This window comes from Euprymna scolopes, chromosome 28 (assembly GCF_053919585.1).
Source record: "Euprymna scolopes isolate OS-2025 chromosome 28, ASM5391958v1, whole genome shotgun sequence".
Classification (NCBI taxonomy): Eukaryota; Metazoa; Mollusca; class Cephalopoda; order Sepiida; family Sepiolidae; genus Euprymna; species Euprymna scolopes.
The window spans coordinates 98,354,946-98,480,891 of record NC_136509.1 but is presented as its reverse complement, the minus strand read 5'-3'; the positions used below and the strand labels follow the sequence as shown (position 1 = coordinate 98,480,891).

Genomic DNA, 125,946 nt, shown 5'->3' with positions numbered 1-125,946 from the left:
CCATATATATTTTATAACTTACTACCTAGCTCTACCTAGGTATTGAGCACTGTTGAAGTAAATACTTATAGTTTACGCATAAATTTATACTTTTGTATATTAATTTATGTGATTAAATGAAGTAGTCATATATATATATATATATATATATATATATATATATATATATATATATATATATATAAAATAAAATAAAAATAAAACTTGTTGTTCCATCAAATACTTTTGTATGCAAAATCTGATCCCGCATTTTGCTAATTCCTACCCTCTGATGAGAAGGAAAGTATTTCTTCGAAACTCCGCGGATTAAGGACTATCCACTTATTAAGTGTTTCCTTTTCAGATTAAATATGTTTTTAACTCTTTTTCAAAGTATTTTTTAACATGTTTTATTAACTATTTGCTCCTATATATATATAAGAGCAAATAGTTAATAAAACATGTTAAAAAATACTTTGAAAAAGAGTTAAAAACATATTTAATCCGAAAAGGAAATACTTAATAAGTGGATAATCCTTAATCCACGGAGTTTCAAAGAAATACTTTCCTTCTCATCAGAGGGTAGGAATTAGTAAAATGCGGGATCGGATTTTGCATACAAAAGTATTTGATAAAACTGCAAGTAAGTCAAAGATCTTACTTAATAACAAAAAAGTGAAGCAGAGGGAATGTGGTGAAGAAAAAAGGTGATTTCACGTGAATGGATAGTCTGGTGAAAGGTAAATTATCCAATGACGGTAAAATCCAAAAATATAAATCCAAGAAAGTTAATTAAATTTCCATTTGCACAAGTAAAATCCAAGGAAATCACGTAATTGGAAGATGGTCCAAAATAATCCAAAAGGCCGAAATCCATGGAATAATTCACAAATATGTACAAGGAAAAGAGGAAAAAACTCCAATAAAATTAATAAAATAAAAATAAGATATGCGTTTGACACGGCTGCCGAGACAAAAAGTAATTATATTATATTAAAAAGTTATTATAAGCTCTATCTCCTATTTGATTTTATCGAGCTTTTACATTTGGTTAAGATTAATTTATAAATATCAATTCTTTTATATATATATATATATATATATATATATATATATATATATATATATGAGTCTCCTTGAAAATCTGATACTTAACAACATGAATAAACCCTTTATTTATGTATAGTATGTAGACGATATTCTCTTCTTAGCTAATAATAACGAACAAATTCTTACACTTCAGAACCTTCTCCAAGACAACTCCATACTCAAATTCACTGTTGAATTAAATGTTAATAACAAAATCCTTTCCTCGACGTTCTTGTTGACAATTCCAATAACACTTTTAGCACTTCAAACTACAAAAAAACCTACTTGCTGTAAATGTCTAAATTTCAAGAACGAATGCCCCCATCGTTACAAAATAGCCATCATCAAAAACTTCCTCAACCGAGTAAAACTTATCTCTTTCAACAAAAAGTACTACTCATCAAAGTAAAAACAAATATTAAGCAAGTCCTCAGCAACAACGGTTTCTCAAATTATATTGTTGAACAACACATAAAATCTCTGTTCCAGATGTTAAAACGACACCAGCAATACCCCACAGAATCATAACTTCAATACAATTAACCTATTCCACTGCAATTAAATGCATCTGGGCTTTAAGTATGAGGGAATCACTATAAAAAACATCATCCATAGATACGTTTCCCCTGTAGACATTAGATTCATCATATACTATAAAAAATTTTAAATCTAAAACTGAGTTATTAAAAATAAACCCTCCCCTCTGCTAAAATCACTAGAATGTACCAATGTACTCTATCAGTTCAAATGCCTCTTGGGAGAATGTAACTCCTATAACACCAACATAACTAATAATGTCATCCATACAACTACCACATTATTATGCCGCCTCACCTATGATAATGTTGAATCTAGTGCCATATTCCAACATTTACACATAAAACATCACTGTCCCCTTTAAATTTCAGAGAAATTGTGGTTAACAACACAAAAATACTACACCACTAAATGAATGTAAAGAAGCTTAAAATTCTTGAAGCTATTCATATCCAAATGAAAAAATCTACTCTCAATCAAATCGCATTTCAAAACAGCATCAACATACTTAAATGCCTAGCCTAACTCCCTCCCTCCCCACATACAACCTGTTCCAGCTAATGACCCCAGAACTGGCATGCCCTCCTTCTTTCCCCATGGCACTAACACCCCTCTCCTGCTGGCAAGCTTGCACCCCAAACTACTATATAAAAACTTCCCACAATTCTTCGCACAGTCTAACACAAACTTTCCTGACGATGCGCAGATGCCTACATGAAAAGTAAAACTGTAGACAATTCGAAAATGCTTGTACCATACATCCATACATTTAATGTCTATACAAAACAGATAATAAGGAAAATTGAAAAATAAAAAAAGGTATCACTAAACAGAAGCTCACTGTTTTTTTAACAATGTCTGTCTGAATGAAAAAATGCTGCCTATATATATATATATATATATATATATATATATATATATATATATATATATATATATAGGCAGCAATTTTATTTATACATATATATATTGTCTCCTATGTAAACAGGCTTTGAGAGTCTCACTGTGTACGTTCAAACAGGTCTTTTGAGGGTAATTAATAGTCTGTTTGAACGTACGTAGTGAGACCACCAAAGCCTGTTTACATAGGAGATAAGTGCTCCTAATAAACTGTGAGGACCGAACATTGAACGAAGGCCCTACCTAAAGGTATTTCTTCAAGAGTATTCTAGATGCGTCAACTTAGCGCATAAATTAGTAAAGTGAAAATGGACATTTAGACAATTGTGAGTATAAATATTAAGTAGAAAATTAAGTATAAAAATGAAGTAAATTATGGCTACCTTAAAGAATACAATACACATATATATAAAAGACTTAGAAATCAAATAGCCTGCATACCTCCCTCAACTATTTAAAATAAAATAAAAAAGGTTAAAAAAATAAATAAGATAGATTAATTACCTCTTTGGACCAACTAAAACATGGATTATCTCCCCTTAACTGAAACAAAGAAGGAAAATCAATAAGATAAATTAATTATCTCCCTTGCACCAGCTAAAATTAACAGAAGGCAGACCGGAAACCATGCAAAAACAGAACAGTATATATTTACTAAAATGCATTAAATAAAAAATAAAAAAATTAGAAAATTCATATTAGAATAAAATAAAATATACAGAGATAGGAATAAGCTATAGTTAAATAAAAATGAACATCATTATAAAAAAATAAATGCGGGCCTGAAAATTTTTTTCCTCAGACAGAAACAGCATGGGTAACCAGAGCCTAACATCATTTACGTTTTACCATTAACTGGTCCCCTTTATGTTGGGCTTGAAACCGACGTTACCAATGTTTTTCTGAACTTCTGTACAATTAAATAAATAAATATTAAGCTCTTATATCGAAAAAGTTTTTCTTTGTAATCGAGCACTTTGTTGGAATTCTTTCCCCAAAAAACAGTAAACAAATATATATATATATATATATATATATATATATATATATATATATATATATATATATATAAAATAAAAATTACATTAAATTTACCAAAATTATCCCAGATGGTAAAATTAAAGTATATTATAAATATTGTGCAAATGGAAATTCAATTAACTTTCTTGAAGTTTTACATTTGGATTTTACCGTCATTGGATTATTTATCTTCCACCAGACTATCCATTCATGTGTAATCACCTTTTTCTTCACCATATTCCCTCTGCTTCACTTTTTTGTTATACAGTAAGATCTTTGACTTACTTGTTGTTTCATCAAATACTTTTGCATGCAAAATCCGATCCCGCATTTTGCTAATTCCTACCCTCTGATGAGAATGAAAAGTATTTCTTCGAAACTCCGCAGATTAAGGACTATCCACTTATCTAGTGTTTCCTTTTCAGATTAAATATGTTTTTAACTCAATCAAAGTGTTTTTAACATGTTTTATTAACTGTTTGCTTGTATATATATATATATATATATATATATATATATATATACGTAATTGCACCATACATAATATATGATTGCGCATACACAATATATATATATATAGTTTTTAAAATATAATTTTCCACTGACACATGTTTCGTCATCTACAACTTATTAGTGGCTAAATCTAGCAAGTTCAAAATCGGGACCCCATATATATATATATATATATATATATATATATTGAGCCTTGATGTCATTTGGTATATCCTTTTAACACAGACATTTTTGTATTATTATCAACTTTCATACAAATATAATTTCTTGCATAATTTATAGTTTTCAAAAGAGCCCAAATACAATTTTTCACGGTCAAACTGCTTTAAAAAGGTTAGATTCACAAAATTTGGCTTAAAAAGGGCCAATCTGGTAACCCAGGACAAGAATATGAGAGTGACCTCCCTTTGATGTAGCGTCGTTTTCGAATATCATTATATAATATATGATCATTGTTGTAATGGGGTGAGAAAGGAACTCATAGTAATTTTAGTCGTTTTTCAGCTGAGAAATAAATTAGCGAAACGTTACATAGAAAGGTCACATTCAAAAGAAACAGGGCAAAAAGAACATTGTCTGATAAGAATTGCTGGACTGAAGGAATAAATTAACGATTATCTCTAACAAAGTTATTTTATTATTTGTATTGAACTATGTAGCACAATATTACTTTCTGGTTATTTCATAGTACTTATTAATTAATTTGGGTCAGTTCTATATTTAAAATATAATGGACACTATTTTCATAGAAATGTTAATAAACTCATATTTGCTGCATATTGACGTTTTTTTCAGTCCAAAAGGTTTTGTCAATGCTTGTACTGTTGGCTCTTTTGCCATGCTTCTTGAATGAGAACCATGCGGTGCTAGTTTTGTTTTAAAGAGTTTATGAGAGACAGAAACCAAATGCACATGTAGAAGAGAGTGGGAGAGGGTGGAGAAGAAGAGAGAGAGAGAGAGGAAGGGAAGAGAGAGGTGGGGACGAAAGAGAAAAAGAGAGAGGGAGAAAAGAGAAAGGGTGAAGAAGAGAGAGAGGAGAAAGGGAAAAATAAATTGGAAGGAGAGATGCCATTTACATATACTGAGAAGCCAACTTTTGTCCATTTGTGCTAGTGATGGAATGATTCCAATATTTTTCTCAATTCTTATATAATTACCAATTCTGTTCTAAATTTCAGATTTCATATATCCACACACACACATAATATATATATATATATATATATATATATATATATATATATATTTATTTATCTTTAAAACAGTAATCTACGTACATGCATGTTTCGAGGCCCTACCCCTCTTCAGCGTAGCTTGACTGTTATTAGGACTCAAACCCTGGACCTTATGTATTTTCAGTCCAACGTCTTATCCATTACGCTATGTTAACATAGACGATTTACTGTTTAGTTTTTATCGTTTATATATATTTACGTAGTTTTTGTTGTTGATTTTTTAAACGATATTAAGATTAGCGTCTTCACCTTGAAGATCGGATGTTTTTTTTTTTAGAAATTGCCCATTTTTTTATTTTGGACGTAAACAAATAATATTTTTATTTATTTATTTATTTTTAAAACAGTAATCTACTATTATTTGTTTACGTCCAAAATAAAAAATGGGCAGTTTCTAAAAAGACATCCGATCTTCAAAGTGAAGACGCTAATCTTAATATCGTTTAAAAAATCAAACACAAAACCTACGTATATATATATATATATACATATATATATATATATATGTATATATATATATATATATATATATTAGTGATGTGATGATACCAATATTTTTCTCGATTCTGATTCAATTACCAATTCCAATAAAATTACAGATTCTGTACTAAATTCCCGATTCCGATACAATTACCGATTCCAATTCTTTATAAATCTCTAACTATTTAACCATAAAGTTGGTATTTTTCTCCAATTACTGTAACACCACAAGTTAAATGTGTATATATTTTCTCAAATATAAAAACAAAAAATTATGGAGGGAAAATCAATTGATTTTAGTTTTATTGCTAGTTTAAAATAAATAAATATTTATTATTTTAACAGTGGAAGATTTTGTACTGTGTCTACCCCCCTTCCCCCACATACCTTTCAGGTTGTAAACTTGAATTATGTTAGTTGCAAAAGGGAAACGTGTTAGTGTTGAAAGGGAATCAACATATTGGAACAATTATTTGAAAATGTCCGCAGATTGCGGATCACATTATTATTTTTTTTCTTCTGTTTTTTATTTCTGAGAAGTCTTATATTATATTGCATAAATGTTGAGTGATTACTTTTGTTGGACAGTCAGGCGATGCCAACTTTTGAATTGAAAGCCGTATTTCATTTTAGAAGAATTTCCAATGGTTAGCTAATCTGTATAAGTCTTGAACTGTAAAAGTTTGCAGACAATGAGCAAGATTCCTTTTCATGTGGACACAAAAAATTATGCGTGGGAATTCTAAAATATCCAGTATGTTTTATTGAGTGATTCCAGTTTCTGATTGGTTGCTAGCAGAATGTGGCTCCATTTGATTGGTCAGTTCCTAGAACCTTCCAATTTTCTTTAATCATACCCTCTCATATTGTCAAAAATATTGTGACATTAACACACACACACACACACACACACACACACACACACACACACACACACACACACACACACACACATATACAGACTCGCATGTACACATTCTTGCACATTATTTCTCCTTTCCAAGATTTAAGATTAGCCAACATACAACTTTATGAATTCATGTAGATCAGAAATTAATGTGTGAGTCGAACAAGCATAGAAAAGTTACCAAACTCATATTAGCTACTCCTTTTCTTTCTTTGTCCGTTCGCCTCTTTCCTCTTTTTTCTTTTCACTTCTTTTGTGGCAGATTGGTGTCAGATTTTTACATCAAGATGCGGTTATAACAAATGCTAAAAAGCAAGTGGCTTGAATTGCTACCCTTTTTCTTTCTCTGCTTCATTTGAATTCAGCTTTCCTCTTCATTCCCAAAAACAAGTAAGTTTTCATAGGAATGTGTAAACTTATAGTATTTTCAACCAATAAAAATGATTATATTTTTAATCCATCTTTTTCTTCTGATAATTTAACTACACTTACATGGATTTTTAGTGTTGTTCTTGGCATGTTTCAAAGACATTACAATCTCTAAGATACAGTATTCAAAACCAGGAGTGAACAATAATCCATATAATAACGTGTATGTACGTACATTATCACCTTTCACACATGTTAAAAAAATGAGACTGCTTGATTAGCAAATATGTGTACAAAAACAGTCTATAAATGATGTGTGTTGTGTGTGTGTGTTCATAGAGAGTTTGAGAATCAAAATCAATATTCATCGACATATCTTGGCACCAAAAATGTGATAAAAACCAGTTCCTGTTTTGATCGTGTAAAATACGGAATACATTGTTCTAGAGTCTATTGCTGAGTTCCACTCTAAATAACAAATGGCTGCTTCCATCTTTTTCTATAGAGTACTAAGGGGCAGATAATTCGCCAGTACTCCCTGTATCAAGGGCAGATAATTCCTAGGTACTATTTCAACACGGGAGTAGATAACTTTTTTTTTTTTTTTTTTACATAGACATCACCACTTATCAAACCCAAGAGGCCACTCGAGGATAAGGGTTAAAGAGTGTACAGTAGAAATTGGACAATATAGTAACCGTTAGTAATGGAAATTCGGTAAATTTGTAAACTTATATGGAACGGCTTATCAAGAACTTGTTTACATTAGACTTGAAGACAACCATATTGTAGTCAGCCGGAAAGCAGGAAAATGGAAGACAATTCCACAGGCGTGCAGTTCTAAGAAAGAAGCTTTGTTCATGGAATCTACGTTTAGGTTTAGGCACAGATAAAGAGTGGGGGGAATTATTGATAGTGTTTTCTGCTAGATGGGTGTTTCTTGTGAAAGTTTGGCGAGGGGGGACCATAGATTGGAGCTCAGTCGAGCACTTGCCATAAAAATAATGATAAAGCAGAGACAAACTTGCAACATCTCTTCTGTGAGAAAGAAGTTGCAGGGAAGAGAAAAGGACATCCCCTACGAGGCTACAAAGTCTATTTTGAACTCTATCAAGGCAGAATAAGTCTTTTCTAGCAGCTCCTGTCCAGATGTGGCAACAATACTTCATCCTTGGAGTACTGTTGCCTTTTACATGCTACCCCATCTCACCTATGAGTATGGGATGATTTGTCATCTTTGTGTGCGCCGGAAAAATCATGATTTTACACACATTTGTGAGGACAAGTTTCTTAGCGCTCTTGCTTTGTGACGTGAAGGTTATCTTAATGGACTTGATGTGTATATCTTCCTGTGTTGCTCTTTACTACTCATGTTTCATGGTCAATTTCCATTTTTTTCTTTATCAAGCTTGCTTGGCAACCTGATATCTATGGTCTGATTGATGTTCTGTTCAACATCCATTGCTTTCTCAGATAAAATTGTCGTGGCAAGTTAGTTTTCACAGGAACATTTTAACTCAAAGTATTTTCGTCTAATGAAAATCGTTTCAACCCCCAAAATGTAAACGTAACAAGACTATGGAAACTTGGAAACTCCTATAAAATGAGAAAATAAAAAGCTAAATGGGAAAGTGAGAGATAAAACCCGGCACACCTCAAATATTAGCAAAATTGCAAAAGAATTTTCACTGACTCGCATACAAGCTTTCTTCATCTTAGGCACACAATCCTACACACTAGCGATGGTCATGTGAACAGAAACAAATTGCTTCTCACAACTATACACATATTAACAAGAACAAGGTAAACCAACACACATACACACACAGTACACACAGTACCACGCTGCCAGATATGTATATTATTATAATTTATTTTAAATTAATCAGATAATAATTTAAACAATTTTTAAACAACTTTTTTCAATTTATTCCACATTGTCGTGTTCCCCCTAGTCAGCTTTGCCTTGGTTTGTTCTAAAAAAAAATTGTTTGCCATGTTTTTTTTTTTTTGTTTTTTGTTTCTTGCATTTCGTTCCGTTTCACTTGATCTTAGTTTTTGATCATAAGATGCTAACGAAATTGCAAGTGTCAGCCATCTTGATTCGGTAAAATCCATTGAAAGCGGTCGGTGGTTCTATGAGAAAATAAAGCTGTGTACGCATTATAAATGTTTCTTTTCTGTGTCTTATGTTATACATTAGTACATTAGGGGTCATTTCGAGTTAAAAGTTTATTTACTGCACTCATCTGGACTAGAGAAAATCATGATTTAAATGTGTATGTCTCGTCTAAATAACTAATGATGAATATCTAATATGGCCGACAAGACGGGTGATCAAAAAATCAGATCGAGCGTACCGCGTACCGGAAAACGAAATGAGACTAACGAAATGAGACCTCATTTGATCTCATTTCGTTTTCCGGTATGCTCGATCTGACTTTTTGATCACCCGTCTTGTCGGCCATATCAGAGAATTATCGTTAGTTATTTAGACGAGACATACACATTTAAATCATGATTTTCTTTAGTCCAGATGAGTGCAGTAAATAAACTTTTAACTCGAAATGACCCCTAATATACTAATGTATAACATAAGACACAGAAAAGAAACATTTATAATGCGTACACAGCTTTATTTTCTCATAGAACCACCGACCGCTTTCAATGGATTTTACCCTTGATTCTTATGTTTTCACACGCTAATCATGCATATCTCTAGTTTATATGAGTAAAATAAATTGATTTTTTACTCGAAATGACTCCTCATATAATAATGTTTAAGATAAAAACATTTTGAATGCCTATTTTTCTCATATCACCCGCAAACCCTACTTAGCGACATTAAAAAAGGTAATACTTGTACAGTTTAATCAAGACATTAAAAAATTAAAATATCGAAAAAAGGTTATATTGTACGTATCCGTTATGAAATGAAGTTCTCCGAAAAAAAATTCACTTAATTTTGATCAAGTATTTTTATTTTATTTATTTATTTATTTTTTCACAGTGAAAAAACAATTTGTTATAATACCGAGAAAAAGGTAGTCATGTTTCGATTTTTAGGAAGAAAAACTAGTATTAAAGGTAGGGAGGGAGTATCGGCGCTTTAAACTGAGTTATCTCCCCGTGGCGTGTTAAAAAATTCCAAGATGGCTACTTTCATTGCGCTTTCATAAAAACGTGTTTTTCTGCTGCAAAAAAAAAAAAAAAAAAAAAAAAAATCACTCGATCAAATTAAATGAAATTTTTTTCGGAGATCTTCAGTCCAAAGCGGATACGTACAATATAACCCTTTTTCGATATTTTCATTTTTTTGATGTCTTGATTAAACAGTAAAAGTACCAAAAAGTTTCAGTTTTTCAATCATTTTTTTTTTTTTAATACGCGCGTATGTGCACATTATTAAATCGATTTATCGTCCTTGGTTCGTGAGAATAGATTTTTAGCAAAATAGTATCCTAGAGATCGTTTTAATATTTGTAAACTGACAAAGACGACACATAAATCCGTTTATTACCTTATGTCGTATTAGGACTATTTTTAGACTCGGAAATTTATTAAAAAAAGAACATGTCGCCCGTTTACACCGTCTGAAACTGACCGGTGTTTAACTGAAAACATGGCTGATATGAACGGTATGGTCGTATTTCAACGTGGTCAGGTAAATATAGAAACTAATATGTCTTGAAGTTTATATTTCTCTTTATAAGTGTCGTTTGCTTCGATGTACTGTGCTATTTTTTAAATGGTATTTTCAAAGTTTATCTCTTCTTTATTAATCTGTTAGGTGAAAGTATGAATTAGTTACAAAACATCCTCACTTCCGCATGTTAAGAATGGGTTTCTTCGTGATTATTTCAGTATGGTACCTTCTTCTGCATAAGTACTTTTGGTTGGTACAAGTAAAAAAAAATACATTTGTTCAGTTTTAGTGGTTTTATTGCTGGAGTCTGAATTAAATTTGAATCATTTAGGACAATGACATTCCGGCATATTTCTCGATTGTTGCATTACTTGTTTTCTAGACGGTGATAGATGATTTGGCGTCCCCGACGAAACCTCTTCCAACAGATATTTTAACTGAAGAGCTTTATCGCATTCTTAGACGAATTATTATGCTTAGTAATATTTGTATCATTATTATAAGTAGCTTGGCGTAAGAATTATACTTTTCTGTAAAAAAAAAAAAAAAAAAAAATTAATGTTTCATATAAAAAAAAAGTTAACAATTACAAGAAATAAATTTTACACATTTATTAAATAAATATAAGAATTGTTCATATTGTTTAATGTTTCACTTATTTTCATATAGAACGTTAATAATAGTATAATATTATATATGGTACTCATTGGGCGCTGTTTTACAATTTGTCATTGTTCTAAGGGAGATAACTCTTTTACTAAGATATTCGTTTATTTTTCCGTCTCATAATTTAGGACACTAATAATGCTGTCACAATAAGGGACCAAGTAAAGAATAGATACCCTCTAGCAGAAGACGACGACCAGCGCACATTTCAAGTGACACCGGAGATTCGACCTTGACATTGGCACAAGCACATGGCATTGGTTGTTTGTAAACGGATACTGCCCCCATGCCCTGATTGTGAAACACCACATAGGGAACCACAAGAGGGGATAATGGAACAGACTGGTGGCAATAACAGTGGTAATGAGGAAGTGCTTCCCCCGATTCTTCGAAGAAGAACCCGACAAAGACGACTGCCCCCCTGCCCTGTGTGTGACCATGTGATCAGGGGGGAGTGTAGGGAAACATGCGACTTACCTAATTAGCATGTGTGCATAATTCAACGGGTCGGTCGTGGAATGAAATGAATGAAGAAGAAAGAAACAAAAATGGCTGCCTTATCTCTTTATATGCCTGCAATGTGATCACCCGATATGCAAATGAGATGCTCCTGGTTATAGATAAAAGAGGGTTGATTTTTGAGAGGGTTATTCATTTTGAAGTTGGATTTCAAAGCAATAAGTTGAATTAGCAGAAGTACGTTGGGAGTTGAGAGAAGGTGCGTTACGTGTACAGAAGTTGGAAGTTTGGACAAAAGTGTTAACCTTACCCAGGAAATTATTGGTGTGACAGGCGGAAGAAATAAAACTCAAGTTATTGAGTTATAGTTATAATTTTATTTCATTTTTTTTTTCTTTTTTAATTATGTATTTTTTAATTGACATTATCCGAAATTCTCAGTTATAACCTCGGTTTATTTATTTATTTGATATTATTTTACGACCTGCTCCAGTGTAGTATAAACACACCAACCACCCCATGTTAAGAACGGCTTTTGGAATAAACACCTTCCAACCTCCCCATGTTAAGAACGGCTTTTGGAATAAACACCTTCCAACCTCCCCATGTTAAGAACGGCTTTTGAGGTTAGGGGTGTTTATTCTGAAAGCTGTTCTTAACATAGGGAGGATGGACTGTAGGCACCGCCAAAAATGGCCGCAAAATCAAGTTGTTGTTGTTTTTTAAAACTAAATTACATTTATTAAAATCCATTATTTCTGAGTAACTTTTTTTTTCCAGAAAGATAAAACCCTGAATTTTATCATATAGAAAACAGAATAATGTAAAACTTTTTCTACTATTTTTAATTCAATTTTAAATGTTAAATTTTCCCAAAAAGTTAACAATTGACATTTTTTGTCTTGCACAAAAAACGTATTTAAATATTTAAAAAAAAAGGGGTTTTGAAATAATTAATTTATTTATTTATTGTCTAACTAAGATTTAGGATGATTTTCTAAGAGAATATGCAAAAATATTATAATATAAGTACCGGAATTTCAAATAATTCCACTTATTCATATAGGTAACCAGATATTTCGCATCTACGTAGAGTTCAGATCGACTCTGTTTACGTTTTCGTTTTGATAATAAGAAAACTATGGAAGACCAAACAGGCCAAAAAAACTTATTTTTCAGTGACGAAAATTTCAATGTATTATTAAGCTGAGGCTGGCCAGTACCAGATGGGTGACCATTTGTATGAGTTTGGTTTTTAATGTGTATGTGTGTGGGGGCTAGGCTCCCCAAAATGGGGGGGGACAATTTAAAGCAGAATAAAAAAAAATTATTTCAGCGCGTTTGGTCCACCGTAGTCGAAAGGCGGCAAACGTTTTCAAACGGGATCGAAAAAAATGATGCTATTTTTAACACAAAGGGCACAATATTTATCGAATGTTTTTTTTTTGTATCGATTATTCAAAGCATGCCCTGTTTAATAATGGTCATGCATTATTCGGCTCGCTAAAAAAAAATTGTTAATTTATTTATTAAAAATTTTAAAATGGCTTTTTTCGTATAAATATTAAAAAAATTTTTTTTTTGTTTTGCTTAACTTAAATTAATTATTTTACTTAACATATTCACCGAATTTCACACTTCAAAACTCAAAAGCGGGATAATTAAACACAATCGAAGTTCTGATATTCAGACGTCAAAATAAGGTATGCAAACAATTTTTTTTTTTTTTTTTTTTTTTTAATCTATAATTCTGTCCGTTACAACAACACAATATGTTTTGTTCAGCTTCAGATGATTATTTTAAGCATATTTGTTCCCACTTCAAAACAAGGGGGGGTTTTGTAAGCAAAAAAAAATATATATATAAATATCGTTTATGAAAAATAAGTACACTGTTATAAAGTTCATTCTTCTAACAATCGCTGAAAATTTCGTATTGATCGGATAATTACCTGATTTTTGGTAGATTTTTAAAAAGACGGTCCGTCAAAAAGTACTGACCTGCCCCCCCAGTTTTGGCGGTGCCTAATGGACTGTTTATAATATGCTGGGACACGTCGTAAAAATTTACCATTTATTTATATTATTATTATAATTATTATTATTATTAGTTTTATTAAAATTTCTGTAAATATATAAAAATAACGCACTCAGAAATACACCCATTTATTTAAATATATTTTGTTTAAATATGTTTGTTTTATTACTTACATTAAAAAGTTTTGTGTAAATAGAAAAAAGTGTTTTTTAATCCTTAAAAGTTTTGTAAATATTTAATATTAAAGAAAATGTTTTGTAAATATTTTTTTTTTTCTTTTAACTCTTTAAAAGTTTTGTAAATATATTTTTAAAAAAATCTTGCTCGCGAACATTCGTATATGTCTGCTATTTGACCTGTTTACAAGTTTAGAAACAACTAACGGCAATGTCAAGGTCGAACAAACGATGCCCCTTGAATTGTTCGCTTATTTTTGTCGTCTGCTACGGGGTATCTAATCTTTACTTGATCCAAACTTTTTAATAAAACTTAGAATAATAATAATCATGATTATAATAAAATAAATAGATAAATGAATACATTTAAGCAAAACTTATTAATGGCAGAAACAAATATAAAATAATTGACTTGTTTGGATTTTTGTGAATGTTTCACGGATTTTTGCAACCAACATTGATTTTTATGTACAGTTTTTTTTTGTGTGTGTGTTTTTAATACAATTAAATTCAATTATTCTTTAAAACACTAACTTTAGCGACAATTAATTTAAACATTAAATTTTGATTTTAATCTCATGATACCCTCACGTGATCAATTTATTAAATGACAAAAATCCAAAAGTAATATATTTAAATAAATGGGTGTCTTTCCAAGTGCGTTTTTAATATATTTACAGAACTTTTTAATAAAACTTAAAATAATAATTATTATAATAAAAATAAATAAAAATGAGTTATATTAATTAAAAAACATTAAAATTCGACATCCTGTCTATTAAAAATACATAATTTTTAAAACTTTTAAAAATAAAATTACTATAACCGAACTTTTTAATGGCAAAAACAAACATAAAATAACTGACTTGTTCGTATTTTTGTGAATGTTTCATGGGTTTCTGCCCTGAATATATAAAATTAGGTCAACAAGATTTTCATAAAGGTGACTGGGGTATGCCTGTGAATTTATTATTCTCATGACACTTCTTCCTTCGGAGGAAGCCAGTTCAACCCACCTAGGGTGAATGCTGTACAACAAACATACATACAATATTGATATTTCATTCTGCATAATCGTTTCCTTTAGCGTCGGTGCATGTTGTTAAGAAGAAAAAAAAAAAAAATTTTTTTTTTTTTTCACATTTAAAACTACTCATAAAAAGAAAATAAACAAAATGGCACAAAATATTTTTGTGTACTTGCTTGGAAAAAAAAAGATAGTATAGCAAAAGAGATGAAGTATGGCAAAAGGACCCTGGAAGCTGAGAGATTAAAAGGGGATATTTTTCAATCAATACCGGTTGACTGCTAACACACGTGTCATTTGTAAACACATAAACACAACCTGAGTTGTTTGTTTCATTCATTGATTTTTAATATTAAGGAAAGATTTTAAGAAAAGTGTGTATGGGGGGGGGGATATTTTTTTTGTGTAGAATGTTTTTTTTTCTGGGTGGGGCTTTCAATAACCAAACGCAGAGATGGTATCTATCAAGTAATAAGAACCCAAAAATAAAACATAAAAATAAAAACATAAAAAATAAAAACATAAAAATAAAAACATAAAAATAAAAACATAAAAATAAAAACATAAAAATAAAACATAAAAATAAAACATAAAAATAAAACATAAAAATAAAAACATAAAAAATAAAACATAAAAATAAAAACATAAAAATAAAACATAAAAATAAAACATAAAAATAAAAACATAAAAAATAAAAACATAAAAATAAAAACATAAAAAATAAAACATAAAAATAAAACATAAAAATAAAAACATAAAAAATAAAACATAAAAATAAAACATAAAAATAAAAACATAAAAAATAAAACATAAAAATAAAAACATAAAAAATAAAACATAAAAATAAAACATAAAAATAAAAACATAAAAATAAAACATAAAAATAAAACATAAAAATAAAACATAAAAATAAAAACATAAAAAATAAAACATAAAAATAAAAACATAAAAATAAAACATAAAAATAAAACATAAAAATAAAAACATAAAAAATAAAAACATAAAAATAAAAACATAAAAAATAAAACATAAAAATAAAACATAAAAATAAAAACATAAAAAATAAAACATAAAAATAAAAACATAAAAATAAAACATAAAAATAAAACATAAAAATAAAACATAAAAATAAAAACATAAAAAATAAAAACATAAAAATAAAAACATAAAAAATAAAACATAAAAATAAAACATAAAAATAAAAACATAAAAAATAAAACATAAAAATAAAAACATAAAAATAAAACATAAAAATAAAAACATAAAAATAAAACATAAAAATAAAACATAAAAATAAAAACATAAAAAATAAAACATAAAAATAAAAACATAAAAAATAAAACATAAAAATAAAACATAAAAATAAAAACATAAAAAATAAAACATAAAAATAAAACATAAAAATAAAAACATAAAAATAAAACATAAAAATAAAAACATAAAAATAAAACATAAAAATAAAACATAAAAATAAAAACATAAAAATAAAACATAAAAATAAAACATAAAAATAAAAACATAAAAAATAAAACATAAAAATAAAACATAAAAAATAAAACATAAAAATAAAACATAAAAATAAAAACATAAAAAATAAAACATAAAAATAAAACATAAAAAATAAAACATAAAAATAAAACATAAAAATAAAAACATAAAAATAAAACATAAAAATAAAAACATAAAAATAAAACATAAAAAATAAAACATAAAAATAAAAACATAAAAAATATTTAATGTTTTTCTTAAGTGCCTTAAAGTTCTCACTCCAGGACAGGGTTCAAAAAAGAATCGCTAACCTAATTGGTCCCAAACTGTCAGCGAGGCTCCAGCCTCTGTCCCATCAACGAAATGTTGCATCCCTCTGCCTGTTTTATAGGTTATTTTAATGGTAGGTGCTCTAACAAACTACAACCCTTTGTACTCCCTCCACGTAAATACCCCCGACAAACTCGACATGCAGCAAAATCCCACCCCTACACAGTAGAGATCTCCAGATTCCAGAAAGTCTTCTACTCTAATAGTTTCTTCCCCAGAACTGCTAGACTTTGGAATTCTCTTCTGGGTTCCGGTTTCCCCAACTGTACTGACATGCAGAAGTTCAAGTTTAACGTAAACAGTCATCTTGCTGCTAAACTCCCTACATAGTGTCCTTGCAATTATGTCCCAGATAGTAGTCCCCTACATCTTTGGTTAAGATCAAAGTGTAGTATCTGTTCTTCAGATGCTGCAGTGCTGCACTTCCATTTCTTGTTCTCTTTCGGTGGAGGATAAATCCTTCACGACTGAGACAATTTTTATTTTTGTACCTTTTCTCCACGTTAAAAAACGACCCTGGTGTCTAACTCTGTCCCATGGGTAGGCATAGTAAATAGGTACATCAAAGTGGCACTCTGCCTTGTTCGGAGTGAAAATGCAAAAGAAACATTTTTTTTTTTTTAAAATTGACCTTTCTGAAATTTTTAGATGAAGATTGGTTATTCGTATTATTTGGATTCTTCGGACTACTGTTCTCATCCTGAGTGTTAGTTTTATTTTCACAACTTTGCCTTGTTTGGGGTGAAAGTGCAAAAAAAAAAAAAAAAAAAAAAACCCCGAAATGAACTCCTTTTAAAGTGAGAAATTGCACTATACAAATATATATATATATATATATATATATATATATATATATATATATACCCCTCACCTTTTTTTTTTTTAAAATCTTTCCTAATTTTTTTTATGTCTTTGTGCATACTCCTACTTTATGCATACTCCTGGTGTTACTCTTTTGGTGAGTTTTCTTTTCCATTTCTCTTTTACTTAACAAAGATGATCAATAAAATTGCTTGGAATGTTAAAATGAGATTTCGTCTTTGTCGTCCAACTAATTAACTAAAGAAGTTTTCTCTCGTTCAAAAACTGTACCAATACCCCCCCCCTAAAAAAAAAAGTGGTATTGTTTAAAGAATAAAATTGAAATAAAAAAAATCAAAACAAAAAAAATTAAAGTATGAGGTACCTCCAATAAGTTTCCAGATTTTTTTTCATATAGTCCCTTTTATTGATAGTACGCACATGAAAGTCTAGTCTCCTTCAAAGTAATCTCCTTCAGCTGCAATGCACTTTCTGAATTCCCCATGGAAGTCCTCTTGTGTGAGCGTGTCAATGACCCTCATCACCGCCTCTTTCATCTCCTCAATTGTCTCATAACGGCAGCCTCTAATGTTTTCCTTGAGCTTAGGGAATAACCAAAAATCACTGGGAGCAAGGTCTGGGCAATAGGGAGGGTGATGAACTGTCTTGATGTCAATTTTGGTCAAATAGTCAGTGATCTTCTCTGAGCACCTTTGGGACAAACTTTGCACAAGTCCTCTGCATCTTCGGTTCTTCGGGAATAATTGTGTGTACAGTTCCCACACTGACATCAGACTGCACTTATTATCTCTATAGACGCATGACGATTCTTATCCATGAAATTCTTTACTTGGCCAATCAACTCTGATGTTCTGACTTCCTTGCTCCTTCCACACAGTCTGGAAACTTGTTGAAGACACCTCGTATAACTCCTGAACAACGGCAGGTAATTGAGGCCAGTTTTTAATAATCTACATCTGTTTTTTTTTTTTTTTTGCTGTTTTGCAACGTTAGGATGGCACGGATTCGGATGTTTGGGATGATACAGCATTGATAAAGGCTTACAACACTGCAATAAAAGAAATTAAGGTAAGTTTTTTAACGCTTTCTCTATTATACTGGATTCGGAAAAGTTTATTGTGATAGTGTGTTTCTCTCTTTTTTAAATTTTCTTATCAGTTTGTTCAAGGCATCCTACCAGATGCCAAACATTCACTCGCTAACTCAGTTATTCCAACCGAGAGATCTATTTAAGATTATAACTGTCCCTTTAAGTGCAATTGTTTGAATGTCTCTTGCACTTGGTTCACCAGGTATATTTGCCAGGTAGTTTGTAGCACTAAATGTGATATCGTATTTGAAACCAACAACAAAACATTTTTACATTTCTGAATTTTGGAGATGAGGATCAATTATTCGTATTTTTCAGACTACGGTTCTCATCTTGAGTGTTATTTTCACAATGTTTTGGTCGGCGGTTTTTGTACACAAAGGCGTCACCACTTATCAAGTCTTGGAGGCCACTCGAGGATAAGGGTTAATGAGTGTACAGCAGTCGATTGGACAATATCATAGTAAGAGTAGTGGTCGATGGACAAAAATCGGAGGCCTGCAGTATTAATGCTGGAGTCCCTCAGCAGTCCATCCTGGGCCCAACTCTCTTCCTGATCTACATCAATGACCTCCCTAAACACATACTTAAATCATTCGTTGACATCTATGCTGATGACACGACCATCTACGGCAACACATCAAAGGCTGTAAATGACAAAGTTCTCTCTGATTCTCTCTCCTCTGATCTCGAGCGCGTGGTTCAGTGGGGGAAGACGTGGCTGGTTACCTTTAATGCATCTAAAACCAAACTCCTATCCTTACATCATCAACGCTCTGATCCCCATCTGGCATCAATTGTGATGGATGGCTCTCGTCTGGGTGAGGCCCCGTGTTTTGACAAGCTTCTGGGTTTGACTTTACTCCTGATCTGAAATGGAACACGTACATCAAGTCTGTTGCCAAGGTCGCTGGAAAGATGGTAGGATCCTTCTACCGCTCCAGAAGATATCTCACTACTGATGCAATTCTCTATCTATATAAAAGCCAAGTACTTCCAAGGATGGAATACTGTTGCCATATCTGGGCAGGAGCTGCTAAAACAGCCTATCCTGCCTTGACAGAGTACAAAATAGACTTTGTGGCTTAGTGGGGGATGCCCTTTTTTCTACCCTGCAACCTCTCTCCCACAGAAGAGACGTTGCGAGCCTATCCTTGTTTTATCGTTATTTCCATGGCAGGTGCTCGTCTGAACTACAATCTCTGGTCCCCCCTTCGCCAATCTTTCACGAAAAACACCCGTCTAGCTGCATCCACTGTGAAAAATTTCCCCCACTCTTTATCTGTGCCTAAATCAAAACGTGGATTCCATGAACAAAGCTTCTTTCTTAGAACTGCACGCCTGTGGAACTCTGTTCCGTCTGCCTGCTTCCCACCTGACTACAACTTGGATGTGTTCAAGTCCAATGTTAACAAATTCTTAATTAACCGCCCCCTTAAGTAAACACTTCATCAAATCTCCACACTAACGTAATGTACTTGCAATAACCCTTATTCCTGAGTGGCTTCCGGGCCTTGATAAGTGGTGACCACTATGTAAAAAAAAAAAATTAAAAAAATCGTTAGTAATGGAAATTTGGTAAATTGAATTACTTAAAGAGACTGCTCATCAAGAATTTGTTTATGTTAGACTTGAAGACGACCATATTGTAGTCAGCTGGAAAGTAGGCAAACGGAACAGTTCCACAAGCGTGCAGTTCTAAGAAAGAAGCTTTGCTCATGTAATCCACGTTTAGGTCTAGACATGTGTAAAATTGGGAAATCATTGATAACGGTTTCAGATAGACAAGTGTTTTTTTGTGAAAGTTTGACGAGTGGGGGACCATAGATTGGAGCTCAGATGGGCATTTGCCATGAAAATAACGATAGAGGAAGACAGAAATGAAAGTGTGTGTGTGTGAGGACACTTCTCAACCTATATACTCAACAAATTTTGGATTTACAGACTTGAAATTTGGTATATAGGGTATTCAGATATGTGAAAAACTTTTTAATCGGATTTCATCTGGAAAAAAGGACTGCTAAGAGGTCGAAATTGATATGTGGGGGTCATCGCATTTTTATCTATTTGTCAATTGTTTCACGAATGCACATGCATGAATCTCTCATCACAGATTCCTTATGATTAGAAATAATAAGTGGGTATGGAAACACTTTTTAAAGATTGTGCCAAGCTGGTCTAATGGCTATCGTACTTGACTAACTGTCTTCAGGTTTTGGTTTCGATCTCAGCTCGAGTATTTTTTTTTTTCACTTACAAGAAGTGAACTGTTTAGAAAAAGCAATACTTGCATACACGTTTCAGTTTTTTTTCCATTTTTTTTTACTTCATTTTATTTGTTTTTTTTTTTTTTTTTTGTAAAGGAATTTAACATTACATTTAATACCTACGGTATTTCTGTTTATAAAATAAACCTCACCTGTTTCTATGAATGTATGTTTGCATGCCTCGCAAAACTTTTGATAGAGGCGACAGATTTTCACGAGATTTGGACGATCGAACCTTCGGACAACAAATATCGAAAAAATTGGTCAAAAACATTAATTCCTTCATGCTCAATTGGACATTTTTCTACAGGGAAGGTCGTTTTTTTTCGCTGACATTTTTTGAAAGTCATTCAACCCTTGCGTCCACAACGTCGGATAAAAGGCATTATTTTGACCGCCCGTGACGTCACGACCACGGTAGGCATATAGGTCAGACAGTTTTTTTGGGGTTTTTTTCACCTCTTTTTCCTCTGGTGCATTATGGGTTCGAACCTGCTTACTACTCCTATTTTTTATTTATTTATTTTTTTATTTTTTATTTATTTATTTTTTATTTTTATTTATTTATTTTTTTTTTTTTTATTTATTTATTTATTTTTTTTTATTTATTTTATTTTTTTTTTGTTGCTCAACCAACACCCTTACACACACCTCCACTTTCTTTTCCGCATTCGCGTCACGGGTTCGAGCCTGCTTGCCTACCTACTACAACTTTTTTTTTTTTTTTTTTTTTTTTTTTTGCGCTCAACATACACACCCAAACACCCGGGCAACGCCAGGCACCCCGGCACGTAATAAATAAGAATTGTACATTAATTAAATTACATTTATGCATATCTTACAACCGGGCAACGCTGGGCGGCCTTCTTGTATGTGTTAATGTTGACCTTATCTATAATTAATGGCTCCTATATTGTGTTAAATTATATACTAGATTTTTTTAAATAAACAGATATTTATTTATTTAAAGTTTCAAATTTTCAGCTTATAAAAATGCTTTCATCAGGATTTAAAAAAAAACAATACAATATATATATATATATTTTTTTCTTTTTTCACGTGCCATGATGTCGTTTTAGCAGTGTGGTTGTGTATTGTAAGTCCAGTGGTGAGCGCTGTTCATGTGCGAATGTGTAGTATGGGTATTAGTCTTAAAAGTGGACTAATACTCGTACTATGTATTAGATTTGCTTAGCAGGTCATCATTGCCTAACATATGTGCCGCTTCTTTGAATCGTCTTACTCTTTACCATTCTTCTGTCCATAATTTTTACTTCATCCCATAAGGGTGGATGGTTTCCTCTTTATTCCTCGTATGTTTACACCCGTACCCAACTATCCCATCTCTTCACGTATTACAACGTTTCAATGTTTTTCTAAACTTAATTTTTGTGGACGACATGGTGCGCCTTTGTATATTTTTCCCACATTTGCACGAAATCACATTCGCATGTTTTTTTTCGTCATGATGCCTTTGAAGAATCAAATTGCTCCCGAATATTATCGTGATGTCATGTGGATTTTATATTCTTTCTGGAGAGACAATGGATATCCCCTACAAGGGGGGCTGCACATGTAATTGTAAAACGAGTTGCACAATCTCTAACCTCACCACCTCCTGAATTGTCACTGCTTTATTCCAGTGGCAAGGAGAAGTTCAGGACAATTGAAAACAATGCAGAAATAAGCAAAGAGCACCTGGTATTCCCAAATGGTCACCCATGTTTTGATCACGTTCAATTCCCAAATGGTCACCCATGTACTAACCAAGTTCAACATTGCTTACAAATACAGGGTGACCTCCCAAAAAACAAAAGCTAAATAGAGGCCATCTAGAACATATGCTATAGAATGGAGAAAAAAGGCCAAAGACTCTTGTGTTTTGATGTGATGTTTTGAATATAATAAACTAGTTATGATTAAAGTTTCATTTAATTCGGACAAAACACTAAGAAATGGGTCCTAATTAGACTGGGGGCCCATTATCGTAACTCCTAATAAAAGATCAGATTGAACATTGAACTCTTGCCATCTAAGGTTTCCTTTTTCGTTGAAAATCCATTACTTGATATTAATGTTGTTTAATCCTGGGCAATACCAGGTAGGAACATCTAGTCATTTGAAAATATTTTTTTGTTGTCTTGAAACATATCGTAATTTGTTGAGCAGATAAAACTTCATCTCTTTTTTGCATTTTAGGGCCAGGCCATCGAAGAGGATGAGGAGTCTGAACAAAGCCAATCTTCAGAATTCAAAAAACCTTTACCCCAGAAGAAAAAGAAACCAAAGAAACCAAAAAAGAACAAAAATAAATTAAAGGTTTGGTTTTATTTTTATTTTAAGTTTCATTATAAACAAAATATATTGATCATGACGGAACGATAAAATTTGAATCATCAGCATTAACTTTGTCGTCATCAACATCATTGTCAGCGTGAGTTTCACATCTTTTTATATGTTGGCATGTTTTTCGACGGCTTTTTGAAACTGACTTCCAAACTAACCTATCTCTGCCCAGGTTTTTATTTATCTCTCTTTCTCCCAAATCCGTCCTTATTTTCATCAGCTTTCCTCTTTCAGCTCGACCTACTACCTCAACTATTCTACATCTACTAGCCCAAACCACTCATTCATTCAATGTGACCAAACTAACAAAGTTTCCTGTCCTGCACACATTTCCATATAGCGTCCACATTTAACCTTCCCCCGAAGACCATAAGATCTAAACCTTTCTTTGCACAGCCATCGCATCAATACTCTTCATGCAACGCATATCTCCAACTCTCACTTACCAGTGCAATAACTCGTAAGTACAAAAAATAAAGCCAAACACAAACTCTGACAAATCCTGGGTGTGTGTTTTTTCCTTTCCATTGCAAAACTCAATCATGTTCGGCAAAGCCCAAAACAAAAACAGTTTTCCTGTACAAAACAATCAAACTAAACACAATAAATAAATATTTGAAGATATAAAGAAGTTGAAGCCTAAGTTTTTTTCTAAAGATTACTAGATTAGACATTAGATAACCCGAAAAGTGTCGATATGCCGTAAACCATTTCATTTGTCATCTTGTCTTATGTTTGAGGTTAGATAATAAAAACAAAAGCAAAGGGAGATAACTCAATAATTCAAACTTGCAAGATTTATCTTTTAATGCCTACGGATTTGCATTAGTTGCTTACGAATGATTTTTTTTTTCTAAAAAATATGAGGTGCCTTCAATAAGTTTCCAGACTTTTATTGATAGTACACACATGAAACTCTAGTCCCCTTCGAAGTTATCTGCAATTCACTTGTTATACCGTTCAACAACTTATAGAAGTTCTCTTGTGTTAGCGTGTCAATAACCCTCGACACAGCCCCTTTCATCTCCTCAATTGTCTCATAACGACAGCCTCTAAGGTTTTCCTTGAGCTTAGGGAATAACCAAAAGTCACAGGGAGCAAGGTCTGGACTATAGGGAGGGTGGGGAACTGTCTTGATGCCCATCTTGGTCAAATAGTCTGTGACAAGGATGAAGTTGTGGACTGGTGCGCCCTTGGGACAAACTTTGATCAAATCTTCCACATCTTCAGTTCCTCATGAATAATTATGTGTACAGTTCCCACACTGACATCAAACTGTGCATTTATTGTCTTTATAGACACATGATGATCCTTATTCATGAAATTCTTTATTTGGCCAATCAACTCTGGTGTTCTGACTTCCTTACTCTTCCCACACCTCTTATCATCCCTCACAGACTCCCTGCCTTCCTTGAATCTCTTATGCCACCCAAAAACTATTGCTCGATTCATGCAAGATGGTCCAAAAACAGTCTGAAGCATTCCATACATCTCTGTGGTATTTTTTCCAAGTTAAAAACAGAATTTTATTGCATATCGTTCTTCTAAAGTGTCCTCACGTTCAGATTGCATTTTTGAAATTCACCAGTTGTGACAATCTGGCTTTAGTAAGGTGTATTCCAATTCCTGCTGTAGCTGTTCATTGGTACCTGAAATCGTAAAAATTGGTCAGTCATCTCATAAGATGTATAGCAATAACATACTAAATTTACAAGAGTCTACAACAATTTAAAATGCCTGTACAAAAAAGTCTGAAATCTTATTTGAGGCACCTTGTAAAACTTTCCTTTCTCCCAAAATATCTGTGACCACATATATTTTCGCAAAAATAAACGGACATTTGTGGGTATAGATTACACATGTAAATATTTTTTTGTTTGATTGAAAATTGATAAACTCATTGAGATTTTCATTTAAATTTTTTGTGCCAATATTTTATTTATCCAGTTGTCATTTCACCTGTGCTATTTTTGCCATGCAATTTTACTTGTGCTATTTTTGCCATGCAATTTTACTTGTGCCATTTTTACCATGCAATGTTACTTGTGCCATTTTTACCATGCAATGTTACTTGTGCCATTTTTACCATGCAATGTTACTTGTGCCATTTTTACCATGCAATGTTACTTGTGCCATTTTTACCATGCAATGTTACTTGTGCCATTTTTACCATGCAATGTTACTTGTGCCATTTTTATCTGAATTCATCATTGCAATCTATAACTTAGTTTTACTAGTATTTTAAAAAACAAAAAAATATTTGTCATTTTCTCATTAGCAATTAAGTTTTAAACAATAAAAAATTTCATGAATCGTTTGTGGAAGTCGAAAATAGGCTCAATTTTTTCAATACTGACCCCCCCCCCCCATTCGGATTTTTCCGATTTCTGACTTCGATTTATTGTCCTAACTAATATTACCCTTTCTGTTTTTATTTCTTTCTCATCTATCTTGTCTTTTCAGCAATGGCGTACTGGCGACGAATGCCAAGCAGTCTATACAGAAGATGGTTTGATCTATGAGGCTTCAATCATTTCGATGAATTACTCGGCCGGAACATGCATCGTCCGATACACGGATTACGGCAATGAAGAAGAACAGAATCTCACGGATCTCCTCCTTCCGATCCACAGATCCTCAAATTCGGATACAAAAGTAAGTTCTTATTTACTTGCCACCCACCAAGGGCAGAATTAGACACGTAGTCAGTTTTTAATGTTGGGGGTGGGGGAATTTAGCTTTGGATTGAGACGAATATTAAAATTGCCGCAATCTACTTCACTGACTGAAGATAAAAAAAGATGAAGTGGTTATCTATAAAAGTGAGAATGTGTATGTGTGTGAGGATACTGCTCAACCTATATACTCATAAAAATTTTGATCTACAAATTTTAAATTTGGTATATAGGGTATTCAGACAGGTGGAAAAAAGGGCTGCTAAAGGCATCAAAATTGGAAAAGATGAAGTGGTTATGTTAAATAAAACTTTCTTTTCAGCTTCCGTTTTCTGTTTAGTAGAAATCTTGCTAAATCTTGTCAATGTATGAAAAGTCCCTTCTGATTTATACTTATGTAATTCCAGTTTGATTTTAAAACTCTTCATAAAGAAAATAGTCTTTACTTTGAAATGCTTCTTTTTTGGAATGGTTTTATACTGATTGATTTGTTGCTAGAAGTGTCTCAATGTCATCTGATTAACGGAAAGAAAGATGAAATAATGCATGTACAGGGTGGAACAATAAAATTGTCGTCTCAGAAAAGACAACATGATTCCATTTCCATTTGATGAAAAAAAATCTTTTTTTTTTTTTTTGCAGACCATCTACTAGATGGGCAGTTGTGTTCTAGGAGCCTTCTATCATGTCTGAAAGTGACACAATGTTCAACGAGCGAGATCAGAGATTTGCCACCGTACAACTCATGCTTTCTACTGATCCAAGTTATGATAACAGGACCATTGCCAGCACCCTCAAAATGCATCACAAATAACAGGAACGTGCTTAGGGTGATGAAAACAAAGTTTCTGGCCATGTCTACGGTCTTTGGTGTGGTTTCAAGTGAGGGCCACATCATGCCACCTCACATCTTCAAAGTCAGCTTGAAAATCAACACCAAAGTGTAACTGGATGTGCTGAAGAGTGTGGTGATCCCCTGATGCAATCAGGTGGCCACTGGCAGATTCTAGGTGTGGCAACGGGACTCTGCACTAGCTCACAAGTCCAAAAAGACCCAGGCTTGGCTTCAGAAGGAGTGCTACGACTCTGTACTCTTCTTTCATTGGGCCCCCTCCTCCTCTGACTCGAACCCGCTGGACTGCTTTGTTTGGTCATATGTCAAAAACATCACCAACATGACCTCCCACAATACCAAACCTAGCCTGATTGCCGCCATTTGCTGAGCTCCCGCTAGTGCTTATGGAAAAGACATGCTCCCAGTTCTGGACCCAAATCGAAGGGGTGATTGAGGCTGAAGGCAGCTACATTGAATAGATGCCAACTCTACTACATAATCAAGTGTTGTTTTCTTTAGGGCGACACTTTTATTGTTCCATCATGTATGTATATACAGGGTGACCCCCCCCCCAAAAAAAAAAAAAACGGGCCCCGTGTATACTTTATGTGATATCTCCATTATTTATTTGCAACAAAAAAAAAAATAGTAACGTCTTTCTTTTCTTCCAGTTAAGTCCTAAATTATCGAATGAAAAAACTTTTAGTAAAAGTAGTTACACCACTTAGACGAATCAGTCTTTCTTTGTGATTGCCAGTTTTATAAAATACAAAATATTTTTAAGTTAGATTGTGTAACCCTAAACCTTAATCCTAAACCTAAACCTTAATCCTAACCCTAAACCTTAATCCTAACCCTAAACCTTAATCCTAACCCTTGCAGTGAACTGATCCATAGGACAACCTGAAGATTCCCCTTTTCATTGGCAACTTCATCAAGATGTAAGGGAGGGCACCACTCTATGACTTTAACTATTTAACTTAAAAAAAAATTTTGTTTTTAAACTAGCGAAAATGCTATTTGGTACTTGTGCAGAATACAGACCACATAATTTGAACTTTTCAGATGAGTATTGGGTATTTGTATTATTCGGAGTTATCCGACTATTATTCTCATCTTGAGTACAATTGCAAGGACCCGTGGCGCAGTGGTTAGAGTACTTGGAAAAATCACTTGTACAAAAGTGATATTCTCCTGAGGGTTCAATCCTCAGTGTGGGCAACTGGAAAATATAATTTCGAATTACTTATGACCTCTACCCGGTCATGGCTGATGGAACAAAAGCATGCTACTCCCATGAAGTAAATAAAAGGTTCCCTTCGAAATTCTCAAATTCGACAGAAACATTCCAGAGTTCGACAATATACACCTGAAGAAGGTCGGAGGTTACATCGATCGAAATGTGAAAATAACACTCAAAATGAGAACAGTAGTTCGATGAATCCAAATAATACGAATAGACCACGTTATTGTTAGCATATTCTCGCATGTTACCTTAAACTGCTAGAAGATGCCAAATGAAAACTTTTTTTTTTAACCAATGAATGTTAAAACGCTGTTAAAAATGATTGAAAAACATAAATATAGACATTGAAATACGTAAGTTTATGCTTAAAAGACAATACAACGCAGATTTAAAATATTTTGTTTAAAACTAGACTTTTCACCAATCATAGAATCTTGTTCAGGATTATCGTGTGTTTTTTCTTTCTTCGTAACGTGGTGTCACTAAGAGAATTTGTATTATTCAACAGTGACGCTTTATGAATTAATAAAGATTTTTTTTTCCCCATGATAAAAGAATTGTTCAAATTTCAATTGAAATGTGTGAGTTTATGTTTAAAATCCAATACAATGCAGTTTGTTTATTTTGAGAAAAAAATTGCATTTGTATCGGCCGTTAAAACGTAAACTTTCATATTTCAATTTAAATAATGCTTTTATCACGGCGGGGGGGGGGGGAATATTTTAAATATGAAACTAATTTCAAATCAATTTTTTTTTTCTTATTGAGAAAATACAATAAAAAAAAAAAAAATTAATGGAAAACCTTATGAAACTAAAAAATTCAAATCAAGTAAAGAATTGTTTTTTATGATTTTTTAAATTTTATTTTGCCTACTATTTTCCTTGATTTTAGTCTATTTTTACTTTGTATAATTGAAAATAGCAGCGATTTTAAAGATAAAGTTTCAGCAAGTTATTTCCCTTTATTCTCGTTACTTGTACAGTTTAATCAAGACATTAAAAAATGAAAATATCGAAAAAAAAGTTTAAATTGCATGTATCCATTATGGAACGAAGTTCTCCGAAAAAAAAATTTCACTTAGTTTCATCAAGTATTTTTTTTTTTTTTTTTTTTACAGCGAAAAAACAATTTATGATACCGAGCAAAAGGTTTGATTTTTAGGAAGAAAAGCTAGAATTAAAGATGGGGAGGGAGTGTCGGCGCTTTACATGGAGTTATCTCCCTTTGGCGTGTTCAGCAAATTTCACAATGGCTAACTTCAACGCCCTCTCATAAGAACGTGTTTTTCCGCTGTAAAAAAAAAAAAACTCGATCAAATTAAATGAAAATTTTTTTTCAGAGATCTTCAGTCCAAAACGGATACATACAATATAACCCTTTTTTTTTTTTCGATATTTTCATTTTTTAATGTCTTGATTAAACTGTACAAGTACCATATTTTCATTTCTTTTATTGAGTAATTCCCTTGATTCTAGTCTTTTTTTCATTGTTCAATACTTCTTTATTCCTTTTAAATCATACTGACTAGGTTAGGTTAGGATGTTTTACTGTTACAGCGTTATTTTGGCATTTGTGTATCTCCAAGTATTCTTGTCCTTTAATCTTGTTTAAATTTTTGTTTAAAAATCTCATTTGCCAATTATTGGCTGATGTGATTCTATTGGCTAAGCGCTTCAACACATTCCGGCCGTTCACATACCCTGCTAAAACGTTGATCTTAGCACACTACATATTCTGCATAAGTATCTGCTATTTCATACTTAAGCATGGCAGGCCAAGAACATACAAAGTGCATTTTAGGCATTCTTGGAAACAAGTTGTTTTTCCGAACCAATTCTATAAATCAAACTTTTGCTTCTCTAAAAGAACAAAAAACTTTTGAAATTCCAATAAAATTGCTGCTTATGGGATGTTTGCATTTTTTTTTTTTTTTACATTTCAGATAGACAGCAGTGAATGCGAAAGTAATTCTATGTCCCAACATTCATATCCACAACAAAAGAAACATTCCTCAAAACGTTCAAAGTCTTCCAAAAGACAAAAGCAGTTTGATCCAACCAATCAGCCTTGGATACCCCCATATCTTACAACCGTAAGTAACTTTAAACTTTATAAATTATTTTTGCTGTCGCATAAGAATCTGGTTATAGTCAGCTAACATATTTCCTAACTTCTGGTGTAGCGTTACCAAAAGCAGTAACAAGGCGAATCCGTTCCTTCGCCTTTATTCTCTAACATCTATATATCGCCTGTGCATGTACTTTTTTGTTTCTTTTTTAATTACATTTTTCCAATCATTATTTTTCCAATCATTATTTTTCCTTTTATTCAAAATTCATTGAAAAGTTTTTTCGGTTTTATTTTAATTACGAATTAGTTAAAATAGTTAATTACGAATTAGTTAAAATGGTTAATTACGAATTAGTTAAAATGGTTAATTACGAATTAGTTAAAATGGTTAATTACGAATTAGTTAAAATGGTTAATTATGAATTAGTTAAAATGGTTAATTACGAATTAGTTAAAATGGTTACTTACGAATTAGTTAAAATGGTTAATTACGAATTAGTTAAAATGGTTAATTACGAATTAGTTAAAACATCTTGGGAATATTCTGTATTGGATACTTTTTTTTTATGTTTGAAATTTTATTTTGATTTTAATTTTTTATACTTTCATAAACATTTATTTTATAAATTCAAATAAAAAAAATATTTTTTTAATTTTGTAAACCTATATTTTTTTTTTTTTTTTATAAAATTAAAAAAAAAAATTTTTTTTTTAGTTTTGTAATTAAAAGTGAAAATAAAAACTAATTGTGTTTTTTATCTTTTTATAGTTTTGTTAATTTTTATTCTATACTTTTCAATAATGTCATTTTCACAACAGAAATACTGAAGAAGAATAAAAGCGAAGGAATTGATTTGCCTTGTCATCACTTCTAGTAGCAGCCACGCAGGAAGTACGTTAACTGACAATAATCAAGAACCCTTATGATCAGACTTTTTTTTTATTCTGATGAGTCATTACTTACCAAGGCTAAAACTGTTTGAGATGGATAGATCAACATGATGATAAATATCATAATCCCGAACTCCTCTTCATTTAAACTGTAATTAACAACTCTGTTGTCAAACACTCGACTCTTTTCGCTCCCCAATTAAAAAATTGTATTTGTTACATTGTATTAAAAAAAAGAAAGTATTTGGTGGTATCAGATTTGGAGATATTCATGTTCTAGTCTGCAGAGAAGTAGTCTCTTAGTAATGTGTTCCACAAATAGGAAAGTCCTTTGATAGAAACTCTGTACGTGGAATTCCTTTTAGTTTTAAGAAGACAGAGGAAGAAAGGAAGTTTTTGTTCAGTTGTGGTAAAAAGACGAGTTCTTAATGTGAATAGCTTACAAAGAGGAACCAGAGATTGAAGGTCAGCAAAGCACCTTCTACGAAGCACAGAGATGCACCAATGAGAACATGGTTGGAGTTTGTTTTACAGTATAGGATATATTAGATTGATGACTTTTTATTGGGGGGGGGGGTCTTGGTTATGATCTTAAGACATCCAGTGGTAAGAGCCCATTTAGGGGCTGTGGGGAATGTGGAGTTGCCTCTTAGTTACCATTGTTTGCAGGTCCATTTTGGTCTGGAGTGGTAATACTTGTTAAGACATATGGTGCTACCAAATCAGGCTGTCTGAAGATACTGGCATTCTGGCGAAAAAATGTACCAAACATTGGTTGATTGATTCACCCATTTGTGGCAACAATGTTCCATGCGTGGGTGAACGATAGAAGAGAAAAGGAAAGAAGAAATGAAGGAAGGAATAATAGGATAAGTTTTTTTTTTTTTTTTTTTTTTTTTTTTTGCAAAGGAGTCCTCACTTATCAAGGTCCGGAGACCACTCAAGGATAAAGTTTAATGAGTGTACAGTAGTCAATGAGACAATATTGTAGTAATCATTAGTAGTGGAAATTTGGTAAATTGGATTACTTAAGGGGAACGGCTTATCAAAAACTTGTTTACATTGGACTTGAAAACGTTCATATAGTACTCAGTTGAAAAACAGGGAAACAGAACAGTGTGCAATTCTAAGAAAGAAACTTTGTTCATGGAATTTAGGTTTAGGCACAGATAAAGAATAGGAATTATTGATAGTAGTTTCAGCTAGACGAGTGTTTTTCGTGAAAGTCAGGCCATTTTTTTCAGAATTTCTTGAGGATTTGTGGGTGAAGCTTCAAGAAGAATGGTCTAAAATTAGTATCGATGATTTTCAAGAACTGATTCATTCTTGTAGTCGAAGATGTGCAGTTGTCATTGAGAGCAAAGGCTCATTTACTAAATATTGATTGTACATGTATTTTTATTGTGTTTCTTGGCTCTTTACATTGTTTTTCTCAATTTTGTCCCTTACTTTTGGACGTTCCTATTTTGAAAATAAATAAATAATTGTTATAATTCTTTTTCTATTCTTTGCAAATGATTCAAATTTTAGTATGTTATTATGGATGATAACGACTACCAGTTGTTATTTCTAGCAAATATTAGATTTTAAAATGTTGTCCCTTAGTTTTGGACGCTATATATATATATATATATATATATATATATATATATATATATATATATATATATATATATATATATAAACTTATTTTGTTTCAGAATAATTTCAATGGAATGCCTTCTTTCCCATGGAATAATATGCCACCTTCATCTACGGTGAGTCTATTTTCATTTTTACTCTCTTCATTAATTAGTGTGCCCTTTCCCCATCAAATGTGCATTACACATTGTGTAATGTGGCCGTTACGTTTGTACTGTGTTCATTAGAGTTCAGACCTCTCTCGAACCCCTGCATCATCGAAAAGGAACAAACAAACAAAAATAAATAAATAAATCCTTCTTATCATTTCCTGCTATGTTCCTCCCTCAAAACAAAGCACTGTAACAAAGAAGGCTACTGTGATAGGAGCCAGATTTGAGCAATGAAATGTTTTAGCAAAAGGTATTCATTACCATTACTTTCTCTCAAAAACAAAACAAGTTATTTGCTGCGTTAAAATGAGTACCGAACAATATTACTTATAATTCATATTTAACACTTGCTCATTACAGTTCAAACCTCTCTCGAACCCTCATGCTGTCCGGCACTGTTAAATAGTGAGAAACAAAAATAAATAAATACGACTTGGTTTTTCTTCTTTTTTAACACAAGCCGTTTATTACCGCTTTTCTTTCTCCCCGTTTTGACACCAGTTTAAGTCTCTCACTTCTGCAACACCACACACCGGCCATAGACAACCATTTAAAAAAAAAAAAATTTTTTTATATAGGGGTCACCACTTATCAAGTCCCGGAGGCCACTCGAGGATAAAGGTTAATGAGTGTACAGTAGTTAATGCGATAATATCATAGTAATCGTTAGTAGTGGAAATTTGGTGAATTGGATTATTTAAGGGACGGTTCATCAAGAATTTACATACATTGGACTTGAAGACGACCAAATTGTAGTCAGATGAAAAACAGGCAAATGGAAGAAAGTTTCACAGGCGTGCAGTTCTAAAAAAAAAGCTTTGTTCATGGAATCTACGTTTTGGTTTAGGCACAGATAAAGAGTGGGGAAAATTATTGACAGTGGTTTCAGCTAGACTAGTGTTTTTTGGTGAGAGAGGGGGGGGCATAGATTGGAGCTCAGACACACACTTGCCATGGAAGTAACGATAAAGCAGAGACCGGCTCGCAACGTCTCTTCTGTGGGAAATAGGTTGCAAGGAAGAGAAAAGGGTATCACGCACTAAGCTACGAAGTTTATTTTAAACTGTCATGGCAGGATAAGCTGTTTTTAGCAGCTCCTCCTCAGATGTAGCAACAGCACTCCATCCTAGGATGTATTTGGCTTTTATATAGATAGATAATTGCATCAGCAGTGAGATATCTACTGGAGCGGTAGAAGGATCCTACCATTTTTCCAGCAACCTTAGCAACAGATTTGATGTACATGTTTCATTTCAGATTAGGAGTAAAGGTCAAGCCCAGAAGCTTGTCAAAACATGGAGCCTCCTCAAGATGAGCCATTCATTTCAATTGATGCCAGATGGGGATCAGAGCGTTGAGGATGTAAAAATAGGAGTTTGGTTTTAGATGCATTAAAAGTAACCAGCCATTTCTTTCGTCACTGTACCACTTGCTCGAGATCAGAGGAGAGAACTTTGTCATTTATGGCCTTAGATGTGTTGCCATAGATGGTAGTGTCATCAGCATCAATGTCTATGAATGATCTAAGGATATGTTTTGGAAGATCCCTTGATGGACTCCAGCATTAATACTGTGAGCTTATGATTTCTGCCCATCAACTACTACTCTTATGAGCCTATCAGAGAGAAATGATTTAATAATTGAGAAAAAATTTCCAGTTATACCGTAGCTGGAAATTTTGTAAAGTAGGCCTTTATGCCATACCCTATCAAAGACCTTTGTTATGTCGAGCAATTGCTCTAGAAGGGAAGCCTTTGTCAAGAGATTCGCTAATCCTATGATATATAACTGTAAGCACATCTGCTATAGATCTAGCAGAACGGAAACCATATTGCATGTCACTAAGATTATATTTGCTGAGGTGGTTAACTACTTCTTTATTTAACACGCATTCCAGCAACTCATGACGCACAGGAGACTTCTTGGTCTGTACTGAGAGGGAGATGACTGATCACCTGAATTCGTAAATACAGGGCATACTGATGAGGTTTTCCAGGGTGTTGGGAAGCAATTCTCCTTAAGACAGCGCTTAAACAGCTTTGCAAGTATGGGAGCTAGTTCTGGTTGAAGCTTTTTTGGCACTATAATAGGAATGCCGTCAGGGCCAATTGCTTTACTGGAATCGAGGTTCTTGATTAGCTTGGCGACATCATGCACAGATATTTGTATGTCACATAGCCTGTTTTCTGTTATAGGAAATATGGGGGGGGGGTCCTGGTCGCATAGGGTAAAATTAGCTGCAAAGAGTTTGGTTTTGTCTAATGCTGACGAGATTACCATTTCTTATACATCTTTTTTCATTGCCCTCTTTCTTGTCCCGACTATGTGGTGTCCTTTTTTTCCTATCTTGCAAGCTGGTGCACATTTTTTTATTTGTATATGTTTTTTTGTTTTTTTTTCCCAGCTATTGCTGCTAATATCCTTGTAAGCCAGCTATTTTACAGCTCCTGCTTATATTTTTCACGCACTTCATACACGTTCTGTTACAATTGGTCATAGCTGCATCAAATGATTTTCCCTATAAAATTCTCTTATTTTTGCCGGTTTTAATTTCGACCATTGCTTGGGGTAATTTGTGACAGAGTTGCTCAATTCTTTGTTTGGGTGACGACTGACATGCTCGACTGGTAAGAGACCAACTATGAATGCGAAATAGAATGACATTTAGATATTTGTAGGTAATCATCGAGATATAGGATAAAAAGATAGTCTTATTTAGCTGACCTAATAGTTATCATACTTGACGCACTGTCTTTAGGTTTTGGTTTCGATCTCAGCTCAAGTATTTGTTTTACTTACAAAAAGTAAACTGTTTAAAAAAAAGAAAAAAAACATTATGCTTGCATATACATATCTCAGTTTCTGCACGAATTAAAATATAATATTTATGCATATTTTATGACTGGGCAACGCCGGGCGGCCTGCTAGTATAAAATAAAAAGATAAAGTCTTATTTAAACATTTAAAACAACTTTATGGAATTGTCTTTGTTAACGTATAAATAGAAGGGAATAAAAAGAAAAGGGTGTTGTATTAAAAGAATACGTTAATGAAGACAATGTTCAAGAGCGCACGTGTCGTTAAATAAATGACCTGTAGAATAAAAACGCAATGTCTCATTCTGTACCATTGTGCGATTACCAACGCATGTTGTGTGTAGTTTCAGTCGCAAAGGAAACCAAGACACAGAATAGGAAATAACTCCAACTCGCTTGTTCTTTGTAGCAACATTTATTTCCTCGTTCGTACAGCTGTGACGTCACTCTCGAGATCACTAACGTTCTTCACGTCTCTCATGAGATCTCAAACATTATCTCGTCTTCCTCGTGATTGTTCTTTCTCTTTTTTATAGTCCTTTCTTCCCATTGGTGTCGTCATTTTGTGTGCATTTACATCTGTGCTAGGTTTCAATCCGAACATTTATATTCATTGATTGCCTTTGTTAACGGTTAAACAGAAAGAAGAGTCAGTGGAGTGGAATGAATCGATGTGTATGAACAGAAACAAAAGGTCAGGAAGTCCTGCTTCAGTAGAAAAGTTCATGTATGCGTACCGTGTTGAAGTCAGGGTCCGGCAGGTAGCTATGCTAGATCATTTATCTGCTCATCGAAGCCGAACTCAGAGCAAAAGTCCCAGATGGGTTTTGTTGCACTGCAAGAGAGAAACGCTAATGAGGCAAGTTAGTAAGGTCCTTCCAACCCTTTGCTAAGTGTCAGACCACCTACTATTCAGATCAACTGAAAAAAAGCAAATCAATCTCTAAATAGGTGTGGAAGCTAAGTAGGAACATGAAAAATAAAAATATCAGGATTGAATATGGAGATGGATCCTTAAATATATTTTAATTTGTTCAGATTTCGTATATATTATTATAGAGTTGTGATTTCAAAAATTAAAAAAAAAAAAAAAAAATTTAGGTGCCATCAACTAGAATCGAAACCGAAATTGTAGCATTCAATGTTCATTGATGTTACAGCATAACATGCATATGAACTAAGATGAATGTACAAAGATTTTAAAAAAATTTTAACCCTTAAAAACTATTTTAACCGGCTAAAGACCCATATAAAAACGGTCCATAAAGAAATCCAACCATTTGAGGCCTCTAAAGCCACTTTGCAACTTTTAGTTTTTGAGGAGATAGAGTTTAAAAATATGGAGCAGACGGACAGATACATTGCAATTTACATATTAGATTTGGTTTTCTAAAATTCTAAATTAAAAAAAAAAAAATTTTCAAAGATGCAACAAAGCTCCTTTTTTTTTATTTATTTATTGTTTTTTTTTTTGTTTTTTGTTTGTTTTTGAGAATCTTTACCTTGAAGAAAGACAATTCTGCCTTTCCTTTATTTTCTCAGGGTATGCCTTTCATCCCCCCTCCTCCACCTCCAACAAATAATGAAGTCATGAACAGTAATGAAGCATTGTGTAGCATGTTGATGGCATGGTATATGAGTGGATATCACACAGGATATTATCAGGTAATTTTTTTCTTTTTTTATCAAGCTTCACGTAGGTTCACCATTTTTTGGTAGAAGTTGAACATTTTAGAAAGAATTCTTGGTGTTTGTTAAGATACAGTTGACAGCTCGATTTAAAAAAAAAATTTTTTATGTCGTTTTAAGAAAAAACAATATTGCGTACTTAATTGTCATGCCAGAAATAGTAATATATTTGTTATGTGGTTAAATGGTAATAAACGAAAGGAACGCAGGATTTTTAGGAACGAAACATGTATTCACATAAATTACAGGCAAAGTGGATTGAGTAATACCATTCTTAACGGTAAGCATTTGCACATGTCCAGCTTGGTTACGTGCCAATCTCAGACTGCCCGGCACCGGTACTCGATACTGGAATTGACGTCACCAACGGAAGTGACGTCATAAGATAGTCCATTAATTCCCTGGAGGGGCGTCTCCAACAATATCAAAAAATTATGAAAAAAATCATTGAGTAAAAAGTTATTTCTAGTCAAAAGTAATTTTTATAGAAAATTAGGTAAAATTGCATTTTTCTTAGACGTTAAAGTAGGCAATAAGAGTCTAACCACAAGGGACGTAACTCCAAAAGGAATATTTTAGATTACTTGTGTCATGGCTGCAATATTTGTTGTTTATAATGATAAACTTCTTTTTTTTTTTTTTTTTACTGAAAACATATTAGCAGTTGTTTTATTCAATGAATTTTCGACACAATGAAGTACAGAATATTGTTTTTGATTTGTTAACTATAACTTAAGCAGTGAATTTCTAAAGTTCAATTCTTCTGTATCTAATTAAAAAAACATTTTTTTGCTGCTGCTTCAGAATTCTTCCCTATAATAAAAACAAGAATAAAAAAAAAAATCTGATGTGAAAAAAAAAAAATATCGTACACTAAAACTCACATGAATTGATCAAATAGTTTTACTTTTTTAAAAGAAAAGTAAATTTTGTAGCTAAACGAACAGATGCCATCTTGAAAAAAAAGTTGAAAATAGGAGAGATAACTCCAAATAATTCAAACTTGCGAGATTTTAGAAAGCCATTCTAAACATGGGGAGGGGGCATTGGAAAAAAATCTAAATTTGCATAAAAATAATACTTGATCAATGTACATGACTTATTGGAATACGATATTTTCTTTCCAGCATGAGGATGTACATCACACATTTTTATTCGTTAATATAAATTTTAATATAGGGGAAATTCTGGACAAGCACAAAAAAATAAAATGTTAATTTTTTTTTTTTTCTATTTCAGGGATTGACTCATTCTCAAAAGAAGTAGTTTTAAAGTTGGAAGAAAAGTTTTTTCTTTTTTTATATCTGAAAATTTTTTTGTTTAAAATTTCAACAATATAAAATAAGTTCTGTATTTTCTTATTAAAACATTCAATTTCTGATTTGCTTTAACTTTTCTTTCACATTTTTTTTTTTTTTTTTTTTGTCAAATAAAAAAAAAAAAAACTTTACTCACACCCTCCCCAGTTTTACGTGCTTGAATTCACTGGACAGCTTTAAAAATCTGGCTTTGAAACTAACCTATCTCTGACCAGGCTTTTATTTATTCATCTCTTTATCACTTCCTGCTGTTTCTCCCCCAAAACAAAGCACTGGAACAAAAGAGGTCACTGTGATAGGAGCCAGATTTACAGTGAACAGCTGGGCAATAAGATGTTTGGATTATTTGAAATACTATTCTTACCTGAAGCGTTACTCACACAATGTTTCGACTGATGTAACCTCCGACCTTCTTCAGTTGTATTGTGCCCAAGTCTGGCAAAACGTGGTGCAAATAACACTCAAGATGAGAATAATAGTCCGAAGAATTAAATGAATCCTCATCTCAAAATTTCAGAAACATACAAGATGTTTGTTCACATAGTTTCTGTAGTATTGAGGGAGCAGAGAGGGAATTCCAATAGCAAGTAGTTAGAGAAATGTTTTTTTTTTTTTTTTTTTTTTTTTTTTTAGAGCAAAAATCAAAATTCCTATCCTGTCGTGTTTAATCACTAGGGCTATGACAATAGCATATTCTTATTGTTTTGACTCTCGAATATATATCCGGCACAGTTAGACACAATCAACTGAGAACCACATCACTCTACATAAAAACATAAGATATCAATGGATATATACCTGGGAATCAAAACAAGGAAAAGAATATGCTGTTGTCATAGCTCTATTAATGAGTTGGCTAAAACATAAAACAACAATGAAGATGAGGATAACAGTCTACATATAAAAAAAAAAATATACAAATTACTCATCTCAAAAGGATTCCAATAAAAAAAAAAAAAAAAAAAAATCGGTACTCATGCAGAGAGTGATTCAGACGTCTGACGAAACATAAAACTGACAATGTAGCGCGATGGTTTTCAACATGACAAGCGTTTGAGCGAGTTGAAAATTCAAAGCAGCAGACGACAATATGGAAGAGAGAGAAAAGAAAACAAATTATTAAAAAAAAAAAAACCCCACACCATTTCATACTTTCACGTCAGAAAAAAAGACCATGAATTTTACAGCCTTAAGTGAGAACACCAGCCGGAGTCCTCGACTTTTGTTGAGAAAAATTACTGGCACGGACGAAAACTTGTGCATCATGTGGACACGGGTACAATCTTATTATAAGAGGAAAGGTAAGCAATGGCTATGCCTGAAGGTGTCAGGCTACTAAATGCCGAACCTTTACATCATCTGGACTGGTCCTTTTTTTTGCCAAGTCTAGGCTGACAATTGCCATCATACTTAAAATAATCTACTTGTGGGCGAGCGAGCAACACAGAAAGACCTCCAGCACGAATACGGAGTACGATCTACACACACCACATTAATAAAACAACGCTCTGAGGAAACAACCAATATCTGTTTTAATATGAAAAAAGAAAAAATATCCCACCCAGTTTTGTTTCGACTTTTCTAGTTTTCAGGTTTTTCCTTAACCCCCCCCCCCTCCAAAATTTTTTTTTCAATTTAAAAAAAATAAAAAAAAAATAAAAAAATTCCTTTACAGTATTTACTTAAATTACCTTTGAACTTTTTCTCGAACAAAAAAATCTTTAACATTTTTTTTTTAAATATACATCAAAAGAAAAAATATTGTTATAACATTTTTCTTTACAGTTAATAAAACTTAAAATTTAAGGTAGGTTTACTTTTCTTGTTATGCTTTCATCCACGATGCTCGGCTTACTCCGGCTGTTGACGTCATGTTCCAGAGAAAGCCGGGCGGACTCTGAGTTACGTCTGGATCACTCTACATGAGTACCAAAAAATAATATATAATAGAGTTTAGTTGTTGCCTTTGTTTCTTGGGATTATTTTCAAGATGGCAACAGAGACAGTTGCTCCTCTCTTACTCATAAAATCGATTTTCTTAGTTAAAAATAATACTTGTTCAATTTATTTGATTTTTGGAATATGATATTTTTGTTTCATAACGGGTACGTATATCATACAGATTTTTCTTTATTTTTGTCTTTTTTAATATAGGAAGAATTCTGAACAAGAACCAAATAAAAATGTTTTTTTTTTTTTAATATAATCAAAATTTTGCCAAAAGATTTATGGTCTAAAATAATTAGGGGACCTTTTTTGATTAACATCAGTTCATGACTTGACGCCAGACAGCGGCCATGATCAAGTGGATACTTTCTATTTTTCCCATATGCACAGAACTGTTCTTTTCAAAATGAACTTTGACATTTCAAATTACAATATTAAACAGATTGATTGTTTTAATTTTTGATTTTTTTTCTATAAGTTTTGTAATTTATCCAAATCAGGACCCGGGCGATACTGGGTAGCCCTGATAAAAGATACACAAAATCCATTAATATTACATGAATAGCAATTTGTTTCTTTTCTCATCATTGAATAAAATTTGAATAAAAATATATTAAAAATATATTTCGATATTAAAATAAAATGAGGTAGATATTTTCACGTGTTGCGACTTGATGAACGGACATCAGGGATTTCATTATTCAATGCAACGGAAAAATCCAAAAATGGGAACAAAATTTTCAAGTTTCCGTTTTTGGAGAAAGCTTGTAATGGACATCCGATTGGCTCCGTATTTTCTCGGCTGCCTGTCAAGAGAATGTAGAGAAAAAAAAAACCATTAAAAATAATCGTTAAAGAATCGAGAAAATCTATATATATTTTTTTTAAATAACTTTTTTACCCCAAACAAGCCATAGTGCCACTAGGTACGTTAAGAGGTTACTATTTGTGATTGTGTCTAACAGGGGACTATTAGGGAGTGGAGCAGCAAGATATTTGTTTACATTACATTTAAACTTCAGCAAGTTAGTACAGTCAGGGAAGCAAGAAAGAGGGAGGGAAATCCAAAATCTAGTAGTCTGAGGGAGGGAAATCTTAGAGTAGAAGGCTTTACAGCATTTAAGGAATCTTTACAGTGAAGTAGGGGTGGGATTTTGTTGCTTATCCAGTTAGTTGAGAGTATACATGTCAAGGAAGCACAAATGGTATAAGTTCATCAGAGCACATTCTATTAAAATACTTGTAAAATGGGCACAGGGATGTGACATTGCGGTGATGACACAGAGGTCGGAGTTCAGCGATTTGAATTAAAAAAAAAATTTTTTTTTTTTTTTTTTTTTTTTACTTTATTGAATTCTCTTGTGCCATTTAAATATTGGATGCTTTAGACAAGTGGTTCCCAACCTGTGTGTCATGGCACCAATGCCATGGGGTCGTCAATCGATTTTGAGCCAAATATGAATATTATATAAAACACAGCGAAAAGCATATTCATATTGAACTACAAGAATTTTGGGCAAAATTAAAAAAGAAAATATTTCCAGGAATATCAGAAATTGTAATAAGGAATTTATTGCTCTTCAACAACTTATTTGAAGCAGTATTTTCTCAGCTTCTCATCCTTAAAAAGCAAACACTGAAATCAATTAAATGTGGAAAACGACTTGAGGGGTGTCATATATTGACAACGGAGCCCAGGATAGAACTGCTAGCTAAAAAACTGATACCAATCATCTCATTAAAGTCAGTTCATAAACATAATTTAAATAATGGTGGAAATTTGTGCTTGAATAATTCTGAATTGATTTGCAATTAACTTTTGTAACTTTTATGAATAAATTTGAAATTAATCATGAATTCATGGAACGTATAGTTACTCCACAAATAAATAATTTATAATTCAATAATCACAATATATGGCAGATAGTTATAAAAAAAAATTTAAAAAAATAAATAAATGCATATATAAGATATTTTAAGGATTGTAGTCACTTCCTGATTGCTTGTTCTAAAATGGGTTGCCATATTTGAAAAGTAGGGAAGCACTGCTTTAGGCAAAGTTGAAATCTGGTCTCAATAAGTTAAGGAAGAAGCAGAAGATAAAGGTAGTTATGCAAGTAGAAAGATGCCAACATAGTTCAATCAATTAGCAAAACATACTTACAAAAGTTGTAAGTTCAATCTTCACCCAGGGCACTAGCATTTTTACTCTTATTTTGTCCCAAAAATGACCTTTTGACATATCAAATTACAATATTAAGCAGATTGGTTGGTTTAATTTTTATTTTTTCTATAATCAATGTAATTTATCTAAAATTAGAATCCCAGGCGATGCCAGGTAGCCCTGCTAGTAAGTCTATAAAAGATATTAAGCAGGAAGCGTATTTTGAACCTATATCGTCTACAAATAAATCTGAGGTCAAAACAAAAAAAGGAATAATTTTGGAAAGAAATCGACAAAACGAAAACATTTCTTGTCCATGATGTCAATCGGTCAGGAAGCATAATCAACAAAAGAATGTCATGTCCGAGAAGGCTGCGATCAGGATGCAAGTTATGGCCATTTACAACCAAGCTGATGTTTGATGGTTTACATCAAGATTTTTTTAAAACAAGTTCACCATTGATGTTGGGAGCAGAAGAGAGCCTAACAGCCAAACGAACGAGCGGAAAAGAGATTTGGTGTGACCCAACCGGAACAAATCTGAAACCCATTAGTCAACAGCAAACATTTCTATCAGATAAAAAATTTATATTTAATTTGCCTGGGTGCCCAGTGTTTCCCGGGTGTTTGGAGGTGTGTGGTGAGCAAAAAAGTAGTAGTAGGCAGGCTCGAACCAGTACCACAAAGGAGGAAAAGAATGTGAAAAAAAAAAAACAACAAAAAAACTGACGTCTTTGCCGTTGCGTCCATCGCAAAACCAGAAGTGGCAAAGGTTTAAATTAAGGTTAGTCAATCAAAAAGAGAGGATGACTTTCGAAAATATCGGCGAAAAAAGCGACCCCCTTCTTGTAGAAAAGTGCCCAGTTGAGAATGAAGGAATTAATGTTTTTGGTCAATTTTTCGATATTTATCATCCAAAGGGTCGAGTGTCAAAACGATATCGATCTCGTGAAAATCCGTTGCCTCTGTCAAAAGTTTTAGGCAGACTTCACGAAATATTTATTGATTTCTTTATATATATATATATATATATATATTTTTTTTGGGTGGGGGGAAATAAAATAATTTTTTTTATCTGACACTGTTTGCTGCGGACTCCAGGTCGCTAGTTCTTCTGCATCACTAGGTGTATCAGAATTTTGGGGGAATTTTTGACACCCCTAACAGAAAACTGCGAATAAAATATAAAAAAACTCATAATTTCTCTTTCTAAAGTGGGTTATTTATTTTCTTTATAGAATATACTTCCAAAATAAACTATTTAAGTTGTTTAAAAAATAATAGAAATATCATTTTTCATTTTTTAAAAAATAGTGTTTACAAAGTGTGTGCGTTCAGGCAACCATTTTTTTACGTAATGAAATCAATTGATTTTTACGAGCTGAATATTTTTCAATTTTTAAACTTTAAAAATCTATCCAAATTTTTCTATTGGTTCAATTTTTACGTTTTTTTCAGGGTGAATGTGAAATTTTATGCTCTTTCCAATAAACTGAATATAATATTTTAGACAAACGTTGTTTTATAAATTCATCCCCCCCCATTTTGAAATGTCTATGAGAATTTTAATAATTAATTTTTGTGTACAAGTTTTATATATCACAAATTGAAGATAAAACATCAATAAATAAAATAATCAACTTTAAAACAAAAAAAAAAAGAACAGTTATGTGCAAATTTACCTGTAAAGTTCAAAGTGTAAATCCTTTTTTTTCGATAACCTCGTTTTTTTTTTTGTTTTTTTTGTTTTTTTAGTGGAAGCTTATTTTTTGTTTAGAATTTTCCAGTCAATATTTTTCGGTCAGTGTATATTTTTATATTTAATTCCTGGTTTCCTTTTTTTCGATACAAAAAAAAAAAAAGACGATACCGAATAATGCAGATTTATAGTATAATAAATAAAAAATTCAGGTATTTCTTTGAGATATTAAAAAAAATATATTACATTTACTCTGCTCGTTAATCTGTAATCCGTGTAAATCCAAAAATAAAAGATACCAGTTTTCAGTTATGATAGCATAAAAACGCCAACAGTAAAAAAAGGACGATAAGTTATCTCCCTTTAAAAGTGGAAAATTTGAAGGAATATAATCCCATATCGAGATTACTAACGTTTCTGAATTAGTGTTTTTTTTACACATATAGGCTTCCGTAGATAACAAAGTGAGAATCTTAACATCCGGTTTCTTTAATTCGTGTTATTTGTTCGACAATCCGTGAAATGTTAAGTGAAGAAATCCAAGGAAAAAAATAAATAAAATTGTTTACTTCTCTATTAAAGCTTTTATGATATTAAAATTTGGTCTTTGCTCGTTTTATTGAAATAAAATTTACGGGTTTAAATTACATTTTCATATTGTTATAATCTGATAGACGTATAGGTGTCTATTCAAACAAATGTTTGTTATGGCGACTTGGCCAAAAATTCTGATATATCTACTGCATCACCAAAAATGTAACAAAAACCAAAAAAAATTGTCTTGTTCATGTGATGTCAAGGGAAGTAACTCTTGGTTTTAAAACCCCAACAGACACGTTGAGTTATCCCCCTTACACTCTAAGGTTATATCAAACAGTTACCAGGTTGGATTCAGACAATAGCACAACAGTTAGACATTCGATTAGCAAACGTGTTACATTACTAACCAACCCTTGGCTATTTGGCTTAGAAAAAAGTGTAGTATCTGTTCTAACGCTACACTTCGTCTATCATATCTTCGATCAATGAAGAAGTTCTTCTAGACTGAGGTACTTTAAATTTGTTTCTATCCAGAATGCCCCTTTGTTGTTAAAAGCTGACCTTGTGTCTAACCTTGTTCTTGTGAGGCGTTAAGTAAATAGGAACGGACTACTAGTCGATGATGAGGATTACACATTGCGAAACAGATACAAATTCAGACATTTACAAAATGTTTGCTTTATGAAGATTTTTTAATATGCAAGATGGCTTCGTCAGCTCGCCATCATTTTTGCAGTTTTACTTAGAATACTTCAAACAAACCTATTTAAAGGTGCTCGTCTGAGCTTTAATCTATAGTCATCCCCTGCCAAAGATTCACAAAAGCACTCGTCTAGCTACAATCACTACCAACAGTTTCCCCTACTCTCTGTGTCTAAATCTAAACGCAAGCTCCATGAACACAGCTTCTTTCCTAGAACTTCCCACCTGTGGAACTGTTCCGCTAGCCTGCTTTCCAACTGACTACAACATGGTTGTCTTCAAGTCCAATGCAAACAAGTTTTTGTTGATGTAATTAATTAAAAGAGATCAAACAGGTGAGAGAGAGATGAAACAGGAGAGAGGGGACAAAAAAAAAAGGGAAGATAGGAAGGGATCTATTATGAAATCAAAATATATTCTGACTTTGTGAAATCCTTTAATATTATAATCCTGATAAGAAAACAATTGCCAACCATGTACATGTTAAGAAAGTATATATTTAATAAAAAGAAAACTATAAAAAAAATTGTCAGAGACCAGATGGACAGTTTAAATGCCCAAGTAAGCTGATCTGAGTTTTATAATTATAGATATATAGTAATCAAGTCATTTTATAATCTTAGAACCTCTAATACTGTCCAAAAACAATGCTCACAAGAACTATATGAGCAGGCCGATATGCAGTACCCTGTCCAAGCTGAAAGAGGCTTACGGTCAATTCCAGAAAGTTGCTCGGCACTGTGCAAACAACTACTGGAACAACCTGTGCAACGAAATCCAGACTGCTGCTGACTGCGGTAAATTATGTGTGATGTACTGTGGACTCTGCAAGGCAATTGGATCGAGCGCAAAGAAAGTTTGCCCTTCAAAATCTACTATGGGGGAGCACATCACTGATCCTATGAAGCAGCTTGAACGCTGGGTGGAGCACTACTGTACTATATGGTGAGCCGTGCAACATGTCACAGCTTTAAATTCCACTCCGAACTTCGACACCCTAGTCGAACTGGACAACATTCCAACTATGTCAGAACTCGAAGTAGCTCTCCAACACACAAATGTAGGGAAGGCCCCAGGTACCGACGAGATTCCAGCAGAGTTTGATAAGATCGCTCCATGACAACATGACAGCCGCAGTCTTCTTCGAGGGTGACATGTCTGACAACTTCCTCGTGTACAGTGGAGTCAAACAAGGTTGTGTGTTGGCTCCCACACTGTTTGGCATCTTCTTCTCAGTTCTTCTGCACCACGCTTTTGGAAATCACGAGGACGAAGACAGTGTATTCCTTCATACTCGCTCTGATGGAGAACTTTTTAACTTGGCTCGCCTATGCGCCAAAACCAAGATTCAAAAAGTTCTAATACTTTAGCTGCTGTTTGCAGACGATGCTGCATTGGTCTCACACTTCGCAAGTGGACTCCAGTGGGTGCTTGACAAATTGAGCGTTGCTTGTGCGGAGTTCGTACTGGTAATCAGTGTGAAGAAGAAAGTTGTGATGCACCAGGGTGACGCATCACCAATCACCATCAATGGCCACGAACTAGAGACTGTCGAGAACTTTGCATATCTTGGATCCAACATCAACAAGGGAGTATCCATTGAACAGGAGCTACAAACACGCATAGGTAGAGCAGCGTCTACTCTCAACTGACTACGTGAAAGAGCATGGTTCAATAAATACCTCACTTCTCGCACAAAATGCCGATCTATGAATCCTGTGTTCTGAGTACCCTATTGTATAGAGCAGAGACTTGGACCACGTATGCTCGTCACGAAAAAAGACTGAACGTCTACCATCTCCGATGCTTGCGACATATCATGGGCATCAATTGGTAGGATAGAATCACCAACAAAGTGGTGCCAAGACATGCTGGCAACTGCTCCTTGTTCCAGACACTCAAGATCCGATGATCGAGTTGGCTTGGACACCTGTGCAGAATGCCTGATGGCCGTCTCCCTAAGGATGTTCTCTACAGTGAACTGGCAAATGGAACAAGAAGCTGCGGTCGCCCGGTGCTGCACTTTAAAGACGTGACCAAACGGGATCTGATCGCTCTTGGCATCGATGTGAATGTGTGAGAAGATCTAGCCGAAGATAGACCAGCATGGAGGCGTGCCTTGAGTAAGAGTGGTGAAGGACTTGAGAATCTTTGGTTCGAGAGGCTGGCGCAGAGAAGACAAAACTAGTGACTACATTTACTGTTGCTTGCATTAATCTTTCGTAGATTGCTTGCCATTATTATTAGTCATTTTATAAAAACACGATAAAGTGGTGCGATATTTTTTGAAACCCATTATCATGAAGTAATTTTGATACCATGGAGAAATAAAAGGAGTGATACTTTTTGGAAACAGTTGAGATTGCATCTACACATATCCTATTGTTCAGACAAGTAGCAAAATCGCACCCCTTCACTGTTAAGGTTCCTAGATAACAATTTTCTACTATAATAGTTTCTTTCCTCAAACTGCAAGAATTCGGAGTTTCCTCCCTGTTTCCAGCTTCCCTGACTGTACTAACACACAAAAGTTTAAATGTAATGTGAACAGACATCTCACTGCTCAACTCCCCACAGTCCCTTTTAGACACGATCCCAAATAGTAGCCTTTTATGTCCATGTGACAGTATGCTTTGTTTGGGGTAAAAAAAAAAAAAAAAAAATTCCAAAAATTGTGAAAAAAATGATTCCATAGAAAAACAATTGCAAGTAAAAATAGAATTCAAGTTTTATCATGTGGAAGAGTTGTGCAAACAATTCTGTATGTCAAACAAGGGAGATTACCCTCGAGTTAAACTGATAAATTATAAGTCCGCAATTTTTAAACACAATGTAATTATGGAAGATTTTTTTGTTAAAAATACATCTAACACATTTACTGGATTATTTTTCAAATTTATACTAATTTCGCCATAACATGTGAGCACGTTATAATGTTTTCACCTGAAATGTGTTGGTTTAAAAGATCAATAAGGTAAAGAAGCACCCGCTTGTTTGACTATTTAATAAAGGAAGATAGTTGAGGAAATGCAGATTTTCTTCTTTCATTCCTGAAATTTAATTTACCTTATTAACAGTAGGCTCTCACATTTTGGAAGGAGATTAGTTTATTGCTAATCGCCTGAGGCGCCCCTATCAGGGGAATGCCAACAGGACTGCCCAGGCAATTTCTATCTGGCCTGAGTGCTCTTCCTCATCAAATCCCACTTTTCCAACCTTTGAATCACATTTTCCTTCCACCAGAGAAAGATAAATAATCAGTAGACTTTAAGTCTTTTGGCTAGGAACAAAGTGAAGTAGGTGTTCTGCTACTACACTTAATCTTTGCTGTCCTTGGTTAGTGAAGGAGAAATCCTTGTAGACTGAGGCAATTCTTATTTTTTTCCAATCCAAAGTATTCACTCTTTTGGGGGAGCTGGATTTTTTATCGCATTACCACTGCCCTCATGGGGATTCAAGAAAATAAGAACACTATTCAGTGCTTGTTTACATCGGTGATCTTTTAAACCAACGCATTTCAGGTGAAAACATTATCACGTGAAATTAGTATAGATTCCAAAAAAGTTACAAAAAAAAAAAAAAAAATGATCTAGCAGAAAATGTGCTGGATGTATTTTTAACAAAACATTATCCATAATTACATTCTATTTAAAAATGGCGGACTCCTAATTTAAGTCAAGGGAGATAAGTCAGTTTGTCATATTGAATTGATCGCACAACTCTTCCATGTCAAGTCATACGATAAAACTCAATAATTCTAGAAATTTTACGTTTCTGAATTTTTTAGATGAAGATTAGTTATTTGTATTATTTAGATTCTATAGACTACCTTTGGGTTCCATATATCCACATAGTTTTAGTCTATTTAACGAGAACTAATTATTCGTATTATTTGGATTCTATAGACTACCTTTGGGTTCCATATATCCACATAGTTTTAGTCTATTTAACGAGAACTAATTATTTGTATTATTTGGATTCTATAGACTACCTTTGGTTCCATATATCCACATAGTTTTAGTCTATTTAACGAGAACTAATTATTTGTATTATTTGGATTCTATAGACTACCTTTGGTTCCATATATCCACATAGTTTTAGTCTATTTAACGAAAACTAATTATTTGTATTATTTGGATTCTATAGACTACCTTTGGGTTCCATATATCCACATAGTTTTAGTCTATTTAACGAGAACTAATTATTCGTATTATTTGGATTCTATAGACTACCTTTGGGTTCCATATATCCACATAGTTTTAGTCTATTTAACGAGAACTAATTATTTGTATTATTTGGATTCTATAGACTACCTTTGGTTCCATATATCCACATAGTTTTAGTCTATTTAACGAGAACTAATTATTTGTATTATTTGGATTCTATAGACTACCTTTGGGTTCCATATATCCACGTAGTTTTAGTCTATTTAACGAGAACTAATTATTCGTATTATTTGGATTCTATAGACTACCTTTGGTTCCATATATCCACATAGTTTTAGTCTATTTAACGAGAACTAATTATTTGTATTATTTGGATTCTATAGACTACCTTTGGTTCCATATATCCACATAGTTTTAGTCTATTTAACGAGAACTAATTATTTGTATTATTTGGATTCTATAGACTACCTTTGGGTTCCATATATCCACATAGTTTTAGTCTATTTAACGAGAACTAATTATTCGTATTATTTGGATTCTATAGACTACCTTTGGGTTCCATATATCCACATAGTTTTAGTCTATTTAACGAGAACTAATTATTTGTATTATTTGGATTCTATAGACTACCTTTGGTTCCATATATCCACATAGTTTTAGTCTATTTAACGAGAACTAATTATTTGTATTATTTGGATTCTATAGACTACCTTTGGGTTCCATATATCCACGTAGTTTTAGTCTATTTAACGAGAACTAATTATTCGTATTATTTGGATTCTATAGACTACCTTTGGTTCCATATATCCACATAGTTTTAGTCTATTTAACGAGAACTAATTATTTGTATTATTTGGATTCTATAGACTACCTTTGGTTCCATATATCCACATAGTTTTAGTCTATTTAACGAGAACTAATTATTTGTATTATTTGGATTCTATAGACTACCTTTGGGTTCCATATATCCACATAGTTTTAGTCTATTTAACGAGAACTAATTATTTGTATTATTTGGATTCTATAGACTACCTTTGGGTTCCATATATCCACATAGTTTTAGTCTATTTAACGAGAACTAATTATTTGTATTATTTGGATTCTATAGACTACCTTTGGGTTCCATATATCCACATAGTTTTAGTCTATTTAACGAAAACTAATTATTTGTATTATTGGGATTCTATAGACTACCTTTGGCTCCATATATCCACATAGTTTTAGTCTATTTAACGAGAACTAATTATTTGTATTATTTGGATTCTATAGACTACCTTTGGGTTCCATATATCCACATAGTTTTAGTCTATTTAACGAGAACTAATTATTTGTATTATTTGGATTCTATAGACTACCTTTGGGTTCCATATATCCACGTAGTTTTAGTCTATTTAACGAGAACTAATTATTTGTATTATTTGGATTCTATAGACTACCTTTGGGTTCCATATATCCACGTAGTTTTAGTCTATTTAACGAGAACTAATTATTCGTATTATTTGGATTCTATAGACTACCTTTGGGTTCCATATATCCACGTAGTTTTAGTCTATTTAACGAGAACTAATTATTCGTATTATTTGGATTCTATAGACTACCTTTGGGTTCCATATATCCACGTAGTTTTAGTCTATTTAACGAGAACTAATTATTCGTATTATTTGGATTCTATAGACTACCTTTGGGTTCCATATATCCACGTAGTTTTAGTCTATTTAACGAGAACTAATTATTTGTATTATTTGGATTCTATAGACTACCTTTGGGTTCCATATATCCACGTAGTTTTAGTCTATTTAACGAGAACTAATTATTCGTATTATTTGGATTCTATAGACTACCTTTGGGTTCCATATATCCACGTAGTTTTAGTCTATTTAACGAGAACTAATTATTCGTATTATTTGGATTCTATAGACTACCTTTGGGTTCCATATATCCACGTAGTTTTAGTCTATTTAACGAGAACTAATTATTCGTATTATTTGGATTCTATAGACTACCTTTGGGTTCCATATATCCACGTAGTTTTAGTCTATTTAACGAGAACTAATTATTCGTATTATTTGGATTCTATAGACTACCTTTGGGTTCCATATATCCACGTAGTTTTAGTCTATTAAACGAGAACTAATTATTTGTATTATTTGGATTCTATAGACTACCTTTGGGTTCCATATATCCACGTAGTTTTAGTCTATTTAACGAGAACTAATTATTTGTATTATTTGGATTCTATAGACTACCTTTGGGTTCCATATATCCACGTAGTTTTAGTCTATTTAACGAGAACTAATTATTCGTATTATTTGGATTCTATAGACTACCTTTGGGTTCCATATATCCACGTAGTTTTAGTCTATTTAACGAGAACTAATTATTCGTATTATTTGGATTCTATAGACTACCTTTGGGTTCCATATATCCACGTAGTTTTAGTCTATTTAACGAGAACTAATTATTTGTATTATTTGGATTCTATAGACTACCTTTGGGTTCCATATATCCACGTAGTTTTAGTCTATTTAACGAGAACTAATTATTCGTATTATTTGGATTCTATAGACTACCTTTGGGTTCCATATATCCACATAGTTTTAGTCTATTTAACGAGAACTAATTATTCGTATTATTTGGATACTATAGACTACCTTTGGGTTCCATATATCCACGTAGTTTTAGTCTATTTAACGAGAACTAATTATTTGTATTATTTGGATTCTATAGACTACTTTTGGGTTCCATATATCCACGTAGTTTTAGTCTATTTAACGAGAACTAATTATTCGTATTATTTGGATTCTATAGACTACCTTTGGGTTCCATATATCCACGTAGTTTTAGTCTATTTAACGAGAACTAATTATTTGTATTATTTGGATTCTATAGACTTCCTTTGGGTTCCATATATCCACATAGTTTTAGTCTATTTAACGAGAACTAATTATTCGTATTATTTGGATTCTATAGACTACCTTTGGGTTCCATATATCCACGTAGTTTTAGTCTATTTAACAGGAACTAATTATTCGTATTATTTGGATACTATAGACTACCTTTGGGCTCTATATATCCACGTAGTTTTAGTCTATTTAACGGGAACTAATTATTCGTATTATTTGGATTCTATAGACTACCTTTGGGTTCCATATATCCACGTAGTTTTAGTCTATTTAACGAGAACTAATTATTTGTATTATTTGGATTCTATAGACTACCTTTGGGTTCCATATATCCACATAGTTTTAGTCTATTTAACGAGAACTAATTATTTGTATTATTTGGATTCTATAGACTACCTTTGGGTTCCATATATCCACGTAGTTTTAGTCTATTTAACGAGAACTAATTATTCGTATTATTTGGATACTATAGACTACCTTTGGGCTCTATATATCCACGTAGTTTTAGTCTATTTAACGAGAACTAATTATTCGTATTATTTGGATTCTATAGACTACCTTTGGGTTCCATATATCCACGTAGTTTTAGTCTATTTAACGAGAACTAATTATTTGTATTATTTGGATTCTATAGACTACCTTTGGGCTCTATATATCCACATAGTTTTAGTCTATTTAACGAGAACTAATTATTTGTATTATTTGGATTCTATAGACTACCTTTGGGTTCCATATATCCACGTAGTTTTAGTCTATTTAACGAGAACTAATTATTTGTATTATTTGGATTCTATAGACTACCTTTGGGTTCCATATATCCACGTAGTTTTAGTCTATTTAACGAGAACTAATGATTCGTATTATTTGGATACTATAGACTACCTTTGGGTTCCATATATCCACGTAGTTTTAGTCTATTTAACGAGAACTAATTATTCGTATTATTTGGATACTATAGACTACCTTTGGATTCCATATATCCACGTAGTTTTAGTCTATTTAACGAGAACTAATTATTCGTATTATTTGGATACTATAGACTACCTTTGGGTTCCATATATCCACGTAGTTTTAGTCTATTTAACGAGAACTAATTATTTGTATTATTTGGATACTATAGACTACCTTTGGGCTCTATATATCCACGTAGTTTTAGTCTATTTAACGAGAACTAATTATTTGTATTATTTGGATACTATAGACTACCTTTTGGCTCTATATATCCACGTAGTTTTAGTCTATTTAACGAGAACTAATTATTCGTATTATTTGGATACTATAGACTACCTTTGGATTCCATATATCCACGTAGTTTTAGTCTATTTAACGAGAACTAATTATTCGTATTATTTGGATACTATAGACTACCTTTGGGTTCCATATATCCACGTAGTTTTAGTCTATTTAACGAGAACTAATTATTTGTATTATTTGGATACTATAGACTACCTTTGGGCTCTATATATCCACGTAGTTTTAGTCTATTTAACGAGAACTAATTATTCATATTATTTGGATACTATAGACTACCTTTTGGCTCTATATATCCACGTAGTTTTAGTCTATTTAACGAGAACTAATTATTCATATTATTTGGATACTATAGACTACCTTTGGGTTCCATATATCCACGTAGTTTTAGTCTATTTAACGAGAACTAATTATTCGTATTATTTGGATACTATAGACTACCTTTGGGTTCCATATATCCACGTAGTTTTAGTCTATTTAACGAGAACTAATTATTTGTATTATTTGGATACTATAGACTACCTTTGGGCTCTATATATCCACGTAGTTTTAGTCTATTTAACGAGAACTAATTATTTGTATTATTTGGATACTATAGACTACCTTTGGGCTCTATATATCCACGTAGTTTTAGTCTATTTAACGAGAACTAATTATTCATATTATTTGGATTCTATAGACTACCTTTGGGCTCTATATATCCACGTAGTTTTAGTCTATTTAACGAGAACTAATTATTCATATTATTTGGATTCTATAGACTACCTTTGGGCTCTATATATCCATGTAGTTTTAGTCTATTTAACGAGAACTAATTATTCATATTATTTGGATTCTATAGACTACCTTTGGGCTCTATATATCCACGTACTTTTAGTCTATTTAACGAGAACTAATTATTCATATTATTTGGATTCTATAGACTACCTTTGGGTTCCATATATCCACGTAGTTTTAGTCTATTTAACGAGAACTAATTATTCATATTATTTGGATAATATAGACTACCTTTGGGCTCTATATATCCACGTAGTTTTAGTCTATTTAACGAGTACTAATAATTCATATTATTTGGATTCTATAGACTACCTTTGGGCTCTATATATCCACGTAGTTTTAGTCTATTTAACGAGAACTAATTATTCATATTATTTGGATTCTATAGACTACCTTTGGGCTCTATATATCCATGTAGTTTTAGTCTATTTAACGAGAACTAATTATTCATATTATTTGGATTCTATAGACTACCTTTGAGCTCTATATATCCACGTACTTTTAGTCTATTTAACGAGAACTAATTATTCATATTATTTGGATTCTATAGACTACCTTTGGGTTCCATATATCCACGTAGTTTTAGTCTATTTAACGAGAACTAATTATTCGTATTATTTGGATACTATAGACTACCTTTGGGCTCTATATATCCACGTAGTTTTAGTCTATTTAACGAGAACTAATTATTCGTATTATTTGGATACTATAGACTACCTTTGGGCTCTATATATCCACGTAGTTTTAGTCTATTTAACGAGAACTTATTATTCATATTATTTGGATTCTATAGACTACCTTTGGGCTCTATATATCCACGTAGTTTTAGTCTATTTAACGAGAACTAATTATTCATATTATTTGGATACTATAGACTACCTTTGGGCTCTATATATCCACGTAGTTTTAGTCTATTTAACGAGAACTAATTATTCATATTATTTGGATTCTATAGACTACCTTTGGGCTCTATATATCCACGTAGTTTTAGTCTATTTAACGAGAACTAATTATTCATATTATTTGGATTCTATAGACTACCTTTGGGCTCTATATATCCACGTAGTTTTAGTCTATTTAACGAGAACTAATTATTCGTATTATTTGGATACTATAGACTACCTTTGGGCTCTATATATCCACGTAGTTTTAGTCTATTTAACAAGAACTAATTATTCGTATTATTTGGACACTATAGACTACCTTTGGGCTCTATATATCCACGTAGTTTTAGTCTATTTAACGAGAACTAATTATTCGTATTATTTGGATACTATAGACTACCTTTGGGCTCTATATATCCACGTAGTTTTAGTCTATTTAACGAGAACTAATTATTCGTATTATTTGGATACTATAGACTACCTTTGGGCTCTATATATCCACGTAGTTTTAGTCTATTTAACGAGAACTAATTATTCATATTATTTGGATTCTATAGACTACCTTTGGGCTCTATATATCCACGTAGTTTTAGTCTATTTAACGAGAACTAATTATTCGTATTATTTGGATACTATAGACTACCTTTGGGCTCTATATATCCACGTAGTTTTAGTCTATTTAACGAGAACTAATTATTCGTATTATTTGGATACTATAGACTACCTTTGGGCTCTATATATCCACGTAGTTTTAGTCTATTTAACGAGAACTAATTATTTGTATTATTTGGATACTATAGACTACCTTTGGGCTCTATATATCCACGTAGTTTTAGTCTATTTAACGAGAACTAATTATTCGTATTATTTGGATACTATAGACTACCTTTGGGCTCTATATATCCACGTAGTTTTAGTCTATTTAACGAGAACTAATTATTCCTGTTATTTGGATACTATAGACTACCTTTGGGCTCTATATATCCACGTAGTTTTAGTCTATTTAACGAGAACTAATTATTCATATTATTTGGATTCTATAGACTACCTTTGGGCTCTATATATCCACGTAGTTTTAGTCTATTTAACGAGAACTAATTATTCATATTATTTGGATACTATAGACTACCTTTGGGCTCTATATATCCACGTAGTTTTAGTCTATTTAACGAGAACTAATTATTCATATTATTTGGATTCTATAGACTACCTTTGGGCTCTATATATCCACGTAGTTTTAGTCTATTTAACGAGAACTAATTATTCGTATTATTTGGATACTATAGACTACCTTTAGGCTCTATATATCCACGTAGTTTTAGTCTATTTAACGAGAACTAATTATTCATATTATTTGGATACTATAGACTACCTTTGGGTTCCATATATCCACGTAGTTTTAGTCTATTTAACGAGAACTAATTATTCGTATTATTTGGATACTATAGACTACCTTTGGGCTCTATATATCCACGTAGTTTTAGTCTATTTAACGAGAACTAATTATTCATATTATTTGGATTCTATAGACTACCTTTGGGCTCTATATATCCACGTAGTTTTAGTCTATTTAACGAGAACTAATTATTCGTATTATTTGGATACTATAGACTACCTTTGGGCTCTATATATCCACGTAGTTTTAGTCTATTTAACGAGAACTAATTATTCATATTATTTGGATACTATAGACTACCTTTGGGTTCCATATATCCACGTAGTTTTAGTCTATTTAACGAGAACTAATTATTCGTATTATTTGGATACTATAGACTACCTTTGGGCTCTATATATCCAAGTAGTTTTAGTCTATTTAACGAGAACTAATTATTCATATTATTTGGATTCTATAGACTACCTTTGGGTTCCATATATCCACGTAGTTTTAGTCTATTTAACGAGAACTAATTATTCGTATTATTTGGATACTATAGACTACCTTTGGGCTCTATATATCCACGTAGTTTTAGTCTATTTAACGAGAACTAATTATTCGTATTATTTGGATACTATAGACTACCTTTGGGCTCTATATATCCACGTAGTTTTAGTCTATTTAACGAGAACTTATTATTCATATTATTTGGATTCTATAGACTACCTTTGGGCTCTATATATCCACGTAGTTTTAGTCTATTTAACGAGAACTAATTATTCATATTATTTGGATACTATAGACTACCTTTGGGCTCTATATATCCACGTAGTTTTAGTCTATTTAACGAGAACTAATTATTCATATTATTTGGATTCTATAGACTACCTTTGGGCTCTATATATCCACGTAGTTTTAGTCTATTTAACGAGAACTAATTATTCATATTATTTGGATTCTATAGACTACCTTTGGGCTCTATATATCCACGTAGTTTTAGTCTATTTAACGAGAACTAATTATTCGTATTATTTGGATACTATAGACTACCTTTGGGCTCTATATATCCACGTAGTTTTAGTCTATTTAACGAGAACTAATTATTCATATTATTTGGATTCTATAGACTACCTTTGGGCTGTATGTATCCACGTAGTTTTAGTCTATTTAACGAGAACTAATTATTCATATTATTTGGATACTATAGACTACCTTTGGGCTCTATATATCCACGTAGTTTTAGTCTATTTAACGAGAACTAATTATTCATATTATTTGGATTCTATAGACTACCTTTGGGCTCTATATATCCACGTAGTTTTAGTCTATTTAACGAGAACTAATTATTCGTATTATTTGGATACTATAGACTACCTTTGGGCTCTATATATCCACGTAGTTTTAGTCTATTTAACGAGAACTAATTATTCATATTATTTGGATACTATAGACTACCTTTGGGTTCCATATATCCACGTAGTTTTAGTCTATTTAACGAGAACTAATTATTCGTATTATTTGGATTCTATAGACTACCTTTGGGCTCTATATATCCACGTAGTTTTAGTCTATTTAACGAGAACTAATTATTCATATTATTTGGATTCTATAGACTACCTTTGGGCTCTATATATCCACGTAGTTTTAGTCTATTTAACGAGAACTAATTATTCGTATTATTTGGATACTATAGACTACCTTTGGGCTCTATATATCCACGTAGTTTTAGTCTATTTAACGAGAACTAATTATTCATATTATTTGGATACTATAGACTACCTTTGGGTTCCATATATCCACGTAGTTTTAGTCTATTTAACGAGAACTAATTATTCGTATTATTTGGATACTATAGACTACCTTTGGGCTCTATATATCCACGTAGTTTTAGTCTATTTAACGAGAACTAATTATTCATATTATTTGGATTCTATAGACTACCTTTGGGCTCTATATATCCACGTAGTTTTAGTCTATTTAACGAGAACTAATTATTCGTATTATTTGGATACTATAGACTACCTTTGGGCTCTATATATCCACGTAGTTTTAGTCTATTTAACGAGAACTAATTATTCATATTATTTGGATTCTATAGACTACCTTTGGGCTCTATATATCCACGTAGTTTTAGTCTATTTAACGAGAACTAATTATTCATATTATTTGGATACTATAGACTACCTTTGGGCTCTATATATCCACGTAGTTTTAGTCTATTTAACGAGAACTAATTATTCATATTATTTGGATACTATAGACTACCTTTGGGCTCTATATATCCACGTAGTTTTAGTCTATTTAACGAGAACTAATTATTCGTATTATTTGGATACTATAGACTACCTTTGGGCTCTATATATCCACATAGTTTTAGTCTATTTAACGAGAACTAATTATTCATATTATTTGGATTCTATAGACTACCTTTGGGCTCTATATATCCACGTAGTTTTAGTCTATTTAACGAGAACTAATTATTCATATTATTTGGATACTATAGACTACCTTTGGGCTCTATATATCCACGTAGTTTTAGTCTATTTAACGAGAACTAATTATTCATATTATTTGGATACTATAGACTACCTTTGGGCTCTATATATCCACGTAGTTTTAGTCTATTTAACGAGAACTAATTATTCATATTATTTGGATACTATAGACTACCTTTGGGCTCTATATATCCACGTAGTTTTAGTCTATTTAACGAGAACTAATTATTCATATTATTTGGATACTATAGACTACCTTTGGGCTCTATATATCCACGTAGTTTTAGTCTATTTAACGAGAACTAATTATTCATATTATTTGGATACTATAGACTACCTTTGGGCTCTATATATCCACGTAGTTTTAGTCTATTTAACGAGAACTAATTATTCGTATTATTTGGATACTATAGACTACCTTTGGGCTCTATATATCCACGTAGTTTTAGTCTATTTAACGAGAACTAATTATTCATATTATTTGGATACTATAGACTACCTTTAGGCTCTATATATCCACGTAGTTTTAGTCTATTTAACGAGAACTAATTATTCATATTATTTGGATTCTATAGACTACCTTTGGGTTCCATATATCCACGTAGTTTTAGTCTATTTAACGAGAACTAATTATTCGTATTATTTGGATTCATCAAACTACTGTTCTCATCTTGAGTGTGATTTTAACAACATTTGGATCGATGTTACTTTCAACCTTCTTCAGGTGTATCTTGTCAAACTCAGAATGTTGCTGTTGAACTCTGGAATCCGTGCGGAATTTTGAGCAGAACCCTTTATTTAATCCACGGGGATAGCATGTTCTCATTCCGTCAGCCATGACTGGATAGAAGTCCTAAGTAATGCTACTCTTGTGAAGTAAACAAAGGGTTCCATTATAAATGTCATCCAGATGCCAGAGTTCGACAAGATACACCTAAAGAAGGTCGGAGGTTACTTCAACCGAAATGTTGTGAAAATGACACTCAAGATGAAAACAGTAGTCCAAATATTCAAAATAATATCGATAAATTCTATTTTTACGTATAATTATTTTTCTGCTGATTTTAACCAAGGTAAAAAAAAGCACCTAGTATTCTTTTGTAAATTAAACTTCAGGAACGAGGTAAGAAAAAGTAATTTCGAAGTTATCTCCCCTTTTATTAAATCGTTCAACAAGAGTTATAGTTATTTTGTGATGGTAAAAAGCAAATTTTTTTTTTTTTTTACCTGCTCAGCTGTGAGGTCCCTTTGGGCTTGAGCAAGCAGCTCGTAACCAACCATGAACTTCTTTACTGTTGCCGACCGAAGCAAAGGTGGATAATACAACGCGTGAAGTTGCCAGTGAGTCTGGTCGGACTTTAAGTAACTTCCTGTTGGAGCACCTAGAAAAAAAGAACAAAATATTCCGGAAGTTTAATATAAAAATGTGTAAAGTTTTATAAATTGTCATGACATTAAACCACATATGGTGATGGTTATGAGGAGGAGTATTTTAAGCAGCTAAGGTGCTAATACATTATAAACTTCAATCAGCTTGACATTAAACCACATATGGTGATGGTTATGAGGAGGAGTATTTTAAACAGCTAAGGTGCTAATACATTATAAACTTCAATCAGCTTGACATTAAACCACATATGGTGATGGTTATGAGGAGGAGTATTTTAAACAGCTAAGGTGCTTATACATTATAAACTTCAATCAGCTTGACATTAAACCACATATGGTGATGGTTATGAGGAGGAGTATTTTAAACAGCTAAGGTGCTAATACATTATAAACTTCAATCAGCTTGACATTAAACCACATATGGTGATGGTTATGAGGAGGAGTATTTTAAACAGCTAAGGTGCTAATACATTATAAACTTCAATCAGCTTGACATTAAACCACATATGGTGATGGTTATGAGGAGGAGTATTTTAAACAGCTAAGGTGCTAATACATTATAAACTTCAATCAGCTTGACATTAAACCACATATGGTGATGGTTATGAGGAGGAGTATTTTAAACAGCTAAGGTGCTAATACATTATAAACTTCAATCAGCTTGACATTAAACCACATATGGTGATGGTTATGAGGAGGAGTATTTTAAACAGCTAAGGTGCTAATACATTATAAACTTCAATCAGCTTGACATTAAACCACATATGGTGATGGTTATGAGGAGGAGTATTTTAAACAGCTAAGGTGCTAATACATTATAAACTTCAATCAGCTTGAAATAAAGTGTTACAACCATTAGTGTAATAAATGAGTCCAACTTTTCTATTTAACTGATCAGAAATAGGTTAGTTTGGAAGTAAATTTCTAAAAGCTGTCCACCACATGCCAGCATGTAAAACAGATGTTGAACTGATGATGATGCTGCCATTGCGGTCTCTTTTTGCTTTTCAGCATCATTTGTGATGATTTTGTGATGATGATTTTGTTGGCACTTGTTTCCCCGATATCTTTCTATTAAGAATTCTTTCTAGAAGAATATCAGGTACTTACAGGAAGGACCACGTGAAGGTTGCCAACGTTCCTAAGTGAAAGTTTTTCTGTGGCACGAACTAGATTCGAACTTGGCACATTCAGCTCACACCATTAATTACTAGATTACCTTCACCTCCCAACTGCTGCTGTTGATGATGATGCACTGTAGGTCCAGATTGATGAGTTGTGGAAATAGAGAAAATGGCAAGTCATCAGGTAGTGGTTGAGGGCTTGTTTTAGGTAAAACGATTAGTCAAATATTTAAAAAAAAAATGTCATATTTGGGGGTGTTTAGGGCCCAAAAACTTAAATTCAGGATTTTGCTCCCAAAAGTGCAAATTAGATATTTGGGCATATCTTAGTGAAATATGATCCACTGGCAATTGGTTCACGGCTTCTTGTCAGTCTAATAATGTGAATATGAAAAAGTATATATATTACAACATATCAATCAAGTACAATATCTTTAACAAGAGAAACATAAAATTTCTTTGGTCGGTTGAAAAGCCTTACATGAGATCTAATAGTCAGATTATTTGCATGACATTCAGTGCAATACTTATTAGGATGCATTTGATCGGACTGCTTCACAACACCAAGATCAGAACTTTAAAGTAGTCTACAAATAAAACCAGTTAACTGTTCAATTGGTGATGGTTTTCTTGAAAGAAATTGCAAATTATTATGGATGTCTTTATTGTTGGACTCCAAACATTCCTCTGACAAGTTTTCTAATCCGCAACCATCATTCATAGCCATCAAGTTGACTAAATGTTAAATTATTCCATAAAGAGTGACTTAGCTTCACCTATTTTAAATGATCACACATATTCCTAATTGTACTTTGGCAAAGAATTTTCATCTTATCAAGGTTAACTTCTTTTGAGGAAGATACAGGAGTCAATTCTTGTATGCAATCAATAACCTCCTCATAAAAAAAAACAAAAAAAAAAAACGTCTTTCTTTGATGGCCATTTGTTGATGTCTCATCTTTTCCACCAGCATATATCCAGATAAAGACCAGTTTCCCCGTGAATTTTGTTAAGGACTCTTTCTCTGGAGGCACGAATTGGGTTATCTAATGGCCCATACTTCTCAATCCGTTGTTGGTATTCTATGTGTCAACGATACATAACTTTGAGGAACCATGTTGTGCCATTGATGTAGGCACGGGTTTTGGTGATACTTCTTTGGTCTGATATAGAAATTGGTTTTGCTGTAACACCTTGCCTGGTTTAAAGTCACCATTTTTAGTAAGAACCACACCATAGACTTTCCCACAACTTCAGAGTATCCTCAGCACATCTGTTGATTGGAAATCCATCAGAAATAAATTCAGGATTTGTCCAGTCTGTCTGCTTGCTAATACAAAGAATACAATCTGCACCACCTAGTACTGACACCTGCTGCTTAAACTTTAAATCTTTCATGATGTCATGAATTCTTATCTTTACATTATATGCCTTATTGCCAACGTGTGCACACAGACACGAAAACGCTTTCTTCTTTTCTTTCTTGTTATAACATTTTCACTCTCAACAACAACAAAACCAGCATCAAACAACTTTACTTCTGTAGTAGCAAGTTTGAGCACAGCTGAATTGCTTTTCTTGTGCCGACCCTTTAAACGAGTGAATTGCATCCATGATGATTTGAAGAATTCCAACCAGTCAGCAAAATCTTGGATTACATTGAAAAACTAAAAGATTCATCTGCCTTACTTTTAATGCTAGGTTTATTTATGGTGTCTTTTAAATTCAATAAAAATCCTCCTAAATTTGCTGATGAGGAGACCGTGCTTACCAAAAAAACTATATATAATTGTTCTACATAACTTCATGTATACTACAATAAAAAGCACGGATTTCCGAAACGATCGTACAGATAATTGATTTTGTTGTTGTTCCTTCTTATGAAACTGATTTTTAATTTGATTGAAATTTGATTTTTAAATTTTAAAAATTTTTTTTAAATTTTTAAATTTTAAATTGTAAATCACATTACTTAATATTGAATTAGCTCTAGGACATTTAACTATCGAGCTTATTATATATCTAAATTACAACGAGCACTTTCTATTTCCTGTATTTTAATTAAACTAGTAATTTCACTGTTACATTAAAATACACTTAGCTCTTTAGACTATTGTTCTAATCTCCTTTATATATATATATATATATATATATATATATATATATATATATATATATATATATTAGTGATAGAATGATTCCAATATTTTCCCCGATTGCAATATAATTACCGATTCCAATTCTTTATAAATCTCTAAATATTTAATAGAATTGCTATTTTTCCCCGATTACTGCCAATTTACATGTTAAATGTGCATATATTTTCTTAAACAAAAAAAAACACTCTTGGGGGGGGGGGCTGATCTATCGATTTTATTTTTTACTGGTAGTTTAAAATCAATAAATATTTATTATTTTACTATCACTACCAACAGTGGAAGATTATACTTCAAGCAAAATCAAATAAAAGATAATTAAAGGAATCGTTTTTGGCATCGGAAAATAGGCACACATTTTTCCAATACCGCCAAAAGTTTGGATTTTTCCGATTCCCGATTAATCGTCCCAACATCAATATATATATATAAAGTATGAAAATATATTTATCGTAATTAAATTACACATAAATGCCTGCTTTTCATTTCCATAGAAAATCGTCAGGCTAAGTACACATATTTCATTACTGTTGGGTTTTATATATCCACATAGTTCTACTTAAATAGACTAAAACTAACTATTTATATTATTTGGATTCGTCAAACCCGACTGTTCTCATCTTGAGTGCAATTTTATCAACATTTTGGTTAATGTCACCTCCAACCTTCAGGTGTATCTTGCCGAATTCAAGAATGTTTCTATCAAACTCTGGAATTTGGACGGAATAATACAAATAACCAATTCTCATCTTAAAAATTCAGAAACATCATAGAACTAACTAGTTAGGATGGAATTATATAGGGTGGAAAGAGGAGTCCGGTAAATATATTATTATATAAGTCCGATGAAGCTGTTTTTTTAATAAATATATAATTCTTTATATATTTACTTAATTTTGTTTTTTTTTAATTATAATATATGAGTTTTAAAATCCACTCCAAATTAATTTCAATTTGTGAATAAAAAAAACAGTTTTTGGAGACAGATAAAACAAAATGAAATGAAATAAATAATTATATTCTTAAATTAACACAAGTGAAAAATGTATCCAATTGAAATCTTATTCTAAAATTTTTCACTTGTGCGGACTTATTATCTAAACAAAGGAGAAACAAAGAATTATGCCTACTTCGGATTGTTACCTGGTGCTGTGGAAGATTCAAAATATGGTTTGGATCCCTTTACCTCACTGCTACCAAAGACTTTCACTTTGGAATTTACCATACAATTTGGATACAAAATTCAATATCCTTTTCATTTTTAACAAATGTATAATTTCCCTTATTCTATGTTTTAAGATCTTTAAAAACTTTTAATTATAATTTTCTATGTTTATTGTATATAGCAAATTAGGTTTAAACCATTTATAAAATTTGCTAATATTTTTTCCTCTGAGGAGATGGTAGACATCGAAAACCTATAGATTAAGGAAATATACTTATTGAAATGTATTCTTTGTCTTGCATATAATAAAAATTCTAGATTTGAAATTTAACCATTTAACATCATAAAATTTAAACTACTAAATTATGTGATTATATAAATAAAAGTGAACATGTCTGTGTGTGTGTGTGTGTACATTTCCCTACGCAATAAATCTATCAATTTTTAGTCTACGGACTCGAAATTTAATATACAGGGTACTGAGATTTGGGAAAATCAATGTGATCGGTTTTTGGCCAGAAATTTGGCGATTAAGGGGTCAAAGTTAAACGATTTGACCTTTGAGAACTCTACCAAACTTCTCCGACAATGTTGGGTGTACACACTTGAAATTTTAGATATAGGTTCCTTGGACATGGATCTAACTTAATAACTTGATTTGAGCCCAAAACAAAACAATTTTAAGGGGTCATAATAGGGGTCAAATAAAAAAAAAATTGACTGCTTTTTTTTTTTTGCACCTCCAAACACCCGGGCACCCATGCTAGTATATATATATATATATATATATATATATATATATATATATATATATATATATATAAACACACTGAATGAATTAAAGGAATAAATTATAGCTATATTTATATAATATATAAAAGGCTATATGTCTGTCTTCATATTTTCAAACTCTATCTTCTCCGAAACTAAAAGTCGCAAAGCGGTGCTAAAAGCCTCAAATGATTGGATTTTTTACGGACCGTTTTTTTCTGGGTCTTTAGCTGGTTAAAATAGTTTTAAGGGGTCAAAAATGGGTCAAAATTGAAAAAAAGAAATCATTATGCATTTTGTACATTCATCTTAGTTTGTTTTTAATTTTAAATCAGTTAATAAGCTTCTTACGTTGGTACAGTGGTAGCATCACCAGCTTTCAATGCTAGAGTTTTGGTTTCGATTCTAGCTGATGGTACCCAAATACTTTTTTTTATTCTACTTTTGAAATCACAACTCTGTAATAATATATACGAAATCTGGACAAATGAAAATATCATATTTAAGCATATTTTACAACCGGGCAAAGCCGCACCCTCCCCTCTCGCTGCTAGTAATAATTATAGCAATCGTCATAATAATAATAATATTATTAATAAATATAAGGAGTAGTAATAATAACAGTAATAACTATAATAATGATAATAAAATAATAATACTAATGATTGCAACACTGTGAAGAAATGCGGCATGAGAAATTGAACCTGGTTAGCGAGTTTTAGAATTAATAAGAGAGCTTTAAATTACATTTTTTCTGAAAGTGATAAACAGAAAAAAAAGGTCAAAGTTTTAAATAGAAACTCATCGCTAAAAATAGGATGGAGGGAACGATAAAGGAAGTTGAACGGGTCGACATTGATGTGTAGGAATATGGTATCAAAAGTCGGGCGACATTGACTGATTCAAACACTTGATACGTATGAATAGAAAAATCAATTTCTAACCGCCACTGGAAAAATTGGTACATAAACACGGCAAGTTGTGAAGTCGAGGATCTTACCTTTTCTGTTGCTGAGGTTGAACGTGTCGGATCTCGTATTGACAGAAGAAGTGAGCCGCGCCCAACTCCTACCACGACGACGAGAACGAACTTAGAAAATCAGACGCTCTCATTGTTCCGACACTGAACTGTTATACATTCGTGTAACAAGTAATTAGTGTTTTATTTTTGCTTTTATAATGAACTTAGACTTTTTATAATGAACTTAGACTTTTTACTTATAACAAGTTGTCTTTTTTTTCTTATGACGTCACAAGTCTGGTTGGAGTGACTTGCTGGAGAATACTCGACTTCCTTTTCAGCGCATGTCGACTTGGATCGAAGACAACATGGGGAAGTAAGCACCCGCTGGTGTCACCCATATGAGAAGAAGGAGCCGTGATCCAAAAGTGCCAACCCCCTTTCTAGTGGAGACAACCGACCGGACGGGAGGAAATGTCATATGATAATGATAAGGTCCCTTTGAATATAAAGAACGGATAAGAAATAAAATTAAAATAATGCCAAAAACAGACTTATAAGATTAGAATGGATGATGCTATATAAGAGAAAGGTGGTGGTGGTCTGATAGTGGAGGGGGTTCGAACATTTTATTTTAATTTTTACTGATATTGGACAAATCAATATAGTTTCAAATATCAGAAAGAATTTTGCGTAAAATATGCTTAAATATGATATTTTAATTTCTCCAGATTTTGTATATATTATTATAGAGTCAATTCTCTATCTATTTTCAGTATTTACTTCGACAGTGCTCGATATGTTAGTAGAGCTAGGTAGTAAGTTTTGTAAATATGTATAGCAATTTTCTTAGTTAAAAAAAAACAAACTATTGATCAATTTACAGGAGTTCTGGAATATGATATCTTCAACCGGGTTTGGTGGCACACAAATCTGTGGAAAAAAATATATATATAATCCTTACCGTGCCATCCCATTGAATATGGGAACGACGTTTGGAATAAGTTGTCGTATTTGGTCAGGAGTTGCTTCATAATGATAGAAAGACCTGGAAAATAATAGTGGACAACTTTAATACAAATGATTACACAATGACTCTGGATTCAGGCATGGTTTTGGGGCTGGAAACATCATTACAACGAGCCCAGAGAGCCCCAGCAGTATCTCACGATAATACCAGACTTTGTTGGATTGCTGTCAATCTGTGGGATTGCCATATCCACGATGATTCAGATGCAGCATAGTCTTGTATTTTCTTTGTTTATTTTTTCTTGACAGAGAAAGACCAGATTATTCAAAAACGTGGGGAGGCAGTTGGCAATAAAACCTTGGCATTTGACTTTGATAAAAAATACAATGATTTCCACGCCATTTTTGACACATTGTTCTCATAGATACAAATATATATATATATATATACAGGGTGTCCACAAAGTCTGGCTACATAATCTAGAGGATGCTTCCACAGTCTGGCTACATAATGTAACCAGACTTTTTGGACACCCTGTATATACTAGCAAAAGTACCCGTCGTTGACTGGGTTCAAAAACAGCCTACAGAAAATGGACTCTGATTTATTAAAGTATGATAGGTTATGAAAAGGAACGGTTGTAAAGAGATAGCTTCGAATTTGGGGGTATCAAAACCAAAGCAAAATATGATGAAAGTAAAAATAAAATAGATAAACCTCATAATTTATTATACCATACCTGTTCACACTGAAACACTTATCACAATATTCTGTGGATCTATATTAAAAAACCTTGTTAAAGTTTGTGACATATTTCCATTCTATGGAGGTCATGTGCGAACGAACACCCCATAATTTTATTATACCATATTTCTACAAACTGAAACATAATTATCAAAGTATACTTATGCAAATAGATATGAAAAGTCTTTATTAAAGTTTGTGGCTATTTCCATTCTATGGAGGTCAGGCGCGAACGCAGACCCCACAATTTTATTATACCATCCCTATTTAAGTTAAAAATACTTATTAAAGCATTATTATGTACATCTATATCAAAAACACTTGTAAAAGTTTTTTTTTTTTTAATTTTTTATTTCCATACTTTGTGGACCAGGCACGTATGCAAACCCCACAATTTTAATGAATCATCATTATGCCAGATCAAACATACCCATTCCTGTGTCTCAATACATCTTCTATCATTATATGCGATCAGTTTTCTATAATAGTCAACCATATAGGAGCCTATTCGTGACCAGACACACACAGAAGTTCAGCTTTTTATATATATATATATATATATATATTAGTGATGGGACTATTCTAACATTTTTCCTGATTCCAATACAATTATTGATTCCGTACTAAATTCCCGATTCTTTATAAATTTCTAAACATTTAACTATAAAATAGTTATTTTGTCCTGATTACTATAACACCACTTAAATGTACATATATTTTCTCAAACGTAAAAAAAAAACACTTGTAAGGGGTTGATCTATAGATTTTAATTTTACTGGAAGTTTAAATCAATAAATATTTATTAATTTATCGTTACTAGCAGCAGCAGAAAATTTTTATTTAAAACAAAATCAAATAAAAACCAATATTAAAGGAATCGTTTATGGCATCAGAAAATAGGCACAAATTTTTCTGATTCCAAAAAGTTTATATTTTTTAGATTCCCGATTCCGATTAATCATCCCAACACTAATATGCAATATTTTTGCACTATTTTTGCAATATATTTGCAATATTTTTGCAATATATTTGCAATATTTTTGCAATATTTTTGCAATATTTTTGCAAATAAAAATGAAAAAATATCGAATGATTTTTCCCCTTTTTTTTCCTCATTGAATAAAATATTTGCACCTTCAAGTGGCTTTTGAAAAATTTTATCTACTAATTTTAACCACTTACATATTTGTTTATAAGCAATGTTTCAAGCAAAATATCTCTTTGCTTTAATATATGTAATGTTGTGACCCTTTGGGCTGTGATCATAGTGTAGTATCTGTGTTAACTGTGGCAAGCAGGGCCAAGGGTCAAAACATTATTATTATAAATTATTACTAGTTGATTCGAGTGACGGCGGGTTGCTGGCTCGATTATTATGATTAGAAAAAGAAACAATTAGATTGTGAAAAAATGATTGACATATAATATCACAAAAGGAATGTGAAAATAGATGTAAACATGATTTTTGGTTTGCATAAACAAATAACTAGATTGGGGTTACATCAGCTGTTGGTCTGAGACACGTAATAACACGTGATGGAATGTAGATTTGGGAAAATTCTGGGCAGTCGTTAGCTGGACATCAGCGGGAACGGACGACTCAAGAGTTTGTCTCCATGATGCGGGAAGTGGCGTAATTTCAGGCAGCCAAGGTGTTAAAACGTATAATCTCTGAAAATGCCGGCCAGATCATGAAAATAAATGTTCGTAAATAATTCAGGTATTTGTTGTGTTATTTACATCTGTTGAAAAGAAACTGTTTGTCTACAACTGTTTCGATACGTCCATGTCAATCATTTCCTGCTATAACTTGCATAAATGTTAAAATATACACACTAGACGATCAACTAAATGATACAACATATATACATACACACATTTACACATACACGAATATAGAGATAAAATATAAAACCCCACTATTCAATGTGTACGTCGTTTTTTAACATATTCATACACATTACACAACAGAACCCTTTTAGAGACCCATAATAAAACATACATATATTTTTGTTATTATTTATTCTATTTATATTCATCAACAATCAGTTCTACGTTCTGATCTTCAAGAGGTTAAAGGTTCAATCCTTATTAAAGGCGATAATAACTATGAACAATATAACAATTTTTTTTTTTTTTTTTTTTGCTCAACACACGCTTTGCAAGTACGGGTACCCAGGCTAGTATGATATAAATACTGAAATATATAGAGAAGTACCCTGGAAAATTCTGGAAAGCTCTATAATCTATATGGTGCTAACAGGCAGACCTGACGTTGTGCAGGATTAAATTAGTAGCAACTTATGTTCCACTCTTTCGATACTTTTATTGTTATTCGATCGATCGATCGATGCCTCCATTCAGTCTCAAAAGACAAAGGATACCCCTGTAAGGGCATTTGCGCATGTAATTGTGAGGCAAGGGTTGAGTAATCCCTAACCACACCTCTCCTGAATTGGCACTGTTTGGGTCCAGTGGCAAGGAGAAGACCAGGACGACTGGAAACAATGCTGTGATAAGCGGAGAGCACATACAGCCTTGGAAGTCCCAAATGGTCACCCATTTAGTACTGACCAGGCTCAATGTTGCTTATCTTCGGTGATCCAGTGGGAACCAGTGTGCCAACCTGATTATGCCGTATTTATTGTTATTAAAATCATTGAAATTACCTATTTTACAATCAAATTGAAATTACCTATTTTACAATCAAATTGAAATTACCTATTTTACAATCAAATTGAAATTACCTATTTTACAATCAAATTGAAATTACCTATTTTACAATCAAATTGAAATTACCTATTTTACAATCAAATTGAAATTACCTATTTTACAATCAAATCCATGGATTGCCTGCAGTGACTTAGTACACAATAACTTGTGTGAAAAAAAATAAAAACTCAACCCAGCTGTTTCTGAGTCCATAGAAAACAAACACACAAAAGGCCTTTTATATATAAGTAGAGATAATCCTAAATTATATCAGAAAACATGCTAGAAAGTTCTGGAATTTATGATATGAATCCTAGAACATATAAAAAAATATTCTGGAAAGTTCTGGAATTTATGATATGAATTCTAGAACATATCAAAAAATATTCTAGAATATTCTGGAAAGTTCTGGAATTTAGGATATGAATCCTAGAACATATCAAAAAATATTCTCGAAAGTTCTGGAATTTAGGATATGAATCCTAGAACATATCAAAAAATATTCTAGAAAGTTCTGGAATTTATGATATGAATCCTAGAATAGATCAAAAAATATTCTTGAAAGTTCTGGAATTTATGATATGAATCCTAGAACAGATCAAAAAATATTCTGGAAAGTTCTGGAATTGGTGATATGAATCCTAGAATAGATCAAAAAATATTCTGGAAAGTTCTGGAATTTAGGATATGAATCCTAGAACATATCAAAAAATATTCTGGAAAGTTCTGGAATTTAGGATATGAATCCTAGAACATATCAAAAAATATTCTGGAAAGTTCTGGAATTTAGGATATGAATCCTAGAACATATCAAAAAATATTCTGGAAAGTTCTGGAATTTAGGATATGAATCCTAGAACATATCAAAAAATATTCTGGAAAGTTCTGGAATTTATAATGTATAAATACTGGAATATAATAAAATAACCTGGAAAGTTCTTAAAATTTATATTGTATAATTCCTGAAATCTATGGACAAATATCTTAGAAAGTTCTGGAATTTATATGGTACTAGTAGGGAGATCTGACATTGTCTGGGATTGAATTAGAATCAATGAACGTCCAACAACAACAACTCTAAACGGTTATTATCAATATCAGTGAAATTGCCCCCTTTTTTGATCAAATTGATTGATTGCTTGCTCTAGTCAGGGACCCACCACGGTGCACTGTGAAGAAGCTTTGCATGCATTCCAGCAGTGACTTACTCCATAATACATTGTAATCTACACTGCACTGTAGAAAACCTACAATTTATAAAATTATTCTTATATAATGTCTTGAATTATAGTTAAATATGCAAAAGTCAAGTATCATGGTTCAATTATGCTCCAAACAGAAAAATTCATTTAGAATGTGCTTCTACCTTATGAAAAGACCATACTGCTGATTTTACTGAGCCCTTCTGCTTGTGCAGTGATAAAATTTTAAAATTCACTTGTAATGTTAGGCTGTATAAGAGTGTTAACTTTAATCAAAATTAGATTATTCCTTCTTTCACCAGATTTTTTGGATTATCGAATTTTGATATATTTTGGAGACATTCCAATACAAAACCTATCTAAGAACACAGCTAGACACAAAGAACATTTATGTGAAATTTCAAGAAAAGCAGACTAGCCATTTTGGAGTTGGTAGGGAACAAATTCACACACACACACACACACACACACACACACACACACACACACACACAATGTGTCTTTTATATATAAGAAAAGATAAATCCCAAAATATATGTAAGAATGTACTAGAAAATGCTGGAATATATGGAAAATTTTGTAATTAATATGGTATGATTCCTATAATATATGTAAAAATATCCAGGAAAATTATTGAAAGTTCTAAAATTTATGTTATAAATCCTAGAATATGTATATGGAAGAAATTCTAGAAATTGCATGGTATAAATTCTAGAAAATATAGAAAAGTTACTTTGGAAAATTCTAAAAAGTTCTGGAATTTATATAATATTAGCGAGGGGTACCCGGCGTTGCCCAGGTGTTTGGAGGTGTGTGTGGAAACTCCGGGGGTGGGGGTGGGGTTAAAAAAAAAAAAATGTAAGTATAAGGATCGAACCCGAACCGTTGATCAAAGTTGTAAATTAAAGTGTGAAAAAAAAAAAAAAAGTGCGACGTTAACCATTGCCCCACCGCGATATGCTAACGGAAACATGTTTGAATTTATTTAATTACTTGGATTTGGCAGGTGCCCGTTTTAATGAGGTCACGTTTGACAGCGGGATTTTTATTTTCCCAAGATGTTATAGGAAAAAGATAACCCACATGCGTTGAGCGACAAATGTTGAATATTTATCTTCCCAAAATCGAGCAAATTAAATAGACAGGCGAGCTTCGTTGTTAACTCTGAGATATTACGATTTATATGTGATATAAAAAGTTTTAAAAAGTTGTGAACCGACCCACCGCTTCTCTGAAAAAAGCCTTTTGTAAACATACAGAAAAAGTGAACACACATACATACATACATACATTTTCGCTTTTATATTTATAGATAAATCCTGGTATGTATATATAAAAAAATTTCTCTGGAAAAATCTAGAAAGTTCTAAATATTATATTGTATAAATCATGAAATAATGGCAAAATACTCTGGAAAATACAGGAAAGTTCTGGAATTTATATGTTGTAAATTGTAGAATTCATGGAAGAATATCATAGAAATTTCTTGAAAGTTCTGCAATTTATATGATAAAAGGCTTGGAATACATGGAAAATACTCTGACAAATTCTGGAAGGTTCTAAAATTTATATCATATAAATCCTGAAGTATATAGAAAAGTACTCTGGAAAATTCTGGAAAGTTCTTGAACTTATATGGTGCTAATAGGTAGACGCAACGTTACTCAGGATTAAATTAGAATCTATGAATGTTCCACACTTTCAATATTTTTACTGTTAAAAAAAATCAGTGAAATTACGTATTTTTCAATCAAATAGATTGATTGCTTGCGGTGACTTTGTCTACAATATATATATATATATTTTTTAATCCAATATTTGATTGATTTTTTAAGGCATATAATACAAAACCTATTTAAGAACATTGCCAGAGACACAGAATACATTTGTGTAAACTTTCCAAAAAATTTAACCCAGCCATTTCTGAGTCCATAGAGAGCAAACTAACACACAAAGTGCCTTTTATATATAAGTAGAGATAAATCCTAGAATATATCATAGAATACGCTAGAAAGTTCTGGAATTTATATGCTATGAATCCTAGAACATATCAAAAAATACTATAGAATACGCTGGAAAGTTCTGGAATTTATAAGACATAAACACTGGAATATATAGTAAAATAACCTTAAAAATTCTAGAAAGTTCTGAACATTTATATTGTATAAATCCTGAAATCTATGGAAAAATACTCTGAAAAGTTCTGGAATTTATATGGTACTAGTAGGGAAATCTGGCGTTGCCTGGGATTGAACAAGTCACACTCAAATGTGTCTTCTATATAAATAAAATAGGAGTGTTTGAATGTGTCTGTGTACAATCTTCTACAACCCACACCACTGGACCGATCATGACCAAACCTGGGATGATGATGGTCCCCCACCTAGGAATGCTGCACACATTTTTCAAGGTTAGGGACAAAGGTCAAGGTCATATTATGTGTGGCTCTTCAGAAACTCCCTCACCTAGAAATGGTAGTACACACCAAGTTGGAGTTTGTCACCATCCTGTGGGTCACCACCATGGCGCCGCCAACTTTTTTGTGAATTTGTATCAGATCACACTCCTCTACCCCCATCTCCTCAACCAATTAAACAAATGTTAACAATTGTGATTTTTTGTAATGGTTTCAATTTTTATGTGTAACACTATAAGTGTCAACTTTGATATAATCTATTTGCTTTAAAGTTAATAGTTGGATTTTCAGTCACTTCAGGAGGAAGTCATAAAATTTTAAACACCTTTAGAAATAATTGCTCTTACAACATCCACTTACTGCAAGGATATCCGCTTCACAGGTACTCAAGCGCAAAAGCACAGATATCTTTGCTAGTTTATATATAAGTTGAGATAAATCCTACAATATATGGAAGAATACACTAGTAAATTCTAGAATTTATGGAAAAATACCTTCAAAAGTTCTGGAATTTATAAGGTAGAAATCCTAGAATACATTGGGAAAATACCCTGAAAAATTCTGGAATTTGTATGGTAAAAACTGTAGAATATATGCAAAAATGCCCTGGAAAACCCTAGAAAGTTCTGAAATTTATATGATATAAATCCTGGTATATATATATATATATATATATATACACTTGTGCCCGATATTATTCATACCCCTCGGATCTTTGAGATTTCTATAAGAATATTGCTCAAACCAGAAGGTAGACAATATTAAAGGGATTTCAAACAATAAATCAAGCATAAGCATTTAATTTAAACTCAACAAATAAATAAATTATGCAAGTTTGAAACATTATACAAAGAAAAACAATAATGGCACTAGTTCAAAATTATTCATACCTCTCTTACTAATAGTCAATAGCATGCCCTTTATTCTTAATAACTGCCTGTAACCGTTTGGGATATTTATCAACAAGGTTTTTACAAGCATCAACACTGATTTTTGACCATTCTTCAATGCAGTAGTTCTCCAAATCCCTCAAATTTCTAGGTTTCCGCTTTTTAACCTCAGTTTTCAATATGTGCCAGAGGTTTTCGATAGGGTTCAGGTCGGGACTCTGGCTAGGCTATTCCAAAACATTAATTTGATTATCCTCAAACCATTTCTTGACTATTTTGGCAGTATGTTTTGGATCATTATCCTGTTGAAGGACCCAGTTTGGTCCTAAATGGAGCTTCTCCGCATCCTGTCTAATGTTTTTCTTGAGTATCTCCAAATATTGCTCCTTCTTCATGGTTCCATCTATCTTGACCAAACTACCTGGACCACTAGCCGAAAAGGAGCCCCAAAACATTAGGCTACCACCACCATGTTTCACCGTGGGTATGGTGTTCTTTGGGTTGTAAGCTTCTCCTTTCTTCCTTCAAACGTAAGAAGCATCCATATGGCCAAACAATTCAATTTTTGTTTCGTCAGTCCACAAAATACTTGAGAAAACGGACTCTGGAGAATTCACATGGGTCCTAGCAAACTTTAGACGTGCTGCAAGGTGTTTTCCGGTGTGCAATGGAGTCCTTCCTGGTCTTCTTCCTTTCAGACCATTTTCATGCAGAGTCCTTTGCAATGTTTGCCTTGATATTTTTATGCCAGAAGACTCCAGATTTTCTAAAATGTCCTTATTAGTGGTGGTTGGATTTGCATTAACACTTCTTACAATATTCCTGGTGGCTCTAGCAGACAGTTTCCTTTTCCTTCCTCTACCAATCGAGTTGTTTGTTGTGTGGTGGCTCTGGAATTTTTTGATGATGCTCTGTACTGTTGCTGTAGGGACCTCAAATTTCTTGAAAATTGACTTGTAACCTAAACCATCCTTATGTGAATTCACAATTTTAGTCCTAAGATCATTGCTAAGGTCTTTTTTCTTCCCCATTCTAATAATTTTTATTCTTTTATTGGTTTTCAGTTGATATCATTTTAATTTCTGAAAAATGCAAAAAACGAAATGAAATTAATCAAAGGTTGTATAAAAGCATTCAAAATAAGAATCAAACAGAAAACAAACAGTCAGAAACTCGATTAATACTGAAAAAATAAGGGGGTATGATTATTTTTGAACATTGCAGATTTTATAAATAGCTGTATATTTCTTTTATTACAAGTATCCCGAGATTTTAAAATGACGAAAATGATCAGAAGAGGTTTATTAAGAATATGTATCAATATGGACGTAAACAATAAATTCTTACAAAAGTTACACCTAATAAACTCAATTTTCAAGGGGGGTATGAATAATATCGGGCACAAGTGTATATATATATATAAATTCCCTGCAAAATTCTGGAAAGTTCTAAACATTATATTGTATAAATCCTGAAATATATGGCAAAATACTTTACAAAATTCTAGAAAATTCTGAAATTTATATGGTGAAAATTATAGAATTTGTGGAAGAAAAACCGTAGAAAGTTCTGGAATTTGAATTAAAATCTTGCAAAAAAATAATAATTTAAACAATGACAGTTTATAAGCATATAATAGAATATGAATTACTTCCCCTGGATCAGAAAATCTGTAGACAAGTAAAAATGAACTACCTTCCCTGAACATAACTGAATGAATTAAACTTTGACCGTTTGGATTAAAAAAAAAAAAAAAATTGCAAAAACAACACCAGTTATAACCATATTAAACAGAATTTTAATTACGTCCCTTGATCTTAAAATCTATATACAAGTATAAATTATAATAAATAAAAAAAAAAGAAAGAAGAAAAAAAAGATTTCCCCTGAACGTTTAATGGTATTAATTTTTAATTAATCTTTTTAATTAATCTTTGAACGTTTGGATTTAAATCTAAATAAAACAGCCATTTTGCAATTTACATCCTAGAGAGAGGATTTATTTCTCCACTGACGATGGGTTATTACCCGAAAAGAACTTTGGTATTAAGTATCACCCACAGTTAAAATTCAGGTAGATAAATGAATATATATATATAAAAAAAAAAAAATAAATGAATAAAAAGTTTTAAAAAATATTGAATGATTTATCATTCATTTATTTATCTTCTCACAATGACTGTACATTCCTGCCTTCTAAAAATACCTTATATGGCAAAATACTTTGGGAAATTAGGGAAAAAACTCATACATACGTCTTTTATATATAAGAAAAGATAAATCCTACAATATATAGAAGAATACACTAGAAAATTCTAGAATTTGTATTTTATAAATCTTAGAATATATGAAAAAGTACCCTGGAAAATTCTAGAATGTTCAGGAATTTATATTGTATAAACTTAAAATATATCAAGAAAATATCATAGAAAATTCTAGAAAGTTTTGTAATTAATATGATAGAAATCGTACAATATATTGAAAAATACCCAGAAAAAAAAATGCAAAGTTCTGAAATTTATATTATAAATCCTGGAATATATAGAATACCCTAGAAAGTTCTGGAATTTATTATATAAATCCTGGAATATATGAAAAAATACCAAAGAAAATTTTTCCAAGCCCAGGAATTTATATGGAATATATTGGAAAATACTCTGGAAAGTTCTAGAAATTATAATGTATACATATTGGAACATTTGGAAAATCCCAAGAAAAATATCCTGAAAATTTGAGCAACAGAAGCGAATTGTACTTACTGTTTTTTTCTTCATCTTTGAGATCTTGTAATCGTAAGACATGCCTTTTCGGCAGCAGCATCGTCTCATATGGCCAAACTGCCCAATATGGCACCAACCATACCCAATGATCATTGGACAGAATAATTCTTTCCTATAAATTGAACAAAAAAAATGGTTGTAATGAAGAACTATTCCAATGACGAGAGATGAAATATCATGATGTGGTCATCTATTTTTTTGTAAAAGAGAAATTTTGGTTTCTTTTGACAACTGACCTTATCCTGCTGCATGTAATTTAAAAAATTTTTTTTTACTTGGGAGTCACCACTTATCAAGGCCCGAAGGCCACTCAAGAATAAGGGTTAATGAATGTAAGAAGGTGATAGTGTAGTTATCATTAATGGTGTAAATTGGGTAGAATTTGATTATTTATGGGGACAGCTCAACAAGAATTTGTTTACATTGGATTTGAAGGCTACCATGTTGTATTACACCGGAAAGCAACACAGCAGAACAGTGTTCCACAGGAAGGCAGTTCTGGAAAAGAAGCTTTGTTCATGGAATCTGCGTTTAGATTTACGCACATATAGAGAGCGGGGAAAATCGTTTATAGTGGTTGTAGCTAGTAGAGTGTTTTTTTTTGTGAAAGTTTGACAAGGGTGACCATAGTTTGGAACTCAGACAAGCACTTGCCATGAAAATAATGATAGAGCAGAAACAGGTTCACAACGTCTCTTCTATGGGAAAGAGGCTTCAAAGCCAGTTTTGAACTCTATCAAAGCTGGATAGGGCGCTCCGAGCAGCTCCTACCCAGATGTGGCAACAGTATTCCATTTTAGAGCATACCTGGCTCTTATGCAGATAAAGGATTGCATTGGCAGTGAGATATATACTGGAGCAGTGGAGTGATCCAACCATTTTTCCAATTAATTCTCGCATTGTTTCAGCAGATGTAACACCTAACCTTCTTCAAGTGCGTCCAGCCAAACTTAAAAATCTGTATGAATGTTCAAATCGAACCCTTTATTTAATCCATGTTCTTGTTCAGTTAGAAGTTTTAAGTAACATTTATTTTATTTTAGCTGCTCATTGTGGGGATTGAACCTTCAACATACTGAAGATTGTCACTTAGCATTTATTGATACTGAACACCTTAATATGTTGCATCAAATTAGGCACAATGCATCAGAAGAAAGTTGGAGGTTGCACATCGACCCAAACGTGTTGAAAACAATATTCAAAATGAAAACAGTGATGCGAATAAAACAAATAATGCAGGCATTGGATTCTTCAGACTACTGTTCTCATTTTGAGTGTCATTTTCATGTTTCGGTCGATGTAACCTGCAACCTTCTTCAGCTGTATCTTGTCAAACTTGGTCCTATGGCGCAATGGTTAGAGTACTTGGAAAAATCAGTTGTAAAAGTGATATTCTCTTGAAGGTTGAAAAATACAATTGTGAATTATTGAGGACGTCTATCCAATCATGGCTGACGGAACGAGAGCATGCTACCCCCGTGAAGTAAATAAAGGGTTTCGTTCAAATTTCTGTCCAGATTCCCAGAGTTTGACAGAAACATTCCAGAGTTCAACAGTTAAGTAGTTCTGAGATTATGTCGACCAAAACGTTGGATTATTTGGACTACTATTCTCATTGTAAATGTTTCGGTTGATGTAAGCTTTGAGCTTCTTCAGGTCTAGCTTGTCTAACTCTGGTGTCTTTCTGTCAAACATGGGAATCTGCAAGGAATTTCGAACAGAACCGTTTATTTAGTTCATAGAGGTAGCATGTTCTTGTTCTGTCAGCCATGACTGAATAGAAGTTCTAAGTAATTCGTAATTGTATTTCGAGTGTCGCCTGCACTGAGGATTGAACCTTCAACCTTGAGGTGAGTGTAATTTTACCATGTGCTTTATCCACTACACCACGGATTCTTATGGATAATGAGAACACTAGTCCAAATGATCCAAATTACTGCTACCCACCTTCTTTTCAAGTTCTCGTTTTACATAGTCAACCAGCATCGGTGAGCCATGTTCTTTGAAGTAATTTTTCTGGGTTTTGTCTTTCATGGCTGGCTCATTTGGAATGAAAGAACTTGCCCACACCTGCAATAAAAAGAAATCATAGGTTGGAATTTTGAGGTTTAACTACTTTACACAAGAGAAGAATGAGTTAATTGAGATCTCTGATTGAATTAATGGGAGTTAGAACATGGCCCCAAGTAATCAGAACCCAGAAAATGGACTTGTCTGTATAAGCATAATAGAACATCCCAACATTCTTATAAACTTACACACACACACACACACACACACACACACACACAAAATCCAATTTCAATATTTTATAATAAATCAAATACATATGCGGTAAATCTGGTACTTGTGCAGAATTTGAATCAGACGTAACGAACTGGTAAAAAAAAAAACTGGCTGCTCGGCTTTGCTCGAAACATGACCATAACTGCCGGCTTTCACTGAGCATCGTCGATTATCAAAGCGTAACAACGCTCCTCATGGAAAATACTGAAGAAAACATTTAAATATAATAAAATCATCAGAAAAAAATGTATAACAGCAATAAAAAAGAAACAACGATCTATCATAACAATTTCTGTTTTATTCTTGTAATAAATTTTTTAAGTGGAAAAAAAACAAAAAACAAGTTGTATTTTTTTTTAAACCAATTTGATTTGGTCAAACAAAATTGAACAAAACTAATAAGAAAATCATTTTTAAAAAATTTTTCATAATTTTTTTTAATGAAGGTCGCATAAAAAAGCACTTTTCTATGTGTTTTATCATATATCATTTTTTTGGCATTTTTTTTCTTTATTTTTCTAACTAATGTAAAGTAAACTTTTTGCTTGTTATTTCCAGGATTTTCCAATATATTTTTCCATATATTCTAAGATTTATACCATATAAATTCTAGGACTTTCCAGAGTATTTTTCAATATATTCCATGCTAACTAGTTAGTTAATTCTAGACTAAACACCGCGTGGATAAAAACATTAACAATAACTTATGTACTGATGATTTTCTGCGGGAATGAAATGCAGACAATTCTATATTGCTTGATTATCATAAATATATTTTTATGGTTTAATACTTTAAGAAACTGGAAAATTCAGAAATAGTGAAAAACAATAAATTCATAGAGACATTTATAGTAAAAAAAAAACAAATTCATAGGGACATTTTTAATGAAAAAAAGTAAGTTCACAGGAAAGTTACGAGTGAAAAACAATAAAATTGGTTGGGACATTTTTAGTGAAAAATAAATTCATAGGGACATTTTTTAGTGAAAAATAAATTCATCGGGACATTTTTAGTGAAAAATAAATTCATAGGGACATTTTTAGTGAAAAATAAATTCATAGGGACATTTTTAGTGAAAAATAAATTCATAGGGACATTTTTAGTGAAAAATAAATTCATAGGGATATTTTTTCGTGAAAAATAAATTCATAAGGACATTTTTAGTGAAAAATAAATTCATAGGGACATTTTTAATGAAAAATAAATTCATAGGACATTTTTAGTGAAAAATAAATTCATAGGGACATTTTTAGGGTCCACTTCATTTAACAGAAGTTGCTCTATACATTTATCATGATACCAAAGCTGAATTAATAAACATTTGCTTCCCTAAGGCTTTTTTAATATATTTTAATCACAGAAAATACATGTTAAAATACTCCTCGGTTTAGGAAATCAATTATATTTGATAGCTGATGGGGTGGGGGTGATTCAAAACTTTACCTGACAATGGGGATGAGGATTTGAACAACCCATCATTGCGCCTTTATTTTCAAATATCTGAAAATGCAAAGAAAATGTTTTGTCAATTTATATTTCACATTATTTGGATTCTTCGAACTACTGTTCTCATCTTGCGTGTCATTTTAACGTTTCGGTTGATGTAATCTCCAACCTTCTTAATGTGTATCCTGTCGAACTCAGGAATTTGGATAGAATGTAATGAGAGCATACTCTCATGCATTATCTCCTCCTTTGATAGGGGGAATGATAGTGTAGTATTCGCTTTTTAGACATGAGACAACCCTCCAAGGCATTGCCTTCTCATTTGGGGGTTTAATGTATGTCAACAAGAGACTGTTCCAATCAGCTGTCCATTAGTAAACGGAACACTTACATTGTATACGTATTAACAAAAATGGAATCTTAAAAACTGTGAAATAAGGAAATGGAACGTGAGAATTTAAACGAGGAAGTTTATTTGAGCAATGACAGAAAAATTGAGGACAAAAAAATCATGACGAAAAGGAAAACAAGTTTTGGTTTCACTTTTTACTTCTGTATTGGATAAAAATAATCCCGGATATAAAAATCCTGGATTTAGATTTATTTATACAACAGACACACATACACACAAACAGACACACACACACACACACACAATCATACTCATTCACACATAAACTAAAACATACACATTCACACACACACACTCACACATGCAAAGAAAATAAAATAATTTTGAAAATGTTTTATTACTTTATTTCGTATTATATGGATTCATCAGACTACTGTTCTCATCTTGAGTGTGATTTTAACAACACTTCAGTCGATGTAACCTCCGATCTTGTGTGTATCTTGTCGAACTCTGGGAATGTTTCTGTTGAACTTGGGAATTTGAACGAAATTTCAAACAGAACCTTTAATTTATTTCACAGGGGTACAATGAGAGCATTCTGTCAGCCATAACTCGATTGGCAGTAATTTGCAATTGTATTTTTCGGTTGCCCACACTGAGAATTGAGCTGTCAACCTTCAACAGAATATCACTTTTACAATTGATTTTTCCAAGAACTCTTACTACTGTGCCACTAGAGCAGGTCGATTTTGGAACCCCGGCAAGGCAATGGTGACGATATTTGGGGTTTGACATAGAAAAGACCTACACAAAATATTTTTCTCAAAATCGTTATCTTTGCTTGAGGAAATGACTTTAAAAGTTGAAAAATTGAAGCAATTAAAAGTTTTTCGGTGAATTGTTAAGAACGTCCCGTCATCCAAACAATCCATACTGTTAAGAAAATGGAATCATTATTTAGAATATGTTTTAAACTACATTTTTAAATAAAATGAGTGAGGATAATGAATTAATAAAATAGATATTAAGTGTAAAGGCAAAATTATGTTTTTTAAATAATAACAACTAAAGTTCGCTTTTCATTTCAGGAACTTTTTTTGGGTGGAAACATTTTAGATTTCACTGTCGCAAAACACGCTCGTTATTGATATTGAAAATTAATGTTTGTTTATTATTTAATTTGAAAACATTACGATTTATGCTTAATTATTTTGAAAGGAAAAACGAAAAAGACTTGTTTAAAATATATATTATTATATTTCAAGTGTCTGCAGTGAATTTAAACATATTCGTTTTATCTTTTTTAATTTGTTTTTCTATTAGGTTGGTGCAAAAATAATGGCATTTTTTGGACATTTAAACGAATGTCAAAAACATTATTTTTGCACCAACCTAATATTTCACATCAAATTCTATTTGAAATTTTTATTAAAATATGGTAATACTTCAGTTTTATATTAAAAAAAAAAAAAATATTCCATACAATTTTATTCTACACATTTTTTACGAAACATAACCACGTAAATTTTCAAGTTTTTCTACTTAAAAAATACTTTGCAGAAAATTAGTGTCAAATTTCAATTTGTTTTATTTTTAGGGAGTAATTGTTTTTAAGCAGTGTTTTTCTTCTAAAATTATAGTTTTAAAATCAGATAACCTACAAAGATTAATACGAGTAAATAAGGAAACTCCTTTAAAGGTTTTTCATTATTTGTGCATCTATGTTATTGTGCTAAAATAAATTTGTTATTTAGAAAGCCATTCTTAATATGGAAGGAAGTTGCATTGTAACTATTCTGTACTTTCACCTAAAAATTTAATAAACAGAAATTTCATAAAAATTAAATTTAACTTGAAAATACTATTAAAAATAGCATAGTAACATAGATGGACAAGCACTGGTTTTTCAAACTCTAAACACTAAACGCTTGTTTAAAATGGCACAGCTACATCAAGAATGAATCTATGGATAAATTTATGTTATTGAAGGAGGAGCTAAAATCTGCTAAAAATGTCTAAACTAAACACTACTATGCGTCTGATTTGGTTTGGTCCTCTCTCTTCACTACAACTTATTCAACTCTACAAAGTTTTTCATTATTTCTTATAACTAGTGCTTATTTTTTTATGTATGAAACTGGAACATAGCCTAATACAGTTTCCTTCAGTTATAATCCATTTATTTATTTTATTTTTCAGATTAGAATGTCAGTAAAAGCACAACATTCAGTTTTAACCCGTGGTTCACAAAATTTGCTGGTCCACCTTGTCATTTGGATGAAACAGCACCCCCAACTTCACGACAAGCCATCCAGTTTAGTTATTTCCTCGAGAACAGTTATCCCCACTTAAAAAATAGTGAGATTTCTAAGTTAATTGCCAAGGAAATAATTAGTATTCGGCAAGCAGTCAATCCACAATTGCCCTTGTTAAGGTAACATTATATGGGAGAGAAGGTCAATATATTTTGCTATAAGAGGACCAAACAGATTGATAGGAAATCTCTTGCAGCAATCCAAGTGAAAAAATGAAGGAAAAGCTAGACAGACTGTTTGATATATTTTCTTGTAGCTGTAAACTTTCTGTCTTGAGATGTGATGACTTTGCAGTAAAGTGCAAGACAAAAAATTGTCAAACAAGGCACATAGTCTGCACTTGTCCTCCTAACAAGGAGGTAAAATTAATTCTATAGATTCACCTGCAACTATGTTCCTTTTTTGTGAAAAATAAAATAATATATTGGTATTTATTATGTAATGTAGCTCTATTATTAAACATGCAAATTTTCCAATTTTCAGGTTCCACTAGAAGAACTGCCATTTACAGCAATTTTTTAATTAATTGATGGAACAACAAAAAAGCCTAACAACATTTACTGGTCCTTTGGGGAAACATTGTATCAATAATTATCAAGATTTGCCTCAAGTAGAATTCTTAAAAATTAGTGTACCTTCTGCTCATCATTATCTGACAGCAGAAGAAACAAATAATTTAAGTGTGAAGACCAGAGGCTACTTTTTGAGTATGCGGTTGGCATTTTTTGTGGAGAAGTTAACTTAGAAAATTGGGCCCTTGAATCAAGGAAGATGGCTAACATAGGCCACAAGGTTAATGTGTTTATGGACCAGAGGTGTCTATCCTCAAACACTATGATAAATTAAACATTTTGGTCAAATTTATCATCCAAGTGTATGCAGTTAGTTGGTTTGAGATCAAAACCAACAATATTTTTTTTTAACCAGCAACAGTATATTTTAATATTATTCAGAGAACAAAACAGTTAACTGAAATCCAAATCACTGTTTTAAACTGTTCAAAACATAGTGCTTTTGCATTACTTTCGGAAAATATAATATCGATGATGAACTCGGATGAATTGGATGTGAGAGAAAAGGGCATTCAAACGATTTTGTCCATTAGGTAAATAAATATTTATTCATTAAATTTTATTAGTTTTCTTAATTTACCCAAACAATAGTTAGTTTTACATCGCAAAAATATAAAAAATAAGTGTTTTCAAATAATTGTTTTTTTTTGTGTGTTATTTTTTCCAGAAATAGTGAACAAAAAAAAAAAAAAAAAAATGAAAAAGATTACTGCTATCAATTTTGCAGCCACACACACTGGTCAAATTTGATTGATTTTTTCTCAAAAAGTTGTATATGGCAGGAAGCAAGACATAGACACATTATTACAAAGTCATTGTGCCATCAAATTCATTTTCCTCAAAAGGAAATTATACAGAACAATTTAGTTCTATTATGTTTATATTATTGCCTCTAATAACAAATTGAAATACATGGTTCTGTAACTTGTATCAAGTTGTTATATTGTGTAATACATCTCCACATATCTTTTTGAATTGTGAAAGTTAAAAGACTTTTTTTACAATTTTTGTTTAATCAATGCAGTAAAAGTTTAGATATTTTGTTAGTTGTGATTCATAATTAAAAAAATTATAATTCATGTATTTATTTTTCTTTCAATGTATTTCATATAAATATATCAATTTTAATTGGATTTTTTATAAAAATAGTGAAATTTCAATGTCAGTGTTGTGAAAAATGCTATAAAAATGAAGGATTTTTCAGCATTTTTCTACACGATTTTTAAAATTAAATGTTCAATTTTCTGTTCAAAATAGGAATCTAATTTTTGTTATAAGTTCTTATCACATCAAATCCCAACTATCATCACCAGTGCCATGTTGATTTTCTGAAAAAAGTTGCAAATCGACCTGTCCTACTGTGCCATGGGTTCGATGAATCCAAATAATACGAACAACAAATCCTCATCTCCAAAATTCAGAAATGTAATTTATATTTTATTGATTCAAATTTTCTCACAAATATTAAACACTAGCAGGACATGTATCCTGATGTTGCACAGGAAAATTAAAGAAACCAAAAATCACAGCTTTCAGAAGTTAATTGATTTGTAGAAGAAAGAAAAAAGCAGCATCCATTCTAGATGGATTGAACCAGCTTTCTCTGAAAGAAGAAGTTCCATGGGAATATCAAATTCACAAATGGTCCCCAGTCGCATGTATTGGTCGGAAAGGGCTGAAAAGACACTTTTCATACAAAATGCTTAGCCCTTATTCACAATATATAAGTAACCAGAATTATGTGCTACATGAAAATAGCAGTGTAGGCACTGTTTTGTGGTCATGAGATCATTCTCCCAGACATTACCACCTCCTTTTTTAGGGGGAGCAGTGTTGTATGCAAGAGACTATCCTGCCAGGTATTACCACCTCCTTTGGAAAGGTAATGTAGTATACTGTCTGTTGTAATGAAACAAATCTCTCAGGCATTGTCACCTCCTTTGCAGAGAGAGTAGTGTTGTATCTGTTCTGTTGTCATGAAAGCATTCTCTCAGGCATTACCTCCTCCCCTGGAAAAGTAAAGTAATGCGCATACTTTTTTAGGAATGTATGGTATTTGTTGCACTGTAATGAAAGCATTCTCTCAGGCATTACCTCCTCCTTTGATGAGGGGGGGGAATGGTAGTGTAGTATTCGTTTTTTTAGACATGGAAAAGTAATGTAGCGTACCACATACTTTTTGCATAGGCATCACCACTTATCAAGGCCAAGATGCCACTCGAGGATAAGGGTTAAAGAATGTACAGTAGAAATTGGACAAGAATGTATTGTATTTGTTGTATTGTAATGAGAGCATTCTCTCATGCATTATCTCCTCCTTTGATGGGGGGAATGGTAGTGTAGTATTCGCTTTTTAGACATGAGACAACCCTTCAAGGCATTATATTCTCATTTTGGGGTTTAATGTATGTCAACAAGAGACTGTTCCAATCAGCTGTCCATTAGTAAACAGAACACTTACATTGTATACGTATTAACAAAAATGGAATCTTAAAAACTGAAATATGAAAATGGAACGTGAGAATTTAAACGAGGAAGTTTATTTGAGCAACGACAGAAAAATTGAGGACAAAAAATCATGACGAAACGAAAAACAAGTTTTAGTTTCACTTTTTACTTCTGTAATGTACTAAGCTACAGGATAAACAATCCCGGATATAAAAATCCTGGATTTAGATTTATTTACACAACACACACACATACTCAAACTTACACACTCACATTCACACACACACACTCAAACATACACACATAGATTTATTTATACAATAGACACACACTCACACACACATACTCAAACATACACATTCACACACACATTGTCTTTGTCTTCCTACAAGGGCAGAGTTAGTCACAAGATCAGTTTTTAATGTGGAGAAAATCCAGTCCCCAAAACTGGGCACTCTGGAATAGGACAAAAATTTAAATTGTCTCAGTCTAGAAGGATTTCTCTTTCACTGACTACTGGCAGAAAAATGAAATGTACTACCCGAGCAAATACCCTACTGATTTAAGCTAGACCGACTACATTTGCATCTGACTGATTGATCAAACTTTCTAGTAGGAGAATCAACAATTTTCATTCAGTGTACAGCATTACTCTTTATAATTAGAATAGAGTTCTCCTGGTTACCAATGATGTAAACAAATATAAAATGATAATTTCTTTTATTTCTGTGAGAAATGAGATAGTGTATGAGAAAGATCGCTAACTACTGTAGGAGTAAACAGATTTCAAATCTCAGATTGAAACATTCATCGTGCCTAGCCACATTAAGCAGCTGTGATACAGCGAAACAGTTGTCTATAAATGAATATATATATTTCTCCAAAACCTCTGGCCTTGATGGAAGTGAGAATAAAACTTGCTGTTATGGTTTCAAATGATCTGAAATAACAGCAAGGGGAGACTTGATTCCAAATATTTCTCATATGTTATATCTCCCCTCTTTTGGAAATAGGGTACGATTATGAATATCTTCAGTATCAACCCATATACACTGTGAAATTTACTTTATGTATGGAGACCAAAGATGGGAGACATAACATATGAGAAATATTTGGAATCAAGTCTCCCCTTGCTGTTATTCTAGATCATTTGAAACAATTGCAGCAAGTTTTAGTCTCCTCTCCACCAAGGCCAGATATTTTGAAGAAATATCAGATATTTTGTAATTCATATGCAAAACTAGGAAAACAAATGACTATGATTGAAAAATTTTATGGCTGCAAAAACAAAAGTGCCAAAAATAGGCTAAGGATGATGGATACTCTCCTTAATGTGTGACCTTAAGGGCAAATTTCACATAGCCCACTATGCAATTTAATAATTACCTTCCCAACGAGCCTTCATTTGTTAAATTCTGACCAATAGTCGCTGAGATTTGGGACTTATAAAATTGCCAAAATAGGTTGTATATCAATTGCTGCATTAATTCCTATTTCATTCACATAAATTCTTTAGAGTGAAATGATTTTGGCATTTCTTCCAAACAAATTATCTCTACTTAAACCATGTTTGTAATAATAAAAAAAATGATAACTGAATTCTTCAGGTGCATCTGGTGAAACGCGAGAATCTTTCTGTCAAACTCGGAAATTTGCACAGAATTTCTAACGGAACACTTTATTTAATCCACAGAGGTAGCATGTTCTCGTTCTGTCAGCCATGATCAAATAAAAATTGTAAAATAACTTACTATTGTATTGTATCAACTGCAATGAGGATTGAACCTTCAACCTCTAGAAGAGTGTCGTTCCAAACTGAATATTACTGAGTACTTTATCTGTTAGGTCACTCGAGGATACAGGTTGATGAGTGTATGATGGTCTCTGAGACAACAGTGTAGTGATTGTTAGCGGTGCAAATAGGATAGAATTTGATTATTTCAGGGAACGTTTTAATAAGAACTTGTTTACATTGGACTTGAAGATTACCACGTTGTAGTTAGCTGGAAAGCAGGCCAGCAGAACAGAGTTCCACAGGCGGACAGTTCTAGGAAAGAAGCTTTGTTCATGGAATTTGCATTTAAAGTTAGGCACTGGTAGAGAGTGAAGGAAATTGTTGATAGTGGTTATAGCTAGACAAGTGTATTTTGTGAAAGTTTGGCAGGGGCTGACATAGATTGGAGCTCAGTCGAGCAAATGTCATGAAAATAATGATAGAGCAGAGATAGACTAGTAACGTTTCTTCTGTGGGAAAGACGTTGCAAGGAAGAGAAAAGGACATTACCTACTAGGTTTTTGAAGCCAGTTTTGAACAAGGCAGGATACGGTGCTCCAAGTAGCTCCTGCCCAAATATGGCAACAGTACTAAATTTTTTAGGACATATCTAGCTCTTATACAGGTACAGGACTGCGACAGAAGCAAGATAACTTCTGGAGCGATAGAATGATGCAACCATTTTTCCAGTGATCTTGGCAACAGATTTAAGTTTTCCATTTTAGGTCAGAAGTGAAGGTCAGACCCAGAAGCTTGTCAAAGCAAGAAGCTTCTTTAAGACGAGAGCCATTCATATCAACTGGCGCCAAGCAGAGATCAGAACGTTTATAGTGAAAAAATAGATAGGTTTTGGATGCATTAAAATTAACCAGCCACCTTTTTCCTCATTGCATCCTATTTTCGAATTTTGAGGAGTGAGACTCAGAGAGAACTTGGTCAGTGTTGGCTATTGAAGTGTTGCCACAGATAGGAGTGTCGTCTGTGTATAATTAATGGCTTCCATTCTATCAATGGGAAACAAAGGATACCTCTTGTAAGGGTACCTGTGCATGTAATGATGAAACAAGGGTTGAGCAATTTCAATCCTCACCTCTCCTGAGTTGGTATTGCCTAATTCCAGTAGTGATCAAGCTCAACGTTGCTTAACTTTGGTCATCCAATAGGTGTATCAGCGTGATTATAGGTCTGCGTATATGTCTGTTGACAAATGAACTTATGTGATTTGGGTTGTCATTGATGAAGATAGTAAAATATTATTACTAACCTGGACCCACTCGTATTTTGACCCTAGGTCAACACTGAGTTTGACCCACTCCTCAATCACTGCTTTGATCTCATGGTGTTCAAACAGTGGCAAGGTCAAGTCAGACCACGGATGAAAACACATAACTTGGCAGGAACCCCGGGCAGGTCGACATTGAAACAATGGATCGTCACTGGCATCTGAGAAATAAATGTTGAATAAAGATTGAAAGAAAGAAAAATAGGCAAGTGGGAGGGGAGAAAGAAGAAAAGAAAAATAGGCGGGGGAGGGGAAGAAACGGAAAAGTACATCTCTCTAGAAAAAAAAAAATTTGCTTTCTTTTGTTTTTGTTTTTGTTTTTCAATTTTCTAATCTTTTCGTTTTTGCTGGGAACGGGGCATCCTAATAGATGACAGATATTCACCTGCTGTGATCCTTAATCATATGTTGTAAATAAACAATCTTCTTATAAATAAATTGTGTTGGTTTCTTTTTCTTTATTGTCAAGAAAAAAAAAATATTAAAGAAATTGTTGTTCGAATCGGAAATTAGGCTAAAATTCCCCCCCCCCCCAGATTCTGATACCAATTCCGATACCCCAACAATTTCTGATTTTTTCCGATTCCCAATTAAGCATCCTACTGGATGAAGGTTTTCTTTTTTAATGAAATAAAAATTCCAAATTCCGATACAATTACCAATTCCGATTCCTTATAAATCTCTAAATATTTAACCATAAAATTGTTAATTTTTAACGATTACCGTAAAAAACATTTGTTAAATGTGCAGATATTTTATCAGATGCAAAAATACTCTTGTGAGGGGGATGATCTATGGATTTTAATTTTACTGGTAGTTTAAAATCAATATTTTATTTAATATTTTATCATTACTATCAGCAATAAAAGATTTTGCTTTAAAAAAGGCAATTAAAAAAAAATCAGTTTTGGCATTGGAAAATAAACACAGATTTCGATGCCTCCAAAAGTCCTGATTTTTCAGATTTCTGATTCCGATTAATCGTCCCAACACTATTTTATATGGTGCTAAATATATCAGGATATATCAATTTGATATCAAACTTACATTGCTTGAATGGTATGAATCTACAAGAATATATATAAAAAAATGTTAAATTAAAATTTTAGATGGTGCTGATGGGGGGGAGCAGATATCATATAACACTTTAAAGACAGCTTCTTTACTAGCACCGCCGGCTGTGGAACTGTTCTACTAGCCTGCTTTCTGGCTGACTACAACATAGTTGTCTTCAAGTCTAATGTAAACAAATTCTTGTTGAATTGTCTCCTTAAATAGTCAATTTCTACCCAATTCCCATCACTGTACACACAGTTAACCCTTGTTGATAAGTGGTGACTTCCCCTATTTAAAAAAAGAAAAAAAAAAAAAGAAAAAAAAAAAGATTCAGACAGAAGGAATTTTTCATTTTCTAGATCAGTTTCAGTTTCTAAGGATGGATTTGCTGCCACCTACTGATCGCCTGTAGGAAATTTCCAAGGTTGAATGCTGAAATCGTTTCGCTTTTGCAACAAAAACCATTTTTCTTTCGGTTTCAGTTTAACTGACCTAACTGACCGTGTAGATAATTAGAGATACATGCAAGCCACGACCGCGGATCAGACAGTGCTTAAGATACCGTGACCGTTTGTTCATAAAATACTTTATCTGTTTTTTTTTTACTTCATGGGAAATCAATAAAGATGATGGCGTAAGGAAATAGTTCATAGGACATGTTTTCTATTCTGTCTAATCAATTATATAAGTTTATGTGTGTGTTCAGTTAACAGTCAAAAACTACAAAACAAACACCCACAAAGTTGGTATATTGTTCAACGACGTTCTCCCGGATAAATATACCTGCTTTCTGACCTAAAATGCACCAAACATTGATGTTAATGTTTGTTTGTTTGTTTTTCTTTCCTTTTGCAAAAAACTTTCACTCTTAGACAGGGTCCAAAAAAGACTCACCAACCTAATAGGTCCCGGAATGAACCAAAATCCAATTTCTGTCCTATTGCCGAAACGTTGCATCACTGTGCTTGGTTTACAAGTGTTTTAAAGGAATATACTTCAACAAACTGGAGGCACTTGTACCCCCTCAACATAAATACCCCCGACAAGCAGCAAAGTTCCAACCCTATACAGGGCTCTATAGATAAATTTGACCTTTGACAACTAAATATTTTCGTTTACTAGCCAACTAGAAAAGTTACTAGCCAAACTCACAGGATTTTTAGAATATGACATCTTTGTTCTGTGACGAGTATGTATATCAAAGATTTTTCTGTATATTTTTTTAATAATTGTAATTCTAAATATACATTTGGTACTGACCAGGCAAAACGTTGCTTAACCTCTGCCGTATATCTAATGACAACAATTGTCAATAAGTTCTGTCTGTCTCTCTCCCTTTGTCTCTTCGTACCTAAAACTAAACCAAACTTCCATGAGCAATGATCAAGTTTATATAACATAGCATTTATTAAATACTGCAGATAAAACTAAGCTCAATGGTTAACATGTTAAGTCAAACAGAGCTTATATATTTTAATTCAGCAGAACACCAAAACTTATGACATGCTTCCCCAACTGTACTGACATGCAGAAGTTCAAGTGTAACGTGAACCGACATCTTGCTGCCCAAATCCCAACATAGTGCCCCAGTAGTTGCTGTCCCTGATAGTAGCCCCCTACACCAAAGTGGCAATGTGCCTTGTTTGGGGTGAAAATGTAATTAAAAAAAAAAATAAAAAATAAACTAATGTGTATATTTGTTTTTCCCTCATAACTATTATAGAGTGTTGTGTCATCAGAAAATATACGCATCTCGGACACAATTTGATCAGAGAACTAATTAATACAATTCTTAAAAAAGGATTCAGTAGTGAAACTAATTATGTCTTTCTTATGAACTTGTTCAAGAGAATGATGAAGTGGAGAAAGATCAAGTTTATATAACATAGCATTTATTAAATACTGCAGATAAAACTAAGCTCAATGGTTAACATGTTAAGTCAAACAGAGCTTATATATTTTAATTCAGCAGAACACCAAAACTTATGACATGGTAGTTGATAAATTACATAAAATGGTGGAAGAAGGCAAGGACCGTGCTGTTATCGATATAAAATAAAATGAAGAAAAACTCTTACCTGGTTCCGGAACTTCGTCAAGTAAAGCAGGAAAATCATTTGTAAAGACAAAAGTTCCTTTGTAATCCGGATTTACCTGAGAGAAAGAGAGGAAAAAGAAAATAATGATAAAGTGAAGAAAAAGAAAAGGAAGTAAAGAGAGGAGGAGGAAGGAGAAAAAAAATGAAGAAGAGGAGATGACAGAATATGTAAAGACCAACTCCTATAATGTTCGTATTATTTGGATTCATCGGACTACTTTAACATTTCGGTCAAGAGAATGATGGAGTGGTTACCATTGGCAACTATTTTGTGTCTTGGGAAAGACAATGGAATCCTTGCCAATAATTAGTTGTATCGCATCTTACTTGACTCCATCGCCACCTTCTTCAGTGCTAAATTCTTCATTTATATCGTCAGCAATTAGTCGTTATTTACATCGACTCTTATGCGAAGAGAACAGAAGTCACTTTGCGAACATTCAGCTATCTCGGATTTTACATTTCTGAATTATTTTAGACTAGCGGGGGTACCCGGCGTTGCCCGGGTGTTTCGAGGTGTGTGTGTGTGTGCTCTTAAATAAAAAAAAAACCGAGGGGGGGGGGGGTAAAAAGTTTTGGTAAGTTGGTAGGATCGAACCCGAAGCCCTGAGGCAAAGTTGAAAAATAAAATGTGAAAAAAACATGAACTGTTTGGCCAGCCAGAATGAGTATCTGAAAGATGTTTGAATTTATTTAAGTAAGAACAAAATTGATAGTTGCCTGCAAGGAAGTTGTAGAGTTAACATTTTGTGTGAGCGTTACGACGTAAGCAATAGCTATAGCTATTCAGCAGTTAACATTTTCTGTAGAATGACCAGGTTTGTTTGTTATAAGCGAAGTAAAAAAAGAAAACAGAAAAACGACCGTTAAAACTTATCTGAAAAATAAAGCGGGGGGGAGTAATCAAAACCTCGAGAAAAAAAAAAAAATTAACATAAGGCAAACGAACGATGTTAAATGTAAAAATCGAAAAAACAAAAAAGAAAACAGAAAAACGAACGTTAAAACTAAAAAAAAAAAAAAAACATGTGAAAAATGGCTTAAATAAGCCTGTTTCGATATTAAAATTTAAAAAATCGGTGGGTACCCGGGTGTTTTTGGGTGTGAGGGTGTTAATGAAAACCTAAGAATAAGCGAAGTAAAAAAAAAAAAAAACAGAAAAACGAACGTTACGTGAAAAATGGCTTAACTAACACTGGTTCAATATTTAAATTTAAATGGCTTAACTAACACTGGTTCAATATTTAAATTATAATCGAAAAAAAAAAAGACATCTCACACCACGATTCAAACCCAAAACATGTAGATAATGACCCAACACGCTAACCAACTGAGCTAACATGGCGTACATGAAATTTAGTCAGTTCTTCAACTATTTAAAGTAAATCAGGTCATGACGTCATCTGACGCATGCATAGAACCGGTTGTCGTCACGAGAGGATGGTTTTTTGTTGACCCCCCCATGTCGAAAATTGTCAGTTTGGGGGTGAAAAAAATGAACGTTTTTGGCCAATTTTTCGATATTTTTCGGGTGAAGGATGGAGCTTCAATATGATACCGAGTTTGTGAATTTTTGTTCTGTGTGTTGAAAGTTTTTAGCTGATACACAAACATACACACATACATACATACATTTTCGCTTTTATATATATAGATGAGAATTGATTATTCGTATTAATTGGATTCTTTGGATTACTGTTCTCATCTTGAATGTCATTTTCACAACATTTCAGTCAGTTCAACCTTTGACCTTCTTCAGGTGTATCTTGTCAAACTCGGAAATTTGGACAGAAACGATCAAACTGCTGTGAAAATGAAATTCAAGATGAGAATAGTAGTCCGATGAATCTAAATAATACAAGCAACCAATCCTCATCTCAAAAATTCAGAAATGTCCTATAATGTTATTTGAAAGTGATGAAAACGTTTGCATGAAAGGAAAAACAATTTTTTTTTTTTTGTTTCTGAATTTTTGAGATGAGGATTTGAGAAATTTGTATTTTCTTTTATCAACATTTATTTTCTTTCTTTTCCATCCCAAGGGAGAAAAACAAAAGCAAAAAAAATTTTCAACTGTTTTCTGAGGAACATAAATTTGTCTCTGATGAGTTGTTTGGTTGGTTTCCACTATTCAACATTAACATGTGTAAGCCGTACTCCATGAAAAATATGAATAAAAATATTATTAGTTAGAATTAAATATACATCATCTGGTTTTGGAATGTTAAGTAACGCTATATATATATATATATATATATATATATATATATATATATATATATATATATATTATAAGGTAAAATTAAAAGCCAAGAACAATGTGAGATTTTTTTTTTATATAGAGTAAAATTAAATGAAAACAAAAGAAATAAATTTCTTTTTTTTTTGTTGTTTGTTTTTTCTTTTTCACACAAATTTTAACTCTAATATATAGTCTTTGAAGTTTTTAACATTTGAAACTATACAAAAAATTACTTTTTATCATTCGTTAAAAAAAAAAACATCTAGTCAGTAAGTCATTTAATCACCTGCAATCACTGCATCAACTCTCGAATTTACTATAATACCAATTTTTTTTATTTTTCAAGGGATCATCAGTTGTTTACCATGAAACACTGTTTCGGGGATTTAATATATATATATAGATAGATAGATAGGGTGAGCCAAAAAAAAAATAGAGGACATTCAATTGTTTTTCTGAGCATTTTACAGTCAACAGAGGAAAAAAGGCCAAAGACCCTAGTGTTTTGATGTGATGTTTTGAATATAATAAACTAGTTATAATCAAAGTTTCATTTCATTCAGACAAAACATTAAGAAATGGGGCCTAATTAGGGTTGGGGCCCGTTTTTAGGGGGTCACCCTGTTATATATATATATATATATACACACACACACACGAGATGCCTTCAATAAGTTTCCAGACTTTTTGTACAGACATTAAAATTTTGGACCATCTTGCATGAATTGAGCAATAGTTTTTGAGTGGCATAAGAGATTCAAGGAAGGTAGGGAATCTGTGAGGGATGGTAAGAGGTGTGGGAGGAGTAAGGAACTCAGAACAGAGTTGATTGGCTAAATAGAGAATTTCATGGATAAGGACCATCGTGTGTCTATAAAGACAATAAGAGCACAGTTTGATGTCAGTGTGGAAACTGTACACGCAATTAATTGTGAGGAGCTGAAGATGCAGAAAATTTGCATGAATGCACAAGTCCACAACTCCATCTTTGTTACAGACTATTTAACCAAGATGGGCATCAAGACAGTTCCCCACTATACCTATAGTCCAGACCTTTCTTCCTGTGACTTTTGGTTATTCCCTAAGCTCAAGGAAAGTTTTAGAGGCTGTCGTTATGAGTCGACTGAAGAGATGAAAGAGGCTATGACGAGGGTCATTGAGGCGCTCACACAAGAGGACTTTGATAAAGTTTTCCAGAAGTTGTTGGAACAGCACAACAAGTGCAGCTGGAGGAGTGCACCACAATGGGTCCCCAACTAGAGCAGGCGATCAATAGATTTGAATGAAAAATAGGCGATTTCACCAATTTGGATAACAATAAAAATATAGGAGTGTAAAACATTGTTGACCATCATTCAATCCTGGGTAACGTCGGATCTCCTTGTTAGTGTGTGTGTATATATATATATATATATATATATATATATATATATATATATATATACATATGCGCAGATTATCATATAATGATTAGATCACTCCAACAGACATTAAAAACATTTTAAAATAAATGTTTAAATTGCAACAGTATTTCTCGCAGTTAACGGTGGCCGAATGGATTAGATCCTTGCTAATGAAGCCAGACATGGCTTCTGTTGCAGGGTTCAAATCTATCGACCGGTGTTAATCGTGACACCCTACACTGATGATTCTTGAAAGGATGAAACATGAAACACTAGAGTCTGTAGGTATTTAATAATTATTATCGTAAATAATTATATATATATATATATATATATATATATATATATATATACACTGAGTATAGAAAATTCCATAGTTTACAATCAGATCAATTCTGCTAATCATTTCCCCTTAAAGAATTATAATTTAATGCCACGAATCAAGTTACTCTCTTATTTTTTAAATTTCCCTAGTGATACAATACTCCAGTATAATTACTTAAAATGATATCGTTTAAGCTTAAGGGTAAATCAGGTATGATGAAGCGTGCCTTTGAAATGAATGTTTCTGTTTAAAACAAAATTTCATAATGATATTCGACTTTTTCATTTTAAATTTTAAATTCAAACCATATTAACCGCACAACCAGTAATGCCAACCATATAAAATCAACAGTAAGTTCTTTGATATGACAAGGGCGCATTTGAAATGAATTAGAATGTTTAGAGCACAATTGAAGCATGATACTTGACATTTGCATGTTAAACTTTAATGCAAGCCATTGTATATATATATATATATATATATATAAAAGTGAACATGTCCGTGTGAGATTCTGTGTGTGTACATTTCCCTACGCAATAACTCTGTCAATTTTTAGTCTACAGACTCGAAATTTGATATACAGGGTACTGAGATTTGGAAAAATCTTTGTGATCGGTTTTCGGCCAGAAATTTGGCTGTTAAGGAGGTCAAAGTTCAACAATTTGACCCTTGAGAACTCTACCAAACTCCTCCGACAATTTTGGATCTAAACACTTGAAATTTTAGTTATAGGTTCCTTGGACATGGACCTAACTTAATAACTGGATTCGAGCCCAAAACAATAAATTTTAAAGGGTCATAATAGGGGTCAAAGACACAAAAATTGACCGCTTTTTTTTTTTTTTTTTCTTTTGCTCAACATACACCTCCAAAATACCTGGGCTGAAATGCTAGTAATTTATAAAATCAAAAGTAGGTTCTTTGATATGACAGGGGCGAATTTGAAATGAATGTTTCTATTTAGAGTACAATTGAAGTATGATTCTGGACTTCTGCATTTTAAACTTTAATGCAAACAATTATAAATAAAAATAACTTTATAAACACCACAAATCTACAGTTCAATGTAGACTACAAAAGATTGTGAACTTTGTCCCTGTGAGAAGCATATGAAGTTTCTTCCAGATGCATCGTGACGGGTTCTCAATTAGAGCAAGCAATTAATTGATTTGATTAAAAAATAGGCTATTTAATGAATTTCGATGACAATAAAAATATGGGAGTGTGTTGGGGTGGCATCCCTACAGATTCTGACAATGGACTACTGCTGACATCACTTCCAGTAACCAGTTTCAGCTATCAAGTAGTCTGGATCAGAGACTCAGTGGAAGTGGGTTGTAACCTTACTTTGTCCTTCCAGTTGAGCGTAGTCCCACTCACATAATATACGTTTCTGTATTTTCTGTTAATATATATTTTATTTCACTGTTTCCAAGCCTTCTTGTTCTTCTTTCAACATTTAAACCACAACAGAGTGTGAACCATTCGTTGATCATCATTTAGTCCTGGGCAACGTCGGGTCTCTTTGCTAGGATATATATGTTTTAATCGACTTTTAAATCCAATGTATAAACGGCTATATGTCTGTCTGTCTGCATATTTTCAAACTCTATCTCCTCTGAAACTAAAAATTGCAGAGTGGCACTAGGGGCTTCAAATAATTTGATTTTTTTTACAAATAATTTGGGTTTTTTTATGGGTCTTTAGCCGGTTAAAATAGTTTTAAGGGATCAAAAATGGGCCAAATTTGAAAAAAAAAAATTGTTATACATTTTGTACATTCATAGTTTATTTTTAATCAGTTCATATGCGTGTCACGCTGATACAGTGGTAACGTTACCAGCTTTGAATGCTAGAGTTTCAGTTTCGATTCTAGCTGATGGCACTTAAATACTTTTTTTTTTTTTACTTTTGAAATCACAACTCTATAATAATATATACGAAATCTGGACATATTAAAATATCATATTTAAGAGTATTTTATGCCTGTGCAAAGGCCCCCCACCTCCCCACTAGTTTGCTATATTTTGCAAACTATCAAGACATAAATTGGAAATATATGTATTCATGTATATGTATATAATTTAATTATTATAGTAAAAAAATAATTATGACAGCCCCCTTTAAGAAACTCGTTTCTTATCGTTGAGCACTTTCAGTTGAATAAAGTCGGTCAATTTATCTCTTATGCATAGATCATCGTATAACGATTAGATCACTGTCTGACTGACGTAAAGAACATTCAAAATTAAAATGTTTAAATTCAATGTTATTTCACGCGGTTAATGGTAGCCGAATGGATACGGTCTTTGCTAATCGAGCCAGAGATGGCATGTGTTGCCGAGTTCGAATCTGTCGACTGGTGTTAATCGTGACACTCTGCACTGAAGATTCCCGAAAGGATGAAACACTAGTGTCTGTAGGTATTTAATTATTATAGTAAAAAAATAAATATATATATATAATGCTTAAAAGTCCAGGTATGCTTTGAGAATAGTGATTTCAAGGTTATGCGGATTTTTTGAAGCATGAAAACAATGTTTTTTTTTATATTTAATATTTTTTTTTAATATTTCAAGCAGTCTTCTGCTCTTGTTCACAAAAAAAGTATCGAAATGAAAATGAAATATGTTGAAAAAAAAAACAAAAAAAAAATGGAAATTTGTATTTTGGGCAGCGTTCATTCCTTGCAACAATGTTCAAAAGAGTTCACGTGAATTATTCTTACAGGAAAAATGTTGAATTTAAAAAAAATTTTTTTTTTTAAATTTGCAACGCATTAGAATTCATTCTAATCAGCAAAAAGACACAATTGATTTCAATATGTATAATAAATAATTAGAAACTGAAACAAATGTGTTGAACGGTAAAATAATATTATTAATAGTTCTCATAATAATGATAGTTATAATGATAATAATTGAAACAAAAATAATAGCAATAAATATCGTAAAGTAATAATAACAATGGTGATAGTTATAATAATTTCTAATATTATTATTATTGATAATAATAACAATATTAATAATAATGTGTATAATATATATATATAATAAATGAGCTAAAATATATTTTTTCAATACAGCAAACATATCAAGATAGTAGAAGCTCTACCAGGTTAAGAGGAGCAATTCATAAATAAAGTTAAAATGATGAGGAATAAAAGTTACATGGCACTTTATTAAATAATCAGGTCAGTAAGGATGAAAATGGGAGGAACACGGAAAAAAAAAAAAGAACCTCTTTAGGCCATGACATTTCAAGGCTAAATGCTTCTCATCAGTGAAGAGTGTTGGTAGGGGGGCAGGTAGAACAAAGGAGAACAGAAAAGAAAAAGATGAAAGAGGAAGTAAAAAAGAGAAACATAATAAAATAACAAAAAAAAAAATTAAGTAGAAAAAGGATAGAACATTTTGGCACTTCTACAGAATTGGGACGAGATTTTGTAATCGATAAATGGAGTTTTCAGATAAAAACAATTTCATTTTCAACTGATTTTTTTGGTCAATTCTAATAAGTTACAATGGTAGCTTCCAAATTATGCAGCTAATATCACTGAATTCTTAAACAAAATAATTTTAATTGTGGTAGTAGGTGAATCTTTGCCGCCATCTTGTTTAAATCAAAATGGAAAATTACCTCCATTTTGAACTCTTCAGTGTCTTACAATCGTTTTCATCAAATTCTATTCTTATTTTCTTTAACAAATAATTTTCTACCTTATCGGTTTTCATAATTTTTGGATATAATCATCTTAAAAATACGAGGAATACGTAGATACCATTGTTTTCATGTGAAATTCAGTTTTATGATTTCCGAAATTTTGTTCTGATAGTGTAGAAGCACCAACAATTTAAAATAGGTAGAAAAAAGACAGATATAAAAAATAATGCCATGGCCTAAACAAAGTACGACAAACTTTAATCATCATGCCAGTTTTTATTTTTATTTTCTGAGGTACAACCTAAAAATAATAGTCATTTCTTTTGGGCCGAAGAAAAGATTTATTGCTCTTGTGGGGTGGGGGGTGGGGGGAAACCTCTTGTGGGGGAGGAAAAAAAAAAGAAAAAGAAATCCGTTATGATAGTTTTTTTTTTAAAGTAAACTTAAATCCTCATATCGAGCAAGGAAGAGATGTTTCTAGACAGGGGCAATCTTTATTTATCTTTTTTGTCAGGTACAACCGAAAAGTAATAAGGAGGAGGTTATCCCCCTTAAAAAAAAAAATAAATAAATAAAAAAGATCCTTCATGACATTTTGGGAGGTAAACAAACTTTAAGGGAGGCGGGGAGAAATTTGCCCTATGACAATTTGGAGGTAAACAAAATGTGCTTCACATCACAGACTTTAATCATCACAGGCATGGTTAGGTAGAAGCTGTTTTGTCAGCTTCTACCTTACCATTTAATCTGTAAGTTGATGAGTAAATCAGTCAAAGATTATACTTCGTCTTATTTGGGAGTTGGTAATAAGCCAATTACTTAGGAGTCGGTATTTATCAAGGTTCAAAAGCCACTCGAGGATAAGGATCTATGAATAGTAATCATTAATGGTGTAAATTGGGTAGAATTTGATTATGTATGGGGACGGCTCAACAAGAACTTGTTTACATTGGATTTGTATATTCAACCGGGAAGCAGGGCAACGGGAACAGTGTTCCACAGGCAGGCAGTTCTGGGAAAGAAACTTTGTTCATGGAATCTGCGTTTAGATCTAGGCACAGATAGAGAGTGGGGGAAATCGTATAAAGTGGTTGTAGGTAGTCGAGTACTCTTTGTAAAAGTTCGGCAAGTGGGAGAACCATAGATTGGAGTTCAGTCGAGCACTTATTACCATGAAAATAGAGGTAGAGCAGAGACAGGCTGGCAATGTCTCTTCTGTGGGAAAGGGGTTACAGGGAAGAGAAAAGGGGCATCGCCTACTAGGTTTCAAAGCAGGATAGAGCACACTGAGCAGCTCTTGCCCAAATGTGGCAACAGTATTCCGTTTTAGGACATCCATGGCTCTTATACCGATAGAGGATTGCATCAGCAGTGAGATACCTGCTGGGGTGGTACAGTGATCAAATCATTTTTCCAGCAACCTTGGCAACAGATTTGACGTATGTGTTTATTTCAGATCAGGAGTAAAGGTCAGTCCAAAAAGCTTGTCAAGACATGGAGCTTTCCCAAGACGAGAGCCATTGCATTAAAATTAACCAGCCACTTTTTTCCCCATTGCACCATGTTCTATTTAATACCTTCCTCCCCACCATCCAGCTTGGATAGTATTGGCAAAATAAAACAGAGAACATACCATTCCATTCGGTCGAGTCACAGTAGGGCAAAGTGGATTCATTGGACTAAACCTCGGAATTTCTTCTTCTGCAACTTTTTCTACTTGACCCTTCCAAGGTCGCTTCATACGATGAGGTGATACAAGGACCCATTCTTCCTTCAAGGGATTATATCGAATATGTTGGTGTTCTGAAAGTGAAAAAAAAAATGCCATAAACAAGTTTACGAGTTGCAGAAATAAAAATTAAAAGCGTTAGGTAACAATATATGACTGCAATGTCATAAACAAGGCGACTTGAACCAGATTCCCCCGAGGGTGGAAGTTTCATGGTAATATCAAGTTCACAAGCAGTGCCCAGTCCCATGTATGAGGTACCTTCAATAAGTTTCCAGAATTTTTTTTACATGCATTTAAAATTGTTGTAGACTCTTGAAAATTCAGTATGTTATTTGCTATACATCTATGAGATGATTGACTAAATTTTATGATTTCAGGTTCAAATGAACAGCTACAGCAGGAATTGGAATACACCCTACTAAAGCCTGATTATCACAGCTGGTGAATTAAAAAATACAATCTGGATGTGAGGATACTTTAGAAGAAAGATATGCAATAAAATTCCGTTTTAAACTTGAAAAAGATGTCACAGGAACGTATGAAATGTTTCACACTGCTTTTGAAACATCTTGCATGAAGAGGAACTGAAGATGCAAAAAATTTGCACAAAGTTTGCCCCAAAAGTGCTCCATCCTTGTCACAGACTATTTGACGAAGATCGGCATTCAAGACAGTTCCTCATCCTTCCTATAGTTCAGACCTTTCTTTCTGTCTTTTGATTATTCCCTAAGCTCAAGGTAAACTTTAGAGACTGTCGATAGGAGACAACTGAGATGAAAGAGGCTGTGATGAAGATCATTGACACGCTCACACAAGAGGACTTCCATGGGGCCTTCAAGAAGTTGTAGGAACAGTACAACAAGTGCATTACAGCCGGAGAAGATTACTTCAAAAGGGACTAGAGTTTCATGTGTGTACTATCAATAAAAGTGTCCATACGAAAAAAAAAGTCTTGAAACTTATTGAAGGCACCTCGTGTACCCCGATCGAGGAAGATGATAATGTTAGATTTTTGCAAGTCATTCAGGGAGATGTCCTCCTACATACAACACCTAATATTCCCAAATGATCACCCATCTGGTATGTGCTAGGTTCAATATTGCTTAACTTCGATGATCAAACGTGATTAAGGCAACTAATGACAACACTAAAACTAATGGTTGGATGTGGCTGTGTAAAAATGTTAAGGATAGTATTTTTTTTTTTTTTTTTACTTGGGAGTCACCACTTATCGAGGCCTGAAGGCCAATCAAGGATAAGGGTTAATGAATGTAAGTGGGTAGTATTAATGGTGTAAATTGGGTAGAATTTGATTATTTATGGGGACAGTTTAACAAGAACTTGTTTACATTGAATTTAAAGGCTACCATGTTGTATTCAACCTGGAAGCAGGTCAGCGGAACAGTGTTCCATACACAGGCAGTTCTGGGAAAGAAGTTTTATTCATGGAATCTATGTTTAGATTTAGGTACAGACAGAGAGTGGGGGGAAATCGTATAAAGTGGTTGTAGCTAGTTGAGTGTTTTTTTTGTAGAAGTTTGACAAGTAGGAGAACTATAAATTGGAATTCAGTCGAACACTTGCCACGAAAATAACAATGAATACATCAAGTTAGAGTAAGCATAAAAGTGGAAAATTCCAATAGAAATGAAATTGCTGCTGCAAAGAAAGTGGGTTCCCTCTATCGAGCTATCTCTACAAAGCCACCATTCGCCCATGCATGGAGTATTGTTGCCACATTTGGACTGGTGCATCTACCACTAACCTCTCTATTTTGGAGAGGATCCAAAAAAGAGTTTTCAATCTAATAGGTCCCACTTTGTCAACTAAGCTCCAACCCCTGTCCCATCGCCACAATGTTGCATCTCTGTGCCTGTTTTACAAATATTTTAATGAAATGTGCTCTAATGACGTACATATCCCCGACAAACCCACTTAGCAACAAAATCTCACCCCTTTACTGTCCCTAAATACCAGAAAGCCTTCTACTTTAATAGTTTCTTCCCTTGAACAGGTAAACTTTGGAATTCCCTTCCTGCTTTACTGACTGTACGGATATGCAGAAGTTTAAATGTAATGTAAACCAACATCTTGTAAATATTTTCTAGGCATGGTCCCAAGTAGTAGACCCTTACATTCAACTAGTGATATGCTTTGTTAGGGGTGAACGTGAGTAAAAAAAAAAAAAATAAATAAAAACTATGTATGAGGATGGAGCATTGTGAGGCAGGAAGTCCAAAGTGAAACGTGGTGAAAAAGATTACAAAGTCTTTCTCATCAGCAAGTGAACAGATTTGATTCAGTCACTTTTTTGTGAAGATGCGTCTTCATTCCCCCTCCCGCTCACTTGTGTTAAGTATATGCGTAAAAGAATAACATTAAAAATAATGACGCCATTGGGTTCCGGCTATTCCATCACCACTTCAACAACCTTTACAGCTATTATATACTTTTCTTTCTTTTTTTTTATGGACATCATCATCATATTCATCATATTAGGTTTAGCGTCCGTTTTACATGCTGGCATGTGTTTGTTGGACAGCTTCTAGAAATTGACTTCTAACTTAACCAATCTCTGGCCAGGTCTTTATTTATCCCGCTTTCTTTCAAGTTCATTCTTATTTTCTCTCTCATTTTTCTTGGCAATTTTGTTCACATGTTTTTGTTTACAAATGTATGACAAGATGGATGGAAATTGAATAAAAATAATGTTAAGAGCGGTATTTGCATCATAAGGTTAGATTAAACAAAGTGGAAAATTCTATTGCAAATTAAATGATTAATGTTATCAGGATATGATGTGAATAAGTGCATGAGTATCTTTTAATTTCTTGAGAAAAAAAAACAAAAAAAACTACTCGACAAGATCACGGCTGTTTTTTTTTTTTTTTAATAATTATTTTTTTCATTCAAAAATAAAAATAACTAATCTCCGACTAAAAAAAAAAATATATATCCAGCCAAAAAAATAACATAACGAAATAATCCGAAAAGCACAAAGTTCAAGACAAAAATAAAACAAAACAAAGCCACACACGCCAAAATTCTTTCCTTTTTCAGATTAATGAACGCTCCCTGAACCGCGCTGCCTACATCGAAGCCGATGCGTATTTCGCTATGGGGGCCTCGGCCTCAGTTCTGTACGTCAGCCCAAAACAGAAAACAGTTGAAATGTTTACGAATCAAATCAAGCATTTGTGTATAAATTGCAAAAAAAAAATGCTAAGTTTTGTGGAATGCCTATATTGAGATTGCCTATTTCTAGGCGGAGGCAAGGGTGTGTGGTAGTGTTGTCACAAGGCAATTCTCCCGAGCATTACTCTTTTTTTATTTTCTTTTTTACAAGGTCACTTATCAAGGCCCAGAAGCCACTCAGGGATAAGGGTTATTCTAAGTACAGTACGTTAGTGTGTGTTTCTTGGCCTTCGGGACTAAATGTTTTAAAAATTGGGAGTTAAGTAGGACGTCCCCCAATATGAAAGGGTGAATGCGGTATTATGGTGAAAGAAGATACTAGCTGGGAGAAACTTTTGACTTTGTTTAGTTCTGGAGTGACAAGGATGACCAACGACCCCCAAAATCCCCCCTTTTGAGTTGGCCATGTGCCTAAGTTTTTTGTTCATCGTTGATTTTGACTGTATTTTTTAACATGAATAAAAGATTTAATATCTCAAAGTGTAGTATCTGTTCCGGCAGATGCTACAAAGCTATGACTATTGCAAAGACCATATGTGGGGCCAACCCCACATATCTGAACTTGGTCACTGAAGGGGCAACCCTTCACCAAGTTTCTAATCCAGCTCCCATTTCCCACCTCTCGGGAGCTGGTGCCCCCCTTCCCTCCATCTCCACATTAAAAAACGGCCTTGTGCCTAATTTGCTACGTGGGGAAGCAAATAAATACAAAGATCAAAGTGTAGTATCTGTTCTTCAGATGCTGCAAGCTATGACTAGCTAGGACTAGCTATGACTAGCAAAGACCAGATGTGGGGGCAACCCCACATGCCTGACCATTAACCAGCTCCCATTTCCCACCTCTCGGGAGCTGGTCTGGTCCCCTTTTTCCCTTCCCCCTCCCTTCACTCCTCACATTAAAAATCGGCCTTGTGCCTAATTTGCTCGGTGGGGGAGAAAATAAATACCATCTGTTCTTCAGATGCTGCTGCACTTCTATTTCTTGTTCTCTTTCGGTGGAGGAGAAATCCTTCACGACTGAGACAATTTTTATTTTTGTACCTTTTCTCCACGTTAAAAAACGACCCTGCTGTCTAACTCTGTCCCGTGGGGAGGCATAGTAAATAGGTACTTAAGGGGGCGGTCCAATATCATCAGGAATTTGTTTACGTTGGACTTGAAAACATCCAAGTTGTAGTCAGGAGGGAAACAGGGAGACGGAACAGAGTTCCACAGGCATGCATTTATTGCAGTTCTAAGAAAGAAGCTTTGTTCATGGAATCTACCTTTTTTTGTTTAGTATTAATTAAAAGATGATATTCGTCCTCTGTTCATAGGGAGGGCGGAAGATAAGGGCGCTGCTGGAATGAACAGATACTACACTTAGAGTTATTTGTTTATTTACTCTGAAAACTTAACAAAACAGTAATAAAGAAAACATTTTGATCTTAGTCAAAAGATTACAGATATAATCATAATCACGTGACACGTCATTAAAGAAATGGACAGTAAGTCAGGTAGCAATGAAGTAGAATGTTATAACGAGAAAGTGAACCCCCTTCTTAAAAGTCATTAAATTTATTATTTTTTTTTTTTTCTGCAAATACGATACTTAAGTCTGTAATCTATGATAAGTTTTTTTTGTTTTTTTTTAATATAAACATGCATTTGTAGAGAGTGGGCAATCTCCTACAGGTCCGCGTATGTTCGTTTTCAGCACGCCTGAAAATCTGAAAAAGTCGTCATTCTAAAAAAGTTTTTGGGAGTTGGAAAGATTCTAGACATTGACTCCATATTTTTTGATAAGCCAAGAAAAAAAAATCAATAAACACCGAATATTTTAATGCGAAATCTCTAATTATTACGTGGAATGTAAACACGAAATTACCGGCTTCTTTCAGAGATGTTTGTCGTATGACTGAGTTCGGCATTGGAAGAATTGGACAAAATAATAATCTTTGTTTAGACATATTCGAATGAAAACAAAAAATAAAAAGAGTTGTATAGAAAAATAATGAATATTAAAAATAAACAAAAAAAATACTGTACGAACCGTTGGCCTGGAATTTCTCCATTTTAAACTACAAACTTTTAGTTTATAACTTTTATTTATTATTGATACTATTATTTCAAATAGTAAATAATTCACTAAACAAACAAAAAAGTACACGTGTCTTTGAACGAAACAAAACAAAAAAAAACGCAACAATTAGATCTGACGTCACATCCGGTTTGTTTATTCGTTTCTTCGCTACAAGTCTCGCGTCATTCATTTTTTTTTTTGTGTAAGATTTAACATTTGATAATTTTATCAATAAAACTCATCAATTTTTGTTAATTTATATTTAATTTACGCAATTTAGCCAATTTTGGCACTATGCTTCCACAAAAGATTTCGTAATAATGGCAGACGAATCTGAGACAATAAAATGCGTGCCGGTGTTCATTAAAAAAAATCCCCAATTATTTTAGGTCGTATAGATTTCAGGAGAAATTTTGGTGCTAGTGCACTTACTGATCCGCGCTATTTTTTAAATCGTATTTCCAAGTTTAATTAAAGTTTTATGATATGTTTTTTTTTATTCAATTGTAACGTTAAAGTATTGTCGGAATTAGCATACCGACGAGCAGGGGGGAGGGGAAGAAAGGTCTTGCAACGAAATGTCGACGTTGCTTACAAGCAGTCTTTCCTTGTAAAAGTAACAAATGGGTAACGATGGTCGAAGTGTGGTTTGTCTGGACAACAACAACAGTAGAGAGGCCACCCCTTTTTATCTACTCCAACTCTCAGTCAACGAGATTCACGCGTGACTGAAATGTCTATTTAACTTGTAAGGAATAGGCAGTCAGATTCTTTGATTAATGGACCACCGGCCGTGTTGGTCACAGCTACCAGCACTCCTTTCTTTCCCACCGACCTACCCTTGGCAAGTCAACCAATTCAAAATTCTAACAGTATAGAATAGGCACAAAACACCCTCCCCATGTTAAGAATGGCTTTTTAAATAATAACGTTATTATTTCAGCACGGATCAATAAGTGCACTAAGACCGAAATTTTTATCAGTTATTTTTATTTTTTTGTTTCTAAAGTTTTTTTTTTTTAAGTTTTAATTCATGATCTGTTAATAAGTGATTGTTAGTTTGAAAATAATTATATCGCACTCTACCCAGCCTTGAGTCCAAAACCGGCTTCGAAACCTAGTAGGCTTTTCTCTTCCCTGCAACCTCTTTCCCACAGAAGACACGTTGTGAGCCTGTCTCTGCTCTATCATTATTTTCATAGCAAGTGCTCGACTGAATTCCAATCTATGGCTTCCCCTTGCCAAACTTTCACTAAAAACACTCGACTAGCTACAACCACTATCAACAATTTTCCCCACTCTCTATTTGTGCCTAAATGTAAATGCAGGTTCCATGAACAAAACTTCTTTCTCAAAACTGCCCACTTATGGAACACTGTTCCGCTGGCCTGCTTCCCAGTTGAATACAACATGGTAGCCTTCAAATCCAATGTAAACAAGTTCTACCCAATTTACATCATATATATATTAATAGGATAGCATGTGTGTTATTTATTTTTTGTGTCACGCTTACATCCGAGTGACTGTCGTTTAATTGTTTTGGACTTCCATTTCTTGTAATAAATAATTTTATCAAGAATTCTTCAAAAGTTTTGGTTTCAGTTTCGATTATAGTTGAAGCAACTCAAGTTATATACATATATTTCATTAGTTTTGGCTTTGGTTTCGATTCAAGCTGATGCACCTAAGTCATATGAATATATTTTTTTTATTTTTGAAATCATAACTTTATAACATATAAAAATCGAAAGAACATTAACACAATAATAATATATACAAAATCTGCAAGAATTATAATATCATATTTAAGCATACTTTACGACCAGGCTACGCTTGGGGTCCCTGCTAGCTGAGATAAATACTTTTGCAATTTTAACAAAAGAGCTACAATAATATCAGAGCATCTTCATTTATGCTGAACCTCTACAGAATGCCAACATCAATATATTACATATGAATGAGTCACTTGTGGAATTTCCACAGGTCCTGCTAGTTAACGATTATTACATTACTCTTTTTTTTTTTTTTTTTTTTTTTTTTTAATTCAATTATCACCCCAAACAAGGCACAGTGCCACTTTGAAGCAGGGGGCTACTATCAGGGACTTAATTAGCGGGGTCATTATGAAGGGAGATGAGTAGAAAGATGTTTGTTAACATATCAGTGCAGTTGGGAAAGCAGAATCCCGGAAGGGAGTTCCAAAGACCCGCAGTTCTGGGGAAGAAACTATTGGAGTAAAAGGCTTTCTTGCACCTAGGGATCTCTACTTGCATTCATTAACCCTTAACCTTAGGTGGCTTTCGGGCCTTGATAAATGGTGACTCCAAAAAAAAAAAAAAAAAAAAAAAAAAACATCTGGTTTGTAAATAATTAAACCATTTTTAAAAAAATTTGTTACCAAAATTAAAAAAAAATTAAACATTCTAATTATAAAAAAGATTGCTTTTTATTATTTGCTCAGAATTAAAAAATAATTAATTTGTTATTTTTTGGCACTAAATTTGAATGAGATATTCGTTTTCGACAAACCTAAACATTTTTAAAATTGGTCAAGTATAAAACAAAAGGTTGTTAATAATTAAAAGTTGTTGATAATTAAAAGTTGTTGATAATTAAAAGTTGTTGATAATTAAAAGTTGTTGATAATTAAAAGTTGTTGATAATTAAAAGTTGTTGATAATTAAAAGTTGTTGATAATTAAAAGTTGTTGATAATTAAAAGTTGTTGATAATTAAAAGTTGTTAATAATTAAAAGTTGTTGATAATTAAAAGTTGTTGATAATTTAAAATTGTTGATAATTAAAAGTTGTTAATAATTAAAAGTTGTTGATAATTAAAAGTTGTTGATAATTAAAAGTTGTTGATAATTAAAAGTTGTTGATAATTAAAAGTTGTTGATAATTAAAAGTTGTTAATAATTAAAAGTTGTTGATAATTAAAAGTTGTTGATAATTAAAAGTTGTTAATAATTAAAAGTTGTTAATAATTAAAAGTTGTTGATAATTAAAAGTTGTTGATAATTAAAAGTTGTTGATAATTAAAAGTTGTTGATAATTAAAAGTTGTTAATAATTAAAAGTTGTTGATAATTAAAAGTTGTTAATAATTAAAAGTTGTTGATAATTAAAAGTTGTTAATAATTAAAAGTTGTTGATAATTAAAAGTTGTTGATAATTAAAAGTTGTTGATAATTAAAAGTTGTTGATAATTAAAAGTTGTTGATAATTAAAAGTTGTTAATAATTAAAAGTTGTTGATAATTAAAAGTTGTTGATAATTAAAAGTTGTTGATAATTAAAGGTTGTTGATAATTAAAAGTTGTTGATAATTAAAAGTTGTTGATAATTAAAAGTTGTTAATAATTAAAAGTTGTTAATAATTAAAAGTTGTTAATAATTAAAAGTTGTTGATAATTAAAAGTTGTTGATAATTAAAAGTTGTTGATAATTAAAAGTTGTTAATAATTAAAAGTTGTTGATAATTAAAAGTTGTTGATAATTAAAAGTTGTTGATAATTAAAAGTTGTTGATAATTAAAAGTTGTTAATAATTAAAAGTTGTTGATAATTAAAAGTTGTTGATAATTAAACAAAATTTAAAAATAAAACCTTGCTATTACTTCCCCACCCCCGCAAATCTGGTCTAAAATATAATTCGAGATTTTTTTTTCTCTTTTTTCTTATTAACACCGGTTCGCAATTTCAGATATGACGTATACAAAGTGGATACTTTCTATTTTACCAGTCTTTTACGTAAAGAAAAATGGCGTCCATGTCAAAGCTGTATTTTTAGAAACAGAAAATGTCATTCAGTTATCTGCCTTTCCACTCCCGCCTATGCGTTTGGTTTCTTTTTTTTTTTTTTTTTTAATCACCTTTTTTTTTTTTTTTAAACTTTGTCAATAAATTGTAATTAAAAGCCCCTGTTTCTCCTACAGGTTGATGTTTGGTTCAATTTTAGCATAGTGATGGTTGGAATATTTTGCTTGATCTGAACCATTTTGGATCAAGTGGTTGCTGGTCTTAAAGTGTATTTCTTGTGCAGAAATAATATTCTGATTCATATTTGTAATTATTGAAACTCACACTTTAAATTCAATGTTTTAATTCCTGACGGCCATGTTGTTTTTTAATAAAAAAAATATTTAATTAGCAATTAAACAATTATACTGAATAAATATCTTCCATTTAGATTAATTTGTTGAGGGAGGCGGGGGTGAGTCATCAGATCATTAATTATGGTTAAAAACTAAGGATAATAAAAATAGTAATGAAAACGGCTGAAATATTATCAGGCTGACAAGAATGTTCTTTTGGTTTTTAACTTTTAAATTCAGATAAACAAAACTCGACTCAAACAAAAAGTTTTTGATCGAAATAAGCACCATCAGAATCAACACATTTTGGCAACGCAAAACAATTGTATTTATGCCAGTAAATTTATGCGTTCTGGTGGCGATGAAGTCGCTGAAGGCAATTTTGATATCGCTTAGGTTTTTGAAGCATTTCTCATCCAAAAAGGTGTCAAGATTTTTGAAAAAGTGGTAGTCAGGAGGTGAGAGGTCTGGAGAGTATGGCGGATGAGGAAGAGTGTTGTAGCCCATTTCGTTCAACTTTTGCAGGTTAGGTTTAGCAACATACGGTTAGGCATTGTCATGGAGGAGAATTGGGTCTTTTCTGTTGACAAATGCTGGGTGTTGTTGTCAAAGTTTTTGATGCATTTCAACTCTGTTGACAGTACTTCATCATAATGGTTTCGCCTGCGTTCAAAAACCTATAATGGATGAGACCAGTCGCAGACCACCAAACAGTCAGCATGACCTTTTGGTGCAACTCTGACTTTGGGAAGTGTCATGGAGCTTCATCGGCGTCTAACCTCTGAGCTGAGTGTCGTCGGTTGTTGTAAAGAACTCACATTTCATCGCAAATCACAAGTCAGCCAAGAAAATAGTTGTTCTTATTGCGTAAAAGAAGGGAAGATGACACTTCAAAACGGTGTTTCTTTTGGTTGTTGTTCAATTCATAAGGGGCCCATTTATCAAGTGTTTTTGTCTTTCCAATCTCTCTCAAGTGGTTGGAAATTGTTGTATATGTTACGCCTAATTCAGAAGCAAGTTATCGAACAGTTGTAAGTGGATTGGCTTCGACTAAGGCTCTTAATTAATCGTTGTCAGCATCCAATGGCTGACCACTACGATCATTATCATCAAGACACAATTTTTTAATTCATCAATCACCTGAAGATGACTCATGGAAGTCGAAAACGTTTGCAACTATGGCAAATTTCTTTTTACATTTGAACAGAACGTTCAAACATTGGCCCGCCAAATGAAAAAGACAAATCGCAAGATAAACAAACAGGAATGATTCCTGCTGTTCAATGAAACATGCATAAAAGAAAAAATGCTGCCCAAATATACTAATATATATATAAAGTCATCCACATACAGTACTGTTTTGTTGTATCACAACTCCTCAGTGTGGCTAGACTAGCACCTTTCCCCAGCTGTGGATCGAACCTACAACATTTGGATTAAAGAATATAAACAGATTCTTTATATAAAAACTTTTCAAAGTATAAGAAGCTCTACATATGAGAGTGGAGCATAAATATCTAAACAAACTAGAAGATGTTTCCGGCGTTGCCCGGTATTAATACAATGTTAAATTCCTTTAAAATATAAATTAAAAAAAACAAAAACGAAAGAAACTAAAATATGTGCATGCGAGTATTATGTTTTTTTCTAAACAGGTCACTAGTCTGTAGAGCAAACATTCGTTCAGTATATAAGTTGAGTGTCTTTACACACATTCTCACTTCAATATTATAGATATATAGATTATAGATAAAATAAGTATCTCGTTTTGCCCCTACATATGTGCATAAATGTTTCAGTTAAAACCTTATTATAAGTCTACGTTCCTCATGACACCATCCTGGATCTTAACCTATGCAGAAACGTTTGTTTATCATTCCCGAGAGAAATCATCTTAATTCATTCTTTGGTTTAGTTTTTGTTCCGCGTCAAACATTTTTTTCCCATTGAAATGAAAGCGAGTCCGAATTCTTCCGTTCACATTACACAGAAGCGAACTGCTTTTTATAGAACGGAATTTAATGATAGACAAATGCAAACGTGTAAAATGAAAGAACAATTGTACGTTACCTTTGTGGTTGATGGTTGTTGACACAGGTGGGAGGAATAGGAGGAGGACTATTTCTTTAACAGAAAGTTCCGTTCCATCATCATCATCATCATCATCATCGGTTCAACGTCCATTTTACATGCTGACATACGTTGAACGGTTTTACATACTAAACTATCTCTGGCCAGGTCTTTATTTATCCAACTTTTTCTCTGGTAGCTCTATTTTCATCACTTCTTCCCATGTTTTTCTTCAGCGTTCCCCTGAGAAGTGGATCTACTACTTTGACTGTTCTTCATTCACTAACCCAAAGCACTCTCATCCATTTTTTTTTTTTAAATATTGTCGGAAATTTATCCTCTTTCAGCAAGCCTGAAAAAAAAAAAATATATATATATATATATAAAAGCATGAAATAAAAAGGGGGGGGTAAAGAATAAAATATAAAGGTCTTGTTTCAAAACGAAAAAGAGATTTTATTTACAATGAATTTGGTTGCAAATTTTTCCCTTTGCGGGCATTAAATTCAAAAACAGAGAACGCCAAGGTAACAACATATAATGAAAAAAAATCCAAAAAACGCTGGTTCTTATATTGAAGATGTCGTATCCATGAATGAATACAATATAATTCAAATAGTAGTTACTAATCTCTCTCTCATAAGCAATCAATTGTAAGAACGTGCTCACAAATTGATGGTGTCAGGCCTTTTTCTTTTTTCTCATTTTAAAATCTTTTCAAATTTCTCTCCTTCCATTTACGTGCAAACCGTAGTCACATAAATAAGTCCTTAGAAGTTTGCTTTCAGCGCATCCGGGCATTCTTCTTTGAAGGAGTCTCATCAAAATTCCATATCAGCGCCGGGCAATGAAACCATGTCCGCTATCCTCATCGCCGGAACCAAAAAGAGACCGAATTTCACGCTGGGCTCATGACATCATCAAGGAGCTAGCATTGCTCTTTTCTTTGAATTAAAGGGAGTTTCGTACAAACCCAAAATATACGAAACTAAGAATCATAAAGGATACGAAATACAGAAAATCAAATATAAGATCCAGAATAAAAATAATAAATGTAAACAGGGGGGATGCACTATTATTGGTACAAAAAACTTCCAACAATATGACCATACCATAAAAGTCTCCTGTTTTGGTACACATCTCCCTATACCGTCCAGACTTAATCTTTCTCTGGGGTTGCCTTTAAGACTTAAATTATTAATTTTGGGGTGATTAATTGGAATCAGAATTAGAAATAGAAAAAATCAGAAATTTGAGGGGAATCAGAATCTATAACGGAATCAGAAAAAATTGTGTCTATTTTCTGATGCCAAAACGATTATTTAAATTTTTGGATTATTAGTTTTATTTCAAACTTAAATTACATTGCATATAACAATGATTAAATAAAAATTATTTATTGATTTTAAACTATCAATAAAAATATTTATTTATTATAAACTGTCAATATAATATTTATTGATTTTAAACTATCAATAAAATATTTATTTATTTTAAACTATCAATAAAAATATTTATTTATTATAAACTGTCAATAGAATATTTGCTGATTTTAAATTATCAATAAAATATTTATTGATTTATTATAACTACCAATAAAAATATTTATTTATTTTAAACTATCAATAAAAATATTTATTCATTTTAAACTATCAATAAAAATATTTATTCATTTTAAACTATCAATAAAATAGTTATTGATTTTAAACTATCAATAGAATATTTATTGATTTTAAACTATCAATAAAAATATTTATTGACTTTAAACTGTCAATAGAATATTTATTGATTTTAAATTACCAATAAACATATTCATTGATTTGAAACTATCAATAAAAATATTTATTGATTTTAAACTGTGAATAAAAATATTTATTGATTTTGAACTATCCATCTAATATTTATTGATTTTAAACTGCTAATAAAATATAAACTGACTTTAAACTGTCAATAAAAATATTTATTAATTTTAAACTGTCAATAGAATATTTATTGATTTTAAACTATCAATAAAATATTTATTGATTTTAAACTATCAATAAAATATTCATTGATTTTAAACTATCAATAAAATTCTTATTGGTTTTAAACTATCAGTAAAAATATTTATTTAATTTGTACATTAAAAATATTTATTGATTTCAAAAAATAAATAAAAATATTTATAGCTTTTAAACTGTCAATAAAAATATTGATTTTAAACTATTAATAAAAATATTTATTGATTTTAAACTGTCAATAGAATGTTTATTTATTTTAAACTATCAATAAAAATATTTATTGATTTTAAACTATCAATAAATTTTTTTTAAACTATCAATAAAAATATTTATTGATTTTAAACTATTAATAAAAATATTTATTGATTTTAAACTATCAATAAAAATATTTATTTATTTTAAACAGTCAATAGAATATTCATTGATCTTAAGCCATCAATAAAAGTAGTTATTGATTTTAAACTATTAATAAAAATATGTATTGATTTTAAACTGGCAATAAAAAGTTTTATTTATTTTAAACTGTCAATAAAATATTTATTTATTTTAAACAGTTAATAAAAATAATTATTGATTGTAAACTATTAATAAATTTTTTTATTGATTGTAAACTATCAATATAATATTTATTGATTTTAAACTGTCAATAAAAATAGTTATTGATTTTAAACTATCAATAAAAATATTTAATTATTTTTTACTATCAATAAAAATATTTATTTTAAACTGTCAATAAAAATATTTATTTATCTTAAACTGTCAATAAAAATATTTATTTATTTTAAACTGTTAATAAAAATATTTATTTCAATATGTCAATAGAATATTAAAATGTTAAGCAAAAAAAAATAAATAAATAATTCTACTAAAAAAAATAATAATTTGCCAAAACAAACAAACAAACAAACAAACAAACAAACAAACAAACAAACCAAAAAGAAAAGTACAAAAATAGCAGTAAAAGACTCTTGGACAACACCGGTCGGGACAGCTAGTATTGTATATTTACATGTCTATTTTCATCGTCTGAATACTTAAAGTGGTTATATCACAAGCAAAACCTGAAAATCTGGCTTCACCAGTATCAACAATATGGTTTTACATAACAAAATAAAAGTGAAATGAATAAATAAACCTAAGTTTATCTCAATGTGTAATATCACTACTTATTACAGGGTGGAACAATAAAAGTGTCGCCCTAAAGAAAACAACACTATGGCTTTATTTTAAAACTTTTATTGAAAACATCAATTGAAGTAACTAAATTATGTAGTAGAGCTGACATCTATTTAATGTAACCACCTTCAGCCTCAATCATCGCCTCGATACAGGTCAGGAACTGGGAGCACACCTTTTCCACAAGGGCCAGTAGGAGCTCAGCAAATACTTGGATGATTGGCAGCGATCAGTCTGACTTTGGTGTTGTGAGAGGTCATGTTGATGTCCTCGACATATGACCAAATGAAGTAGTCACACAGATTCAGGTTGGGGGAGGAGGTGGGGCAGTGAGAGAAGGCTGCAAAGTTGTAGCACTTCTTCTGGAGCCAAGCCTGAGTCTCTTTGGACTTGTGGATTGGTGCCAAGTCCTGCTGCCACACACAGAGTCTGCCAGTAGCCACCTGATTGCACCAGGGAATCACCAAACTCTTCAGCACATCCAGTTACATTTTGGTGTTGACTTTCAAACCGACTGAAGATGTGAGGCGGCATGATGTGGTCCTCATTTGAAACCACATCAAAGACCAACTTCATTGAGCTGTGGTCTCAAGCGTTGAACCATCTGGATTTACATTTTGAGGGTGCTGGCAATGGCCCTGTTGTCATAACTTGGATCGGTAGAGAACATGAGTTTACAGTGGCGCATCTCCAATTTCACTTGTTGAACATTGTGTCACTTCCAGACATGATAGAAGGCTCACAGGAGCTCTTGGGATTTGTACACAATTGGCCTACTAGTAGATGGTCTGCAACAAAAAAAGAAAACCGTTTTCATCAAATGGAAATGGAATCATGTCGTTTTTTCCAGGGTGACAATTTTATCGTTCCACCCTGTTTTATTGGTTTCAACGGTTGTCACAACTGAGGGTGGTAGTTGGGATAAGTTCCATCTTCCTAAAAACTGCCTTCATCATGTGCATCTCAAATAACCTCTGACAACCAAGTCAAGCTCTTGGCCTTTTCATGTGGTTTAGCTACTAAGCCCAGTGATGTGCCAAGCATGCGCGGAAGTGCACATGCGTATGAGTCAGGCCTACCTGTGGTGAAAAGCGAGCCCGGGATGTTTCGATTACAAATCAAGTCCACTAATGAACTACACCAATCTTACCCCAAAGCGAGGATTTATTTTCGCCCAATGGCTATGAAAAGAACAAGCCAATAAGTGATTGGTGGGTTTTTAAATACACTTCTTTGATAACGTGTCTCACGTTATTGCATTTTCATATTGTGGCGTGTCGATTCGGCAAGATTGTTCAATCCTGCTTGGGAATGTGTGTGTCGATTCAACGGTATTTGTTCATGGCATGGTGTGTCGATTCGGCGGTGGTGTTCAAAATTGGGTGGACGAATTTGTTAAAGATTATGCCATCACTTGTGAAAACATATATATATATATATATATATATATATATATATATATATATATATATATACACACACACATTGTTTTCTGGTGCTCTCTCTTCTTTGTGTAGTGAAACTGTTTATACGAACTGGGAGAATGGGCAAAGGCGGTCCACTGGCACTTTAAAATAAAACCAGTCACTTTTAGCAGGTGGGACTCATCAACTTTTGATGATAGCTCACCTAGGAGAAGGCAACTCTGATTCAAACCTCCACTGCCTTGCAGGATCACCCAATTGCAAAAGGCTAAGGGAGTAAATCCCAACAGAAAATCTGGAGACAGAGTCTTTAAGGCGGCCTGACTTTATATTGTCATCACCAGCAACTCCTTCGACACACTTTGACTCTGTTGTTCCCTTGGATTCTCTGGTTTCATGGAGAAGGAAGTAGTGCAGTTATCCTCCCATATAACCCTGGCCAGGCTATATAGCACCACTGCTACACCATTGTAGTTTTTACCGCTTATCTATTATATAAAGAGCAGTTGTCTGTGTGTGCATATGTTCAGCTAAAAGTCAAAAACTACAAAAAAAAAAACATCCACAAAGTTGGTATATTCTTTATTGGTAATCTCTGGCATGAATAATATCTTATATTTAGAAAAAAATATATTTATTCTCTGAGGGTCAACCGGGTTGGGTTTTGTCAAGGAGGGTCAGTTTTTTTTGTTATGTACTAAATTTTAAAATAAAATGTTGACTAATTTCATGATGAATCTATAATATGGAGGAGAGTTGTCTGTGTGTAGAGTGGAATGGGCTGGAAGTTAGGAAAAGGGGAGAGAAACATAGAGAGAAATGGATAGAGCAAGGAACAGAGAAAGAAGATTTATTAGAAATATAGTACATATTTGCTCCAGGTAGCCCTGCTAGTCTATTACGTAAAGTGAAAATGTCTGCTTTTATATCCAGATAAAACTTGAAAAATACTCAACAAAAACCTAGAAAGTTGGAATTTTTTAACCGGCATAACCTTGAATGTATAATATCTAATATCAGTTAAACACTATGGTCAAACCAGGCATTAACTCAAACAAAACCAATTAACCTTCTCCCTTGTTGCTTGCATTCATGAATATCCATGGGCTTAGAACTAATTTAGCTGATGTTGAATCATTTCTTCTAGCAAACTCTCCGGATATCTTGACACTAAGTGAAACTAAGCTACATTCCTCCATCACTCCCCCCCACCCCCAACCACTTTAACATGCCTGGTTATCTCCCACTTTGCCGTAAGGACAGACATATGCATAGACTTGGAGTATATATTCAAAACATCCTTCTCATCAAAATTAGAATCAGACATGTGCTCTTGACTTAACCTGCAACATAGCGTAACCTACTCATATTTTCTCTATCGCTCTCTAGAGCCAGGACTGTACCTAAACAACCAACAAAAGACCGATAGCTAAGAGAGAATACGCCGAAACCACCAGAAAATGTATTGAAGTGCAAAAATTAAGAACTTGTGATTTCTGGAAAATCTACAACAGTGTAGTAAATAATGGGCAATCAACAACTCACCCGCTATCCAACGATCATGAGGGTATTTGCTCAGCAACCAAGAAGGCTAACATGCTTGTCAGTCGGTTTGTCTCAAACTCTATATTGGACCCAGCAAACCACTCTCTCCCTGATTTTCTTTTGTGGACAGAAATCACACTAATCTGAAAATCACTCCTCCTCACGTGTATTGGTTGGTTGGTTGTTTTGTTTTACGGCATATCAACCCTTTTCAGGTTATTTAATGCCGAATCTGGTGATTTTGAAGAACGATTTTTTAATATAGTATATTTGTTTTTTAAGTCGTATTCTATTTAACCCATAGTTGGGACCCTAACAGGTACTACCACTCCGGGTCAGAGTGGACCTCGGAGCAATGGCAATTAAAGGGTGGCTCCACACTCCCTAAGGCCTGCAAGCTGGGGCCCTCACCATCGGATATAGTTTAAGGTCATATCCAGGACTCTGACGTGTATGATATCATAAAAAACCTAGACACCTTAAAAGCATGTGGACCTGATCTCATTCCGGCTTTACTATTTAAAAAATGCTCTGCTGAGTATGCTCCAATTCTCTCCAAACTTTACAGCAAATGCCTTAACAAATCCTGCTTTCCTGACTGCTGGAAAACTGCTTTTGTGGTACTAGTTTACAAGAATTTTGGTGAAAGAACTGACCCAATAAATCATCACCCCATTAGCCTCATCCCGCGTTTTGCCAAAATATTTGAGTTCATAATTAATCAAGCTTTAGTCTACTAACTTACAGTTGCTAAACTTCTGTCTAACCAACAATATGGATTTAGGCAAGCTCGTTCAACTGATGATATCCTAAATGTAATCTCTGAACATATATACCATGCACTAGATAAAGCAGGGGAAGGTAGGGCAGTAGCTCTAGATAAATCTAAGGGTTTTAACAGGATATGGCATAATGGTATTCTCAGGAAAATCAGATCATATGATATTACTGGACAGAAGCTTAACATTGGTTTCGGTCTCGATTATAGCTAATGGAACTCCAGTAATCTACTTTTTTCATAAATAATTTTATCAAGAATTTTTCATAAGTTTTGGTTTCGGTTTCGATTATAGCTGATGGAACTCCAATAATCTATTTTTTATAAATAATTTTAGCAACAATTCTTCATAAGTTTTGGTTCAGTTTCGATTCAAGCTGATGAACCCAAGTCATATGGATATATTTTTTTTATTTTTGAAATAGTAATTTTATAACATATAAAAATCGATAGAACATTAACTATAATAATATGTATGAAAACTGCAAGAATTAAAATATCATATTTAAGCGTACTTTACGACAGGGCTACGCCGGGCGTCCCTGCTAGCTTAGATACATACTTTTGCAGTTTTAACAAAAGAGCTACAATAATATCAAATCATTTCCATTTACACTGAACATTTAAAGAACACAAAGATCAATATCTTACATATGAACGAGTCCCCTGTGGCATTTCCACAGGTCCCGCTAGTAATTATAATACTAATATTACCATAGTACCAGATGTTATAATAGTTAACAAGAAGGAAAAGTTCTGCCAAATTGTAGATTTTGCCGTTTCTGCAGATCACAGAGTGAAGACCAAGGTACAGAGAAGCGGAGCAAATACACGGAACTGGTCAGAGAGCTGAAAGGGATCTGGAAGATGAAGAAAGTTAAGATAGCATCTGTAATAGTGGGAGCACTAGGAACAATACCAAATCTTTGAAAAAAAGAATGGGAGAGTTTGGAATCAGAGGGACGGCTGAGAAGATACAACGGATAACAATAATGAAAACGACTGAAATAATAATAAAAAAAACCCTTGAGTGCGGAGACTAATACATATGGGCCGGAATATAGAAACTGCTACAAATGTACAACACAAAGAAATACCATGTGGAATCAAGGAAACTGAAACTATAATTGTAAGCTAACTCATCACCCACTCACATCAACCCCCCCCCCCAAAAAAATAATATCGCTAAATTGGATTTAACAGGTTCGTTTTAGTTTTGCAAATGTATCTATGTGTGTGTATCTACATATATGGAAAAGTGATTTTATCTGTGTGCGTAGAGGAGCAGTTTAAGTCAACTTATGCCTGCCAAGTTCCAATTGTTAACAATTGGAATTTGGCTCAGCAGTAGCTATTTTTATTAGCTAAAAACCAAATCGAACTTATTCTTTCTACAGGTCCGAATCCCCTATATATCAAGTTTCAGATTTGTTTCTTTTCCTTTTTTCTTTTTTTTTACAAAGGAGTCACCACTTATCGAAGCCCGGAGGCCACTTGAGGATAAGGGTTAATGAGTGCACAGTAGTCAATGGGAAAATGTCGTAGTACTCGTTAGTAGTGGATATTTGGTAAATTGGATTACTTAAGGGGATTATTTATCAAGAACTTGTTTACATTGGACTTGAAGACAAACATATTGTAGTCAGTTGGAAAGCAGGCAAACGGAACAGACATCCACATGTGTTCAGTTTTAAGAAAGAAGCTTTGTTCATGAAATCTAAGTTTATGTTTAGGCACAGATAAAGAGTGGGGGAAATTATTGATAGTGGTTTCAACTAGATGAGTGTTTTTCGTGAAAGTTTGGCAAGCGGGACCATAGATTAAAGCTCAGACGAGCACTTGCGATGAAAACAATGATAAAGCAGAGACAGGATTGCAACGTCTCTTCTGTGGGAAAGAGGTTGCAGGGAAGAGAAAAGGGCATTCCCCACTATGCTACGAAGTCTATTTTGAACTCTGACAAGACAGGATAAGCTGCTGCTAGCAGCTCCTGCCCAGATATGGCAATAGTACTCCATCCTTGGACGTACTTGGCTCTTATACAGGTAGAGAATTGCGTTAGCAGTGAGATATGTACTGGAGCAAAAATTGACAGAGTAGTTTGTATTGCGCGCACACACACACACACACAAACACAAACAAACACAAACACACACGCACACACACAAACACACCAGCAAACACAAAAAAACACACGCACACACAAGCACACCAGCAAACACACAAAAACACACACACAAACACACACACACACACAAACACATACACAAACACACACACACATGCACAAACACGCACACACACACGCACGCACGCACACACACACACAAACACACATGCACACACACACACGCGCGCACACACACACACAAACACGCACACGCACACACACACACACACACACACACACACACACACACACACAATGTCACTATGTATATTTACATGCTGGTAAAAATATATAATCTTCCTGGTATTTGTAGGGGAGGTTCCATACTACATCATTAAAGTTTTGCTGGACTCAACAGCAATAAACGGCCATAAATATAGATTTCGTTTTTCTTTTTAGCATGTTTCACTTTCTGTTTCCTGATTAATTTTTTTTCTTTTTTTTTTTTATTCAAGACGTAGCTTCAACTTTTTATAAAAGAAGGTTTTCCATCTGAATTGAACGAAATCATCATCATCATCAACAACAACAACACCACCACCACCACCACTATAGTCATCATCATCAACACTATTATCATCCTGGTGCTACCAGATCAGGCTGTCTGAAGATATTGGCTTCCTGAGACGAAACGCACCTAACATTGATGCTTTTTGTTTTTCTACTTCCTTTTGCAAAACTTAATCATGTTCTGCAAAACCCAAGACACCCCCTCCCTTTTCCTTCTTACCATTTCCCCTTTCTGTGTCCCTCACTTCCTGATAGGTTTCCTAACTTAAATTATACCAAACGTAAATACTATAACCATTTTCCCTCTCCCATTGCAAAACTCATTCATGTTCTGCAAGGCAGGGAACAAAAACTATAAAATCCACTATAATACAACCAAACCAAACACTAAAAACAAGCGATTAAAGATACAAACAACGTGAATAATAAAAACCTTCTACAAAATAACTGGATTCGGCATTAAATAACTCGAAAAAACAAAACAACCAAACCAAAGTATTATCATCAATATTATCATCATCATCATTATCATCATTAACACTATAATCATTATCATCATCAACATTATCATCATTTACGCTTTCATCATCATCATCATCATCATCATAACCACGGGACAAGATCACAGTGTAGTATCTGTTCTGATGTTGCGCTTAACCATTTCTGTCCTTGGTTAGTGGAGGAGAAATCCTTCATGACTGAGACAATTTTAATTTTTATTCCTGTCCAGAGTGCCTTTTTTGGGGAACTGGGTTCTCCCCACATTAAAAACCAACCTCGAGTCTAACTCTGCCCTTGTGGGGAGGCTAGTAAATAGGAACACTATAATAATAATAATCATCATCATCAACACGATGTACAACACTCCTCAGTCAGTGGAGGAGAAATCCTTCATGACTGAGACAATTTTTTATTTTTGTTCCTATCCAGAGTACCCCTTTTTGAAGAAAGTAGCAACTATCAATTCATTAAAAGAAAATAAAATGCAAATGGGCACGATTACAAAATCCGAAAATTGAGAGAG

General features: G+C 32.7%; 2 protein-coding genes across 4 annotated transcripts; one reads left to right on the top strand and one right to left on the bottom strand.

The window, feature by feature from the left end:
- The first annotated feature begins 10,546 nt into the window (after positions 1–10,546).
- LOC145249752 (survival motor neuron protein-like) lies at positions 10,547–85,734 on the top strand. 2 transcript variants are annotated; one of them, XM_080111667.1, is made up of 8 exons: positions 10,547–10,693; positions 18,675–18,749; positions 23,238–23,357; positions 25,848–26,039; positions 30,086–30,235; positions 32,805–32,861; positions 37,256–37,378; positions 85,189–85,734. In XM_080111667.1, exons 1-8 carry the CDS (start codon positions 10,652–10,654, stop codon positions 85,339–85,341), a joined length of 912 nt encoding a protein of 303 aa, XP_079967793.1. In that variant the 5' UTR covers positions 10,547–10,651; the 3' UTR covers positions 85,342–85,734. The 2 variants fall into 2 exon arrangements, with proteins under 2 accessions (XP_079967793.1, XP_079967794.1); XM_080111668.1 differs by lacking the exon at positions 85,189–85,734 and adding an exon at positions 38,642–38,783 and having other exon boundaries at positions 10,549–10,693.
- Positions 40,902–115,576, bottom strand: LOC145249751 (galactose-1-phosphate uridylyltransferase-like). 2 transcript variants are annotated; one of them, XM_080111666.1, is made up of 10 exons: positions 115,320–115,576; positions 103,801–103,970; positions 94,515–94,590; positions 91,363–91,541; positions 82,635–82,691; positions 80,852–80,974; positions 78,884–79,016; positions 68,155–68,238; positions 60,852–61,006; positions 40,902–41,474 (listed from the first exon to the last, which is right to left on the bottom strand). In XM_080111666.1, the coding sequence occupies exons 2-10, from the start codon at positions 103,906–103,908 to the stop codon at positions 41,409–41,411; spliced, it is 981 nt and encodes a 326-aa protein (XP_079967792.1). In that variant the 5' UTR covers positions 103,909–103,970; positions 115,320–115,576; the 3' UTR covers positions 40,902–41,408. The 2 variants fall into 2 exon arrangements, with proteins under 2 accessions (XP_079967792.1, XP_079967791.1); XM_080111665.1 differs by lacking the exon at positions 115,320–115,576 and adding an exon at positions 109,127–109,283.
- Positions 115,577–125,946: the final 10,370 nt, after the last annotated feature.

Excerpts from the sequence above, each read along its gene's own strand:
- LOC145249752 (XM_080111667.1), top strand. The coding sequence starts at position 10,652 with ATGGCTGATATGAACGGTATGGTCGTATTTCAACGTGGTCAG. Across the intron at positions 30,236-32,804 it reads TACCCCCATATCTTACAACC|AATAATTTCAATGGAATGCC; the intron begins GTAAGTAACTTT and ends ATTTTGTTTCAG. Across the intron at positions 32,862-37,255 it reads ATATGCCACCTTCATCTACG|GGTATGCCTTTCATCCCCCC; the intron begins GTGAGTCTATTT and ends TTATTTTCTCAG.
- LOC145249751 (XM_080111665.1), bottom strand. The coding sequence starts at position 109,148 with ATGGAGAAATTCCAGGCCAACG. Across the intron at positions 94,591-103,800 it reads TGACTCGACCGAATGGAATG|GTAAATCCGGATTACAAAGG; the intron begins GTATGTTCTCTG and ends TCTTTCTCTCAG. Across the intron at positions 82,692-91,362 it reads CAAAATACGAGTGGGTCCAG|ATATTTGAAAATAAAGGCGC; the intron begins GTTAGTAATAAT and ends TTGCATTTTCAG.